The 144,179-nt window shown below is 45.4% G+C and overlaps 2 protein-coding genes and 2 pseudogenes across 6 annotated transcripts; 1 reads left to right on the top strand and 3 right to left on the bottom strand.

Moving 5' to 3' along the window:
* Positions 1–23,919: 23,919 nt before the first annotated feature.
* LOC124037409 lies at positions 23,920–33,514 on the bottom strand (annotated as a pseudogene).
* Positions 33,515–42,405: 8,891 nt separating this feature from the next.
* Positions 42,406–47,596, top strand: LOC124037058 (protein FAM78B). The gene is made up of 2 exons (XM_046351691.1): positions 42,406–43,546; positions 44,799–47,596. Exons 1-2 carry the CDS (start codon positions 43,284–43,286, stop codon positions 45,319–45,321), a joined length of 786 nt encoding a protein of 261 aa, XP_046207647.1. The 5' UTR covers positions 42,406–43,283; the 3' UTR covers positions 45,322–47,596.
* Positions 47,597–48,464: 868 nt separating this feature from the next.
* On the bottom strand, positions 48,465–52,290 carry LOC124037057 (UDP-N-acetylglucosamine transporter-like). Of its 4 annotated transcripts, none has more exons than XM_046351688.1 (8): positions 51,909–52,290; positions 51,107–51,323; positions 50,757–50,911; positions 50,313–50,435; positions 50,035–50,209; positions 49,364–49,482; positions 48,874–49,007; positions 48,465–48,772 (listed from the first exon to the last, which is right to left on the bottom strand). In XM_046351688.1, the coding sequence occupies exons 2-8, from the start codon at positions 51,294–51,296 to the stop codon at positions 48,682–48,684; spliced, it is 987 nt and encodes a 328-aa protein (XP_046207644.1). In that variant the 5' UTR covers positions 51,297–51,323; positions 51,909–52,290; the 3' UTR covers positions 48,465–48,681. The 4 variants fall into 4 exon arrangements, with proteins under 4 accessions (XP_046207644.1, XP_046207645.1, XP_046207643.1 ...); XM_046351689.1 differs by lacking the exon at positions 51,909–52,290 and adding an exon at positions 51,797–51,887 and having other exon boundaries at positions 50,022–50,209; XM_046351687.1 differs by lacking the exon at positions 51,909–52,290 and adding an exon at positions 51,797–51,887.
* A 13,558-nt stretch (positions 52,291–65,848) lies between these two features.
* Positions 65,849–127,113, bottom strand: LOC124037717 (annotated as a pseudogene). Its single transcript, XR_006839222.1, has 34 exons — positions 126,507–127,113; positions 112,222–112,303; positions 96,895–97,160; positions 96,141–96,482; positions 87,150–87,272; positions 86,763–86,996; positions 86,455–86,610; positions 86,122–86,319; positions 85,926–86,039; positions 85,715–85,828; positions 85,350–85,583; positions 82,943–83,053; positions 82,641–82,833; positions 82,397–82,542; positions 82,162–82,275; positions 81,926–82,045; positions 81,655–81,807; positions 81,233–81,461; positions 80,775–80,976; positions 80,534–80,687; positions 80,205–80,389; positions 79,972–80,104; positions 79,577–79,828; positions 79,368–79,480; positions 78,190–78,731; positions 77,161–77,514; positions 76,883–77,025; positions 76,456–76,660; positions 76,085–76,166; positions 75,191–75,344; positions 74,770–75,089; positions 73,931–74,078; positions 71,478–71,575; positions 65,849–69,795 (listed from the first exon to the last, which is right to left on the bottom strand). The product of XR_006839222.1 is annotated as a neurogenic locus notch homolog protein 2-like (transcript).
* Positions 127,114–144,179: the final 17,066 nt, after the last annotated feature.

Here is a 144,179-nt window from a genome sequence, read left to right as displayed (position 1 = left end):
TCGGAATGTTTGCTGTCTCTTGAGTACAGATTCATATGTTAAATCAGGTTAACTAGGCCTAAGACCCCTAGACTTAGCGAGTGCAACAAAATCGGTAGGCTAGTTATTCGTTTGATAACATGAGCATTGTCATGGGGTAAAATGAATGTGATGGAGGGATGAGAGAAAGAGTGATAACACAGAGAAAGCTGTCATTGCTGCACTGTTATCACACATTTCCAACTCTAGGGTCATGGACCTTGAAGAAAACCATGATGAAACATTGTCACCCTAAGTGAGCCCAACTGACCCCCCTGCATGGACAAAATGTTTAGCTGATCATCTGGCGCCACAATACTTCCGGTATTTTGCACCTGTGACACGCCCTGCTTAGTTATTGCACACCCAGTAAGCGTTTGGAAAATTGGTCATGTGACATTGTTATTCTTATGATTCCTTTTATCTGTGACAGGATGAACTCTAAGGTTCAGTCATGAAGATCATCAATGTAATCAAGAAGTGCATTTACTTAGGTCTGTATGAAAATAGACTGATTTTGTCCACATATTAGGTTTTTCCTAATGTAGTCTACCCAATAACTAATAACTAATACCCAATAACTAATAATAATAATAATTTGATGGGTGCTTATATACAAATGTGTGAATTGGAAATGTGTTTTTTGTATATCCCAATTCTTCCTATGACAGCCTCGGAGAGTGGGGTCACGGCCAGGGTCTGCCATTATCAACGGTGACCCTGGAACAATTAGGCTCAAGGGCACATCGACAAATCTAATATGTCACCTTGTTGGCTCAGGGATTCAAACTATGGTCCCAACGCTCTAACTGCTAGCTATAGGCCTAATGCAGGCCTAGCTTATGTTATCACCCAAAGTTATTATCCATGTGAATAATGCATGTGCAAAATAACGTTTGTAAAAGTTTTTAAATAGAAAGTCTCCCATGCATTTCAACAGCCTTTCATGTGAAGGTCATGGAATAGCCAAAAAATAGTGATCTGATCTAGATTTAGAGTTTTTGGGAGACTGAATGTCCTGCAGAGCTCAGAGAATGATGTTGTAGACATTCCCTGAATACTCACTGTTTAAAGTTGATACTTCCATTGTTGGACCTCCAAATTAATTATATATACCCATTGATTCTTGAAGAATATAACTTCTAAATGCCTCATGAGCTTAGTTCAACTGTCGTAACCCATCATAACCCCAAATTCTAAGCTTGTTTTGCTCCAATGTTAGTGAACAATGTAAATGTAAAGCCTCAAAACATGGTTAAAACTATACTTTTGATTTAATGGATGGTCAGTCCTTGCATCCACAGCTCTGTATATGAATTTGAGAGTGGTTACATTTCTCCCATCCCCCAGCTTTTTACCCAAACAGAGGTGGGGTAATTGCTTTGTTATTTTTACAATAAGGACACTAGCTTTAACTTGGCACACACCAGCAAAGAAGGCCTAATAACTTAATGCTCTGAGCTCCTGTCTGACAGGGTGGGTCTCGTAGGCCTACCTACTATTCATAGGGCCACCAAGGAGAAAGACAAACAAGAGGATCATACTGCATCAGAGAGTTTCTGGGGGAAGAAGAAGAACAGGTTGTTTAGATCTTAAAATAAGATTTTCTCCTTTTCTGTGAGATGAAAAGTCCCCGAATATTTCTACAAGCTGTGATGGAGCTAAATAAGTCTGTGTGGAGCATTCCTGGGGGGGCTATGTGGCCCAGACTGGAGGAGGGTGAGTAGCGGCTTTTGGCAGGAGTGGAGGGGATGAGGTTTGGATCGGGTGGCTGGGTAGTCTTTGTGGGTGTGTGCGTGTGAATTTGTAGAGATGGGGAGGGGTTGTCGACTGAAGATCTATGAAAGTAGCCTAATCTACCTTTCAAATGTCAGAACACAAAGTTCTGAAGATGGGAGTTATCCCCCCCCCCCCCCCCCATTTGATCGAGAAATATTGTCCTGCGGAACTAAATTAGGTATCAGTGAGGTGACGCAGGCAGACACGACGTTAGACGTCAGAGTTTCAGAGGACAGAGGGGTGAGAGAGAATCACGCTCTGTGAGAGGGGACAAGGAGATCCTTTCAAAGTCTCCTCACCATCTCTTTTCATAGTGCTAGCTGTCAACAGGTGCTTCTCATTCGCTCCCTCTCTCTTCAACGCACTAGACTGAAATCCACTCTGTTCTCCACTCAAAAGGGGGTAACAACTAAGAGTTGCTCTATCATAACATACAATATTTCATGCATACAATTTATGACTTTATTTGTTTTTACTGAATATCCAAAGCATCTCAACACAAATGAAATCATTACATTGCATGGTTAACACTACAGTACAGATGTAGGAGCTTAATTTGAGCCCGTTTACTATCACAGGAAAATAATCCTCCAGCAACAAGAAATATGAATTATTATGTGGATTATAACTAATGGACATTTTTGTAGCAGTTGACAGGTTTTTCGTAAAGGAAAATCGAGTCTGAAATGCCAAAGTGGAAATTACAAACTTTTTAAAACCTCAAACACTATACACATTTTATCTTTCCATAATTGCAGGAAAGTTGTCCTGCAACAGGGTGATCAAATTAAGACCCTATATCTGTATATGGCAGTGCATCATACAAAAAGTATACACAAAGTTGTCTCCTGTCATTGCTACAGTATATTCCGCATGCAAATATATGTATTAAATCCAAGGCCTAATTGATTGAATGAGTGCTAATCTAGCCTACTGTTATCACCCTAGACATCAGCAGCAGCACTAGCTGTTCACCTCAAAGCACCTTTTGGCCCTGGCATTACCTGGTGATGACAAACAGACGGACAGACAGACAGTCCACCGGCAGACACCCAGCAGCCCTGATCCTTCATTCCCCAGAGAGAGCGAAGAGCAGTGATAAAACATGGCCTTTACACACACTTTACTCAGTCAGACAAGATAGGGAGAGCTACACACACAGACTCAGTCAGACAAGATAGGGAGAGCTACACACACAGACTCAGACAGACAAGATAGGGAGAGCTACACACACAGACTCAGTCAGACAAGATAGGGAGAGCTACACACACAGACTCAGACAGACAAGATAGGGAGAGCTACACACACAGACTCAGACAGACAAGATAGGGAGAGCTACACACACAGACTCAGTCAGACAAGATAGGGAGAGCTACACACACAGACTCAGACAGACAAGATAGGGAGAGCTACACACACAGACTCAGTCAGACAAGATAGGGAGAGCTACACACACAGACTCAGACAGACAAGATAGGGAGAGCTACACACACAGACTCAGTCAGACAAGATAGGGAGAGCTACACACGCAGACTCAGACAGACAAGATAGGGAGAGCTACACACACAGACTCAGTCAGACAAGATAGGGAGAGCTACACACACAGACTCAGACAGACAAGATAGGGAGAGCTACACACACAGACTCAGACAGACAAGATAGGGAGAGCTACACACACAGACTCAGTCAGACAAGATAGGGAGAGCTATACACACAGACTCAGACAGACAAGATAGGGAGAGCTACACACACAGACTCAGTCAGACAAGATAGGGAGAGCTACACACACAGACTCAGACAGACAAGATAGGGAGAGCTACACACACAGACTCAGACAGACAAGATAGGGAGAGCTACACACACAGACTCAGTCAGACAAGATAGGGAGAGCTATACACACAGACTCAGACAGACAAGATAGGGAGAGCTACACACACAGACTCAGACAGACAAGATAGGGAGAGCTACACACACAGACTCAGTCAGACAAGATAGGGAGAGCTACACACACAGACTCAGACAGACAAGATAGGGAGAGCTACACACAGACTCAGACAGACAAGATAGGGAGAGCTACACACACAGACTCAGACAGACAAGATAGGGAGAGCTACACACACAGACTCAGACAGACAAGATATGGAGAGCTACACACACAGACTCAGACAGACAAGATAGGGAGAGCTACACACACGTACATAAGAAATCACAATGTACAATCCCAGCCTACATATTTATGCTTGTGCAAACGCCCACAGGGTCACCCCACATGAGCAAGGAAAGGAGCGCACAAGCACGTGTGTGCTCGCAAACACACAGACAGACACACGCACACACACATACACACACTGAGGGCTCCAGTCCCAGAGTTCAACCTTTATCTCCATGAAACTTCATTAAAGCAGAAAGGTCAGTAGCAAACGAGTTTCACAGGTAGGTAGGCTAGGTGATTACACTCTGTACACCCCACCTCCCTAGTACACAGACAGGCTAGGTGATTACACTCTACACCCCACCTCCCTAGTACACAGACAGGCTAGGTGATTACACTCTGTACACCCCACCTCCCTAGTACACAGACAGGCTAGGTGATTACACTCTGTACACCCCACCTCCCTAGTACACAGACAGGCTAGGTGATTACACTCTGTACACCCCACCTCCCTAGTACACAGACAGGCTAGGTGATTACACTCTGTACACCCCACCTCCCTAGTACACAGACAGGCTAGATGATTACACTCTGTACATTTGGGGCGGCAGGTAGCCTAGTGGTTATGGGCGGCAGATACCCTAGTGGTTAGGGGCGGCAGATACCCTAGTGGTTAGGGGCGGCAGGTATCCTAGTGGTTAGGGGCGGCAGGTAGCCTAGTGGTTAGGGGTGGCAGATACCCTAGTGGTTAGGGGCGGCAAGTAGCCTAGTGGTTAGGGGTGGCAGATACCCTAGTGGTTAGGGGCGGCAGGTAGCCTAGTGGTTAGGGTGGGCAGCTACCCTAGTGGTTAGGGGTGGCAAATACCCTAGTAGTTAGGGGCGGCAGATACCCTAGTGGTTATGGGCGGCAGGTAGCCTAGTGGTTAGGGGTGGCAGATACCCTAGTGGTTAGGGGTGGCAGATACCCTAGTGGTTAGGGGCGGCAGATACCCTAGTGGTTAGGAGTGGCAGATACCCTAGTGGTTAGGGGCGGCAGATACCCTAGTGGTTAGGGGTGGCAGATACCCTAGTGGTTAGGGGCGGCAGATACCCTAGTGGTTAGGGGCGGCAGATACCCTAGTGGTTAGGGGCGGCAGGTAACCTAGTGGTTAGGGGCGGCAGATACCCTAGTGGTTAGGGGCGGCAGATAACCTAGTGGTTAGGGGCGGCAGATACCCTGGTGGTTAGGGGCTGCAGATAACCTGGTGGTTAGGGGCGGCAGATAACCTAGTGGTTAGGGGCGGCAGATACCCTAGTGGTTAGGGGCGGCAGGTAGCCTAGTGGTTAGGGTGGGCAGATACCCTAGTGGTTAGGGGTGGCAAATAACCTAGTAGTTAGGGGCGGCAGATACCCTAGTGGTTATGGGCGGCAGGTAGCCTAGTGGTTAGGGGTGGCAGATACCCTAGTGGTTAGGGGTGGCAGATACCCTAGTGGTTAGGGGCGGCAGATACCCTAGTGGTTAGGAGTGGCAGATACCCTAGTGGTTAGGGGCGGCAGATACCCTAGTGGTTAGGGGTGGCAGATACCCTAGTGGTTAGGGGCGGCAGATACCCTAGTGGTTAGGGGCGGCAGATACCCTAGTGGTTAGGGGCGGCAGGTACCCTAGTGGTTAGGGGCGGCAGATAACCTAGTGGTTAGGGGCGGCAGATACCCTGGTGGTTAGGGGCTGCAGATAACCTGGTGGTTAGGGGCGGCAGATAACCTAGTGGTTAGGGGCGGCAGATACCCTAGTGGTTAGGGGCGGCAGATACCCTAGTGGTTAGGGGCGGCAGATAATCTAGTGGTTAGGGGCTGCAGATAACCTGGTGGTTAGGGGCGGCAGATACCCTAGTGGTTAGGGGCGGCAGATAACCTAGTGGTTAGGGGCGGCAGATACCCTAGTGGTTAGGGGCGGCAGATACCCTAGTGGTTAGGGGCAGCAGATAATCTAGAGGTTAGGGGCAGCAGATAATCTAGTGGTTAGGGGCGGCAGATACCCTAGTGGTTAGGGGCAGCAGATAATCTAGTGGTTAGGGGCAGCAGATAATCTAGTGGTTAGGGGCGGCAGATACCCTAGTGGTTAGGGGCAGCAGATAATCTAGTGGTTAGGGGCAGCAGATAATCCAGTGGTTAGGGGCGGCAGATACCCTAGTGGTTAGGGGCGGCAGATACCCTAGTGGTTAGGGGCGGCAGGTACCCTAGTGGTTAGGGGCGGCAGATACCCTGGTGGTTAGGGGCTGCAGATAACGTGGTGGTTAGGGGCGGCAGATACCCTGGTGGTTAGGGGCGGCAGATACCCTAGTGGTTAGGGGCGGCAGATACCCTAGTGGTTAGGGGCGGCAGATACCCTAGTGGTTAGGGGCAGCAGATAATCTAGAGGTTAGGGGCAGCAGATAATCTAGTGGTTAGGGGCGGCAGATACCCCAGTGGTTAGGGGCAGCAGATAATCTAGTGGTTAGGGGCAGCAGATAATCTAGTGGTTAGGGGCGGCAGATACCCTAGTGGTTAGGGGCGGCAGATCATCTAGTGGTTAGGGGCACCAGATAATCTAGTGGTTAGGGGCAGCAGATAATCCAGTGGTTAGGGGCGGCAGATACCCTAGTGGTTAGGGGCGGCAGATACCCTAGTGGTTAGGGGCGGCAGGTACCCTAGTGGTTAGGGGCGGCAGATACCCTGGTGGTTAGGGGCTGCAGATAACCTGGTGGTTAGGAGCGGCAGATAACCTAGTGGTTAGGGGCGGCAGATACCCTAGTGGTTAGGGGCGGCAGATACCCTAGTGGTTAGGGGCGGCAGATACCCTAGTGGTTAGGGGCGGCAGATCATCTAGTGGTTAGGGGCTGCAGATAACCTGGTGGTTAGGGGCAGCAGATACCCTAGTGGTTAGGGGCGGCAGATAACCTAGTGGTTAGGGGCGGCAGATACCCTAGTGGTTAGGGGCGGCAGATACCCTAGTGGTTAGGGGCAGCAGATAATCTAGTGGTTAGGGGCGGCAGATAATCTAGTGGTTAGGGGCGGCAAATACCCTAGTGGTTAGGGGCGGCAGATAATCTAGTGGTTAGGGGCGGCAGATACCCTAGTGGTTAGGGGCGGCAGATAACCTAGTGGTTAGGGGCAGCAGATAATCTAGTGGTTAGGGGTAGCAGATAATCTAGTGGTTAGGGGCAGCAGATAATCTAGTGGTTAGGGGCAGCAGATAATCTAGTGGTTAGGGCCGGCAGATAATATAGTGGTTAGGGGCGGCAGATACCCTAATGGTTAGGGGCGGCAGATAATCTAGTGGTTAGGGGCGGCAGATACCCTAGTGGTTAGGGGCGGCAGATAACCTAGTGGTTAGGGGCGGCAGATAATCTAGTGGTTAGGGGCGGCAGATACCCTAGTGGTTAGGGGCGGCAGATACCCTAGTGGTTAGGGGCGGCAGATAATCTAGTGGTTAGGGGCGGCAGATAATCTAGTGGTTAGGGGCAGCAGATAATCTAGTGGTTAGGGGCGGCAGATACCCTAGTGGTTAGGGGCGGCAGATAATCTAGTGGTTAGGGGCGGCAGATACCCTAGTGGTTAGGGGCGGCAAATAATCTAGTGGTTAGGGGCGGCAGATACCCTAGTGGTTAGGGGCGGCAGATACCCTAGTGGTTAGGGGCGGCAGATAATCTAGTGGTTAGGGGCGGCAGATAATCTAGTGGTTAGGGGCAGCAGATAATCTAGTGGTTAGGGGCGGCAGATACCCTAATGGTTAGGGGCGGCAGATAATCTAGTGGTTAGGGGCGGCAGATACCCTAGTGGTTAGGGGCGGCAGATAATCTAGTGGTTAGGGGCAGCAGATAATCTAGTGGTTAGGGGCAGCAGATAATCCAGTGGTTAGGGCGGCAGATACCCTAGTGGTTAGGGGCGGCAGATAATCTAGTAGTTAGGGGCAGCAGATAATCTAGTGGTTAGGGGCGGCAGATACCCTAGTGGTTAGGGGCGGCAGATACCCTAGTGGTTAGGGCCGGCAGATAATCTAGTGGTTAGGGGCAGCAGATAATCTAGTGGTTAGGGGCAGCAGATAATCTAGTGGTTAGGGGCAGCAGATAATATAGTGGTTAGGGGCAGCAGATAATCTAGTGGTTAGGGCGGCAGATACCCTAGTGGTTAGGGGCAGCAGATAATCTAGTGGTTAGGGGCAGCAGATAATCTAGTGGTTAGGGGCAGCAGATAATCTAGTGGTTAGGGGCAGCAGATAATCTAGTGGTTAGGGGCAGCAGATAATCTAGTGGTTAGGGGCAGCAGATAATCTAGTGGTTAGGGGCAGCAGATAATCTAGTGGTTAGGGGCGGCAGATACCCTAGTGGTTAGGGGCGGCAGATAACCTAGTGGTTAGGGGCGGCAGATAATCTAGTGGTTAGGGGCAGCAGATAATCTAGTGGTTAGGGGCAGCAGATAATCTAGTGGTTAGGGGCATCAGATAATCTAGTGGTTAGGGCCGGCAGATAATATAGTGGTTAGGGCGGCAGATACCCTAGTGGTTAAGGGGCGGCAGATAACCTAGTGGTTAGGGGCGGCAGATAATCTAGTGGTTAGGGGCGGCAGATACCCTAGTGGTTAGGGGCGGCAGATACCCTAGTGGTTAGGGGCGGCAGATAATCTAGTGGTTAGGGGCAGCAGATAATCTAGTGGTTAGGGGCGGCAGATACCCTAGTGGTTAGGGGCGGCAAATAATCTAGTGGTTAGGGGCGGCAGATACCCTAGTGGTTAGGGGCGGCAGATACCCTAGTGGTTAGGGGCGGCAGATAATCTAGTGGTTAGGGGCGGCAGATAATCTAGTGGTTAGGGGCAGCAGATAATCTAGTGGTTAGGGCCAGCAGATAATCTAGTGGTTAGGGGCAGCAGATAATATAGTGGTTAGGGGCAGCAGATAATCTAGTGGTTAGGGGCGGCAGGTACCCTAGTGGTTAGGGGCGGCAGATACCCTGGTGGTTAGGGGCTGCAGATAACCTGGTGGTTAGGGGCGGCAGATAACCTAGTGGTTAGGGGCGGCAGATACCCTAGTGGTTAGGGGCGGCAGATACCCTAGTGGTTAGGGGCGGCAGATACCCTAGTGGTTAGGGGCGGCAGATCATCTAGTGGTTAGGGGCTGCAGATAACCTGGTGGTTAGGGGCAGCAGATACCCTAGTGGTTAGGGGCGGCAGATAACCTAGTGGTTAGGGGCGGCAGATACCCTAGTGGTTAGGGGCGGCAGATACCCTAGTGGTTAGGGGCAGCAGATAATCTAGTGGTTAGGGGCGGCAGATAATCTAGTGGTTAGGGGCGGCAGATACCCTAGTGGTTAGGGGCGGCAGATAATCTAGTGGTTAGGGGCGGCAGATACCCTAGTGGTTAGGGGCGGCAGATAACCTAGTGGTTAGGGGCAGCAGATAATCTAGTGGTTAGGGGTATCAGATAATCTAGTGGTTAGGGGCAGCAGATAATCTAGTGGTTAGGGGCAGCAGATAATCTAGTGGTTAGGGCCGGCAGATAATATAGTGGTTAGGGGCGGCAGATACCCTAATGGTTAGGGGCGGCAGATAATCTAGTGGTTAGGGGCGGCAGATACCCTAGTGGTTAGGGGCGGCAGATAACCTAGTGGTTAGGGGCGGCAGATAATCTAGTGGTTAGGGGCGGCAGATACCCTAGTGGTTAGGGGCGGCAGATACCCTAGTGGTTAGGGGCGGCAGATAATCTAGTGGTTAGGGGCGGCAGATAATCTAGTGGTTAGGGGCAGCAGATAATCTAGTGGTTAGGGGCGGCAGATACCCTAGTGGTTAGGGGCGGCAGATAATCTAGTGGTTAGGGGCGGCAGATACCCTAGTGGTTAGGGGCGGCAAATAATCTAGTGGTTAGGGGCGGCAGATACCCTAGTGGTTAGGGGCGGCAGATACCCTAGTGGTTAGGGGCGGCAGATAATCTAGTGGTTAGGGGCGGCAGATAATCTAGTGGTTAGGGGCAGCAGATAATCTAGTGGTTAGGGGCGGCAGATACCCTAATGGTTAGGGGCGGCAGATAATCTAGTGGTTAGGGGCGGCAGATACCCTAGTGGTTAGGGGCAGCAGATAATCTAGTGGTTAGGGGCAGCAGATACCCTAGTGGTTAGGGGCGGCAGATAATCTAGTGGTTAGGGCGGCAGATAGTGGTTAGGGGCGGCAGATACCCTAGTGGTTAGGGGCGGCAGATAATCTAGTGGTTAGGGCGGCAGATAATCTAGTGGTTAGGGGCAGCAGATAATCTAGTGGTTAGGGGCGGCAGATACCCTAGTGGTTAGGGGGCGGCAGATAATCTAGTGGTTAGGGCGGCAGATACCCTAGTGGTTAGGGGGCAGATAATCTAGTGGTTAGGGGCAGCAGATAATCTAGTGGTTAGGGGCAGCAGATAATCCAGTGGTTAGGGGCGGCAGATACCCTAGTGGTTAGGGGCGGCAGATAATCTAGTGGTTAGGGGCAGCAGATAATCTAGTGGTTAGGGGCGGCAGATACCCTAGTGGTTAGGGGCGGCAGATACCCTAGTGGTTAGGGCAGCAGATAATCTAGTGGTTAGGGGCAGCAGATAATCTAGTGGTTAGGGGCAGCAGATAATCTAGTGGTTAGGGGCAGCAGATAATATAGTGGTTAGGGGCAGCAGATAATCTAGTGGTTAGGGCGGCAGATAATCCCTAGTGGTTAGGGGCAGCAGATAACCTAGTGGTTAGGGGCAGCAGATAGTGGTTAGGGGCAGCAGATAATCTAGTGGTTAGGGGCAGCAGATAATCTAGTGGTTAGGGGCAGCAGATAATCTAGTGGTTAGGGGCAGCAGATAATCTAGTGGTTAGGGGCAGCAGATAATCTAGTGGTTAGGGGCGGCAGATACCTAGTGGTTAGGGGCGGCAGATAATCTAGTGGTTAGGGGCGGCAGATAACCTAGTGGTTAGGGGCAGCAGATAATCTAGTGGTTAGGGCAGCAGATAATCTAGTGGTTAGGGGCAGCAGATAATCTAGTGGTTAGGGGCAGCAGATAATCTAGTGGTTAGGGGCGGCAGATACCCTAGTGGTTAGGGGCGGCAGATAATCTAGTGGTTAGGGCGGCAGATACCCTAGTGGTTAGGGGCGGCAGATAATCTAGTGGTTAGGGGCAGCAGATAATCTAGTGGTTAGGGGCAGCAGATAATCCAGTGGTTAGGGGCGGCAGATACCCTAGTGGTTAGGGGCGGCAGATAATCTAGTGGTTAGGGGCAGCAGATAATCTAGTGGTTAGGGCGGCAGATAATCTAGTGGTTAGGGGCGGCAGATACCCTAGTGGTTAGGGCGGCAGATAACCTAGTGGTTAGGGGCAGCAGATAATCTAGTGGTTAGGGGTATCAGATAATCTAGTGGTTAGGGGCAGCAGATAATCTAGTGGTTAGGGGCAGCAGATAATCTAGTGGTTAGGGGGCAGATAATATAGTGGTTAGGGCGGCAGATACCCTAATGGTTAGGGGCGGCAGATAATCTAGTGGTTAGGGCGGCAGATACCCTAGTGGTTAGGGGCGGCAGATAACCTAGTGGTTAGGGGCGGCAGATAATCTAGTGGTTAGGGGCAGCAGATAATCTAGTGGTTAGGGGGCAGCTAGTGGTTAGGGGCAGATACCCTAGTGGTTAGGGGCGGCAGATAATCTAGTGGTTAGGGGCGGCAGATAATCTAGTGGTTAGGGGCAGCAGATAATCTAGTGGTTAGGGGCGGCAGATAACCCTAGTGGTTAGGGGCGGCAGATAATCTAGTGGTTAGGGGCGGCAGATACCCTAGTGGTTAGGGGCGGCAGATAATCTAGTGGTTAGGGGCGGCTAGATGGTTAGGGGCGGCAGATACCCTAGTGGTTAGGGGCGGCAGATAATCTAGTGGTTAGGGGGCAGATAATCTAGTGGTTAGAGCAGATAATCTAGTGGTTAGGGCGGCAGATAACCCTAGTGGTTAGGGCGGCAGATAATCTAGTGGTTAGGGGCGGCAGATACCCTAGTGGTTAGGGGCAGCAGATAATCTAGTGGTTAGGGGCAGCAGATTAGTGGTTAGGGGCAGATAATCTAGTGGTTAGGGCGGCAGATACCCTAGTGGTTAGGGGCGGCAGATACCCTAGTGGTTAGGGGCGGCAGATAATCTAGTGGTTAGGGGCGGCAGATAATCTAGTGGTTAGGGGCAGCAGATAATCTAGTGGTTAGGGGCGGCAGATAACCTAGTGGTTAGGGGCGGCAGATAATCTAGTGGTTAGGGGCGGCAGATACCCTAGTGGTTAGGGCAGCAGATAATCTAGTGGTTAGGGGCAGCAGATAATCTAGTGGTTAGGGGCAGCAGATAATCTAGTGGTTAGGGGCAGCAGATAATCTAGTGGTTAGGGGCAGCAGATAATCTAGTGGTTAGGGGCAGCAGATAATCTAGTGGTTAGGGGCAGCAGATACCCTAGTGGTTAGGGGCAGCAGATAATCTAGTGGTTAGGGGCGGCAGATACCCTAGTGGTTAGGGGCAGATAACCTAGTGGTTAGGGGGCAGATAATCTAGTGGTTAGGGGCAGCAGATAATCTAGTGGTTAGGGGCAGCAGATAATCTAGTGGTTAGGGGCAGCAGATAATATAGTGGTTAGGGGGGCAGATAATCAGCAGATAATCTAGTGGTTAGGGGCAGCAGATAATCTAGTGGTTAGGGGCAGCAGATAATCTAGTGGTTAGGGGCAGCAGATAATCTAGTGGTTAGGGGCAGCAGATAATCTAGTGGTTAGGGGCGGCAGATAATCTAGTGGTTAGGGGCGGCAGATAATCTAGTGGTTAGGGGCGGCAGGCAGATAATCTAGTGGTTAGGGGCAGCAGATAATCTAGTGGTTAGGGGCAGCAGATAATCTAGTGGTTAGGGGCATCAGATAATCTAGTGGTTAGGGGCAGCAGATAATCTAGTGGTTAGGGGTTAGGGGCAGATAACCTAGTGGTTAGGGCGGCAGATAATCTAGTGGTTAGGGGCGGCAGATAATCTAGTGGTTAGGGGCGCAGCAGATACCCTAGTGGTTAGGGGCGGCAGATAACCTAGTGGTTAGGGGCGGCAGATAATCTAGTGGTTAGGGGCAGCAGATAATCTAGTGGTTAGGGGCAGCAGATAATCTAGTGGTTAGGGGCATCAGATAATCTAGTGGTTAGGGCGGCAGATAATCTAGTGGTTAGGGGCGGCAGATACCCTAGTGGTTAGGGCGGCAGATAATCTAGTGGTTAGGGGGGCAGATAATCTAGTGGTTAGGGGCAGCAGATAATCTAGTGGTTAGGGGCAGCAGATAATCTAGTGGTTAGGGGCAGCAGATAATCTAGTGGTTAGGGGCGGCAGATACCCTAGTGGTTAGGGGCAGCAGATAATCTAGTGGTTAGGGGCAGCAGATAATCTAGTGGTTAGGGGCAGCAGATAATCTAGTGGTTAGGGGCAGCAGATAATCTAGTGGTTAGGGGCAGCAGATAATCTAGTGGTTAGGGGCAGCAGATAATCTAGTGGTTAGGGGCGGCAGATACCCTAGTGGTTAGGGGCGGCAGATAACCTAGTGGTTAGGGGCGGCAGATAATCTAGTGGTTAGGGGCAGCAGATAATCTAGTGGTTAGGGGCAGCAGATAATCTAGTGGTTAGGGGCATCAGATAATCTAGTGGTTAGGGCCGGCAGATAATATAGTGGTTAGGGGCGGCAGATAACCTAGTGGTTAGGGGCGGCAGATACCCTAGTGGTTAGGGGCGGCAGATAACCTAGTGGTTAGGGGCGGCAGATAATCTAGTGGTTAGGGGCGGCAGATACCCTAGTGGTTAGGGGCGGCAGATAATCTAGTGGTTAGGGGCAGCAGATAATCTAGTGGTTAGGGGCGGCAGATAATCTATTGGTTAGGGGCAGCAGATAATCTAGTGGTTAGGGGCATCAGATAATCTAGTGGTTAGGGGCAGCAGATAATCTAGTGGTTAGGGGCATCAGATAATCTAGTGGTTAGGGGCAGCAGATAATCTAGTGGTTAGGGACGGCAGATACCCTAGTGGTTAGGGGCGGCAGATAACCTAGTGGTTAGGGGCAGCAGATAATCTAGTGGTTAGGGGCAGCAGATAATCTAGTGGTTAGGGGCAGCAGATAATCTAGTGGTTAGGGGCAGCAGATAATCTAGTGGTTAGGGGCATCAGATAATCTAGTGGTTAGGGCCGGCAGATAATATAGTGGTTAGTGCAGATTAGTGGTTAGGGGCGGCAGATAACCTAGTGGTTAGGGGCGGCAGATAATCTAGTGGTTAGGGGCAGCAGATAATCTAGTGGTTAGGGGCAGCAGATAATCTAGTGGTTAGGGGCAGCAGATAATCTAGTGGTTAGGGGCAGCAGATAATCTAGTGGTTAGGGCCGGCAGATAATATAGTGGTTAGGGGCGGCAGATAACCTAGTGGTTAGGGGCGGCAGATACCCTAGTGGTTAGGGGCGGCAGATAACCTAGTGGTTAGGGGCGGCAGATAATCTAGTGGTTAGGGGCGGCAGATACCCTAGTGGTTAGGGGCGGCAGATACCCTAGTGGTTAGGAGCGGCAGATAATCTACTGGTTAGGGGCAGCAGATAATCTAGTGGTTAGGGGCAGCAGATAATGTAGTGGTTAGGGGCATCAGATAATCTAGTGGTTAGGGGCGGCAGATACCCTAGTGGTTAGGGGCAGCAGATAATCTAATGGTTAGGGGCAGCAGATAATCTAGTGGTTAGGGGCAGCAGATAATCTAGTGGTTAGGGGCAGCAGATAATCTAGTGGTTAGGGGCATCAGATAATCTAGTGGTTAGGGGCAGCAGATAATCTAGTGGTTAGGGGCAGCAGATAATCTAGTGGTTAGGGGCAGCAGATAATCTAGTGGTTAGGGGCATCAGATAATCTAGTGGTTAGGGGCAGCAGATAATCTAGTGGTTAGGGGCAGCAGATAATCTAGTGGTTAGGGGCAGCAGATAATCTAGTGGTTAGGGCCGGCAGATAATATAGTGGTTAGGGGCGGCAGATAACCTAGTGGTTAGGGGCGGCAGATACCCTAGTGGTTAGGGGCGGCAGATAACCTAGTGGTTAGGGGCGGCAGATAATCTAGTGGTTAGGGGCGGCAGATACCCTAGTGGTTAGGGGCGGCAGATACCCTAGTGGTTAGGGGCGGCAGATAATCTAGTGGTTAGGGGCGGCAGATAATCTAGTGGTTAGGGGCGGCAGATAATCTAGTGGTTAGGGGCGGCAGATAATCTAGTGGTTAGGGGCGGCAGATAATCTAGTGTTTAGGGGCGGCAGATACCCTAGTGGTTAGGGGCGGCAGATACCCTAGTGGTTAGGGGCGGCAGATACCCTAGTGGTTAGGGGCGGCAGATAATCTAGTGGTTAGGGGCGGCAGATACCCTAGTGATTAGGGCCGGCAGATAATCTAGTGGTTAGGGGTGGCAGATAACCTAGTGGTTAACATCGCTCACCACACAACCATTGATTCAAAATCTAAGTTTGTTGTGAAATGTAATGAGAACATTGGTTTAATTCCCACAACATAATGGTGTCTTTTCAATTCAGTTGTTCTAACTACCAGTTAATCGAATATCAAACCATGCAAAATACGTGTTTCAAATCACCCTTAGAAGTGCTGAAAGTAACATGAAGTGCTGAAAGTAGATTACACAGTTTTCACACTATGCAGTACACTTACATTACCCAACTAAATTTACCGAAAATCTATCCATAAAATCTATCTATCCAATGTGTAATCAAAAGTGTGATCATCCTTTATAACCATTAATGCAAAAAAAAACATTGTATTTTTCAGATATAATTGCAACCTACGTGTACTGTCTGTAATGAAATGTAAACAATTCAATTAAACAATTTAAATGAATGAAAATAAAACATAACGTTTGGCGTGCATTTGCATCAAGCATGTCTTGAGCATCTGGCCATACATTCTCATCCACATCACAGTGAATGTCCTCATTGTTCATGCACCGCAGGAAAAACCTTTTGGCATGGCGAATCCAAACTTGACATGGGTCTACATTGATGTCGTCCATGCCTCATCCATGGCCAGGAGGGTGGCACGCTTATGGGGATGGCGATCTAAACCTTCCACCTCCATGCTGAAAAACAAATAGGGTTGAGGAATGGGGCATGGGGGCAGGTATAGGTTCATTAATCGGGATGGGCACCAAACCATGCCTGAACCACCTCTGCATGGTAGGGTAGAACAGAATATACTGTCAATAGTTCATACTGTAAGAATACTGTGACATGATTTGTGAATTTACATGTATTACAATATGTAATTTACTGTAAGCGTAATGGTAAAGGAAAGTGCATATCATGCAGACTTACTGTTTTTCTTAGCGAAATGTTCTCATAATCGAATTGACAGTTGATCTTTTCAGATTGAGGTGAACTAATCTGGCAGCCTCTGTTTACCACATGGTCAACGACAATGGCCCGGACTTCATTAGACACCACAGTTCCCTACCATCTGCCTCCCTCTCTCTGATGTCCACTTCTTTGACGGGGCCCATGCCCACCTCTTTAACAGGGCCCATGCCCAACTCTTTGACCTCTTTGACGGGGCCCATGCCCAACTCTTTGACCTCTTTGACGGGGCCCATGCCCAACTCTTTGACCTCTTTGACAGGGCCCATTCCCCCCTCTTTGACCTCTTTGACAGGGCCCATGCCCACCTCTTTGACCTCTTTGACAGGGCCCATGCCCACCTCTTTGACCTATTTGACGGGGAACATGCCCACCTCTTTGACCTCTTTGACGGGGAACATGCCCACCTCTTTGACCTCTTTGACGGGGAACATGCCCACCTCTTTGACCTCTTTGTCGAGGAACATGCCCACCTCTTTAAACTCTTTGTCGGGGAACATGCCCACCTCTTTGACCTCTTTGACGGGGAACATGCCCACCTCTTTGACCTCTTTGACTGGGAACATGCCCACCTCTTTGACCTCTTTGACAGGGCCCATTCCCCCCTCTTTGACCTCTTTGACAGGGCCCATGCCCTCTTCTTTGACCTCTTTGACAGGGCCCATGCCCACCTCTTTGACCTCTTTGACGGGGCCCATGCCCACCTCTTTGACCTCTTTGACAGGGCCCATTCCCCCCTCTTTGACCTCGTTGACAGGGCCCATGCCCACCTCTTTGACCTCTTTGTCGGGGAACATGCCCACCTCTTTGACCTCGTTGACGGGGAACATGCCCACCTCTTTGACCTCTTTGACGGGGAACATGCCCACCTCTTTGACCTCTTTGACGGGGAACATGCCCACCTCTTTGACCTCTTTGACGGGGAACATGCCCACCTCTTTGACCTCTTTGACGGGGAACATGCCCACCTCTTTGATCTCTTTGACGGGGAACATGCCCACCTCTTTGACCTCTTTGTCGGGGAACATGCCCACCTCTTTGACCTCTTTGACGGGGAACATGCCCACCTCTTTGACCTCTTTGACGGGGAACATGCCCACCTCTTTGACCTCTTTGACGGGGAACATGCCCACCTCTTTGACCTCTTTGTCGGGGAACATGCCCACCTCTTTGACCTCTTTGACGGGGAACATGCCCACCTCTTTGACCTCTTTGACAGGGCCCATTCCCCCCTCTTTGACCTCGTTGACAGGGCCCATGCCCACCTCTTTGACCTCTTTAACAGGGCCCATGCCCACCTCTTTGACCTCGTTGACGGGGAACATGCCCACCTCTTTGACCTCTTTGACGGGGAACATGCCCACCTCTTTGACCTCTTTGACGGGGAACATGCCCACCTCTTTGACCTCTTTGACGGGGAACATGCCCACCTCTTTGACCTCTTTGACGGGGAACATGCCCACCTCTTTGACCTCTTTGACGGGGAACATGCCCACCTCTTTGACCTCTTTGACGGGGAACATGCCCACCTCTTTGACCTCTTTGTCGGGGAACATGCCCACCTCTTTGACCTCTTTGACGGGGAACATGCCCACCTCTTTGACCTCTTTGACGGGGAACATGCCCACCTCTTTGACCTCTTTGACGGGGAACATGCCCACCTCTTTGACCTCTTTGTCGGGGAACATGCCCACCTCTTTGACCTCTTTGACGGGGAACATGCCCACCTCTTTGATCTCTTTGACGGGGAACATGCCCACCTCTTTGACCTCTTTGTCGGGGAACATGCCCACCTCTTTGACCTCTTTGACGGGGAACATGCCCACCTCTTTGACCTCTTTGTCGGGGAACATGCCCACCTCTTTGACCTCTTTGACGGGGAACATGCCCACCTCTTTTACCTCTTTGACGAGTCCCTTGTCCACTGGCTCTTTAATTTCTACCTCTCCCTTTCTGTCTATCTGCTCCATGTTGAAAGAAATTGCAAGTGTTCACACATCCCCTTTCATATGGAGACCAACTGTGCTTACCACTATGTGAAATCAATTAGCAATAACCAGTAGTCATTATGTATGGTTATCATGTATCATACATGTCATTTAGATGTTTATACTTTACAAACACACATTTTATTTCTGTAGTTCTCAAAATCCATATAACCATTTTATTTCTGTAGTTCTCAAAATCCATATATAGTAGACAACCTGTTTAAAATCTATAGGTTTACCAAGCGGTTAAGTGATTAACCCATTAAATCTATAGGTTTACCAAGCGGTTAAGTGATTAACCATTAAATCTATAGGTTTACCAAGCGGTTAAGTGATTAACCATTAAATCTATAGGTTTACCAAGCGTTTAAGTGATTAACCCATTAAATCTATAGGTTTACCAAGCGGTTAAGTGATTAACCCATTAAATCTATAGGTTTACCAAGCGGTTAAGTGATTAACCCATTAAATCTATAGGTTTACCAAGCGGTTAAGTGATTAACCCATTAAATCTATAGGTTTACCAAGCGGTTAAGTGATTAACCATTAAAGCACAGTTGGATTAAGTGATGGTCAAATGTATTTAAACAAATTTTTATTTTATTTTTTGTTTTATTTTACCTTTATTTAACCAGGCAAGTCAGTTAAGAACAAATTCTTATTTTCAATGACGGCCTAGGAACAGCGGGTTAACTGCCTGTTCAGGGGCAGAACGACACGACGATATGAAAAGTATTGTGAGCATTGCATTGTGAAAGGCAATAATGTTATATGAAAGATATTTCTAGATGAAACACTGATTGGTGAAATAGTTACTGTGGGACTTTGTGTGTTGTACTTTGTCAATTGAAAATATATTTAAAGTTTTGAAAAAACAGCCTTATTGATGATACAAAAAAACTATATTAAAATTAGATTTCAAACAATTTTATGTTAAATATTTAAAATGTTGGTATAAATTAAATTTGTCCCCTGCACAGGATTATGGTCATTTTAACATCTCCTTAACAGCCAGTAAAGATCTCCCTCCCCCACACCCCTCGCCCTGTCATTCCATTGTCCTTTAAGAGCCCAAGCCCAGCTCAAAGAGCTGGGATCAGCACCCATTATGTTCCACAAGACTTTAGGCACACAAATGGCCATTCACCTGGTAGACACCTAGCTAGCCACCAGCACACACCCCTCATTAGTGCAGTGTCAGAAGTTCTGTTTCGCTGGTGCATGTCATCCCAGTCTGAGACAGCCATTCGGTCATATCTGGAATGGGGAGACTTCACTTCCTGAGGTGCAAGGTTCCAAAGTAGCGAAGCATTCAATCCTAAAACTCTGAGAAACCCCAGGAATCATGGGATTGTAGACTGCACTCATATAGCTCACTTCCTTACTATCACTTCATTCAAACAGATGACAAAATAGATGAATGAGTTCTAGGGTTAATTTTAATGTCAATGTATTTTTGGTCAGGAGGACCATCAAACAATGAGATTGGGAATAAACAATAGGTAAGCATTATATGACAGATGTCAGGTCAGGAGGTCAAAACTAGGACTCATTAGAAAGATGTCAGTAGACAGGCTGTACATGGAGACAATGGACAGTAAAAGACACCCATACTACCCTCTATTGGACTGTTGTAGGCAGTGCAGAGGAGCACTTCACTGCCATGTCAATTAAACACGTTTACTTTGATCCAAGGTGGTTTATTATATGAAGTAATTCTTTGCTGATTAGATTACAGAGTTGCAACTATAACAGAGATTCTGTAGTAATAGAGTTAACAGTGCACAGTAAGACTCACTATATATACATAAGTATGTGGACACCCCTTCAAATGAGTGGATTTGGCTATTTCAGCCACACCCGTTGCTGACAGATGTATAAAATCGAGCACACAATCTCCATAGACAAACATTGGCAGTAGAATGGCCTTATTAAAGAGCTCAGGGACTTTCAACATGGCACCGTCATAGGATGACACCTTTTAAACACGTCAGTTCATCAAATGTCTGCCCTGCTAGAGCTGCCCCGGTCAACTGTAAGTGCTGCTATTGTAAAGTAGAAACGTCTAGGAGCAACAACGGCTCAGCCAAGTGGTAGGCCACACAAGCCCACAGACCGTGACGGCGAGGGCTGAAGTGGGTAGAAAAAATAATAATCTGTCCTCGGTTGCAACACTCACTACCGAGTTCCAAACTGCCTCTAGAAGCAACATCAGTCAGCACAATAACTTTTGTTGGGAGCTTCATGAAACGGGTTTCCATGGCCTGGCAGCCACACAAAAGTCTAAGATCACCATGCACAATGCCAAGCGTCGACTGGAGTGGTGTAAAGCTCACCACCATTGGACTCTGGAGAAGTGGAAACGCATTCTCTGGATTGATGAATCACGCTTCACCATCTGGCAGTCTGACGGACAAATCTGGGTTTTGCGGATGCCAGGAGAATGCGACCTGCATCGTGCCAACTGTAAACTTTGGTGGAGGAGGAATAATGGTCTGTGGGCTGTTTTACATGGTTCGAGCTTGGCCCCTCAGTTACAGTGAATGGAAATCTTAACGCTACAACATACAATTATATTCTAGACGATTCTGTGCTTCCAAATTTGTGACAACAGTTTGGGGAAGGCCCTTTTCTGTTCCAGCATGACAATGCTCCCATGCACAAAGCGAGGTTCTTCCAGAAAAGGTTTGTCAAGATCGGTGACAAAGAACTTGACTGGCCTGTGCAGAGCCCTGACCTCAACCTCATCGAACACCTTTGGAATGTATTGGAATGTATTCCAAAGGTCCCTGCAACAATGTTTAAACATCTAGTGGAAAGCCGTCCCAGAAGAGTGGAGGCTGTAATAGCAGGAAAGGGGGGACCAACTACATATTAATGCCTATGATTTTGGAATAAGATGTTCGACGAGCAGGTGTCCACATACTTTTGGTAATGTAATGTACAGTATGTCAAATAAAAATGAAAACATGTGGTTGCTATTTGCTATGGACCTTTATATAGATAAACAATATGTGCAATAACTAACTATATCTTGACACAACAGGCTGCAGTGCCCCGCACACCAATGGCCACTACGTTACAACAATCCTCATAATTAAACTCCTTTGCATAACAGACTCATTCAAAATCCTCATTATTGGCTTGTTATAGACTGTTCTCTCTGCTACCACAAGGCAAGAGGTACTGATGCTCCAAATCTGATGCACCAAATCTGGAACCAACAGGACCCCGAACAGATTCTACCCTCTACCCGGACTATCTGCATTGACCCTTTTTACAAGGACTTTTATGGACTCATTACGTATTCTGCTGCTACTGTTTACTACCTGTCTCATTATTCCTAGTAACATATCTACCTCAACTACCTCGTACCCGTGTACATCCACTCAGTACTGTAACACCTTGTATATAGCCAAGTTATTACCTCGTACCCCTGCACATCCACTCAGTACTGTAACACCTTGTATATAGCCAAGTTATTACCTCGTACCCCTGTATATACACTCAGTACTGTAACTCCTTGTATATAGTCAAGTTATTACCTCGTACCCCTGCACATCCACTCAGTACTGTAACTCCTTGTATATAGCCAAGTTATTACCTCGTACCCATGCAATCCACTCAGTACTGTAACCCCTTGTATATAGCCAAGTTATTATCCACTCAGTACTGTAACCCCTGCACATCCACTCAGTACTGTAACTCCTTGTATATAGCCAAGTTATTACCTCGTACCCCTGCACATCCACTCAGTACTGTAACCCCTTGTATATAGCCAAGTTATTACCTCGTACCTCTGCACATCCACTCAATACTGTAACCCCTTGTATATAGTCAAGTTATTACCTCATACCCCTGTACATCCACTCAGTACTGTAACACCTTGTATATAGCCAAGTTATTACCTCGTACCCCTGCACATCCACTCAGTACTGTAACACCTTGTATATAGTCAAGTTATTACCTCGTACCCCTGCAAATCCACTCAGTACTGTAACACCTTGTATATAGTCAAGTTATTACCTCGTACCCCTGTACATCCACTCAGTACTGTAACCCCTTGTATATAGTCATGTATATCGTCAAGTTATTACCTCGTACCCCTGCACATCCACTCAGTACTGTAACACCTTGTATATAGCCAAGTTATTACCTCGTACCCCTGTACATTCACTCAGTACTGTAACACCTTGTATACAGTCAAGTTATTACCTCGTACCCCTGCACATCCACTCAGTACTGTAACACCTTGTATATAGTCAAGTTATTACCTCGTACCCCTGCACATCCACTCAGTACTGTAACACCTTGTATATAGTCAAGTTATTACCTCGTACCCCTGCTCATCCACTCAGTACTGTAACACCTTGTATATAGCCAAGTTATCGCTCGTCATTGTGTATCTATTATTATTATTATTAAGTGTTTAAGTTTTCTATTATTTCTCAATTTTCTTTCTTGTTGGGAAGGGCCCATAAGTCAGCATTTCATTGTTAGTCCACACCTGTAATTTACAAAGCATGTGATAACCTCAAAAGACCCAACTTGCTGTTAGTGCAGGGTTAATTGCATCGGTGGATAGACAGGAAGCTGCAAAATTCTCTTGACTTCAGCAAATACCTGGAGGAGACAGGATACGATTGATTAAGCTTTTAGAGGAAAATTGTTATTTTCAATTAACAACACCACAATCACACAACACTGTAAATAGAAAGAATGAGAGGAGTGTTTCACTTGTCAGCCACACATGTTCGGACAGCTGGGGTGGCCTGCTGAGTTGCCCCAGCAGCTCATAGTGAAGTGGTGATCCACATGTGGTCATAGGAAGACACTGTCTGTGAACAGCCTGGGAACATATTACTCTGCATGTAATATAGAGTATTACATTTAGACTATATACAGTATATAGTGTGTGTGTGTTTGTGTGTGTTGTGTGTGTACATGACCTTACTGACCTCCTCCACACACTGCGAGAGGCATCCACGGTGTATACTTTCCTCTGTTGTTCATTCAGCTCTATGACGGGCCGGGTTGACTGTATGTCTGGACCCTTCAGCGCAGACCAGGAACATACATGAGACACACATCCTGAAACATCCATAAGACAAGACATCTCAGTACCACAAGAATAAATGCCTGGGGGCTTGTTGTAGGTGAGGCCCTACCGCTTCTCTAGACACCCTCTGTTGTCGTCTTAGCGTCCACTGCTCTTCCCTCAATCCAGACACCTATCAAAACACAGCTGCACACACACACACACACACACACACACACACACACACACACACACACACACACACACACACACACACACACACACACACACACACACACACACACACACACACACACACACACACACACACACACACACACACACACACACACACACACACACACACACACACACACACACACACACACACACACACACACACACACACACACACACACACACACACACACACACACACACACACACAGGCAACCCTGCTGACTTTACCATTCACAATACCACATACACAATAGAGACTGAGTCAGATCATTTCTTCATATGGACTGCTGCATTTCAAACCTGCTATTCCAGGAGATGTAGTTAGTTGCCTCCCGCCTGATTGCTGTCGTCAAAGAAGAGGACGAATTGGACATCAGCCTTCCCCTCCATGACACAGGTCCAGCCCTGGAAGTGGTCTTGGTTACGCAGAAAGCCATCAATTAGGAAGCGGAACTTTGACTGGTCCAGCTGCATCGTTTCCTCCATCGCCTGGGAGAAGGATGGGGGCAGGGGAGTTGGGAGGGTACAAACTGGATCTGATTACTGTATGTAGGAGCACATTTGAAAAAGGAAAAAACAATAAGACAGGGTTTACTCAATTAACTGCAAACAGTTAGAAAAGCCAAGGCTAGCTTTTTCAAGCAGAAATTTGCTTCCTGCAACACTAACTCAAAAAAGTTCTGGGACACTGTAAAGTCCATGGAGAATAAGAACACCTCCTCCCAGCTGCCCACTGCACTGAAGATAGGAAACACTGTCACCACTGATAAATCCACCATAATTGAGAATTTCAATAAGCATTTTTCTACGGCTGGCCATGCTTTCCACCTGGCTACTCCTACCCCGGTCAACAGCACTGCACCCCCAACAGCAACTCGCCCAAGCCTTCCCCATTTCTCCTTCTCCCAAATCCATTCAGCTGATGTTCTGAAAGAGCTGAAAAATCTGGACCCCTACAAATCAGCCGGGCTAGACAATCTGGACCCTTTCTTTCTAAAATGATCTGCCGAAATTGTTGCCACACCTATTACTAGCCTGTTCAACCTCTCTTTCGTGTCGTCTGAGATTCCCAAAGATTGGAAAGCAGCTGCGGTCATCCCCCTCTTCAAAGGGGGGACACTCTTGACCCAAACTGCTACAGACCTATATCTATCCTACCATGCCTTTCTAAGGTCTTCGAAAATCAAGTCAACAAACAGATTACCGACCATTTCGAATCTCACCATACCTTCTCTGCTATGCAATCTGGTTTCAGAGCTGGTCATGGGTGCACCTCAGCCACGCTCAAGGTCCTAAACGATATCTTAACCGCCATTGATAAGAAACATTACTGTGCAGCCGTATTCATTGATCTGGCGAAGGCTTTCGACTCTGTCAACCACCACATCCTCATCGGCAGACTCGACAGCCTTGGTTTCTCAAATGATTTCCTCGCCTGGTTCACCAACTACTTCTCTGATAGAGTTCAGTGTGTCAAATCGGAGGGTCTGCTGTCCGGACCTCTGGCAGTCTCTATGGGGGTGCCACAGGGTTCAATTCTTAGACCGACTCTCTTCTCTGTATACATCAATGAGGTCGCTCTTGCTGCTGGTGAGTCCCTGATCCACCTCTACGCAGACGACACCATTCTGTATACTTCCGGCCCTTCTTTGGACACTGTGTTAACAACCCTCCAGGCAAGCTTCAATGCCATACAACTCTCCTTCCGTGGCCTCCAATTGCTCTTAAATACAAGTAAAACTAAATGCATGCTCTTCAACCGATCACTACCTGCACCTACCCGCCTGTTCAACATCACTACTCTGGACGGCTCTGACTTAGAATACGTGGACAACTACAAATACTTAGGTGTCTGGTTAGACTGTAAACTCTCCTTCCAGACCCATATCAAACATCTCCAATCCAAAGTTAAATCTAGAATTGGCTTCCTATTTCACAACAAAGCATCCTTCACTCATGCTGCCAAACATACCCTTGTAAAACTGACCATCCTACCAATCCTCGACTTTGGCGATGTCATTTACAAAATAGCCTCCAATACCCTACTCAACAAATTGGATGATGTCTATCACAGTGCAATCCGTTTTATCACCAAAGCCCCATATACTACCCACCATTGCGACCTGTACTCTCTCGTTGGCTGGCCCTCGCTTCATACTCGTCGCCAAACCCACTGGCTCCATGTCATCTACAAGACCCTGCTAGGTAAAGTCCCCCCTTAACTCAGCTCGCTGGTCACCATAGCATCTCCCACCTGTAGCACACGCTCCAGCAGGTATATCTCTCTAGTCACCCCCAAAACCAATTCTTTCTTTGGCCGCCTCTCCTTCCAGTCCTCTGCTGCCAATGACTGGAACGAACTACAAAAATCTCTGAAACTGGAAACACTTATCTCCCTCACTAGCTTTAAGCACCAACTGTCAGAGCATCTTACAGATTACTGCACCTGTACATAGCCCACCTATAATTTAGCCCAAACAACTACCTCTTTCCCAACTGTATTTAATTTATTTATTTATTTTGCTCCTTTGCACCCCATTATTTTTTATTTCTACTTTGCACATTCTTCCATTGCAAAACTACCATTCCAGTGTTTTACTTGCTATATTGTATTTACTTTGCCACCATGGCCTTTTTTGCCTTTACCTCCCTTCTCACCTAATTTGCTGACATTGTATATATACTTGTTTATACTGTATTATTGACTGTATGTTTGTTTTACTCCATGTGTAACACTGTGTCATTGTATCTGTCGAACTGCTTTGCTTTATCTTGGCCAGGTCGCAATTGTAAATGAGAACTTGTTCTCAACTTGCCTACCTGGTTAAATAAAGGTGAAATAAAAAATAAATAAAAAAAGATTATGAGGTACCTTCCTCAGTAAGTTGATTGTGATCTCCACAGGAACAATCTTGCCATCCTTGATGTAGCTTCCGATCAGCTGTCCATATTCAATGCCTCCTGACCCCTCTCGGCCCGCAAGAGGTTACCTGCAGACAGGTGAGTGCAGCCATAAGCCTGGAATACTTGAACAAGGGAAGACCTATGAAAAGAAGGAAAATACACAAGTCAAAGCAATGAATTGTTTCATTAAGGAAGGCATTGGAAGGCAGTGAATAGTTAATACCTGCACTGTGACTTTTCAAACTCGGTTATCCTCTGTTGGATGTCAATAAAGGGAGGGACTGTCATGTTTTGTCTTATTTTGTCTTGTCATTTTGCTTTTCCCTCTGTTCGTTTTCCCCCTGCTGGTCTTTTTAGGTTCGTTCCCCTCTTTCTCTCTTCCTCCATCTCTCTCTTCTCTCTATCGCTCCGTTCCTGCTCCCAGCTGTTCCTATTCCCCTAATCAATCATTTAGTCTTCCCACACCTGTTCCCTATCTTTCCCCCTGATTAGAGTCCCTATTTCTCCCCTTGTTTTCCGTTTCTGCCCTGTCGGATCCTTGTCTATTGTTCACCGTGCTGTGTCTGTGTATCGCCCTGTCGTGTCGTGTTTCCCTCAGATGCTGCGTGGTGAGCTGGTGTCTGAGTCTGCTACGTTCAAGTGCCTTCCCGAGGCAACCTGCAGTTCATGATCGAGTCTCCAGTCTGTTCTCGTCATTACGAGTGGAATTATGCTTTATGATTGTAGATTTACTTTACTGGATTAAAGACTCTGTTTTCGCCAAGTTGCTTTTGGGTCCTCATTCACCTGCATAACAGGGACTGTGTATGACCGATGTGACTGGTGTTTATGTGAGCGCTTATTCCCTTTGAACCTCAATGTTGACATGTCTACATTCCAGCCCAGGTCAACCCAGGTCAGTGTCGAACATAAACCCCACGGGAAACCCCTATTGGCTCCCAGGGTTATAAATGTTTATAAATTGTAGGTATTACAGAGTTCCAGTCCTGTCAGAGGGACACCTATGACTTAAAATCAGTTGCGGTCAGTGCCATTTAAGATTAGGGATGATTCATTTTCTCATGAGCATTGGTGAGGTTTACTCAATTTACTTCTACCCCCAAGTCATAAGATTCCTGAACATCTAGTCAAATGGCTACCCAGACTATTTGCATTGCCCCCCTCCCCTCCCCTCTCCACACCACTGCCACTCTCTGTTGTCATCTATGCATAGTCACTTTAACTCTACATACATGTACATACTACATTATGGTGTATTTCTATTATACCATAATGGATGACTGTCATTCATACTCCATTCACCCAGTTCAACGTAACAGCCATAGGTTTAGGCTAATACATTTTCCCTACACTTCTGAGTTTGCTACAACCTAAGTTACCAACTTAGGGGCACACAGGTCAAGAGACAAATTTGAGGTGACAGACAGTGACACATGGACATACAATGATATTCAACAGTGTCATGCACACTCTTGCCTGCATCTAGCTGATATAGGATGTAATTATTAGTCCAACAGTTGCAAACAATGTCACGCCTTGGTCATTGTATTTTGTGTTTTTGTTATATGTTTGGGTAGGCCAGGGTGTGACATGGGTTTATATGTTGTATTCGTATTGGGGTTTGTATTATTTGGGATTGCGGCTGATTAGGGGTGTGTCTAGTTAGGCTTGGCTGCCTGGGGCGATTCTCAATCAGAGTCAGGTGCTTGTCGTTGTCTCTGATTGAGAACCGTATTTAGTCAGCCTGACTTTCGCTTTGTATTTTGTGGGTGTTTGTTCCTGTCTCTGTGTAGTGTTCACCAGATAGGCTGTAATAGGTTTCACGTTCCGTTTGTTGTTTTCGTATTTCAGTTATTTCATGTACCGCAATTCCTTCACTAAAGTCATGAATAACCTACACGCTGCATTTCGGTCTGACTCTCATTTCTGACTCTCATTTCGGTCTGAGTCACACCCACCACCCACAGACCGAGCAGCGTGTGAACTGGCAGGAGCTAAAAGACGACGTTATGGACAGCAGAAGCATGGAGTATACTACGTGGGAAGAAATCGACAGGTGGGCGGCCGACCCAGAGCGAGTGCAGGAGCCCGCCTGGGATTCCCTACAGCAATGCGAAGAGGGCTATAGACGTATGGAGTCGAAAAGGAAAGCACGGCGATGCAGAGCGAAAACCGAAAGTAACGGGGGAAAGCGCAGAGAGAGAGTGGCTGAGTCAGGAGTCAGACCTGTTAATCGTCCCTGTTAATCGTGAAGAGCAGTTGCAGTGGGAGAGGCTGCACCACTTGGAGATTTGCACATGGGAGGAGGAATTAGACGGAAAAGGACCCTGGGCGCAGCCGGGAGAATATCGCCGTCCCAAGGAGGAAATAGAAGCGGCTAAAGCGGAGAGGCGCAGGTATGAGGAGGCAGCACGACGACGCGGTTGGAAACCGGAAAAACAGCCCAAAAAAATTATTGGGGGGGGGGCTAGAAGGGAGAATAGTTATGACAGGTAGGAGACCTGCGCATACTCCCTGTGCTCACCGTTGGGCTAGAGAGACCGGGCAGGCACCGTGTTATGCTATGGAGCGCACGGTGTTTCCAGTGCGGATGCAGAGCCAGCTGCGGCACATACCAGCCCTTCCTATTGGCCGGGCTAGAGTGGGCAGCGAGCCAGGTAAGCTTGGGCAGGCTCGGTGCTCAAGAGCTCCAGTGCGCCTACACGGTCCGGTCTATCCAGAGCCACCTCTACACACCAGTCCTCCGGTAGCAGCTCCCCGCACCAGGCTTCCTGTTCGTGTCCTAGATCCAGTACCACCAGTTCCAGCACCACGCACCAGGCCTCCAGTGCGCCTCGCCTGTTCAGCGCAGCCAGCGCTTTTCTCCTCTCCTGCGCTGTTGGAGTCTCCCGACTGTTTAGCACAGCCAGAGCCTTTCTCCTCTCCTGCGCTGCCGGAGTCTCCAGTCTGCCCAGCGCGGCCAGTGCTCCCAGTCTGCCCAGCGCGGCCAGTGCTCTCAGGCTGCCCAGTGCTCCCAGTCTGCCCAGTGCTTCCAGTCTGCCCAGCGCCACCAGTGCTCCCAGTCTGCCCAGCGCGGCCAGTGCTCCCAGTCTGCCCAGCGCGGCCAGTGCTCCCAGTCTGCCCAGCGCGGCCAGTGCTTCCAGTCTGCCCAGCGCCGCCAGTCTGCCCAGCGCCGCCAGTCTGCTCAGCGCCGCCAGTCTGCCCAGCGCCACCAGTCTGCCCAGCGCCGCCAGCGCCGCCAGTCTGCCCAGCGCCGCCAGTCTGCCCAGCGCCGCCAGTCTGCCCAGCGCCACCAGTCTGCCCAGCGCCGCCAGTCTGCCCAGCGCCGCCAGTCGGTCCAGCGTCGCCAGTCTGCCTGGATCCGCCAGAAGTGCCAGTCTGCCAAGATCTTCTAGATCGGCCAGACAACCTGAATCATCCAGTTCCACCAGCCAGCCAGGATTTACCGGAGCCTACTACCTGCCTGAGCTTCCTCTCAGTACTGAACTTCCTCTCAGTACTGAGCTTCCTCTCAGTACCGGGCTTCCCCTCAGTACCGGGCTTCCCCTCAGTACCAGGCTTCCCCTCAGTACCAGGCTGCCTTTGTCCCGGGCTGCTCCTCTGTCCCGGGCTGCCCCTCTGTCCCGGGCTGCCCCTCTGTCCCGAGATGCCCCTCTGTCCCGAGATGCCCCTCTGTCCTGAGATGCCCCTCTGTCCTGAGATGCCCCTCTGTCCTGAGATGCCCCTCTGTCCTGAGCTGCCCCTCTGTCCCAAGCTGCCCCTCAGTCATGTGGGGATCTGGGTGAGGACTATTAGGCCATGGTCGGCGGAGAAAAAGTGGATTATCCCAGGACGCGAAGGAGAGGAAATAGGACATTAATGGAGTGGGGTCCACGTCCCGAGCCAGAACCGCCACCATGGACAGACGCCCACCCGGACCCTCCCTATGCTCTTGAGGTGCGTCCGGGAGTCCGCACCTTAGGGGGGGAGGGGTTCTGTCACGCCTTGGCCATTGTATTTTGTGTTTTTGTTATATGTTTGGGTAGGCCAGGGTGTGACATGGGTTTATATGTTGTATTCGTATTGGGGTTTGTATTATTTGGGATTTGCGGCTGATTAGGGGTGTGTCTAGTTAGGCTTGGCTGCATGGGGCGATTCTCAATCAGAGTCAGGTGCTTGTCGTTGTCTCTGATTGAGAACCGTATTTAGTCAGCCTGACTTTCGCTTTGTATTTTGTGGGTGTTTGTTCCTGTCTCTGTGTAGTGTTCACCAGATAGGCTGTAATAGGTTTCACGTTCCATTTGTTGTTTTCGTATTCCAGTTATTTCATGTACCGATTTCCTTCATTAAAGTCATGAATAACCTACACGCTGCATTTCGGTCTGACTCTCTTCATTCAACAGACGAACGACGTTACAAACAAGAGTTTCTATTGGACAAAATCAGGTATATTTATCCCCGTTTTGTTCAGTTTGCATCTGTTTAACCAGAAGGGGACTAGGGTTCCAATTTTGGAACACCCCCCCCCTCCACGTTCAGCTGGAAGGTGGCGCATGGAACGCAAAAATATTCCTGAAAATATTTAACCTCCACACATTAACAAGTCCAATGGCTCAAATGAAAGATAAACACCTTGTTTATCTACCCAGCAAGTCAGATTTCTAAAATATTTTACGGCGAAAACATAGCACATATTTATGTCAAACCACCACCGAAGACACAGCTAATTTGCATAGCCAAGTTGAAAAAAATATGCAATCAACAAACGCAGGATTAAAAGAAAAATAATGCACTAACATTTTGAAATCTTCATCAGATGACAGTAATATAACATGTTACACAGTACATTTATGTTTTTTTCAATAATATGCTATATATATCCATAAATCTCTGTTTACAATGATGCATCGTTCAAAAAATGCTACTCAAATGTCCTGAGAAATGACGATAGCTCCGGCAGATAACGTCAGCTAACAAGGAATACACATCATAAACTTTGACTAAATATGCATGTTCTACATATATATAGTTAGATAAACTTCTTCTGAATGCAATCACTGTGTTACATTTATTTTTAACGTTACAGGTTTCGTTCACTAGGCTATACTATGAGTCGGCGCTCAAAAAGTAGCATTATGGCTCCTCTAACTTGGAGTCCACAGAAACCCAAATTTACCACATAAATATTCCCTTACCTTTGCTGTTCTTCCATCAGAAGACCTGGAAGGAATTATTCTTACCAAAAACAGTTTAGTTTTGCAGTCTGTGTCTTTCGGTTCTCAAACACGACACATTTCGGTTGAAATGTAGCCAAAAGTCAAGTGGATGCGCACCAAAATGTCGAACTTACATATTATATGTCGACTAAACTTGTCAGACTAAGTTCATAATCAAGCTTTAACATGTTATAAAGGTGTACAGCAATCGTGAGGACGAACAGAAACGCATGCATTGTATAATCGATCTTGGAAAAAAGACAGGACCGGAGCAGAGCGCGCATGAGAGTGACCTGTTTTTTCGCGTGACCGAAAGGTTTCGGCCCGCCAAAACTCACGTGAGCGTGCGATTCTCACAATGAGAATCCCCATTGAAAGCTGAGATCGCGCTGAAGACAAAGAGACTGTTCCCAGACCTGTAGGTGCTTGGGAAGGGTGGGGGCGATGACGTCAAAGTTGGGCCAACTTTTCTGATGACAAGAGAGAGTTTGGGAGAATGACTGCCCTGGGAGTTCTGCTTTACATACAGACATAATTTAAACGGTTTTAGAAGCTTTAGAGTGTTTTCTATTCAATAATATTTTTATTTGCATATATTAGCAACTTTTGACAAAAAAAAATTATGTTTACTATGGGCACGCAATTACTCCAGCGGGGGCAGTAAACAGCCCTATCCCCAAGAGGAAACGTTTTTCAACAGAATCGGAGGGATGAATACACCCCTGATCAAGCGTAAACACAATTCACTTTCATAGCAGCCACGTTGTATTCCTTCTCGCATCTATGCTCTCTCGTCCTCTCACCTTCGCATGTGGACTTCAAAGTACAACACATCAGCTGAATGTGACCAAGCGAAAAACAACTTTCCAAGCCAAACCTCTACACACAGCCTACATCATTGTCACCATGTTAGCGAAAGTAACATCATAGTCAGCATAGCTAACAGAATTAATGCATTAGTAAACCCGCTGCAATCATGCAGTAACGTTACTGTGTACAGTCAGTAAGCAGTTATACCGGCGGGCCCCGGTGGCAATACATTTGTAAACCCAAAAGATTACCTTGACTTGGAAAAGTTCTAGTGTTGTGTTGGATAGTCATAGCCAGCTAGCTAACGCAGCATCCCTCTTTTTGAGAAGGGTGTTTCAGTAGACTAAACTAGCAAGCTGCATTTTCTAGCTAAGTAAGTGAAACTGAAAGTGAAAATAAAATTATGAAATCTCTCTCGCTATTTCTCTCTTGCATCTCCTTCATTTTGGAAGAAATTTGTTTTTCCAAAACGATCAACTATTGTCTTTCTCTATCTTTGAGTCAACTGCTCACCACATTTTATGCATTGCTGTGCTAGCTAGCTGTAGCTTATGCTTTCAGTACAAGATTAATTCTCTGATCCTTTGATTGGGTGGACAACATGTCAATTCATACTGCAAGAGCTCTAATAGATTGGAGGGCATCCTCCGGAAGTTGTCATAATTACTGTGTAAGTTTGTGCTATCCTACAGAGTGCTGATGAGGCTACTGTAGACCTTCTTAGCAAAATAGTGTGTTTTAATCAATGATTTGGGGAAATGAATATATTAAGTATAGTTTTATCTAAAAAGGATAACTTTTTAAATGTTTTACAATTGTTTAATGAAATTCAAAGAGGAGGATGGACCTTTCATTCCTCCTCTGTGGAGCCTCCACTGCTTAAAATATAAAATATCTCCATACTGACCGAAATTTCAAATGTTCACATGCCTCCACATTTTGGCACGATGGGTTCCTTTCCCTGCGCCAGGTCCTCCAAGTACAGACACAACTTGTGGATTCATCATGATCACAGTCAGTGGTGTAAACTTCATAAGTAAAAATACTTTGAAGTAATAATATAATAATAATAATATATGCCATTTAGCAGACGCTTTTATCCAAAGCGACTTACAGTCATGTGTGCATACATTCTACGTATGGGTGGTCCCGGGGATCAAACCCACTACCCTGGCGTTACAAGCGCCATGCTCTACCAACTGAGCTACAGAAGGACTTAAGTACTTCTTAAGTCATTTTTTTTAGTATTTGTACTATACTTTACTATTTATATTTTTGACTACTTTTACTCTTACTTCACTACATTCCCAAAGAAAATAATGTACTTTTTAGTTCATAAATTTACCCTGACACCCAAATGTACTGGTTACATATTGCTTAGCAGGACCGGAAAATGTTCCAATTCATGCACTTATCAAGATAACACGTGGTCATCCCTACTGCCTCTGATTTGGCAGACTCACTAAACACAAATGCATCGTTTGTAAATCAAATTAAATCAAATTTTATTAGTCACATGCGCAGAATACAGTGAAATGCAAGGCACTAACCAACAGTGCAGTTAAAAAAATTATGGATAAGAATAAGAGATAAAAGTAACAAATAATTAAAGAGCAGCAGTAAAAAATAACAATTTATACAGGGGGGGTGCCGGTACAGAGTCAATGTGCCGGGGGCACCGGTTAGATGAGGTAGTATGTACATGTATGTAGAGTTAATTAAAGTGACTGCATAGATGAGAACAAAGAGTGGCAGTGGTGTGGAGAGGGGGGGATAGTATGGGTGGCCATTTGACTAGATGTTCAGGAGTCTAATGACTTGGGTTGGAAGCTGTTTAGAAGCCTCGTGGACCTAGACTTGGCGCTCCGGTACCGCTTGCCATGTGGTAGCAGAGAGAACAGTCTATGACTAGGGTGGCTGGAGTCTTTGACAATTTTTAGGGTGTTCCTCCGACACCGTTGGGTATAGAGGTCCTGGGTGGCAGGAAGCTTGGACACAGTGATGTACTGGGCCGTTTGCACTACCCTCTGTAAGTGCCTTGTGGTCGGAGGCCGAGCAGTTGCCATACCAGGCAGTGATGCAGCCAGTCAGGATGCTCTCGATGGTGCAGCTGTAGAACCTTTTGAGGATCTGAGGACCCATGCCAAATCTTTTCAGTCTGCTGAGGCGGAATAGATTTTGTCGTGCTCGCTTCACGACTGTCATGGTGTGCTTGGACCATGTTAGTTTGTAGGTGATGTGGACACCAAGGAACTTGAAGCTCTCAACCTGCTCCACTACAGCCCCATCTTTTTTCCTGTAGTCCACAATAATCTCCTTTGTCTTGATCACTTCGAGGGAGAGTTTGTTGTCCTGGCACCACATGGCCTGGTCTCTGACCTCCTCCCTATAGGCTGTCTCGTTGTTGTCGGTGATCAGGACTACCACTGTTGTGTCATCGGCAAATGTAATGATGGTGTTGGAGTCGTGCCCGGCCATGCAGTCATGAGTGAACAGGGAGTAAAGGAGGGGGCTGAGCACACACCCCTGAGGGGCCCCTGTGTTGAGGATCAGCGTGGCGGATGTGTTGTTACCTACCCTTACCACCTGGGGGCGGCTGTCAGGAAGTCTAGGTCCAAAAGGCTTCTTAACAGCTACTACCACCAAGCCATAAGACTCCTGAACATCTAATCAAATGGCTATTTGATTGCCCCACCTTTTTACCCTGATGCTACTCTCAGTTTATTATCTATGGATAGTCACTTTAAATCTACCTACATGTATATATTACGTCAATTACCTTGACTAACCGGTGCCCCTGCACATTGACTCTATACCGGTACCCCCTATATATAGCCTCGCTACTGTTATTTTACTGCTGCTCTTTAATTAAATGTTATTTTTATTTATATTTTTTAGTTAAGACTTATTTTTCTTAAAACTGTATTGTTGAGGGCCTCATGGGTGGTGCAGTGGTCTAAGACACTGCATCACAGTGCTAGCTGTGCCACCAGAGATTATGGGTTCGCGACCGGGAGGCCCATGGGGCGGTGCACAATTGGCCCTGCGTCGCCTGGGTTAGGGAGGGTTTAGCCGGCAGTGATATCCTTGTCTCATCGTGCACTAGTGACTCCTGTGGTGGGCCGGGTGCAGTGTACGCTGACCAGGTCACCAGGTGTATGGTGTTTCCTCCGACACATTGATGCGGCTGGCTTCTGGGTTGGATGTGCATTGTGTCAAGAAGCAGTGTGTCTTGGTTGGGTTGGGTTGTGTTTCGAGGGACACATGGCTCTTGACCTTCGCCTCTCCCGAGTCTGTACGGGAGATGCAGCGATGAGACAAGACTGTAACTACTACCAGTCTGTACGGGAGATGCAGCGATGAGACAAGACTGTAACTACTACCAGTCTGTACGGGAGATGCAGCGATGAGACAAGACTGTAACTACTACCAGTCTGTACGGGAGATGCAGCGATGAGACAAGACTGTAACTACTACCAGTCTGTACGGGAGATGCAGCGATGAGACCAGACTGTAACTACTACCAGTCTGTACGGGAGATGCAGCGATGAGACAAGACTGTGACTACTACCAGTCTGTACGGGAGATGCAGCGATGAGACCAGACTTTAACTACTACCAGTCTGTACGGGAGATGCAGCGATGAGACAAGACTGTAACTACTACCAGTCTGTACGGGAGATGCAGCGATGAGACAAGACTGTAACTACTACCAATTGGGGAGAAAAAAGGGAGTATAAAAATGTAAATAATTAAAAACTGCATTGTTGATTTAGGCATATTTTAGCAATTACATTTACTTTTGATAGGTATATTTAGAACCAAATACTTTTTTACTTTTACTCAAGTAGTATTTTTCTGGGTGATTTTCACTTTTAATTGAGTAACTTATTAAGGTAACTAGATACTTTTACTCAAGTATGATAATTGGGTACTTTTTCCACCACTGATCACAGTCAAATTATTTTATAAAAGTACTTGAAGGCAGGAGTTGTCATGCAGGTGAAAGAGGACCCAAACGCGACTTAACAGAAACAGAGTTTATTAATGCTCAAAACGGAATAACTGAAATCCTCTAGATTTGTAGAGGGGAAAACAACTGGAGAAGCGGCCACAGACTGCAGGTCGCTTCGGGTAGGCGCAGGCCGTAGTCGACTGAGACACCTGCTCACACGCAGCGTCTGATGAAGGCACAAAACACGACAGGACAGGGTGATACACAATCACGGCAAAAAACACGACAGGACAGGGCGAAACGCAATCACAGCATGGTGAATACAATGCAAGGAACCGACGGCACAGGAACGGGACACAAAGGAATAAATAGGGACTCTAATCAGGGGAAAGGATCGGGAACAGGTGTGGGAAGACTAAATGATGATTAGGGGAATAGGAACAGCTGGGAGCAGGAACGGAACGATAGAGAGAAGAGAGAGCGAGAGAGTGAGAGAGGGAGGGGGAGAGAGAGGGATAGGAGGAAAGAACCAAATAAGACCAGCAGAGGGAAACGAATAGCATGGGGAGCACAGGGACAAGACATGATAATAAATGACAAACATGACAGTACCCCCCCACTCACCGAGCGCCTCCTGGCGCTCTCGAGGAGGAACACTGGCAGCAACGGAGGAAATCATAGATCAAACGGTCCAGCACGTCCCGAGAAAGAACCCAACTCCTCTCCTCAGGACCGTAACGAAAAACGATAAAAAGGGAAACTAGGGTACTACTCTAAAAAAAAAAAAAATGAGAACTAGGGACAGACTGAGACACAGCAAGGGCAGGGACAAGAACAGGAGAGATGCGATGGCAGGGAACAGACTGAGACCCAGCAAGACCAGGAGCAGAAGCAGAAAAAAAATTACCAGACTTCTTCTGCGCGCAGTCTGAACACGCAGCCACGAAACGGCGCGTGTCACGCTCCTGAGTCGGCCACCAAAAGCGCTGGCGAATAGACGCAAGAGTGCCTCGAACACCGGGATGACCAGCTAACTTGGCAGAGTGAGCCCACTGAAGAACAGCCAGACGAGTGGAAACAGGAACGAAAAGGAGGTTACTAGGACAAGCGCGCGGCGACGCAGTGTGCGTGAGTGCTTGCTTAACCTGTCTTTCAATTCCCCAGACTGTCAACCCGACAACACGCCCATAAGGAAGAATCCCCTCGAGATCAGTAGAAGCCACAGAAGAACTAAACAGACGGGATAAGGCATCAGGCTTGGTGTTCTTGCTACCCGGACGGTAAGAAATCACAAACTCGAAACGAGCGAAAAACAACGCCCAACGAGCTTGACGGGCATTAAGTCGTTTGGCAGAACGGATGTACTCAAGGTTCTTATGGTCTGTCCAAACGACAAAAGGAACGGTCGCCCCTCCAACCACTGTCGCCATTCGCCTAGGGCTAAGCGGATGGCGAGCAGTTCACGGTTACCCACATCATAGTTGCGCTCAGATGGCGACAGGCGATGAGAAAATAAGCGCAAGGATGAACCTTATCGTCAGACTGGAAGCGCTGGGATAGAATGGCTCCCACGCCTACCTCTGAAGCGTCAACCTCGACAATAAATTGTCTAGTGACGTCAGGAGTAACGAGGATAGGAGCGGACGTAAAACGTTCTTTTAGAAGATCAAAAGCTCCCTGGGCGGAACCGGACCACTTAAAACACGTCTTGACAGAAGTAAGAGCTGTGAGAGGGGCAGCAACTTGACCGAAATTACGAATGAAACGCCGATAGAAATTAGCGAAACCTAAAAAGCGCTGCAACTCGACACGTGACCTTGGAACGGGCCAATCACTGACAGCTTGGACCTTAGCGGAATCCATCTGAATGCCTTCAGCGGAAATAACGGAACCGAGAAAAGTAACGGAGGAGACATGAAAAGAGCACTTCTCAGCCTTTACGTAGAGACAATTCTCTAAAAGGCGCTGTAGAACACGTCGAACGTGCTGAACATGAATCTCGAGTGACGGAGAAAAAATCAGGATATCGTCAAGATAGACAAAAACAAAAATGTTCAGCATGTCTCTCAGAACATCATTAACTAATGCCTGAAAAACAGCTGGCGCATTGGCGAGACCGAACGGCAGAACCCGGTACTCAAAATGCCCTAACGGAGTGTTAAACGCCGTTTTCCACTCGTCCCCCTCTCTGATGCGCACGAGATGGTAAGCGTTACGAAGGTCCAACTTAGTAAAGCACCTGGCTCCCTGCAGAATCTCGAAGGCTGATGACATAAGGGGAAGCGGATAACGATTCTTAACCGTTATGTCATTCAGCCCTCGATAATCCACGCAGGGGCGCAGAGTACCGTCCTTCTTCTTAACAAAAAAGAACCCCGCCCCGGCCGGAGAAGAAGAAGGCACTATGGTACCGGCGTCAAGAGACACAGACAAATAATCCTCGAGAGCCTTACGTTCGGGAGCCGACAGAGAGTATAGTCTACCTCGAGGAGGCGTGGTCCCTGGAAGGAGATCAATACTACAATCATACGACCGGTGAGGAGGAAGGGAGTTGGCTCGGGACCGACTGAAGACCGTGCGCAGATCATGATATTCCTCCGGCACTCCTGTCAAATCGCCAGGTTCCTCCTGAGAAGTAGGGAGAGAAGAAACGGGAGGGATGGCAGACATTAAACACTTCACATGACAAGAAACGTTCCAGGATAGGATAGAATTACTAGACCAATTAATAGAAGGATTATGACATACTAGCCAGGGATGACCCAAAACAACAGGTGTAAACGGTGAACGGAAAATCAAAAAAGAAATAGTCTCACTGTGGTTACCAGATACTGTGAGAGTTAAAGGTAGTGTCTCAAATTTGATACTGGGAAGATGACTACCATCTAAGGCAAACATGGGCGTAGGGTTGTCTAATGGTCTGAAAGGAATGTTATGTTTCCGAACCCATGCTTCGTCCATGAAACAACCCTCAGCCCCAGAGTCAATCAAGGCACTGCATGTAGCACCCGAACCGGTCCAGCGTAGATGGACCGACATAGTAGTACAAGATCTAGATGAAGAGGACTGAGTAGTAGCGCTCACCAGTAGCCCTCCGCTTACTGATGGGCTCTGGCCTCTTACTGGACATGAATTAACAAAATGTCCAGCAACTCCGCAATAGAGGCACAGGCGGTTGGTGATCCTCCGTTCCCTCTCCTTATTCGAGATGCGAATCCCTCCCAGCTGCATGGGCTCAGTCTCAAAGCCAGAGGAGGGAGATGGTTGCGATGCGGAGCAGGGAAACACCGTTGATGCGAGCTCTCTTCCACGAGCCCGGTGACGAAGATCTACCCGTCGTTCTATGCGGATGGCGAGAGCAATCAAAGAGTCCACATCTGAAGGAACCTCCCGGGAGAGAATCTCATCCTTAACCACTGCGTGGAGTCCCTCCAGAAAACGAGCGAGCAGCGCCGGCTCGTTCCACTCACTAGAGGCAGCAAGAGTGCGAAACTCAATGGAATAATCCGTTATGGACCGTTCACCTTGGCATAAGGAAGCCAGGGCCCTAGAAGCCTCCCCACCAAAAACTGAACGGTCAAAAACCCGAATCATCTCCTCTTTAAAGTTCTGGAATCTGTTAGAGCAATCAGCCCTTGCCTCCCAGATAGCTGTGCCCCATTCTCGAGCCCGGCCAGTAAGGAGTGAAATGACGTAAGCAACCCGAGCTCTCTCTCTAGAGTATGTGTGGGGTTGGAGAGAGAACACAATCTCACACTGCGTGAGAAAGGAGCGGCACTCAGTGGGCTGCCCGGAGTAGCAAGGTGGGTTATTAACCCTGGGTTCTGGAGGCTCGGCAGGCCAGGGAGTAACAGGTGGCACGAGACGTAGACTCTGGAACTGTCCAGAGAGGTCGGAAACCTGAGCGGCCAGGTTCTCCACGGCATGGCGAGCAGCAGACAATTCCTGCTCGTGTCTGCCGAGCATGGCTCCTTGGATCTCGACGGCAGTGTAACGAGCGTCTGAAGTCGCTGGGTCCATTCCTTGGTCGGTTCCTTCTGTCATGCAGGTGAAAGAGGACCCAAACGCGACTTAACAGAAACAGAGTTTATTAATGCTCAAAACGGAATAACTGAAATCCTCTAGATTTGTAGAGGGGAAAACAACTGGAGAAGCGGCCACAGACTGCAGGTCGTTCGGGTAGGCGCAGGCCGTAGTCGACTGAGACACCTGCTCACACGCAGCGTCTGATGAAGGCACAAAACACGACAGGACAGGGTGATACACAATCACGGCAAAAAACACGACAGGACAGGGCGAAACGCAATCACAGCATGGTGAATACAATGCAAGGAACCGACGGCACAGGAACGGGACACAAAGGAATAAATAGGGACTCTAATCAGGGGAAAGGATCGGGAACAGGTGTGGGAAGACTAAATGATGATTAGGGGAATAGGAACAGCTGGGAGCAGGAACGGAACGATAGAGAGAAGAGAGAGCGAGAGAGTGAGAGAGGGAGGGGGAGAGAGAGGGATAGGAGGGAAAGAACCAAATAAGACCAGCAGAGGGAAACGAATAGCATGGGGAGCACAGGGACAAGACATGATAATAAATGACAAACATGACAGGAGTCATCTTTTACCAACTCTATGCTGATGTAACAGCATAGAGCCCAACCTGGGCTCGAACGAGGGACCCTCTGCACACATCAACCACAGTCACTCACGAAGCATCGTTACCCATCGCTCCACAAAATCGGCGGCCCTTGCTGAGCAAGGGGAACCACTACCTCAAGGTCTCAAAGCGAGTGACGTCACCGATTGAAACGCTATTAGCGCGCACCACCACTAACTAGCCAGCCATTTCACATCGGTTACACTGAACACACTGCTTACGTCACGTGCGCAAGCATTGCAAAATAAATGTACATGTTATTCAATCATTGCACCCACACTGCTCGTGCACATCAACGAGCGTCTGTGTAGCCAGGGGCTAAAATACAACTTGGTTCTATTTGTGATGGTTGACACGCTGCAAGTCCCGCCTCTCTCATTTCCTCATTTTTTAGGAGCATATACCCAAGTGGGTGATTGAAAGATCTGAGGTCTGAGGTCCACTCTCCAGTCCTGTTGATGGTGGTAATGCACCTTGAAGTTGGTTGCCAACCGCCATATAAAGTCCAGATAAGAAGAAGAAGCCTGAAGGAGGAGAGATGGCTAGAAACAAACTCAGTTTACTCTTTTATCTGTGGATTCATTGTCGGAGTAGAGGACCTTGTGCATTTCAGGGAAAATACCAAACCAATGTCAGCGTGTTGGCAAAGGGATCACTGTAGGATGACATTAAAGTCCCAGCGTGCCAATAATGGGCGGTGCTTTGTTATTACCGTCTACATCAGATTCACTGGCAGGGCCAATCCCATAAACTGTAAGGCCATGTCAAATGTCGCTACAAGTGTAGAACCTCCCATTTGTCGTAGTTAACTGAAATTGGGCATCCTTGTCTGCTCAGAATGCCACGCCTACCTTTATTCATGTAAAGAACTCGACTGTGGTTCATCATCATGTCAAACAAAGATTAGTAAGTGCTATTTATTTTTTAAGAATATCAAGCTCTCCTGCAAAAATCGATTTAAATTTGCCCTAACATTATATGATATAATCATACAATTATAGCCTAATCTTATTGATTGCGCTGCCTTCAAATAATGGCTATTAGAGTAGATAAAAGCCTGCCATTGCATAATTGGTGTGGAGTATGTCGCTCATAAAAAATGAAACCATCAATTGGCCAGGTATACGCTATAGCCATTCAAGCTATGGAAAGAAATGTACAGACTGTTACTGCCAAATAATGGACCCCGGCACTACCACGCGCTCAGTATACCTCTGCTTTTCATTGGTTCACTCATCATCATCAGCACCAGGGAAGCTGAACAGCGCCAGAGGACGCATAGCTTTCGGAGAAAAAAGGAGACAAGACAGAATCCCTAATGAATCCTTAATGTGTCTGCCTTCATCAAGCCATGCGGCGACAATTCGATACATTGATTGTCTGATTGGATAGAACTGTGGTAGGCTATATAATTTCTCTTTTCTTAAACAATTGTTTTTCACCTGCTGATTTATCGAGGCGAGAAGCTGTTGTTCAGCCAATTCTGCAGCGAGGAAGCAAGCGTTCAATGAAAAATGCGGGAATTCTCCGCTTTGGCCTTGTTTTTATCCATCGTTTTACTGTCACAGTGAGGAATGCCGGGTGGTGTAGATTGTCAATGTCATCGCTCCGATCAAGTGCACCTTGTGAACCGCCAGCGCCGCATCAACAAGCATCACGACCACCACCCGACGGGGACATCGACACGACGCCTCTGAGTCCGCCGCTCTCCTCCGGCTTGTGACATGACAGCCCGGGGAAGAAAGAAGAGGATCAAGCGGCACAGACCTGCAAGCGGACGTGTGGATTTGAATACAAAGGCCGCGGGTAACAATCATTTTGAGGGGCTGGAGCCCACGGAAGCCCGGACTGCAAGAGAGGGCAGTGCCACACAGACACCGACAGGCTACACCTGCGATACGAGACATAGAGAGGATCCCATATCACCAACTGCTGTTATTTCATCTGTTCCCCTATTCCAAGATCAGGCCACCTATCTGTTTTGTCTTCGTGCGTAAATGTGGATGGAACTGCTTGCGTTTTTGGATAAAATGCATTGACTAATGTGCCATTTTAACTATAGCGTCTGGATTCAATGGGACGTGACAGAGATTGATGACACATTTATCCCAAGTCCACAGTGTTATCATCCCGTCAAGTCCCCCTGACTAGAACCCTAACCTCATCATGGGCTGCATACAGAGCATCACCTGTAAGTCGCGCATCAAACGTGAAAACATAGTGGTCTACGACGTTTCAGCCACTATCGACCACTGCCCAACAATCATTGAGGAGAACTCGCCTATAGTGTTGCGCTACAAGACGCCCTATTTCAAGGCCTCTGCACGGATAGTGATGCCCCCTATTCCCCGTAATGAGACTTGGGTGGTGGGTTGGATCCAGGCATGCACCCAGATGGAATTCTACAACACCTACAACGACATCGGCATGTAAGTTGAGTTCTCCTCCTGTTTTGAATTCCCCCATCAGGAGGCTAGCTGCTGACTGTCCTCTGTCACAGGGGACTGATGCTCCACCCTCCCCCTGATGATATGTCCTAAACTGTCACCTCTTTGGTGCATTCGGCAGGTGCCAAAGCAAAGGAACAGACCTTAGTCATTATTCCAGTGTGTGTGTGTGTGTGTGTGTGTGTGTGTGTGTGTGTGTGTGTGTGTGTGTGTGTGTGTGTGTGTGTGTGTGTGTGTGTGTGTGTGTGTGTGTGTGTGTGTGTGTGTGTGTGTGTGTGTGTGTGTGTGTGTGTGTGTGTGTGTGTGTGTGTGTGTGTGTGTGTGAGAGAGAGAGACATCTTAAATGCCATAAATCTCTAAATCGGTTTTGTGAGGCATCAAAAATGACGTGAATGCAATGCAACAGTTGATGTATGGCTGTGTGGGTACATGTGTTGTAGAGCATTTGTGCACACAGCAGGGTAACTATGCTGTCACCATCTTTCATTCAAACGCCCACCAATTGATTCTGTTCCTGTGATTTCAGCATCAAAATAGAAACAACTGAGGAGCTAAACAACTGCTTCTAGACACATTGTGTTCACCGAAACAATGGAGGGAGAGATAGATGCACTGACACTCCCACGCTCCCTCCTCTACCGGAGACACACTCACACACCCACTGACGAGCAACACATACCTCCGCCTCCAGCACTGCCTGGGGGTATTTTTCACTGGAGGAGGCATATGTGAGGGGATGTTTAACCCTGGCTGGAGGTGGGGTGTCTGGGGGTGCAGAAAAACACAGTGTACAGACAGATGGAGTTATTCTGAGGGGGAGACAGTGGCATCAGGTCACACCAGCTGACACTCCCTCATTGGCCAACAAACAAATGAGATATGAATCTACTACTGACGCACTGAACACATACAGTATGGAGCCCTGAGGTAGAATAGAGATGGACATGCTGATTCCATTTATCACACATACAGTATGGAGACCTGAGGTAGAATAGAGATGAACATGCTGATTCCATTTATCACACATACAGTATGTATTTGTTTGTCTTCCTCTGTTCTCTTCGAGAATGTCTAATTCCCAAATGGGTTTGTGTGAGACACCTAAAGCCCTTTGAAACTTCTCGTGACCCTACAGTGTTACAAGCCACAACACAATGTCAATCAGGGACCAACTAAGAACAGGCTCCAACCCACCATCTGTTAAACTGTAATCTGACCCTTTGTCCTCCTGCAGGTCTAGCTGGGAGCTACCAGAGCTGTGTGAGGGTCTTGTGAGGGCCATCAGTGACTCAGATGGGGTGAGCTACCCCTGGTACGGCAACACCACCGAGACGGTCACCCTGACGGGGCCCACCTCCAAGCCCTCTCGCTTTACCGTCAGCATGAACGATAACTTCTACCCCAGTGTGACCTGGGCAGTGCCCATCAGCGACAGCAACCTTCCCCTTCTCACCCGCATCAAGAGGGACCAGAGCTTCACCACATGGCTGGTGGCCCTCAACACGGCCACGCGGGAGAAGATCCTGCTGCAGACGGTCAAGTGGCGGATGAGGGTGGACATCTTGGTGGACCCCTCCATGCCCCTGGGCTCCAGAGCCACCCTGATGGGCCGGACGCACCAGGACCAGCCCCGCGTCCTAACCCGCATGGAGCCTATCCCCCCCAACGCCCTGGGGAGGCCCAACGCCAATGACGCCCAGGTGCTGATGTGGAGGCCCAGGAAGGGCCCGCCTCTGGTGGTTATCCCTCCTAAGTAGAGAAGGAAGGAGAGAGGGAGGGGAGGTGGAACTATGGGACCGGACATCCAGCCATGATGAGATCAATATGGACAGCTGCCTTAAATCTCCACCACTGCCTTTGAGTAGAGCGGGAGAAGACCATTGCCTGGATCGGGTTTAAATACAGGACAGACCCACAGACGGACCCCTGCCTTAATAAAGTAATTTGGCCTGGAGAAGTAAGGACGACTTGTGGGTGTGCCAGGCCCAGCAGGCTTCAGAGTAGGCTACACTCCAGGGGAGCAGCCTGTAACCTATCGCACACCATACTGCCTCACCGAGATGACAGAGCAGCCATCTTTAATCACAGATTGCTCTGGGTCTATGACAGTGATGTAGAGGGCTGTATCTCAAATGGAGCCCCATTACTCTTTGGCTCTGGTTAAAGGTAATGCAGTATGTGGAGAATGCGTTGCCATGTGAGACTAGCCCAAGGTGTGAGAGGCACAAGAGTACATGTATGTGGCTTTATGGGTATAATACAGGTGGTATTGAGGTGTATAATGTATTTTATATGTAAGAACAAAGATTGTGGTACATTTAAAGTCAGCCTTCATGCTCAGTACAGTTACAGAAAGGGATGGATGTGTTACTGGGAGAGGGGAAAGACAGGGTCTCTAAAGCAATCTACAGCAGCCCCAATGAGAACAGCAGTGTAGGCCAGGCCAGGTAGTAGATGAGTTTCATTACAAACGCTATATATTCATTTTCAGAAATGTTGGTAAAATGAGCTTTTATTGTTTAAAGAAATATTGAAAGAGATGTGTTTTTTCACTATCTAATCATGGCATGTTCAAAGACAGACATGCATTTGTTTAAATCGATCACTTGATGGTTTCATTTCAGAGACAAATTATATTTTTGTTGTGCAAAATGCTATATATCCACCTCACTCTCTGAGAAATAAGTAGTTATGCTAGGTTTTATAGAATGAAATGTAACAAATAGCTACATTTTTAATAAAGAAATGTACAAATGATACATATATGATATCTTTCTATATTTTATTTTACAAAAATAATTCAACATAGTAATATGAGATCTATATGTAAAACATTTACATTTGACATTTTAGTAATTTAGTAGATGCTCTTATCCAGAGCTACTTACAGTAAGTGCATTCATCTTAAGATAGCTAGCTGAGACAACCACATATCACAGTCAAATATACAGGATAGAAACATTCCATTCGAGCTAAACAATGGATATATAGCGTTTTCCCCCCCAACAAAACATTTCATACATATGTAAAATCTACGAATAAAAAATATGAGAAAAGTTATATTTTATACACACATGAAGGTGAAAAACCATTTCTGGTGGAAAAATACAAATGTAAAAAATTGGTGGATATAGTTTTGCGTTTTGGAAATCAATTTTTCAGATGCAGAAATGAGACTGAGTGGGCCAGGCCAGGTAGTAGATGAAGAGCAGACTGAGTGGGTCAGGCCAGGTAGTAGATGAAGAGGAGACTGAGAATGTAATGGGCGTGTTCCTCTGCCCAGGTTTTGCTGATGCATGCCAGATCTTACAACATGTAAATATTTTAAGTTTCAGCTAACCACAGCATTATGGTTGCGCTCCCCTGTGCAGATGTTGCATGCATCAACCAATGGTTGCATGCCACATCATCAACTGTGTCATCGACTGACAGATTGCCATAACATACAGTATATGGTTAGCTGATACGTAAAATACCTATCTAAACCTAAGTTCTGGCAGGCGTCAGCAACGCCAGGGCAGAGGGACGCTCCCTACGTTATAGCAATCTTGTCAGTCGATGACATAGTTAATGACGTGGCACGCAACCATTGGTTGATGCATGCAACATCTGAACAGGGGAATTGCAACCAATATGAACTCCTCATGCTGCTCATTACTGAGGTGCAAACCATACTAGCCTTTACACTGACACACACATCCCCTCTGTGACTAAACACACATGCAGAAACACATTTATGCACACATCCCCTCTGTGACTACACCCAAGTCATTATCATAAGAGGGACGAGTGGGATATTACAAACCATTTGTTTAGATTGGAGGTCATATCACATACCGTGTATGGTGGCCACTGTATGGTGACAAACGTCCATTGAGAGCCAGTCACTCACAGTAACAGATGTGCCTGAGAACAGAATGACTCGGACTGGAGGATGTAGTGGGACATCACGGGGTAGTACTTTACAGGGTTTCAGAATGGATGGGTGGGAGCTTTTGCATGTAAGCAGTGTTTTTAATTCAATAAAATGATTCAAGTAAAATGTGTCTTTTTTATTGAACCTATTTAAATCCCTCTGCAAACGTAATCATTTCCCCCCTCAGTTGCACATTGACAGTTCATGGGTGTATGTGTTACAGGGGGTCTCATGCACAATATGCACTCAATCAGAAAATGTATTAGTCGCAAAAACAATAGGGAGTGCATCCGTTTGACTTTGTGTGTTCATATCATGGCTCAGAGCACTTGTAAAACTTCTACAAGGGAGCATTATATGACGCAAAATGTTACAACAATAGAGTCGTGATATAGAATGATACACTCGTCTTTGACGTAGGAAACATTTCCTTTTTGGACTTTGTGTTTCTAATGATTGGTAAATACAGTAATAAAGTCAACCTTCCCCTCTTCCCCAAATAACACACACATCACATTACGCCAATGCGTGGAAAAGTACAGAGGTCTACAGAAACATAGTTCATCAGTATGTCGGTGGAGTCCAACACATCCGGACTATTGTCACAAGTCATGAGTGAACATTATGGCCTTCAGGGAAATGCACAAGTCAGAAAACTTCCCTGCCTGTGTCTTTGTTTTATCCATCATCTTCATTATTAAGATGACAATAATATAAAGACAGGGGACCCTACCCAACCAGTTTTGACCCAGTGCAATAACCTGCCTGGCAGGTGTGTCCAGTACACTGCTGAGCTTGGTCATGACTCATGGGTCTATTTCTCTGTGGTGGCAACTTCCTGATCACACTTTTTTAGTCGAGGAACTTATTGGGCTGCGTTTACACAGGCATCGTACCAGCGTTTACATATAGCCGCGTTTTCACAGGCAGCCCAATTCTGATATTTTTTTCACTAATTGGTCTTTTGACCAATCAGCTCTGAAAAAGATCTGATGTGATTGGTCAAAAGACCAATTAGTGGAAAAAATATCAGAATTGGGCTGCCTGAGAAAACACGGCCACAGTGTCTGAGGCCCATGTCAACATTGCCTCTAGGCTAGTGTCCTTCGCTCCTCTTTTCTCTCTTCTGCTCCACTGTTTTCTTCTCCTCTTCTTTTCTTTTCTCTTCCCTGACATCCCCTTCGGTCCTCGGTGATGTCCTCTAGGCACGGCTGGTGTTGGGGGATGGCTTATCCTCGTAGCCATACAGGAAGGTGGCCACGATGACCAGTACTGCACCAAGGAAGAACACACTGGAGAGGACACAAATAAATAAAAAACACAGCATTACACATGTCAGAGCCAAGGGACATTAAAATAGGAGATTGAAATAACCTGGCTAGAATGTGTGTACCTTGTGGGTTCAAAGTCCTCAAGCCAGAAGTAGGATATGAGTGTTGACAGGATGATGGAGAGTGACGTGGCAAAGCCCTTCAGGATGTTGTCTGCATACTTGATGACAGCTGCTATAACCAGCCCTCCTAGTGCCTAGAGAAACACACACCAGACATGGACTGGATGAGCAGAGTGGGGTAGTTTGGGCAAAACGGACACTATAATACTGCTAGGCTTATACATTTGGAATCAGATCAAGCAATATTCCCTTAGTAAAGAGGCATGGCAATATTCATTCTGCAATATTAACAGAACAAGCTTTTTCACTTAAAACAATACTATTTGACCGGAGTCTGGTTCAGTGGGTAACACTCTCGCCTCTGAAAACATATACTTGTAAAAAACGGAACATTATTTCTCCTCATTGGTAGCTTGCGAATTAGTATTGCATTTGGCTAAATTTGACCTAAAGCTGATAGGTGAAGTGAAAAGACAATAGTGAGATGTACCTGCAGAGCCACCACTGTCCAGGTGATTGTGTTGTATCCCTTGAACATCCCAGATTCTCGGACTCTCTCCCCATCGTATGCAAACATCCCCATCAGACCAAACACCAGGCCAAACATTCCTACAGCCAGACACACAGGTCAGATGATATGGCAGTTTGAACTGATGTAGGATTGATAGGAAAGCAGATTTAGCATAACCCTGCCCGCATTAATCAAAAAAACAATAACCTGTGGTGCTTACTGGAAATCAAAGACAAAATCATGTCTACATGCATAGACATGAATACATTCATGCCAAAAACACTACACTCATCCATTCCTTATGAGGATGAATCAAGTCTCTTCTCTGTACATACACTTGATACAGGAAACTAGCACAAGTTCACACCAGGAAATGAATCACAGGAGAATTAACACACGCTTCACACGTTCAGAGGTAAAAATAAACTCAGCAGGAAGACACATTTGGCAGAAAAGGAGCTGAGAGACAAACAGGGTTTCTGTGCAGTGAAAAGGAAAAAAACACTGTAAAACCTCATTTCAAGGACCCGGTAGAGATACTGGAGCTCTGTCATAAACAACATACCTTTAAAAATAATGGGGTAATTCTGGGCTGAAAAATGCCCTTATAGCAAGAAAACCCTACTATAGTATAAACCTTTCATGCTGACCCAGTTGGATGTTGCGGACCCATACGCTCTGTTTGGTCTCTTTGAGGATCTTCTCAAAATAAACCCCAGCGAAGCCACTGGAGCAGCAGGCCACCAGCACCGCCACCACACCCACAAACTGGGACCCTTCAGACATCTGCTCCTTCTCAGGGGCCCCGAGGGATTCAGAGGGCCACTAGACATCGGACACACAAAAACACACACACTTGCACTAAAACAATTTATGTAAATGCAGGTTTCAAAAAAGTGGATTGTAAAGGAGTTAGAGTAGAGTTTACCTGCACAAGTGCGACCCCAGCCATGAGGATGAGCAGGGAGAGCCACTGGTACACACCCAGCCTCCGGCCTAGCATGGACACTGAGAACAGGGCTGTGGTGAGGATCTTCAGCTGGTACGTCACCTGGTGGAGAGAGACAAGGGGAAAGCAGGGGACACCATTTAGAGAACATAAAAAGTACACTACCCCAGACACAAGTAGATATCCCACACAGAAACATTTGCGTGTGTCCACACAATTACAAAACAGACACACACACACTCAGTGGAGACTGCTGAGGGGAGAATGGCTCATAATAATGACTGGAACGGAGCAAATGGTATGGCATCAAACACATGGAAACCATTTCACTCATTCCGCTCAAGTCATTACTATGAGCCTGTCCTCCCAAATTAAAGTTGCCACCAACCTCCTGTGCACACACTCCATAACAGGTTGTCTTACCTGGTAGGTGGCAGCGTCCAGGTTGGACAGAGCCACATAGAGCAGGTTGTTCTGTAGGGTGTAGATCCCAGAAGGAATGGCCAGCTTCAGGGTCTCTTTCGGCTTGTGAGTGATCTCTTGCCTCAGAATACTCTTCAGAGCCCGAACATTGTAGCCTGAGAAACACAGCCAGGCAGGAGAGTGAGAGAAGAAAGCATTTCATTGGACAGTGTATGCTATGTGTATCATGTACATATATGACTAATAAAACTTGAAACTTGAGAGGGAGACAAATGGAGGGTCAGCTTCCCTAAATGTATACTTGCACATGTATATTTTTAAACAGTTGTATTTTCTTTGAGGACACTCACTGTGCTCCTTGAATATGAGCAGCACACAGGTGATGAGCTTCATAAGCTCAGCCACCACCACAGCAGAGGAGGCCAGGTAGCGGGGGCCATCCCCCCGTAGTGTGCGGGAGTAGCGCATGGTCAGCACCAGGAAGGTGGTCTGGAACACCAGCACCCACAGAGACAGGTACTTGAGCCTGGACGACACCATGTTGAGGACAGCAAGGGTCACTCTGGTCTGCAGGGAGAGGAGATAATAGTTAGGCACTGCAAGGTGAGGGGGCAGTCTTGAAACATTCAAAGGAAGGACCAATGGGCCAAATGGCTGCAACTCTTGCTCCTGTGGTCGGGCACTGGAGACAAGCTTCAGTGGTGTGAAGAACAATTAGCTTACACTGACACTGTGGCCAGACAAACATGCTGGCATCCTACTGGCTCAAAAACAGCAACACAATGATCTATTTGTCCGCAAGACCAGGGGCACCAGCAGATACCATATATGACAGTTTCCTAGTTCATCAAAGATAAACAGACTTTTAATTGTAGTGTGGTAAGGTCCGTTTGGACATTCCCATGATTGTAGAATCCCCTTTTCAATGATTTTACAGACAAAAGTCAGGCTACATGCATAATGACAGAAAGTCAACAATGACTAAATTAATAATTCAACTTTTGTTTATTCCGTTTAATTACAGTCAAAACAAGTGGCACCTTCCTATAAAGTTGACTAGCTAGTTTGTACAGGCGTCTTCTCACGTTCATCACCAGCGCCACTGACTCATCATTCTCACCCAGTTTAATAATGCAAGGATTGCAGACCTACCTGGTGGCACCGGAAGAAGCTAGCTAGGTTATACAAAAGTTTAACTTGAGCCGTAATTCTTGAAGTGTGGGTTGTAGTGCAAGCTATCTAACGTTAGCTTCCCTGAGTAGCTAATTAACTCAGAGGTCTGTTAGCCACACATTTCAAGCAGAGTTTCTAAACCATATTGTACTGTCTTAGTTCAAGTCCTCTCGTCCATTGAACCAGGCTGGCTCACCAACAACTGTATTCTACCATTGCCCCTTCATTCGGACGTAATTGTCCATAATACCATAATTGTTGTCTGTGTTATTATGGTAACTATTCTAAAGGTGCAAAGACATAGCTAGCTAAATCAAAAACATTTCGTATAATTTTACTGAGGTGTGTTCGAATACTCATACTATTTGTGACGTGAGTATATCGTATGCTTATTGGTCATAATATGGATATAGTTAGTATGCCAAAAGTTCCCGGATGTGTACTAAATTCGCCAAAATACGAAGTATACAAGCAGTGGACACCATGTCCTCATCATGTCTTCTCTACTTTTGGTGGCCTTAACTTCATGTTTTGCAATTATAACATTGACAAAATTCCAGTGAAACTTTCTGCTTTTCATCGGCAGGTTTTCTTGTCATGGTCCTTAATTTATAAACACAATTTTTCTCCACACATATATTATATGGAATAATCGGGATATATTGTATAAAAAATACTTATTTGTTTTTAGAATATTGGTTCCGAAATAATATCCTATTGGTGAGCCAACTGGTAAATGCAGAGGGTATTTTACTCAGTTATAAGGAATTCGTATCACTTTACAAGGTCCCTGTAACACCTAAAGATTTTGCAATTGTTTTAGATGCTATTCCCTCAGGTGTTGCTCTGTTATTCAGGAACGTGTCAAGACCTGACCCTCAGAGCCTACCTTCTATTGACCCTGTTGACTCATCAGTAGGAAAGATTTGTTTCTCTTTTGGTCCATTCAACAACAGAGAGATACGAACCTTGTTTCAGCAGGATGTTGTATCTATACCTTATGTCATGCCTTATTGGAATGGATTTATTGATAATATCTGTTGGAAAAAAGTTTGGATGTTGCCACACACATACCTACTTGTTAACAAAATGTAAAAATGTTTTTATTCACAAATATTATCCTGCCAACCACTATATGAAGAAGTTTAAGGAAAACAACTTAAATTGCTCCTTTTGTAATGACCACCCAGAAACAGTGTTGCATCTTTTTTGGCATTGTATTCATGTACGAAAACTGTGTTAAGACATCAGTAGATTTATAATTGAACACATTTATGAAGATTTTACACTATTGTGGAGAGATGCACTGCTTAGATTCTTTAGATGCGATATAAATAAGCTGAAACATTTTTATGTAATTAATTTCATTATTCTTTTGGCCACATTTCATATACACAAATGTAAATTTACAAACAAAAAAACATTTTCTTACCCTACAAAAAGAAATGGAACTATTTTAAGAATTGTAAGTGTATGTATGTCCCTTAAGGTCCTTGTGTAATTGTAATGTGATATTGTACCCCATAGCTCGATGTCCATTGTATATAATCTATATATACTTGTTCCCTCATGTACTTTCTGTATTGATTAGTTGTTAATAAGGAAAAAAAGTGGTGGACACCATTTCCGTGCTTTTACGGCCCATAATGCAAGTCTTCAGAAAATGGACGTGGCTTCAACGTTTTCAAATTTGAAGAAAATGGAGGAAAATATGCAGGCAAAGTCCGACGAAAGCGGATACAAATGAATTGCTTTAATTAATTATGACAAATGTTGAGCAATTTTTCAAATAAGTTACGTTGGCGGACAATTTTTTAGCAATGCTATCCTTACCGCAGTATGTACCGGTATGTAAATGTATGTTAGCTAGTTACCTAACTCTAGTTGGCTACTAATAATGTTACATCAAACTTGCCAGGCAGTATATTAACTATCTACTATCTAACTACCCAACGTTTATTGACGTGATTATTCACATTATTAGCTAACGTAAACTCGTACATCGCCTTGGTCCATACAATTGCTTTATTTCAGCGCCCCAAAAACTTAATACTTCCAGATCAACTGTAATGTCAATACCATTGTAAAGCACAATTTCTCCCCTTTCCAACAGAATCAATTACATGACCTACACACTGCCCGTTTCTGCATAATTCAAGCAGGCAATGAACCCCGTCGGGTCTTTAAAAAAATGGCGGGTGGGGAAGTGAAACTAATGCGTGATAGTAAGAAGGAGAGATGTCGTGGGGAAAATTGCTTTTTTTTTACTCGATCTGTCCAACTTATCACCTTATCGCCTCTAAAATGTAAATAAAACACTATAAAGAGTTGATATAATGTGTCATTTACATATCTATTTGAAGGTTTGTGCCGAATATTTATTGCGTTTTTAGGGCGGTGTTTAAGTGATCTTAGAAGTAAACAGCGGCTTTGAGAATGATGATCGCATGCAATGATGACGCAAAAAATGACTAGGTAACCCCCCCTTACCCCGTCACTGTCTATTTCTCGTTTTTAAAGGATGAGAGAAAAGCTACACCCGGTGGAGAGAGATTGTAAGACAGAAAAAGTTGCTTTATGCGTGCTGTACGTTACGACATGACACGCCACGATGTAACAGATGGTCCGTTCTTTCAACTTTTCTAAAATACTATAGAGCCATTACCATGTCGATCAACGCTTGAATAGAAACCTAGTAAACACCCCCAATTTTGAAGTGAACAGTCCCATTAGTTTTCTTTGTAGCCTCGTTTGAATGTTGCGGTTGCGCACATTTGTACGGAATGGGGTGAGTTTACGTTAAGTGGTATAGCCATTGCTCGTTTCAATGGACATTGTTAATTCCGGCTATCTACTCCAATTTCAGAGTGCTCTCATTTGAGTGTGGCAGAACCTGAATAACTGGTGAATACCGGTTGAATATGGCCGGTGTCAGTAAACGTCAGCAAAAAAAGTGGAATTCTACTGTTGCCAGCAACACAGTTAGTCACCAACGCTCTGGATAACATGAAAACTGCATAACATGAAAACTGCCGAACCAGCCCTGCTTAGGCCGAGTAAAATGGTCAGAGTGAAGTGTTCTCTCATTTGTGTCTGGAAGTAGCTAACCAACGTTTATTAGCGATCCCTCTTCATGGGGTCCAAACATATTAAAGCACTTGCATTACATATAATTATAAAGATAAAAGAATACATCATAACATTACAGTACTTCATATATACAATACAAAATGTTTGATACCACTATACAACAATATCCCAATGCATGTGTCTGTACCTTTGTGTGTGTCTCTTCACATTCCCCGCTGTTCCATAGGGTGTATTTTTGACCTGTTTTAAAAAATCTGATTCTACTGCTTGCATCAGTTACCTGATGTGGAATAGAGTTCCATGTAGTTATGGCTCTATGTAGTACAGTGCGCCTCCCATAGTCTGTTCTGGACTTGGGGACTTTGAAGAGACCTCTGGTGGCATGTCTTGTGGGGTATGCATGGGTGTCCGAGCTGTGTGCCAGTAGTTCAAACAGACAGTTTGGTACATTCAGTTTGTCAACACCTCTTACAAAAACAAGTAGTGATGAAGTCGATCTCTCTTCCACTTTGAGCCATGAGAGATTGACATGCATGTCATTAATGTTTTATCATGATAATATTTTAAAGGGGTGTCATTAATGTTAGCTCTCCATGTACTTTTAAGGGCCAACTTTGCTGCCCTGGTCTGAGCCAACTGCAATTTTCCTAAGTCCCACTTTGTGGCACCTAACCACACTACTGAATACTAGTCTAGATGTGACAAAACTGGGGCCTGTAGGACTTGCCTTGTTGATAGTGTTAACCAACAATGCAGTTTTAAGAAAATACCTTTAAAAAAAGTATGAGATAAGAATAACAAATGCTTAAAGAGTAGCAGTAAATAACATTACTTTAGTTCATTTGGTGGCAGTAATGCAACATATTGGATGTCAACCGTCATTAAACTCCACCGAAGAAAAATAAGTCACTCGCCAGTCTCCGACACTGACGAACAAGCCTACCGTCATGGGTTTTCAGGAAACCCTGTCCACCCATCCAGCAGGTGGCAGTAAAGGGCGAGCGGAGGGTTAGTTCTTGATGTTCTTCTAATCAGATGAGGAAGACAAAAATACTGTACAAGTAGTGTTAGAATACTCATACTAACATACTGTATACTACATACTTAATGAGTATATACTACATACTATTAGTTCATTTTAGTATACTGTAAACGAATGGTATCGTTCATGTGTTGAGTGTACTAGAGTTTCGCCTGTCTATCGGAAGTTGATGCTGTTGCTATGCAACCTCTTACTAGCTTGTTAGCATGACAAATGACTAGCCAGACATTTTACGATTTTGGGTGTTTTGGTAAATTCAATCTGGAGTGCCAGAGTGCGCTCTGGGCGTTCGTAAATCATTGTCAGATTGTCAGTTCATAAATGTAGTGTTTCGCTCTCGGAGCGCACACTGGGAGCTCTGGCCAAGGGGGGTGGATCGAGCGTTCAACGGCAGTCAAGCACCCAAGCGTTTCAAGGATGTGTTCAAACAATGATTTTTCAATGACCAGCTCAATTAATCCTTACCATTGTGACAATGAGTCGTCATAATGCTGCATAAACTGTACATTAGCCCAGGGGCGTTGGCAGACACAATGTAAGTAACTTCCATTATGTCCCCCTAATTGCCCTGAATACCTCTGTTGATCGTACAGCTATTGTATGCAGTAATCATGAACCTATGAACCAGAGTTATACCAAATATGTTCTATGTATGCGGAGGACTCAACACTATACACGTCAGCTACTACGGCAACTGAAATGACTGCAACATTGAACAAAGAGCTGCAGTTAGTTTTTGGGAATGGGTAGCAAGGAATAAGTTGGTCCTAAATATTTCAAAAACTGAAAGCATTGTATTTGGGACAAATCATTCACTAAGCCCTAAACCTCAACTGCATCTCGTAATGAATAATGTGAAAATTGAGTAAGTTGAGGTGACTAAACTGCTTGGAGTAACCCTGGATTGTAAACTGTCATGGTCAAAACAGTAGCTAAAATGGGGAGAAGTATGTCCATAATAAAGCCCTGCTCTGCCTTAATTAAGGGCTTGTAAGTAAGCATTTCACTGTAAGGTAGGGTGACCAGACGACCCCTGTTATGGTAGCTAGGTTAAAAAACGTTCACATGTAAACATGCAAGTGGACGGGCTATTTTGAAAATATGATTATATTAAATGAATGCACAATTTATTCAGATATATTTTTTGTAGATTGCAATTTTAATGGTTTGGCATTATAATAAGTATTGTGAAAATATATTTAGAAATGTTCATGGATAGCAGTAGCAGTGGAGAGGAAGGAGAGGAGGATGACTGGATAGGAAGAAGTGTGAAGGAGACGGGAGGAAAGGTAAAGATATGATTACGGTGAAGAACGGCAGTGGTAGAACATCAGCAGACGAAAAAGCATAAATCCTCTCTGATTGCCCGTGTTGGTATGTCCTCTGTCACCACATTCTTCAAGAAGGTAGAGCCTTCCCAAGAAGAACATGGTTTAGCTGTGCAGAAGGGTGTCTTTGCATACCACACTATGCGACACAATCATTGTTACAGATCTCTGGACTGCACAGCACAACTGATACGGAAGCTTTATGAGCCTAAGTTTACTTATGCTAGGACAAAATGTGACGCCATAGTGAGTAACGTGTTAGCACCATGGGCAACTACTTTGGTAACACAGGACCTAGACCAGGTTGAATTTGTGTCCCTGTCCATTGATGCGTCCAATCGTGGACATGTAAAGCTGCTGCCAATAGTAGTCAGATATTATAAGATATATGATGGCAGCACATCTGTGGAAACAAAACTGCTTGATTTTGTTGAATTGAATGGAGAAACAGCAGAGGAAATTGCAGCTGAGGTCCTGGTGGTCTTCCAAAAATGTAACCTGGAAAACAATCTCTGCCGACAACAAATACCAAAAATGCTCTGCAGTGGGAGGTGATTGGCTTAGGTTTTCATTCATAACACGGCCAGAACAGCTTTGGATATGATGTTGAGTATCTGCTCACAAAGATATTTGAATATGTTCTTATTTTCACCATCAGAGTAGAAAGACTGAAGGGCTTTTGTGAGTTTGTTGGCCAGGAGTACCATAATATTTTAGGACACAGCAATGTTCGCTGGATGTCCATGCTCCCTGCTCTAGAAAGAGTCCTGAAAATGTGCCATTGAAATCCTTTTTATTTCTGAAGACAAATGCCCTGTTGTCCTGTGAACAATGTTCGAAGATCCACTGACTGAACTTTGGCTGGCCTTTGTCGATGGAAACATGACTGTAATTCAGTAACACGATCAAGATGCTTGGAGGCCAGGACCACTGTGCTGTGGACTCCGCTGCAATTCTGAGAAACATTGAGGCAAAATTGACTGCAAGACGTGATGAAAACTTCATTCCAGTTTTGGTCAGAGGACTTCTGAGAGAGACAGAGGAAAATGGAGCCATGTCAAAAAGAAAGCTTTCTCAAAACATCCCAATCATTCTTCACTACGGCTGTGAACTACATGCAAGCATGGGGAAAGCACACAGATCATCTAAAGATGTACATCGTCTCCTTTAAAAAGGCAACCTCTGCGTGAAGAGATCCAGAAGGCAGCACTGCAGGGTCACACTGCAGGGAAAATGCCCCAATGCGACCATCAATGAGGATGTGTGACGAAGTTACTGGCCTGCAAGAGTTTCTAAAGGGGGGATCGCTTGAAGAATGGAAAACATCTGAGACACCGCTTAGTCAGAGATGGAGCACGGTGGTTACCCACTTCAAAGAGAACGACATCACACACACTAACCTGGCTAGATTAGTGTCTGTTGTCATGTGCTTACCTGGAAGTAATGCACCAGTCGAGATAGTGTTCTCCCAAATGGATGATCTATGGACAGCAGCAAGAAATAGGTTCACTGTTCCTACAATCAAGGCCATGCTTATTGTCAAGACAAACTTTAACCTCCCCTGCCAGGAGTTCATGGAGAAGCTGGCCAAAGACAGAGCAATCTTGAAGAAAATACATTCTTCTGAGAAATATACAGATTAGGTTGGTATAAGTATATTATGTATCTCAATCTCATCAGCATCTTATTTCTTTATTATGTTAAGTATTTCACATATACTATTGTCTGTTTTTTCAATTTTGCTCATGTTCTCTTCTGCTCTTATTCTAGCAGGACCACTGAATGGCTGTTCAGATCGGACAGTTCTGTCTTGTCTGTAGTGTTTCTGTAGTATAGTTGTTTTCTCTGTCACAGTGTGCCTGTTAGACTAAATACATGAAACTGGAATTGTCCCCCTTTTTTATTTCATAGATAATAACATTGGATATTTTAATTATATATTAACCGCCGAACTGGAAATGTCCCTGGTTTTCATTTCACAAATCTGGTCACCTTACTGTAAGGTCTACTACACCTGTTGTATTTGGCGCATGAAACAGATAAAATTTGATTTTGATTTGATAAATCCTTTACACTTTTTGATACAAAATGAGAAAAGGGCAAACAATAAAACCCACCACCTTATTCCACTACTTAAACCTATCCTACCCTACCCCAGGCCAATGACCTGAGAGGACGGTAACCCTATCCTACCCTACCCCAGGCCAATGACCTGAGAGGACGGTAACCCTATCCTACCCTACCCCAGGCCAATGACCTGAGAGGACGGTAACCCTATCCTACCCTACCCCAGGCCAATGACCTGAGAGGATGGTAACCCTATCCTACCCTACCCCAGGCCAATGACCTGAGAGGATGTGAAACCAATCCTACCCTACCCCAGGCCAATGACCTGAGAGGATGGTAAACCGATCCTACCCTACCCCAGGCCAATGACCTGAGAGGATGGTAAACCTATCTGATCCTATCCCAGGCCAATGACCTGAGAGGATGGTAAACCTATCCTACCCTACCCCAGGCCAATGATCTGAGAGGATGGTAAACCTATCTGATCCTACCCCAGGCCAACAACATGAGAGGACGGTAACCCTATCTGATCATACCCCAGGCCAACAACCTGAGAGGACGGTAACCCTATCTGACCCTACCCCAGGCCAACAACCTGAGAGGACGGTAACCCTATCTGATCCTACCCCAGGCCAACAACATGAGAGGACGGTAACCCTATCTGACCCTACCCCAGGCCAATGACCTGAGAGGATGGTAACCCTATCTGATCCTACCCCAGGCCAACAACATGAGAGGACGGTAACCCTATCTGACCCTACCCCAGGCCAATGACCTGAGAGGATGGTAACCCTATCTGACCCTACCCCAGGCCAACAACATGAGAGGATGGTACAATACCACTCAACACACTCTGTAAATATTTTTTTTCCTGAATTCAAACCTCGTAGCCCCAAGTACTTCTCTGCAGCTGCCACCACAACATCTATTTTCTGTGACGTTCCATCTCTGCGGTGCAGTTGATGACCATTGCTATGAACACTAGGAAGCCAACCTTACTGAAATGTATCACCCATTGGCCCATCCCTCTTTGTTCTGGCACATATCTACTATTCACAGGGATCCTCTCAGAATCCCTCACCCTTGATCCACACTCCTACTTTATTCACTGTCTCGGCATACGACATCTTCTGCACTACTCTGACCCTGGCCACCTCAACCTGCCTCCCTCGCACCAGACATCGCAGAACCCCAGCAACATGGGCACTTGTACAGATGACACACACAACTTTTCTCACTGAAACTATGCATTTCTCTGTCCCGTGTCCTCCTGCACATGTCCCACATCTTGGAATCTCCGTCCTACAGTGCTGCCACATGCCCATAAGTGACACCTATAATGTGAATTATGGATTTGATGCTCTTGAACCAGTGTTTTGAACACAGCCCATGTCTGTGAATTTGGAGAGGAATTGAGTCATGGGTAACTACATCTACCTCAGTGAACTGCATATGTAGAGTGTGTCTGGAAGTAGGGGTTGGAAAACAAGTGGGAGGATCAACACAAGTGGGTCTATTGAAAACTAACAGCTAATTGGGCAGATGCTTTTCCTAACCTTAACCTCATTCTTGTAACCTGCTAGGGTAGTTCTCCTAACCAGCCACGTTAATTCACCTAACCTGCCATGTTTATCCTAACCTGCTACCCTAATTCTCCTAACCTGCCATGTTAGTATTCCTAACCTGCCACGTTAATGATCCTAACCTGCTTAGCTAAAAGGATACAAGGAAAGCCACATAAAACAGTCTTGAGTGGCAACCAATCTGCCCAATTAGCTGTTAGGTTGACACACCCACTGGTGTTGAGCCTCCCACTTGTTTTGCAATGCCCACTTTCATACACATTCCACGTTTGCAGTTACTGTACACATACTTGGATTAATTAGGTCTTTACTGTGTTCTCCACTTTTACATGAAGCGGCTATGGTACACTAAAGGTATGCAGACAACCTTTCAAATGAGTGGATTTGGCTATTACAGCCACACCCGTTGCTGACAGGTGTATAAAATCGAGCACACCGCCATGCAATCTCCATGAACAAGCATTGGAAGTAGAATGGCCTTACTGAAGAGATCAGTGTCTTCATGTGGCACCGTCATAGGATAGTACCTTTCAAACAAGTCAGTTCATCAAATATCTGCCCTGCTGGAGCTGCACCGGTTAACAAGTACTGTAATTGTGATGTGGAAACGTCTTGGAGCAACAATAGCTAAGCCACAAAGTGTAAGGCCACACAAGCACACAGAACGGGACCAGCGAGTGCTGAAGGGCGTAGTGTGTAACAATCGTCTGTCCTCATTTGCAACACTCACTATCGAGTTCCAAACTGCTTCTGGAAGCAACGTCAGCATAAAAACAGTTTGTCAGGAGCTTCATAAAATGGGTTTCTAAGGCCGAGCAGCCGCACACAAGCCTAAAAACATCATGCGCAATGCCAAGCGTCGGCTGGAGTGGTGTAAAGCTCGCCACCATTGGACTCGCTGCCAAGTGGAAAAGTGTTCTCTGGAGTGATGAATCACGCTTCACCATCTGGCAGTCCGACGGACGAATCTGTGTTTGGCGGATACCAGAAGAACGCTACCTGCCCCAATGCCAATTGTAAACTTTGGTGGAGGAAGAAAAATGGTTTGGGGCTATTTTTCATGATTCGGGCTAGGCCCCTTAGTTCCAATGAAGGGAAATCTTAACGCTACAGCATACAATGACATTCTAGAATCTAGACAATGTATGACTGCAACTTTGTGGCAACATCAACACCCGACCTCACTAATTCTCTTGTGGCAAATAGAAGCAAGTCCGCACAGCAATGTTCCAACATATAGTTGAACACCTTCCCAGAAGAGTGGAGGCTGTTATAGTAGCAAAGGGGGGGAGCAACTCCATATTAATGCCCTTGATTTGCTTTATCAGTGAATTGGTTCAATGGATCAATGGATCTTGGATCTTCCGGCGCCGACAGAGATGGCCGCCTCGCTTCGCGTTCCTAGGAAACTATGCAGTTTTTTGTTTTTTTACGTGTTATTTCTTACATTAGTACCCCAGGTCATCTTAGGTTTCATTACATACAGTCGAGAAGAACTACTGAATATAAGATCAGCGTCAACTCACCATCAGTACGACCAAGAATATGTTTTCCGCGACGTGGATCCTGTGTTCTGCCTTACAAACAGGACAACGGAATGGATCGCATGCAGCGACCCAAGAAAACGACTCCGAAAAAGAGGGAAACGTAGCGGTCTTCTGGTCAGACTCAGAACAAGGGCACATCGCGCACCACTCCCCAGCATTCTTCTTGCCAATGTCCAGTCTCTTGACAACAAGGTTGACGAAATCCGAGCAAGGGTGGCATTCCAGAGGGACATCAGAGACTGCAACGTTCTCTGCTTCACGGAAACATGGCTCACTGGGAAGACGCTATCCGATGCGGTGCAGCCAACGGGTTTCTCCACGCATCGCGCCGACAGAAACAAACATCTTTCTGGTAAGAAGAGTGGCGGAGGCGTATGCCTTATGACTAACGAGACATGGTGTGATGAAGGAAACATACAGGAACTCAAATCCTTCTGTTCACCTGATTTAGAATTCCTCACAATCAAATGTAGACCGCATTATCATCCAAGAGAATTCTCTTCGATTATAATCACAGCCGTATATATCCCCCCCCCCAAGCAGACACATCGATGGCTCTGAACAAACTTTATTTAACTCTTTGCAAACTGGAAACCATTTATCCGGAGGCTGCATTCATTGTAGCTGGGGATTTTAACAAAGCTAATCTGAAAACAAGACTCCCTAAATTTTATCAGCATATCGATTGCGCAACCAGGGGTGGTAAAACCCTGGATCATTGTTACTCTAACTTCCGTGACGCATATAAGGCCCTGCCCCGCCCCCCTTTCGGAAAAGCTGACCACGACTCCATTTTGTTGATCCCTGCCTACAGGCAGAAACTAAAACAAGAGGCTCCCACGCTGAGGTCTGTCCAACGCTGGTCAGACCAAGCTGACTCCACACTCCAAGACTGCTTCCAGCACGTGGACTGGAATATGTTTCGTATTGCGTCAGACAACATTGACGAATACGCTGATTCGGTGTGCGAATTCATTAGAACGTGCGAAGATGTCGTTCCCATAGCAATGATAAAAACATTCCCAACCAGAAACCGTGGATTGATGGCAGCATCCGCGTGAAACTGAAAGCGCGAACCACTGCTTTTAATCAGGGCAAGGTGTCTGGCAACATGACTGAATACAAACAGTGCAGCTATTCCCTCCGCAAGGCTATTAAACAAGCTAAGCGTCAGTACAGAGACAAAGTGGAATCTCAATTCAACGGCTCAGACACAAGAGGCATGTGGCAGGGTCTACAGTCAATCACGGACTACAAGAAGAAACCCAGCCCAGTCACGGACCAGGATGTCTTGCTCCCAGGCAGACTAAATAACTTTTTTGCCCGCTTTGAGGACAATACAGTGCCACTGACACGGCCTGCAACGAAAACATGCGGTCTCTCCTTCACTGCAGCCGAGGTGAGTAAGACATTTAAACGTGTTAACCCTCGCAAGGCTGCAGGCCCAGACGACATCCCCAGCCGCGCCCTCAGAGCATGCGCAGACCAGCTGGCCGGTGTGTTTACGGACATATTCAATCAATCCCTATACCAGTCTGCTGTTCCCACATGCTTCAAGAGGGCCACCATTGTTCCTGTTCCCAAGAAAGCTAAGGTAACTGAGCTAAACGACTACCGCCCCGTAGCACTCACTTCCGTCATCATGAAGTGGTTTGAGAGACTAGTCAAGGACCATATCACCTCCACCCTACCTGACACCCTAGACCCACTCCAATTTGCTTACCGCCCAAATAGGTCCACAGACGATGCAATCTCAACCACACTGCACACTGCCCTAACCCACCTGGACAAGAGGAATACCTATGTGAGAATGCTGTTCATAGACTACAGCTCGGCATTCAACACCATAGTACCCTCCAAGCTCGTCATCAAGCTCGAGACCCTGGGTCTCGACCCCGTCCTGTGCAACTGGGTACTGGACTTCCTGACGGGCCGCCCCCAGGTGGTGAGGGTAGGCAACAACATCTCCTCCCCGCTGATCCTCAACACGGGGGCCCCACAAGGGTGCGTTCTGAGCCCTCTCCTGTACTCCCTGTTCACCCACGAACTCAATCATCAAGTTTGCGGACGACACAACAGTGGTAGGCTTGATTACCAACAACGACGAGACGGCCTACAGGGAGGAGGTGAGGGCCCTCCGAGTGTGGTGTCAGGAAAATAACCTCACACTCAACGTCAACAAAACTAAGGAGATGATTGTGGACTTCAGGAAACAGCAGAGGGAACACCCCCCTATCCACATCGATGGAACAGTAGTGGAGAGGGTAGCTAGTTTTAAGTTCCTCGGCATACACATCACAGACAAACTGAATTGGTCCACTCACACTGACAGCGTCGTGAAGAAGGCGCAGCAGCGCCTCTTCAACCTCAGGAGGCTGAAGAAATTTGGCTTGTCACCAAAAGCACTCACAAACTTCTACAGATGCACAATCGAGAGCATCCTGGCGGGCTGTATCACCGCCTGGTACGGCAACTGCTCCGCCCTCAACCGTAAGGCTCTCCAGAGGGTAGTGAGGTCTGCACAATGCATCACCAGGGGCAAACTACCTGCCCTCCAGGACACCTACACCACCCGATGTTACAGGAAGGCCATAAAGATCATCAAGGACATCAACCACCCGAACCACTGCCTGTTCACCCCGCTATCATCCAGAAGGCGAGGTCAGTACAGGTGCATCAAAGCTGGGACCGAGAGACTGAAAAACAGCTTCTATCAAGGCCATCAGACTGTTAAACAGCCACCACTAACATTGAGTGGCTGCTGCCAACACACTGTCATTGACACTGACCCAACTCCAGCCACTTTAATAATGGGAATTTATGGGAAATTATGTAAATATCACTAGCCACTTTAAACAATGCTACCTTATATAATGTACTTACCCTACATTATTCATCTCATATGCATACGTATATACTGTACTCTACATCATCGACTGCATCCTTATGTAATACATGTATCACTAGCCACTTTAACTATGCCACTTTGTTTACATACTCATCTCATATGTATATACTGTACTCGATACCATCTACTGTATGCTGCTCTGTACCATCACTCATTCATATATCGTTATTATTCTTTATCCCCTTACACTGTGTATAAGATAGTAGTTTTGGAATTGTTTTGATTACAGTTATCATTCATTTTATTACACTCGAAAAACATCTTAACCTGTGTATTTAAAATTTGATTTGATTTTGATTTGCCATAGTGTAATACAGAAAACAAATCGGTTGTAATATACATTGTTTTGAACAGTTTATTCATTTATTTCGAAAAACAATTCCTGTGTTTTACCATGAGAATGGCACGTACGTGCACAATAGGCAGATACATATTATAGATCTAAAAGTCTGACTATTTCTGTATCATTTGTTTAGTTTATTTCAAATCAGACAGGTTTTGTTCTTTATAAACAGGCATATTTTCCTCATCATACAAATATGAGGGGAAGCTACTTCATATAACGTGTATGTATTTGGTTAGCAGAAAAAGTATAAACATACAAAACTTGTTTATATACAGCACGTTAAAAAAATAGCCTTGCATAATGCGGCATTTAGGTGTAAATACCATTGCTCCACGAGCTCTGCTGATTTGATTATGTGGATAGTACATCAGAAGTAATTTGTAGTGGGGGATATTAAGTGCCAGATAGGGGGAATGGGAAAGGACTTTGGGGATTTTGCTATGTAGTTTCTCATAAAGGCACTCACATGATACCTTACCATGTGTGACGGGGAGGCAGGTAGCCTAGTGGTTAGAGCATTGGACTAGTAACCGAAAGGTTGCAACATCGAATCCCAGAGCCGACTAGGTAAAAATGTCTTTCTGCCCCTGAACAAGGCAGGTAACCCACGGCCATCGTTAACACTAACACTAGGCCGTCATTGAAAATAAGAATTTGTTCTTAACTGACTTGCCTAGTTAAATAAAAGGTATAACAATAATCATTGACTGTATTTGGATTTTGCTCTGTCAAAGCCACATTAATCTTTCAAATACATTGTAACAATAATCCACTTTGATTAGACAATACCTCAAATGCAACATTTCCAAAGAACACTTTCACCAGTCACCAATGTCATGGATTTGCAATGAATCACTTTGGTCTTGAGACATTGATGTTTCATTTATCGGTACAAAATAGAAACGATCAATGATTGTCTGTAATCACAGAGCATTCACATAAGGCTGTGCTCATGAGAAACATTAGGACGACAAAAATACTCATTATACAATTGTTTTTATCTTAAACGACTTGGTTTATGAATCACAAAAAAGATACACAAATACACTGATTGTAATTTAGCAAAAAAGTGATTACATGATTTTGGAAGAAATACTGTACCTCAACGCTCAACTGTTCTATCAAAGTGATCGACTTAGTAACATAATGTAAAGCATCTTTGTCCTAGTCTTATTTCACACACCAGAGTGAAACTCCCATGGTGAGAGAACATGGAGAGCGACAGTGCAACATCAAAAAATGCCTTTTTCTTTCATTTGGTATTTCAGTCACAATCTTTTCTTTTGTATCCATAACTGTACCATACATCTTAAACTCTTCAGTAACACAGATTCTCCTGACACAGACCACCACAGCCCCCACTAACTGACATCCTCCCGAAGGTGTGGGGGAGAGACAGAGGCTACACTGTAACAAAGGCAATAATGAAAAAGAATACAGGAACTTACACTGAGTGTACAAAACATTAAGAACTCCTGCTTTCCATGAGATAGACTGACCAGGTGAATCCAAGTGAAAGCTATGATCACTTAAATAAAAAAATTAAAATCCGTGTAGATGGGAGGAGACCGGTTAAAGAAGGATTTTTAAGCCTCGAGACAGTGTATGTGTGTCATTTAGAGGGTGAATTGGGCAAAACAAAAAATGCAAATGTCCTTGAACAGGGTATGGTAGTAGGTGCCAGGTGCACCAGTTTGTGTCAAGAACTGCAACGCTGCTGCGTTTTTCATGCTCAACAGTTTCCTGTGTGTATCAAGAAGTCTGTTCTTAGGGGTGCATCTCAATATTAGGATCGTGTTCCTAATGTTTGGTATACTCAGTGTACATGACAACTATTTACACCACAGTTTAGCTTAGAACCACACATTGAAGAGATGTATCTGCATGTTTTTAGCGTGTGTGTGTTTCTAACCACACAATAGCCCCTCAAATAGCATCACCACATCCTAATCGGATACATTCCATAATACGAATCCATAAGGCAGTCTTCGCTTAGTGAACACATCTTAACATAAGCGAACGTAACCCATCATATAAAAAGTCACGTTCATTTTCAATGAAACCGTATGTCCTTGGCAGAGGTCTACATAAAACAGTGAATGAAAATGATAGCATGTTAAATGAGCAATTATTTCCTTAATTTTTTAATAAAATAAGTCTCAGCCCAAAGAAACGTCCCAAGAGGGATGAATAAAAAGCAGATTTAGACAATGTCCAATGTCGATTCGGTCTTGGTGTCTTCTTGAACAGTCCGTTGTCCTTACATAATCACCGGTTGGCTCTGGTTCCTTGTTTGATTTCTGACGATCCGTCACTTTTAAATGTCAAAGGTACTTAAACAGTTTTTGGTTTTAGTTGACAATACACATACAAGACTATACACTATCTTTAAGTGCAAAATTGAAGAAAATCGTGTGACAATGAAGTGTAAAAGTGATTACTGTAATCAGAGAGACAATAAGACAAAAACAAATGACGAAAGAAGTGATGGATAAGAGTTTAAGTGTTGTAACTACAAAGATCAGCAAAGCATTTAAGAGTTGGGCACTTTAATAGAGTCCTCTTGTCTATGCAAACACCTGCATGTTGCCACGCTGAGGCTGCTGGGGGTTCTGTTGTGTCTGCTGGGACTGCGGCTGCAGCTGCTCCGGAATGTGTGTGTGGCGGAGAGGCGGCAGTGCATGGGGGTTCCCCAGGGGGGGTGGGGCTGGTGGTGACGTCAGACCAGTCTGAGTTGGAGTGGGGGGGAGGAGGAGGACCAGGGGTCAGGGGACTCAGGGGAGGGGGTGAGGTAAGGGTGCTCGCTGGGCGGGTGAGCCGGATACCCTGGGGTGGTGCCCTCCGAGCCAGCCGTAGCGTAGCTGTGCTGAGAAGGAGGGGTTGGGTACTTATCCACGGGGCTCTGCATAGCCTGATAGGGAGGGAGTTGTTGGCGGGACTGGCCATCCTGCACCATGCCGTGGCCGTGGGCCAGGCCATGGGAGTGGGGGTGAGGGAGGCTGTGAGACAGGCTGTGCTGGAGGCTCATGTTGGGCATCTGGTACAACATGCCCTGGGTGCAGTGGAGGTGAGTAGGGCCCTGCTGAGATTGGGGCTGGCCCTGGTTTTGGCCCTGGGACTGCACCTGCCCAGGCTGGGGCTGCTTCAGCAGGGCCTGCCCACCCCCCGGCGCCATCATCTGGAAGGTAACAATGGGAGGCAGCTGCTCGCGGCTCATGGTGACATTCATAGGGGTGAGCAGGCCTTGGCCGTGGTGCTGGGACATGCTAGGGTGGCCACTGCCCATCTGCTGGGGGAGGAGGTTTAACATGTGGCCACCGTAGCCATGCTTCAGGCCCACCCAACTCTGCTGCTGGCCCAGCATGTGGCTGACTGGGGGCAGCAGGGGCCTGGAGGAGGGGCTGCCCAGGAGAGGAGAGTTAGTCGTTTTGGAGGCCCCGGCAGCATCTCCTATGTATGAGTGTGGAGACTCCAGGGAGTCGACAGGGGACATGGTGACTGAGCTCTCCGACAGCCCTCCTGCAGCTTTAGTGCAGTTGCCACTGGCTCCTCCCACTGCAGTCCCTTCTCCTCCCGTTGGCTTCTTTCTCCGCTTGGCCTTCATGTCTTTCAGCTCTTTTGCTGTAGCCCCACCCACCCCTCCAACCTTTGCACCGCCGCGCCTGCTCTTCTTGCCCTGGGGTCCGGGGCGCATGCCCATGTAGCCAGCGCCATTGCCTCCACAGACCAAGGAAGAGTGTCCCCCGCCCATGTGGTTGGGGCCATTGTGAGGGCTGTGGACCAGGTTGTACTGGTCAAGCAGACGTACGATGTCATGGTGCATGCGCTCCTGTGCGGTGTCGCGGGGCAGCCGGTCCAGGTGGTCTGTGATGTCCCTATTAGAGTAGTGGTCCAGCAGAACCTGGGCTGCCTCAAAACTACCCTCTCTGGCTGCCAGGAACAACGGGGTCTGCTCCTGAAGGAACACAACAGGAGAAACAACCCATGAAGGCATGTACCAAGCAAATAAAAGATCATCCTCGTGATAGAATATACAGTGCATTCAAAAAAGTATTCAGACCACTTCACCTTTTCCACATTTTGTTACATTACAGCCTTATTCTAAAATGGAATAAATACTCCCCCTCTTCTGAAATCTACCAATACCCCATAACAACATAAATATCACATTTACATAAGTAGTCAGACCCTTTAGTACTTTGTTGAAGCACCTTTGGCAGCGATTAAAGCATCGAGTCTTCTTGGGTATGACATTACAAGCTTGGCACACCTGTATTTTGGGAGTTTCTACCATTCTTCTCTGCAGATCATCTCAAGCGCTGCCAGGTTGGATGGGGAGTGTCGCTGCACAGCTTTTTTCAGGTCTCTCCAGAGATGTTCAATCGGGTTCAAGTCTGGGCTCTGGCTGGGCCACTCAAGGACATTCAAAGACTTGTCCCAAAGCCACGCCTGCGTTTTCTTGGCTGTGCTCTTAGGGTCGTTGTCCTGTTGGAAGGTGGAACTTCTCCCCAGTCTGAGGTCCTGAGCGCCCTGAAGCAGGTTTTTTTTATCAAGGACCTCTCTGTACTTTACTCCATTCGTCTTTCCCCTCAATCCTGACTAGTCTCCCAGTCCCCGCCGCTGAAGAAGATCCCCACAGCATGATGCTGCCACCACCATGCATCACCGTAGGGAAGGTATTGGCCAGGTGATGAGCAGTGCCTGGTTTCCTCCAGACGTGACACTTGACATTCAGTTCAATCTTGGTTTCATCAGACCAGAGAATCTTGTTTCTCTTGGTCTGAAAATTCTTTAGGTGCCTTTTGGCAAACTCCAAGCGGGCTGTCATGTTCCTTTTACTGAGGAGTGGCTTCCATCTGGACACTCTACCACAAAGGCTTGATTGGTGGAGTGCTACAGAGATGGTTGTCCTTCTGGAAGGTTTTCCCATCTCCACAGAAGAACTCTGAAGCTCTGTCAGAGTGACCATCGGGTTCTTGGTCACCTCCCTGACGGCCCGCTCTAGGAAGATTCTTGGTGGTTCCAAACTTCTTCCATTTAAGAATGGAGGCCACTGTGTTCTTGGGGACATTCAATGCTGCAGAAAGGTTTTGGTACTATTCCTCAGATCTGTGCCACGACACAATCCTGTCTCAGAGCTCTACAGACAATTCTTTAGACCTCATGGCTTGGTTTTTGCTCTGACGTGCACTGTCAACTGTGGGACCTTATATAGACAGGTGTGTTCCTTTCCAAATCATGTACAATCAATTGAATTTACCACAGGTGGACTCCAAGTTGTCGAAACATCAAGGATGATCAATGGAAACAGGATGCACCTGAGCTCAATTTCGAGTCTCATAGCAAAGGGTCTGAATAATTTAGTAAAGTTATTTTTGTAATGATTTTTCCCCAAAATATTATAAAACCCAGTTTTCGCTTTGTCATTATGTGGTATTATTGTGTGTAGATTGATGAGGGAAAAAATGTATTCAATCAATTTCAGAATAAGGCTTTAACTTAAAAATATATAGAAAAAGTGAAGGGGTCCTGAATACTTTCTGAATGCACTGTAGCTTGACTTAAAGACTACTTTTGAGGTTTGAAAACATGTGCAATACAAGGTAGAAGTGAAATGCAAACTGAGGTAGTACAAACCTTGTTGTCCTGCATGTCTCTGTTGGCTCCATTCTTCAGCAGCACCAGAGTGGCCTCCACATTGTTCACAGCAGCTGCCCAGTGCAGAGCAGATTTACCTGAGAGAGAGAGGAATATGAGTCAAAGACAGACATGCAAATTGCTCTTATGGCACAAAACTATTTTGACTGCCCACTTTATTTTTTTTGAGAAGGTTGGTCCTCAAGCAATGGCATGACCGAAATGCAAATGCCAAAACCGCAAAACAAACTCATGACCCAGCTTTAATGGAATTGTAATGGTAACTGGGCTCCATTGAGAGCGAGATTGAAACCACGGGACTATAACGTTGACTTTTTTTTTTTAATAGTTAAAATCACACAATTCATTCTGTGAAGTAAAATGTTTGATAGTTAATTTTAAGTGAAAAAATTACAAACTAAAAAGTTATATCTGCAATCCAATCACAAGCCTGAACAAATAGACAGACCAATCAGCACACGTTCTTGCCATCTTTCTCCATGTATGGGCTAGTCTAGCCAGCAATAATGGCACGTAAGCAAAAAACAAGTAAATTACGTTGTCATAATCAGACAAATGACAGTCATTTGAATGATTATCATATTACATTTCCTGATGTATTTGATGAGTCTTGACTGTCTTGGTGAAATAATGCTCTTCTATAATGTATCATGCATTCAAATAGCTACAGTTTTCTGTCTAATTCAGAAAGAAACTTGTGGCTGAACCCAGATTGACATCTCATAGCCACAAGGTTCTATCTTCAATTGCATCCCCCTGAAAAAAAACAGATTTTCAAATGTCTCAGGATTTTCATAATCTGCACTTTAGGTACCTATAAAAAGGTGAGGACCTTAATGGGTTAAGAATAATTCACTACAAAACAGTTCTGAGATCTGAAAACAATGCTTAATAGGGGGGGCAGGTAGCCTAGTGTTTAGAGAGTTGGGCCAGTAACCGAAAGGTTGCTAGATCAAATCCTGGAGCTGACAAGGTAATAATCTGTCGGTCTGCCCCTGAACAAGGCAGTTAACCCACTGTTCCTAGGCTGTCATTGTAAATAAGAATTTGTTCTTAACTGACTTGCCTAGTTAAATAAAGGTTAAAAAAAATGTAAATCTCAGAACTATGTTTTGCACAGATAGAACCTTATAGTCCCAAGGTCTTTCCTAATTATTGCCCTGTATGGCAGAGCTCAATGAGAAAATCACTAAAACAACATTTCCTATTTAAGTATTACTGAACAGTTTGAGTTTATTTTTTACAGGGACACATTAATCAACGTTTCAGTAAAAGTGCCGGTTTTAGCCAGCCGGCTAATTTTCAACCGCAGTCCCTGGGCAGGTTATTAAAAACAATTACAACATAGATAATCATTGAGCAGTGAGCACACGCAGAGCAACATAGGACAAGCAAGACGTAGCATACAGACAGAGCAACATAGAACAAAAAGCAGCAAGACAAAATTCATAAAAGCAACAAAGTGTTTCCACACCTCATTAGCTACAGACAACAGACAACATGGAAAGCGGCAACACACAGCTAGGGACCATGTTCACAAATCTGATTGACCTTTAGCCATGTATTCATACATTTTGTGAAAGTATGATAGGTGGTGCAGTTATGTGTGTCTGATGGCAGTGTATTCCAGACATGGGAAGCTCTCACAGAGAAAGCGGATTTACTAAAGGTGCTTTTCCTTAAGGGAACTATACAGTCACCTCTCATGATGGACCTTGTGGATCTGCTGACATTTGTTTGGGTTTTCTGTTTAACAAAAATACTGAGTGGAGGGGGAGCCAGGCCATTTAGGATCTTGAATACAAGACACACGTCGGTGTATTGCACAAGATTTTCCCAACTCAGGAGCTCATGTTTTCTGAGGATGTAACAGTGATGATGGCTATTGGGCTTCCTATCAAGCACTTTGAGAGCCTGTTTGTAGACAGACTGAATAGGTCTTAATGTTGTGCAGCAAGCTTGGGCCCAACTAGCCGAGCAGTATGTTAAGTGGGGAAGTATCATAGATTTGAAGTACAGTTTTTGCTACCTCTGTAGTCAAACAATTTCGTATAAATCGGAAATTAGCTAGGTTGAATCTGAATTTTTTTCACATGCTTTTTAAAAGAGAGGTTGGAATCAAGTATGATGCCACGGTACTTAAAATCAGATACCACCTGGAGCTTCTCCCTGACACAGGCATCTGGCTCAGTAGTATCTGTTGCCCTCTTTGTAAAGAACATGCAAACAGTTTTTTTCACATTGAGATGCAAACACCAGTCACTGAGCCACTCTGTAACCTGGACCATTACAGTAGTGAGTTCTTGTGCAGCTTGTTGTTTGCTCTCAACATAATCTCAGTTTAGAACAAATCTCTAATCCCAATGGGATTACCTGTATAAAACAAATGTAAAACCATACAATATACATGTAAAAACATTGCCAGTGCTCACCGTGGTCGTCGACAGCGTTGATGTCAGCGTGGCAATGTACCAGTTCCTCCACCATGCCTTCCACAGCCAGCCTGGCAGCCAGGATCAGAGGTGTGGTGCCATCATTCATCCTGGCATCCAACTCAGTGGCCCGGTTACGGATCAGGATCTGAGAGGGGAACCGTGTTAAAGGGGCAGTGCATCCCTCTGTCATGTTTTGTACACTCAGTATATATTTTACAGTGGTTTAGATGGTACAATGATTCTCTACACTATACATTTCTTGTTTTGTCACAAATTTGAAATTAGGCGAACTACTTGAAATTTTGCAACCAGGATATGGCGAAACGATTTCTGAATATTGCATATTAATGATATTTCCACACTGAAGTTGTAATAACAATGAAATTTAAAACAAAAATGATGAAAATGCCCTTTTATTGTAAGAGCCAAAACATTTTTTTAAATATAAAAACACCTGGAATTTCAATCTGTTCAGGTGGGATAGAGCTTTTGGCCCACAGAATGACATCACAATCTGATTATTCTGACCAGTTTAATGTGGGTTTATTTAATGGAAAATAACTTGAAATATATTGAATAAAAATATAAACGCAACATGCAACAATTTCAAAGATTTTACTATGTTACATATAAATTCAATTTAAATAAATGATTTAGGCCCTAGTTATTTTCACTTTACTGGGCATAGGTGCAGCCGTTGGTGGGTTAAACATACAGTGATGATTTCAAAATAACATTTAGAAGACTGCAATAAGATTTTTGAACTGGTGCCCATGTGAGCGCAGTACGAGGAATAGTTCAGCTGCTCCAATGAGTCTGTTTTTCTAGCCTCTCACCTGGAACACTCCCTGGGCATCGGCTGCCACAGCAGCGTGGAGAGGTGTGCGACCCATGTTGTCGTGAGCGTTGGCGTCTGCCCCAGCGTCCAGCAGCCTCTTGGCGGCGTCAGCCCGGGCGTAGCGAGCAGCCAGGTGGAGTGCCGTCTCCCCGGTGCGGTCTGTCTGGGCCATGACTGTTGCACCCTGGGTGATGAGGTCTGAGATGGCGTTGGGTCCCGGCTCATCTCCCCCGCTCTCTTCCTCCTCCTCCGCCTGCAGGCCGCAATCAGATGCCCCTCCGTTTCGTAGAGAGGCCAGCATCAGGGGGGTGAAACCATCTGGAAAATATTTTTTGCCATTTGGTCAGTCAAAAAACACACAGCAATCACTTCTCAGTTAGGTATCCTTACACTTGATTGACGCCAATCCTAAACTCTACCTGGTCCTTTGACATTGACATCCAGGCAGTCTGCCTCCAGATCAGTCTGTGGTGGAGTGAGAGAGATGTCAGCAGCCTTGTGGTGCTGCAGGGTCCACTCCCGTCTGTCCACTCCTCCATCCACACCCATGGGCAGCAGGGGCTTGTCCTCAGTCTGGGGGAGAGGGAGGCAAAGGAGGAGAGATTGAGACACTGACTCAATGCCATTATGTATAGTAGGTTGTTCTGCCAATTAGGTGCCTTTAGAGTAGTGTAACTTTGTGGATTTCACCCAATTTTACCTTTCTGTCATAAAGACCACATTGAAAAAGTGTTTTCCAATCTCAAGAGGTTAAATAAAACCTAACTCTGGGTAACATGGTTGACGTGTTATGCTCAACTTTCCACCACAAAAAGGGTACAACCAGTTCACCTGCTTTTACACTAGGACATTGACTGTTCAATGTCTCTTGAAAAAAAATATTTAAAAAGGAATATTTTCACCATATGGAAACAAGAGTTCAGTTCACATAAAGGTTGACCTTAAAATTAATCACTTATCACATGAAATGAATAATAACCTGCAGAAATGACTATGTTAAACAACTAAATAACTAGGGCTTTACAATGTTGGAGAAAAGTTGGGGTTAAGTGGGTTAAAATCTTCTTAGAAGTCAGAGGATGCTTAGATGGACATGTCAAAATGTCCCGGATTTATTACATTTTCCATATAGTCTATATTAAAAAGGGCACTTCCTTTTAATATACAAGGCTTTTAGATGTCAATATTTGTCCAACATTTCTACTTAAAATATCAAAGGGAGGCAAAAGTCACTTATTTCCTGGAACGACTCAGTAGCTGGTGAGCGTTCTGACCCAAAATGGCTACCAAGAAGGGTTCCTCTTCTCGCTCACCCTTACTTTCTTTGGCGGAGCCTCCTCTTCCATCCACCTCTGGCCTCCATCTATTATCCCTCCATCCTGGGTCTTGAAGTTCCTGCAGGGAGGAGAGGAAAAAGAGGTCAGTGTGTGGCTCAGGAGAATTACACCCCACATGATGGTACACCAGTCAAACATTTGTCTCAGTTCCATTCTGAATCATTCTGAACATACTAGAGTATGGTACAGTATAGAGGTACACATTTGTCTTTATTCCCGGTGTAGTGCAGTAATTTAATAAAACAATAAATATATATTGACCGTATGCAGGCCCTGGTCAAATGTAGTGCTCTATACACGGAATAGGGTGCCATTTCAGATGCAACTTCTGTCTTTTCTCCACTCACTTCATGCCGAAGTCGTCCTGGCCCACGGGTTCTCGCCTCTTGTCATCCTTCTTGGCCAGGAAGCCATCGGGGAGCCAGACAATGCCGTGTTTGCGTTTCCTCTTGGCGGCCAGCACGCCCAGCACCAAGATGAGCAGGATGATGACGGCTGCTCCCACAGCCAGGTAGAGCAGGAAGGGGGGCTTATGGGGTTCCGTAGGGTCACCTGGTGGTGGAGGAGACATGGAACTCGTAAGTAGGTGATGCTATCTGAAATGGGCTCTGCATTCAGAGCATGGAACAGAGTGTCCATTTGTTACCAAAGAACATGATAAGTGGGTTTAATCAGGTCTGTGATCAAAGATAATTGTGTGCTGATGTAACATAACTATTAGGGTGTTTAAAGGCGTCTCAGAAATCACACTGGGAAGAAAGGAAAGGGACTTACTGTTGACAGAGACCACAGGGTAGGGCAGCTCAGATTTCAAGTACTCAGCAGCGATGAAGGATGCAGCCAGCTCTGTGCTGGAGAAGCAGTCCATGGAGCGCTCAGAACACTTACGGTTATCGATCTCCAGGTACACCTTAGACCTGCAGCAAACACAACTTCCGTTAGTCTTACTTCCCAACATGGAAGACTATACACACACCTCATCTTATCTAGTAGAGAAAGAGAGAGAGACAGAGAAAGAGGGAGACAGACAGGATAAATACACATCTCCTTACCCGACAACCTCCTTGTCTAGCTCCCGTTTGCCTCTAAGCTTCATGGTAGAAGGCTGTCCTCCATTGGCATCGTCGTGCTCGAGGCCGTAGTACGGATACAACATAGGTTTCTGCTGGTCGTCCATCTTGACACGGAGGTTGGTGTGCAGCAGGGTTCCCAGGGAGCGCAGGAAGCCTCTCATGTCTCCCATGAGCTCCTCAGGCTGCAGTAACACTACGATCACCAGCGTTCCGTCAGCCACCACAGCAGGGGTGTCTCCAGAGCAGTCCAGGCCGTCCCAGCCACATGCCTCCGTGTTACAGCCCTTATCACAGATCTTGTTGGCATAGTGAGCCGCACAGTACTTATCATACCTTTATACAGGACAAGGGAGGGGGTTAGGGAATTCAGAAGACTCTAGAAGTTCCTATGGGTTAATAAACTTTGACATTTGAATGTAATTAATAAGACATGCACACTGAGTGTACAAAACATTAAGAGCACCTGCTCTTTCAATGACAGACTGACCAGGTGAATCCAGGGGAAAGATATGATCCCTTATTGATGTCACTTGTTAAATCCACTTCAATCAGTGTAGATGAAAGAGAGGAGAGAGGTTAAAAATATATATTTTTAACCTAAGACATGGATTGAGCATGTGTGTCATTCAGAGGGTGAATGGGCAAGACAACCAATGGAAGTGCCTTTGAATGGGATATGGTAGTAGGTGCCAGGCGCACCAGTTTGTGTCAAGAACTGCAACACTGCTGGGTTTTTCACACTCAACAATTTCCTGGGTGTATCAAGAATGGTCCACCACCCAAAGGACATCCAGTCAACTTGACACAACTATGGGAAGCATTGGTGTCAACATGGGCCAGCATCCCTGTGGAACGCTTTTAACACCTTGCAGATTCCATGCCCCGACGAATTGAGGCTGTTCTGATGGCAAAAGGGGGCGTGCAACTCAAAAATGTTCTTAAATGTTTGGTATACTCAGTGTACATGTGTATTGATGTCTTTATGTTGTTGCACATTCTTGTACCTACTTGCAGTAAGACTGTGCGCTCTCCTGACACTCGAAGCTGTCGAAGAGGCAGCCAGAGTTGTCACACTCGGGGTCACATCGGCCGTTGCGGAACAGCTCCCAGCAGGGCACCGGGGCGGTGCAGTTGACCCATGGCTGGCGCCAATGTAGAGAACAGTCCCCTCCGTCCCATTGGCACTCATGGCTGTTGCACTGCGGGTCACACACCTTATCCCCAGAATGCTGCTCACACTCTACGTAGGGGCAGGAGGCGGGGGTGCTGGTAGACTGATCGAAGATGACATTCTCACAGTGCCTGCCTGAGAAGTGGGCTGGGCAGTGACAGCTGTACTGGTAGAGTGGGTCCTTCATACAGGTGCCTCCGTTCAGACAGGGCCGGTTCTGGCAGCTGTGGACGGACTCGCAGCGGGGCCCACTGAAGCCTGGTTGGCAACGGCAGTGCGGACGACCAACCTGAGACTCCTGGCAGTGCCCGCCGTTCTGGCAACGCAGCTTGGCACAGTTGTAGCCCTCCACCTCTCCACAGTTGAAGCCAGTGAAGCCCTGAGGGGTCGGGACAGAGTGGGCATCAGACATGTGAACAGACTGGCTAGACAGATACCTGTGGTCTCCGTTTTACATCTCTAACATGCATTACTGCAGTTGACTAGTCAGAAAATCTGTGAGAATCTACTAAGTTCGGTATCTTCCTAGAACACTGCTGTTCTCAGTCATACCTGACCTGTGTTGTTTCACCCTCTGAAGCAAGCATGACAATAAGGAGAAGGAAGTGGTTAGTGGTTTGGAAAACAAGCCAGCAGGTCAGGGTTTCTCAAACTCGGTCCTCAGAAACCCAATGGGTGCACATTTTGGTTTTTGCCTTAACATTACATAGTTGATTCAAATTATCAAAGCTTGATGAGTTGATTACTTAAATCAGCTGTGTAGTGCTAGGGCAAAAACCAAGACATGCACCGTGTTTGGAAACCCTGCAGTAGAAAAAAAAAAAACTCACTCCATATCTACATTAGAGGTAAATACAATTTTATACAACACAATGCAATTTCTATGCAGTTGTAAATCCATTCAAAACAAAGAGAGAAAGATTAGCAAGCTGGCACATGGAGTACTTAGTAACACAGCAGTCTGGCAGTTGGAAAACAAACATTGAAAAGGGTAGAGTAACGTTATACGACTTACTGGTTGACAGATGCATGTGTATCCATGCACTGAGCTCATGTTCATGGAGCAGGTGCCACTGTTATGGCACGGCTTCGACTGGCACAGGTCCACCATGGACTCACAGCGGCGTCCTAGGACAACAGACAGACATGTCATGTTATACAGCATGAATGTGGGGTAAGCTAGGTAACTTGATACTGTCTAACATATACAGAGGGGCACTCTACCTGTGTAGCCCAAGCGACAGCGGCACTGGTAGTCATTGGCCAGCTGTACACAGTCCAGGCTGCCAGGAGACTGGCAGGGACCAGAGAGACACTCGTTGACGTCCCCCTCACAGTGTTCCCCAGCGAAGCCAGGGGGGCAGGAGCAGGTGTAGCGTCCCACCCCGTCCACACACTGGCCCCCATTCAGACAGCGAAGCTCCCAGGAGCCAGGCTTGGGAGCACAGTCATCCACATTCACCTCACACTGAACACCTACAGAGAGGGGGAGAAGAGAGAGAGGAGAGTGGGAGTGAAGACCATCAGTTCAGAGGTCAGAATTATAGATGTACATTACGCAAAACCAATGGGCCAGAAAGAGATAGATAAAGGAAGAGAATCTTCCGGTATCTGCTTACCATTAGTGCCAGGTGGGCAGGCGCAGGAAAAACGGTTTATGAGGTTGATGCAGGTTCCTCCATGGTGACAAGGATTAGAGTGACACTCATCCACATCATATTCACAGTTCACCCCCTGGTAGCCAGCCTTGCACTAGAACAGAAAAATACATTTTTAGATGTTTCCCTGGGTGCAGTACAATAAGTGCAATACTTAGATCCCATACGCAGACACACATTCATACACAACTTACCATACACTCATATGTGCCCTGGTAGTCCATGCAGGTGGCCCCGTTGCGGCAGGGGTTGGAAAGGCACTCATCCACCATCTCGTTACAGTAGCTGCCCGTGTAACCAGGCAAGCACTGACACTGGTGGGCATTACCCACATTCACGCAGCGACCCGAGTGCTTGCACACTAACTCCACTTGGATACCTGGCCGAGACAAAGACACACACAAAGACACGCATTATGCGTAATATATCTTCATCAAATGGTCATTATCTTTACCTATATAAGTTTCATATTTCACTGGTGACAGAATGAAGAAATGGTACTATAGAGGCAGTGCCTGCTCACCGTTCCGAGCAGCATAGTCCTGACAGGACATGTTGGGGACATCACAGTACATGCCAGTCCACCCCACAGGACAGTGACACAACCAGGTGGTCTCTGACTGGGAACAAGACCCTCCATTTTGGCACAGTGGCTGGCTACACAGGTTCACAAAGTTCTGCAAGGAGAGAAAAGTGAGTATAAAATGTTAGCATTGATTTTAAAATGAAGAACCAGGCAAGAACCATACTACAACACACTCTACCTGGCAGTTCTGTCCATTGTAGCCCACAGGGCAGGTGCAGCGGTAGGAGCCCAGGCCATCAGTGCAGGTTCCTCCGTGCTTGCAGGGCTGAGAGTCACACTCATTCTGCTCATACTCACAGAAGGTGCCGTAGAAGCCAGGACGACAACGACACGAGAAGGTGTTGATGTCATCAACACATGTCCCGTTATTCAGACAGGAACTAGAGGAAGGGAGAAACAAATTGAGAAAGAGAGAAAGAGATGTAGTCAAGCATGATGAAAAGTCGAACATATGTAGGTAGATAGGAATTCCTTGTGCGTTGCAAAGGAAATTCATTTTCAATACATGTTCGATACATCTAAATACGTCCCAATCCACATATCAAAAAGGAAACTCATTGAAGAATAATTCTGAGTGAGTCTCAACGTTAAACCCTTTACAATATTAACTATAAGTTACAGTCTTTTTTAACCCACCTCTCAGTGCATTCTGGGATGTTGTGTTCACAGAGGATTCCATCGAAACCTGGCCGGCACACACAGACAAAGCTGTTGACGTAGTCCCGGCACACAGCTCCATTCTGACACGGCTGACTGGCACACTCGTCCACTTCTGCCTCACACCGCTCACCATCAAACCCTTGCCGGCAGTCACAGGAGAACCCTCCCACTTCGTCCACACAGGAACCGCCGTTCAGACACGGGTCTGAGAGGGAGGGAGAGACACATAAAAAGAAAGGGTTGGAGTCGGACAAGAAGTTTAAAAGACCCAGAATAGTAACTAACTACGGAGATGAGTGTACAAGGTGCTCATGGAGAGTACCCAATATCCAGCAGTATACGTGTTGATAAAAATTAAGTAAAAAATTAAAGTAAAAGAGAAATGTGTGATAACTCACGGGGGGAGCAGTCATCGATGTTGGTCTGGCAGTTGAGACCGCTGTAGCCTGGTCGACACTTGCACACGTAGCTGCCCTGGCTGTTGATGCAACGGGCCCTGTTCTGACATGGGTTCTTCCTGCACTCATCCACATCCTCAGTGCAGCGGGGGCCTATTCACAAACATACCATTTCAATTAACATCAACGCAATGACTGAATGGTAGAAAATGTCCCCCAACACACAGACACACACAAACAAACATTTTCTCTCTTTCTATGAATTACTCACCTTGCCAGCCACTGGGACATCGACAGGTGTAAAAGGTGTAGTCTGGGGTTGGCTGACACACACCTCCCCTCTCACATGGATGAGACGCACAGGGAACCAACTCCTCCTCACAGTGTTTTCCTGTGGACGCACATAGCAATATTGGTAATATCCCAAATGGCCACGGTACAAATCAACTCGGCTCCAACAGAGGGAATGTATCCTGGATAGTACAGTAGTGTGACTGGTGTTGTTACCGGAGTATGGAGGATCACACAGGCAGCTGTAGGTGTTGACTCCATCCACACAGGTACCATGGTTCTCACACGGGCTTGATGCACACTCCTCCATGTTGAACTCGCAGTTCACACCTGAGGGGAGAGGGATGTTAACTAAAATGGTGAACAGAAATACATGTGTATCTGTTAGGTACTGCAGTTTAATGGGATCATCTGTATATTAATAAAGGATAAATGAAACCCCGATTCAGACCTGTGAATCCGGGGCGACACTGGCAAGAGTATCCGTTGAGTCTGTCCACACAGGTGCTGCTGTACTGGCAGGGGCTGGACTGGCACTCATCCTTCTCCTGGTCACAGTGCTGCCCCACCCAGCCAGAATCACACTCACAGTTGTACCTACATAGAGACCAGGGGAGGGGTAGGAATATTATTTTACATGAAGTACGTAACTCAAGAAAGAGATAGATAGAGAGATAAGGTGAGGAGAAGCGTACCCGCTCTGGTGCTCTACACAGTCTCCGTGTACACAGGGCTGGGGGGCACAGTGGTTGGTGCCAGAGTGGCACAAGGGGCCGTGGGTGCCAGGGGGACACTGGCAGATGAAGCCGTTTACCTTGTCCACACACGTACCCCCACTCATACACGGGCTGGAATTACACTCATGGATGTCCACATCACATTTTGCACCTGTGAGACAAGGAATTCAGAAAGTAAATTAATTCACTGGGGAAAAAATCAGGCTGTCATTAATATGGAAATGCTTCTGATTAGATGAGAGGGAGAAGTGTGTGTTTACCTGTGTATCCTGGAGCACAGACACACTTGTACTCATTGATCCCGTCCTGGCACTCTCCGTATTCACAGGGGTTACTGGCACAGTCGTCAACATTGAACTCACAGTTCACCCCTGAGAAGAAAACCATTTAGTCTTGAGTCTAATGTAAGAAAGGAAGGATGCATTTTGAAGTTACTTGAATAAGGCTCTCCATTACACAAGGTAGATGCAGTTCTAATGGCCTCCATCAGGGGGAGCTGTGGCCTAGCTGATCATGCTTAACAGGTGTGTTCCAAAGAGAGCTGAGCGAGTGAAAGTGTGTGTGACCTAAGCTAGATGGCTGACTGGCTGTATGTGTCTGTACAGCACCAGTGCTCTGGCCGCACTAATCCCCCCCAGGCCACGGCAGCGTGCTGGGCACAGCAGGGCAGAGATCAGACGACCCTTATGACTGTTCCACTCCTGTCTGAGTGCATTGTGCTGAGAGCTGCAGGAAGCCCCTTCCACACCACAGAACACAACAGAACGGAGTAGGAACTGCTGGTGTTTCAGGTTCAGAGCAGCACAGCACAGTGCTTTGGGGCTGAGAGCACCTTCTGAGCAGCAGTGTAAGTTGGGGCTACATGACACCAATGAAGTCATGGTCTACTAAAGTTTACAAACTATAGTTTGGTCATGGTCAAGACAGACCAGAGTTTTACACATAACAGTGTTTTCCCTGGGACTTTTTTCAGCAGCGGTGGCTAAGGTAATGGGGTTGGGGATACCCCACCAGGAGATTGTTTTGGTAGAATGACTGCGAGGCCACTTCTGGTGACAATTTAAAACGTATGAACTTAAAGGTGTGCTCTGCTGCTCCCTTCTCTCCCTTCTCTGTGCCCAGGGGTGTCACACTAATTTTGCAGCACGGGTCACATTCGGGTATTCACTGAGGTCCGGAAGCCCAAGAGGTCTTCAACCTTTTCTTGCCCAGGGAACCCTCCCAGGCAAACAGACGACCCAGGGAACCCCATCATAGAATAAGTTAACAGGTCTTGTCTTATTATCAGGTGAATGATAATGGAAAGGGGAAGTGATCAACATTTAACAATTAATAGATTTGGTGGATTGCTTTGATGTCCATACATAATTGGAAGAGGAAGTGTAAACTAACAGAGCCAATAAGGTAGAAAGGTAACTAAACCAATTTTCACTAAGATCAGCTATTTAGCTGGTTAATCAAAGGTTAGACATACATTTTTGCCAACACATGGCTAAGTCAGGAGAGCTAACCAGCAGCGCTTGTTGAAAAAGCAGTGTTATAAAATGTTATTTGTCAAATACGCCTAATACAGTGGGTGTAGACTTTACTCCAGTGATCCAGTCAAATACTCCAGTGAATGTAATTTGTTGAGAAAAAAAGTAATTACAGTAGAAAATATATTTTATTTCTATGTAATTATGTTTGTTTTTCTATTGTTGCTAGAGATATTTATAAAACATTTTAAATAAACACGTTTTTCACATCAACAACATGCATTGCAACCGGCGGTCTGCACCCCTTCACGGTGCCTTCCGGGTGGCGCAGTGGTTAGGGGCGCTGCAGCTGTGCCACCAGAAACTCTGGGTTTGCGCCCAGTAACCGGCCACGACCGCGAGGTCCATGGGGTGACCCACAATTGGCATAGAGTCGTCTGGGTAAGGGAGGGATTGGCCGGTAGGGATATCCTTGTCTCATCGCGCACCAGCGACTCCTGTGGCGGGCCGTGCGCAGTGCACACTAACCAAGGTTGCCAGGTGCACAGTGTTTCCTACGATACATTGGTGCGGCTGGCTTCCGGGTTGGATGCGCGCTGGGTTAAGAAGCAGTGCGGCTTGGTTGGGTTGTGTATCGGAGGACGCATGACTTTCAACCTTAGTCTCTCCTGAGCCCTTATGGGAGTTGTAGCGATGAGACAAGATAGTAGCTACCACGAAATGTTGTTGCTCCTAGACATTTCCACTTTACAATAACAGCACTTAAACTTGACCGGGGCAGCTCTTGCAGGGCAAAAATTTGATGAGCTGACTTGTTGGGAAGGTGGCATCCTATAACATTCCACATTGAAAGTCACTGAGCTCTTCAGTAAGGCCATTCTTGTACCAATGTTTGTCTTTGGAGATGGCATAGCTGTGTGTTCGATTTTATACACCTGTCAGCAATGGGTGTCACTGAAATAGCCGAATCCACTAATTTTAAGGGGTGTCCACATACTTTTGTATATAGTCATTTCATTCGAGATCGTTTTCCCCCTATTATTTTACTTCATATTTTTGGGAGAGGCAATGGTTTAGCAGATGTAAGTTTATTTTTCTGTTTGTCCAAACATTCGCTTGTTGCTTTCCTCTTATTACAAAGTTTTTGTTCAATAAAATGAAAATAGTCCACCCATTCTCTGTCTCTGCTCACCCGAGGTGCCAGGCAGACAGTTGCACTGGTACTTGTTGACCAGGTCGATGCAGCGTCCACGGTTCTGGCAGGGGTTGCTGTGGCACTCCATGAACTGGACGTTGCAGATAGAGCCGGTGTAGCCCGGGTCACAGTCACAGGAGAAGGTTGCGATGCCATCACGACAAACCCCGTGGTGACAGGGCTCTGGGTCACAGTCATCTATGTTCTCATTACACAACGGCCCAGAGAAGCCTGGCGAGAGAAACCAAACATTGAGTAACAGTTAAAGATTCCCTGTATTAATGCTTTAGTTTAGACATCATGTTTAAAAATGCGAGAAAGGTACGTTAATTAAAGTTGAGATAGTGAAGGCGGTCTAGTACCTTCAGCACATTCACACTCGTAGCCGTTGGGACGGTCGATACACTTAGCCCCGTTGAGACATGGTGTGCTGGAACATTCGTCAATGTCGATCTGACACATCTCCCCACTGAATCCTAAAGGCCAGGGACGGAACCCAGCTTCAAATACTGTAGACACAAACCTTCTGAAACCCTATGACAAATGAATTTGATTAGAAAAAGGCAGACGAACCTAGAGGGCACTGGCAGACGTAGCGTTTGACTTGATCCAGACAGGTCCCTTGGTTCAGACATGGAGAACTGGCACACTCGTTGATGTCAATCTCACAGTGTGTTCCCTCAAATCCTTGAAACAGAGAGAGAATATTACACAACAGTACTGTGTGTGTGTAATTATAAAGAGATGGGGAATCACTGATCACACACACCTTCCATACAGATGCAGCTGTAGTCTCCTATGCGGTCCAGACAGGTGCCGTCATTCTGGCAGGGGCTGGACGCACACTCATTGATGTCTGTCTCACAGCGCGGCCCTCCATAACCTCTCGCACAGTTACATGTGAACGAGCCATCTGTGTTCACACACGATCCTCCATGCTCACAGGGGTTTGGACCTGAGGGGAAGCCTGAGAGAGGTTAGATACACATAACTATAAAGGAGTAACGAAAGTACCAAAGGGAAAGGAAGGATTTTTCTTAAAGAATAAGTCAAATTACAAAAGCACTCTAGGTATCATGTGTTCTGATCTGTCCCTCCTCACCTATGATGCACTCATTGATGTCGTCATTGCAGGTGCTTCCTATGTAGCCTGGGGCACAGTTGCAGTTGAACATGCCATTGATGGGGTTGGTGTCGCACTGCGCCCCGTCCCGGCACGGGCTACTAATGCAGGCATCGTTCACGTGGCAGAGCAAACCTGGTAGGGAAAACTCAGTCAGTCAGCCTGTGTGTTTTCTGTGCTTATAGATAAACCCTGGGGATTAATACACTCTGTTTCTATTTATCCATCAGTCTGTCCATAAGAGATATCTGTATATATCTATACTATAGACAGGCTTTGTCCCACACCTGTTTTTCCATAGGGGCAGACACAAAGGAAGGATGCCACACGGTCAATACAGGTGGAGCCATTGGTGCAGGCAGCCGTAGCACAGTCATCTATGTTCTCAGAGCAGTCCAGGCCACTCCAGCCGTTGACACATACACAGGTGTAGCTGCCCTGGATGTTGCTGCAGGTCCCCCCGTTCTGACATGTGTTGGGCTGCAGTCGACACTCATCCACATCCTCAGTACAGAACTGACCTGTAGGGGGAAAACAGTTGAACATTAGAGAAGAAAAAAAACTCCCCCAATTTGAACACAGAGAGAAACCACAGACTAACAAAGAAACAGACACTGAACGAAAAACTGAAACAAAGAAGTAAAGCCAACCCATGGACTATTCTTTATCCTTACCAGTCCATTCTGGGGGGCATTGGCAGTTGTAAGTATTGACACCGTCCATGCAGGTCCCTCCATTTCGGCATTGATGGTCGGGGCAGTCGTCAATGTTGTTCTCACAGTTAGTACCATTGAAGCCTGCGATGAGAGAGACAAAGACAGATATGATACTTAGGCTAATTACACTACATGAAAGGCGAACCATGAAAAACAGCCACAGATCATTTTTCCTCCTCCACTAAACTTTACAGTTGGCACCAATGTTCCCTCTTAGCTGCAGGCTGGGACACTGCGAAGTCCATGGAGAACAAGAGCACCTCCTCCCAGCTGTCCACTGCACTGAGGCGAGGTGACACGGTCACCACCGATAAATCCATGATTTTCGAAAACTTCAACAAGCATTTCTCAATGGCTGGCCATGCCTTCCTCCTGGCTACTCCAACCTCGGCCAACAGCCCCCCCCCCTACTCGCCCAAGCCTCGCCAGGTTCTCCTTTACCCAAATCCAGATAGCAGATGTTCTGAAAGAGCTGCAAAACCTGGACCCGTACAAATCAGCTGGGCGTGACAATTTGGACCCTCTATTCCTGAAACTATTCGCCGCCATTGTCGCAACCCCTATTACCAGCCTGTTCAACCTCTCATATCGTCTGAGATCCCCAAGGATTGGAAAGCTGCCGCAGTCATCCCCCTCTTCACAGGGGGAGACACCCTGGACCCAAACTGCTACAGACCTATATCCATCCTGCCCTGCCTATCTAAGGTCTTCGAAAGCCAAGTCAACAAACAGGTCACTGATCATCTCGATTCCCACCGTACCTTCTCCTTCTCCTCTGTGCAATCTGGTTTCCGAGCCGGTCACGGGTGCACCTCAGCCACGCTCAAGGTACTAAACAATATCATAACCGCCATCGATAAAAGACAGTACTGTGCAGCAGTCTTCATCGACCTTGCCAAGGCTTTCGACTCTGTCAATCACCATATTCTTATCGGCAGACTCAGTAGCCTCGGTTTTACTGAGGACTGCCTTGCCTGGTTCACCAACTACTTTGCAGACAGAGTTCAGTGTGTCAAATCGGAGGGCATGCTGTCCGGTCCTCTGGCAGTCTCTATGGGGGTGCCACAGGGTTCAATTCTTGGGCCGACTCTTTTCTCTGTATATATCAATGATGTTGGTCTTGCTGCGGGCGATTCCCTGATCCACCTCTACGCAGACAACACCATTCTGTATACTTCTGGCCCGTCCTTGGACACTGTGCTATCTAACCTCCAAACGAGCTTCAATGCCATACAACACTCCTTCCGTGGCCTCCAACTGCTCTTAAACACTAGTAAAACCTAATGCATGCTTTTCAACCGTTCACCGTCTGCACCCGCAGGCCAGACTAGCATCACCACCCTGGATGTTTCCGACCTAGAATATGTGGACATCTATAAGTACCTAGGTGTCTGGCTAGACTGTAAACTCTCCTTCCAGACTCATATCAAACATCTCCAATCTAAAATCAAATCTAGAGTCGGCTTTCTATTCCGCAACAAATGCCTCCTTCACTCACGCCGCCAAACTTACCCTAGTAAAACTGACTATCCTACCGATCCTCGACTTCGGCGATGTCATCTACAAAATAGCTTCCAACACTCTACTCAGCAAACTGGATGCAGTTCATCACAGTGCCATCCGTTTTGTTACTAAAGCACCTTAAACCACCCACCACTGCGACCTGTATGCTCTAGTCGGCTGGCCCTCGCTACATATTCGTCGCCAGACCCACTGGCTCCAGGTCATCTACAAGTCCATGCTAGGTAAAGCTCCGCCTTATCTCAGTTCACTGGTCACGATGGCAACACCCACCCGTAGCACGCGCTCCAGCAGGTGTATCTCACTGATCATCCCTAAAGCCAACACCTCATTTGGCCGCCATTCGTTCCAGTTCTCTGCTGCCTGTGACTGGAACGAATTGCAAAAATCGCTGAAGTTGGAGACTTATCTCCCTCACCAACTTCAAACATCTGCTATCTGAGCAGCTAACCGATCGCTGCAGCTGTACATAGTCTATCGGTAAATAGCCCACACAATTTTACCTACCTCTCCCCCATATTGTTTATTTATTTACTTTTCTGCTCTTTTGCACACCAATATCTCTACCTGCACATGACCATCTGATCATTTATCACTCCAGTGTTACTCTGCTAAATTGTAATTATTCGCCTACCTCCTCATGCCTTTTGCACACATTTTTTCCTACTGTGTTATTGACTTGTTAATTGTTTATTCCATGTGTAACTCTGTGTTGTCTGTTCACACTGCTATGCTTTATCTTGGCCAGGTCGCAGTTGCAAATGAGAACTTGTTCTCAACTAGCCTACCTGGTTAAATAAAGATGGAAATCTTTTTTTTATTTTTATAAAAGGCAAGCAGTAGTTCCGAGACTGCCGCACAACTCCCCTGGGACTGCCGAATATCAGCCCACGGAGAGAAGCGTGAGATTGACCTTCACTCAACTTTCTAGAGTAGTGGTCAACAACCATTTCTGTAAATAACCCGACGATAAAGCCTTGTGCACTCTAGACCTACCCCTCGCCAATCGGATTGCTCAGATTACCATGTCTGCAGTAATGTAGCAGGCATAAGAAATCTACAGCAAAGTTGATACTGTGACATTTCAAAATGTTTAAAACCATGACTAGAGAGAAACTGTCAACGAATACAGCAAAGAGCTGCTGTTTTTATGACTTCATGTTTAAGTTCTTACTGAGCACTGTAAACTGGAGGTGGACCAATGAATTAGGGCTGATTCAAGTTTCCATAACAAAATCAGTAATCAACATTTTTGGACGCCGATTACATTGCACTCCACGAGGAGACTGCGTGGCAGGCTGACCACCTGTTACCCGAGTGGAGCAAGGAGCCAAGGTAAGTTGCTAGCTTGCATTAAACTTATCTTATTAAAAAAACAATCAATCTTCACATAATCACGAGTTAAACAAACATGGTTGATATTACTAGTTTAACTAGCTTGTCCTGCGTTGCAAATAATCAATGCGGTGCCTGTTAATTTATCATCGAATCACAGCCTACTTCGCCAAACGGGTGATGATTTAACAAGCGCATTCGTGAAAAAAAGCACTGCCGTTGCACCAATGTACCTAACCATAAACATCAATGCCTTTCTTAAAATCAATACACAAGTATATTTTTTTAAACCGGCAAATTTAGTTAAAAGAAATGTGTTAGCAGGCATTAACTAACATTAAACATTAACATTAATTAATATTAACTAGGGAAATCGTGTCACTCCTCTTCCGTTCTGTGCAAGCAGAGTCAGGGTATATGCAGTAGTTTGGGCCACCTGGCTCGTTGCGAACTGTGTGAAGACCATTTCTTTAGTTAGTTTGCCAGAATTTGAGGGATTCCACCGTTTCGATAAATGATAGGTTTCCAGATTTGACCATATTAATGACCCAAGGCTCATATTTCTGTGTGTTTATTATATTATAATTAAATCTATGATTTGATATTTGAGAGTGCAGTCTGACTGAGCAGTGGTAGACCCGTAAGCGTTCATTCAAACAGCACTTTACTGCGTTTGCCAGCAGCTCTTCGCAATGCTTGAAGCACAGCTCTGTTTATGACTTCAAGCCTATCAACTCCCGAGATTAAGCAGGCAATACTATAGCGCCTATAAGAACATCCAATAGTCAAAGGTATACGAAATACAAATGGTATAGAAAGAAATAGTCCTGTAATAACTACAACCTAAAACTTGTTCTGAGCAAGGAACTTAAGTTTGATTTTTTACATGGCACATATTGCACTTACTTTCTTCTCCAACACCTTGTTTTTGCATTATTTAATGTTTATGTTTCATTATTTATGAGACTAAATTGATTTTATTTATGTATTATATTAAGTTAATATAAAAGTGTTCATTCAGTATTGTTTTAATTGTCATTATATATAGAAAATTGTCCGGTTAACCGGTATCGTCTTTTTTGGTCCTCAAATAATCGGTATCGTCGCTGAAAAATCATAATCAGTCGACCTCTACTGTCAACACTTTTATAAGCCAAAAAATGCACATTCTTTCCATTTCCACGCGGCGCTACAACAAGCACTGCAGCAGTAATGAATGAGTATGAAAGTGTAAATCGATAGGCTTGCATTCTAGTTGTTATTAGCAGCTTGGGTCTTTTTTCATCTTTAGGAATATTTCAATTTCTTTGTTCATAGAAGTACCATGAACTTGTCCATGCAGAAATAATGAGGTGTGACTGGAGTTGTCATCATCCGCTGGAGGACGGTGTCCCTTTTTGGTGTGAGTCAGTGGAGGAAAGAGAGAGGAGACTGACCGACCATCAGATGCAGGCATCATCAGCCCAGTAAAATTAAAAGCAAATTATTTAAAACGCTCACTCAGTTGTGCCTCACAAGTAATACAACAACGTATTTATTACTAGTGTGATCATATAGAATACCTCAAATTTTGAAATATATATTTTTAAATGGTCCGTACAAGCAAAGCCAGTATGCAGTGATAATGTATTGGGTCTATAGCTTACTGCACAAACATCATTGCTACATAACTGTTTTTAATTTGTTAATGTTGCACAGGCGTACATTTTTTAAGGCATGTTAAAAACAAATCTGAGCAGTAGACCTAGGTTTGCATTTTGACTCAGAAAGTGATCTCGACTCAGAAAAGGTTGGTGACCAGTAGAGCTTTCCCTGTTAACACTATCAACGTTTCCCTTTACTGTGGCAAATGGGATCGAATCAGCGTAATTAGTCACTTTTAATGCAACTATCCTAACAAAGCTAAAAGCTTGCACTCAACAGACCTGAAATTTGCCCAGTGCCAAACATTTTGAGGGAAAATTGTTTGGCACTATGCATTCGGGCAGATAGCATTCTCCTAGAATTATCCGGACTGCCAGATGGTGAAGCGTGATTCATCACTCCTGCCTATGTGAGTCCACGTACGCACATAGGCAGGAGCTGCTTTCAGGAACTAAACTGGCTGCCTGTTGAGGCTAGGGTGTCCCAGATTAGACTAGGTTAGGTTTACAGGTGTATTTATGGTCCTGCGCCCAGATATTTAAGTAATTACTTTCCTTGTGTTAGGGATGCACACAATCACAGCACCAGATCAGGTGTTGCTGATGTGTGCTTATACAGGTTCAGGAGGAATGCTGGGAAAGGTACTTTCTTGTATACGGGAGCCTCAGAACGGAATGAGTTGCCTCTGCCTATAAAAACAACGTCCTCTCTGGACAGCTTTCAAAATAAAGTTAAAATATGTTTGATGTCTTCTGTGCCCATATGAGTAACCCCTATGATGTAACTGGAATGATGAGATAGATGTTCTTCTTTTATGTTTTTGTTTTATTATTTCACTGCCATACTGTGTTCCATCTTGTCTAGCCATCTTGTCTCAAGAGGACCACAATGGAAATTAGTCCTAGACTTTGTTATCCTCGATGATTTTATTCATGTGCATGTATGGCTTTTAACTTTTGTGTGCTTGTTTTTTATTTTATTTTAAACGGTCGAATGAATAAACTAAAAACACGTTTCCACTGCTCCAGAGTCCAACAGCAGCGAGCCTTACACCACTCCAGCCGACATTTGCCATTGCGCATGGTGCTCTTAGGCTTGTGTGCGGCTGCTCGGCCACGGAAACCCATTTCATGAAGCTCCTGACGAACAGTTCTTACGCTGACGTTGCTTCCAGAGGCAGTTTGGAACTCGGTAGTGAGTGTTGCAACCAAGGACAGAGGAATTTTACGCGCTCCGCACTTCAGTACTCGCTGGTCCTGTTATGTGAGCTTGTGTGGCCTACCACTTCTCGGCTGAGCCGATGTTGCTCCTAGACGTTTCAATTTCACAATAACAGTAAATCAAATCAAATTTTATTTGTCACATACACATGGTTAGCAGATGTTAATGCGAGTGTAGCGAAATGCTTGTGCTTCTAGTTCAGACAATGCAGTGATAACCAACAAGTAATCTAACTAACAATTCCAAAACTACTGTCTTATACACAGTGTAAGGGGATAAGGAACATGTACATAAGGATATATGAATGAGTGATGGTACAGAGCAGCATACAGTAGATGGTATCGAGTACAGTATATACATATGAGATGAGTGTGTAGACAAAGTAAACAAAGTGGCATAGTTAAAGTGGCTAGTGATACATGTGTTACATAAGGATGCAGTCGATGATGTAGAGTACAGTATATACATATGCATATGAGATGAATAATGTAGGGTAAGTAACATTATATAAGGTAGCATTGTTTAAAGTGGCTAGTGATATATTTACATCATTTCCCATCAATTCCCATTATTAAAATGGCTGGAGTTGGGTCAGTGTCAATGACAGTGTGTTGGCAGCAGCCACTCAGTGTTAGTGGTGGCTGTTTAACAGTCTGATGGCCTTGAGATAGAAGCTGTTTTTCAGTCTCTCGGTCCCAGCTTTGATGCACCTGTACTGACCTCGCCTTCTGGATGATAGCGGGGTGAACAGGCAGTGGTTCGGGTGGTTGATGTCCTTGATGATCTTTATGACCTTCCTGTAACAACGGGTGGTGTAGGTGTCCTGGAGGGCAGGTAGTTTGCCCCCGGTGATGCGTTGTGCAGTCCTCACTACCCTCTGGAGAGCCTTACGGTTGAGGGCGGAGCAGTTGCCGTACCAGGCGGTGATACAGCCCGCCAGGATGCTCTCGATTGTGCATCTGTAGAAGTTTGTGAGTGCTTTTGGTGACAAGCCGAATTTCTTCAGCCTCCTGAGGTTGAATAGGCGCTGCTGCGCCTTCTTCACGACGCTGTCAGTGTGAGTGGACCAATTCAGTTTGTCTGTGATGTGTATGCCGAGGAACTTAAAACTAGCTACCCTCTCCACTACTGTTCCATCGATGTGGATAGGGGGTGTTCCCTCTGCTGTTTCCTGAAGTCCACAATCATCTCCTTAGTTTTGTTGACGTTGAGTGTGAGGTTATTTTCCTGACACCACACTCCGAGGGCCCTCACCTCCTCCCTGTAGGCCGTCTCGTCGTTGTTGGTAATCAAGCCTACCACTGTTGTGTCGTCCGCAAACTTGATGATTGAGTTGGAGGCGTGCGTGGCCACGCAGTCGTGGGTGAACAGGGAGTACAGGAGAGGGCTCAGAACGCACCCTTGTGGGGCCCCCGTGTTGAGGATCAGCGGGGAGGAGATGTTGTTGCCTACCCTCACCACCTGGGGGCGGCCCGTCAGGAAGTCCAGTACCCAGTTGCACAGGGCGGGGTCGAGACCCAGGGTCTCGAGCTTGATGACGAGCTTGGAGGGTACTATGGTGTTGAATGCCGAGCTGTAGTCGATGAACAGCATTCTCACATAGGTATTCCTCTTGTCCAGGTGGGTTAGGGCAGTGTGCAGTGTGGTTGAGATTGCATCGTCTGTGGACCTATTTGGGCGGTAAGCAAATTGGAGTGGGTCTAGGGTGTCAGGTAGGGTGGAGGTGATATGGTCCTTGACTACATTTACATTTACATTTAAGTCATTTAGCAGACGCTCTTATCCAGAGCGACTTACAAATTGGACTAGTCTCTCAAAGCACTTCATGATGACGGAAGTGAGTGCTACGGGGCGGTAGTCGTTTAGCTCAGTTACCTTAGCTTTCTTGGGAACAGGAACAATGGTGGCCCTCTTGAAGCATGTGGGAACAGCAGACTGGTATAGGGATTGATTGAATATGTCCGTAAACACACCGGCCAGCTGGTCTGCGCATGCTCTGAGGGCGCGGCTGGGGATGCCGTCTGGGCCTGCAGCCTTGCGAGGGTTAACACGTTTAAATGTCTTACTCACCTCGGCTGCAGTGAAGGAGAGACCGCATGTTTCCGTTGCAGGCCGTGTCAGTGGCACTGTATTGTCCTCAAAGCGGGCAAAAAAGTTATTTAGTCTGCCTGGGAGCAAGACATCCTGGTCCGTGACTGGGCTGGATTTCATCTTGTAGTCCGTGATTGACTGTAGACCCTGCCACATGCCTCTTGTGTCTGAGCCATTGAATTGAGATTCCACTTTGTCTCTGTACTGACGCTTAGCTTGTTTAATAGCCTTACGGAGGGAATAGCTGCACTGTTTGTATTCAGTCATGTTGCCAGACACCTTGCCCTGATTAAAAGCAGTGGTTCGCGCTTTCAGTTTCACGCGAATGCTGCCATCAATCCACGGTTTCTGGTTAGGGAATGTTTTTATCGTTGCTATGGGAACGACATCTTCGACGCACGTTCTAATGAACTCGCACACCGAATCAGCGTATTCGTCAATATTCCCATCTGACGCAATACGAAACATGTCCCAGTCCACGTGATGGAAGCAGTCTTGGAGTGTAGAGTCAGCTTGGTCTGACCAGCGTTGGACAGACCTCAGCGTGGGAGCCTCTTGTTTTAATTTCTGCCTGTAGGCAGGGATCAGCAAAATGGAGTCGTGGTCAGCTTGTTGCCTGGGGCAGCTCCAGCAGGGCAGACATTTTACAAACTGATTTGCTGGAAAGGTAGCATCCTATGACGGTGCCACATTGAAAGTCACTGAGCTCTTCAGTACGGGCCATTCTACTGCCAATGTTTGTCTATGGAGATTGCATGGCGGTGTGCTCGATTTTATACACCTGTCAGCAATGGGTGAATCCACAAATTTGAAAGGGTCTCCACATACTTTTGTATATATAGTGTATTTCACTACTATCAATCTTGCTGGCAATCTGTCATATAATGTATCATTTACATAGTGATGACAAGTTATATTGTAAACAGATAACATGAGCTAGGGTTGACAGTTGATTGTTGTGCCCACAAAGAGCCATTGGGAACAGTAGAGATGTAATACATAGTGTCTAGTGTTATAGCGCCAGTAGGATTCTAGTGTTTGGACCTCAAACATTGATTGCAACAAGCTGCATTCATACAGGCCTTTCACTAGGCCTTTCTCCATCTTTCTTTCTTTGCCTCTCTCTCTCGCTCTTACCTGGCAGGCAGTGGCACCAGTAGCTGGTCTCAGAGGTTGGGCGACACGTGCCCCCGTTGAGGCAGGGCGAGGGGGAGCAGGGGATGTAGGGGGTCTCACATTGGCGGCCAGTGAACCCAGGGGCGCAGTTACACCTGTAGGAGCCGGGGGTGTTGACACAAGCCCCTTGGTTCTGACACACCGGGGCAGAAGCAGCACACTCGTCAGTGTCGTTGAGGCAGCGAGGACCCCAGTAACCTGGAGGACAGGTACAGCTGAACTTGCCCCCAGACAGAGAGCTGCAGGTGCCTCCATTAGCACAGGGTCCTGACAGACATCTGTCCTCACGATTACAGCGCATGCCTGGACACACAGGGAGAGAGGCAGTGGAAAAAGAGATGAGTGAGCCGAGGTTATATAAACAGAGAAATAGGAAATAATGGGGAAGGGGATACCTAGTCAGTTGCTCAACTAAAGCAGAGGTGTAGGGGGCTGCCTTAATCGACGTCTACGTTATCGGTGCCTGGGGAGCAGGCAAACGCTCTTAACAGCTAGGCTACAGTGCCTCATGTCCTTGGTTACTTATCATGGCCATAACATACAAAACAGACTTCTGATCAATGCAAAAGCTAAGGACTGTCCTGAATACATGCACCAAACAAATGACAACATAGTGGAAAGAATGGATTTGGACTAGTGAACTGCACAGCACTTAGCACGTATCAGGAGCGCTTGTACAGTATTAAACAACAGTTTGAGTCAGAGAGAAGCTGACCTGTCCATCCGTGGGCACACTGGCACTTGTACTTGTCGAGGGAGAGCAGGGTGCAGACTCCTTGGTTGGCACATGGGTTGTTGGGGTAGCAGGTGGAGTTCTGGGGGGTCTGGCAGTGCTGCCCAGTGTAGCCCAGGGGACAGGAGCAGGTAGGGCTGCCCGGGATACCCGACACAGCCACAGAGCAATTCCCCCCATTCAGACAGTAACCAGGGTGACACGGGTCTTTGTGATGGCAGTAATCACCCAGGAAACCTGCGGCACACCTATAGACAAAAGGACAATAAAAGTTGTCTCATCAATACATCACAGACAGGACATTACACTATAAACACTATAAAGAGGAACAGGAGCAGCAATTGTGGACAACAGTACAAATCAGTCATAGCGTAAGAATCTTACAGCGAGCTCCAAATGTATTGGGACAGTGACACACTTGTTGTTGTTTTGACTCTGTGCTCCAGCACTTAGTCATTGTATCATTTCAAATCTTATGAGGTTAAAGTACAGACTGTCAGCTTTAATTTGAGGGTATAACCATCCAGATTGGGTGAATCATTTAAAAAAATTGTCCCCACATTTTAAGTTACCATAAGTATTGGGACAAATTCACTGATATGTGTATTAAAGTAGTCAAAAGTTTAGTATTTGGTTCCATAGTCATAGCACACAATGATTACATCAAGCGTGTGACTCTGCAAACTTGTTGGATGCATTTGTCATTTGTTTTGGTGTTTTGGATTATTTTGTGCGGGGTAAAGGTTGACAGCAAGATCAAGTTCTCAAAATATTTAAAAGCAGAAGGATGCGACGAGGTGGTGTTAGATGGAAGTGGCAATTTACCACAGGTGGACTTCCAATGAAGTTGTAGAAACATCAAGGACGATCGATGGAAACAGGACTCACCGGAGCTCAATTTTGAGTCTCAGCAAAATGCGGGGGGGGCGCTATGTTCAAAAAGTGTTGTAATTTCTAAACGGTACCCTAAAATTAAAGCTGACAGTCTGCACTTTAGCCTCAGTCATTGTATCATTTCAAATCCAACGTGCTTGAGTACAGAACCAAAACAACAATAAAATTGTCACTGTCCCAATACTTCTGGAGCTCATTAAGTCAGAGAGGGTATGTGGGATAATGTAATGAATACAGGGAAAATACTACACTGAACAAAAATAAAGGCAACATGCAACAATTTCAAAGACTGAGGTACAGTTAACTTAAGGAAATCAGTCAACTGAAATAAATTCCTTAGGCCCTAATCTATAGATTTCACATGACTGGGAATACAGAGTTGATCATGCTGTTGATTGTGGCCTGTGGAATGTTGTCCCACTCCTCTTCAATGGCTGTGCAAAGTTGCTGGATATTGGCGGGAACAGGAACACGCTGTCGTACACATCGATCCAGTGCATCCCAAACATGCTCAATGGGTATCAGGTGAATATACAGGCCATGGAAGAACTGGGACATTTTCAGCTTCCAGGAATTGTGTACAGAGCCTTGAGACATGGGTCCATGCATCATCATGCTGAAACATGAGACAGCGGCAGCAAAGGGACAACAATGGGCCTCAGGATCTCCTCATAGTATTTTCTGTAGATTCAAATTGCCATAGATAAAATGCAATTGTGTTTGTTTTCCATATCTAATGCCTGCCCATACCATAACCCCACCATCTGCCCGGTACAGTTGAAACCGGGATTCATCCGTGAAGAGCACATTTCTCCAGCATGCCAGCATTTGTGAGCAAGAAGCCGGATGTAGAGGTCCTGGGCTGGCGTGGTTACACATGGTCTGTGTTTGTAAGGCACGTTGGAAATACTGCCAAATTCTAAATCGACATTGGATGTGGCTTATGGTAGAGAATTTAACATTCAATTCTCTGGCAACAGTTCTTGTTGACATTCCTGCAGTCAGCATGACAACTGCACAATCCCTCAAAACTTGAGACATTTGTGGCATGTTGTTGTGTGACAAAACATTTGAGTGGCCTTTGGTTGTCCCTCAGCACAAGATGCACCTGAGAGAAATACGTTTTTTGTACATATGGAACATTTCTGTGATCTTTTATTTCAGCTCATGAAACATAGGACCAACACTTTACATGTTGCGTTTATATTTTTGTTCAGAATAGTTGGACTATTCATGTTCATGTCACTGGAGCTACTGTAAATCATTTGAATAGAGCTGAGCAGCAGAAAGGGTGACAGCAAGGTAAAGTTTATTTTATTTTTTATGCAGAAGGATGCAACGATGTGGTGTTAAGACGGAAGTTGGCCAAGTGGCAAAAACAAAAAACAAGAACAATCTTATGTGAAGTTGCACAAATACTTGTAAACATAAAAACAAGGACATAAGGCCAGCTCACCATCGCTAGATAGTCACAAGAGAGAGAAAAGAACAGAAAAAGAAATGCCCTATGTAAAGTGATTTAGCGACATGACTAACAGCAGAGTGGAAATTACAATATTGCACAAAAGGACAAATGAAAACCCCCACTCTGCCCCATACTTTCACTGTTTCTTCACTTCTTGACATGTCCCTCTCAGTTTGACATTGTCATTTTGTACTGTAGTCAGCTCGAAGTCTGTGTATATTGTATTTTGTATTGTCTATTTTCTTAAGTTCTGTCTACTGGTTGTGGTCACAGACCGATCGAGGTTGAAGCATGTTCAGTGGTCACGCTGCTCTCGACAGACACGGTCTCAGGGCTCTAATGCTTCTCAGCACACCGGAGTGTGTGTCTGGCACACTGCCAATACACTATCAAGAGACTCTCAGCCATAGAGTAAACTGCTATCAGATATAAGTCTTCACACCTGCCTCCCTGAAGGGGCTCAGCGTAGGCGGATGGTGACATCTTAATTGGGGAGGACAGGCTCATAGTAATGGCTGGAACGGAATAAATTCCATTCACTGACACACGTCCCCCCTCCCTCCCTCCCACACACACAATTTTCTCAAAAAGGAATACATTTTTATTTCACAGATCATTGAATGACAAACGGGAATAATTTGTATCTTTTGAAAAGGAGATGGGAATCATTTTTAAATGTAGTCTCACATGTACTATATATATTCTGCACTACACCCAAACACAGCTTGAAAATATTAGGTTGAGAGAGCATGGGAAACTCTGGCTGTCATGATTCATGACAGTGAGAATTCCAGAGTAGATCGATTGAAAGTGTATAAGTGTAACCCTAATATTTATCACACCGTCCCAGGCTTCAGAGGATTCACATACCTGTTTTATTTAACATGCTTGTTTCACACACACACACAAACAACCTTAAAAAAAACAGATCTTCAAAGAGCTGTAACACAGACCTCACCTCTCTCCGATTGGACATGCTCCACAGGCATGACTAGGCTACTTCCCTATAATACCTTCTCATCCCTCCATCCCTCCTCTCCGTCTCAGCACTCCTCTCCTCGTCTTTGGTTACACTATGCCCTCACCCCACCCAAAAACACACACAACTAAGCACAGCCTGTCAATGATATCACAACAATATGTGCTACCCTGGGAATTTACACTCACCTCTACTCTACTCCAAGGCAACCTCTCAACCCTCTGAAAGAATGATGACATGGCCCCTGACATAAATCACATTAGCAGCCTGTCAAATAAAGCTGACCATGTCCATGTAGGTAATCGTTTTATATTTCAGAAGACCTATAATGTATGAGTAAAGGGGAACATGATATTTAACAAAAAATACAATCTCTTGAATTCAACTGTTTGATTTCATTTAATTGGGTTTATCATTTCTGTATCATTTCTATTTCTGTTGACATGAATTTGTAAGTCGCTCTGGATAAGAGCGTCTGCTAAATGACTTAAATGTAAATGTAAATGAAGAAATGTCTTGTCCTTCAGCTTTGTATGCTCTATTTAATATAATATTGCCCCTAACCAAAATCACCCCACAGCTAAAGAACAAGGCTGTGAATGACACACAGCATTATTATTCCCAGGGAGGTTCTAGGTGAAAACAGGAGAGGACCTAATATGACTTATAAGACAACAAACCATGTTGGCCTGTGTAGTCTGTTTGCTGCAATGTGCTGAAGAATGTTGAAAGAAACAAATAAAACACATTAACAAAAAAAGAAAATTGGACAAAGCAGTGCACAAGGGCCTACAGTCAAATACAGTCCAGACTGCTCCTCACCACCCAGTAGTCACCACCCAGTAGTCAGCTATACACTCAGGAAGAACTCAGTGGCTCTGCAGCCAAACTCATCTATAGGATTCTTTGTTATCCTCCATGTGGGATTTTTCATTCCCTGTCCTTCTCTAAGTGCAGTTCGCAGCAGCTTTCCTCTCCCACCCTTCTCGGGGTGTCAGGTTTCTACAGCTGGATCACATTAGAGAGCCCCGGTCCCGTCAATGCACCTCCTCTCCCTCGGCTCTCTGATTGCTGACCTCTCCCTGTCCTGTCAATGGGGGCGTGGGTTAGGGCTTGGGATTGCCTCTCCAACTCTCTCATGGACCCCCGCATGCTCACTGATGCCTAAACTCCATCATTGGTACTCTACCCTGCACGTTAGAGACTACTGTCCTATGCAGTGCTTTTGGGAAGTATACAGACCCCATTACCTTTTCCACATTTTTTTTTACGTTACAGCCTTATTCTAAAATGTATTTTAAAAAATCCCCATCAATTTACAAAACAATACTCCACAATGACAAAGTAAAAAAACAGGTTAAGAAATTGTTGCAAATGTATTCAACATAACTGAAATACCTTCCTTAAGTATTCAGACCCTTTGCTATGACACTCAAAATTGAGCTCAGGTGCATCCTGTTCCCCTTGATCCTCCTTGAGATGTTTCTAAAACTTGATTGGAGTCCACCTGTGGTAAATTCAATTGACAGTGCATGTCAGAGTAAAAACCAAGAGATCAAAGGAATTGTCAGTAGAGCTCCAATAGACAGGATTGTGTCGAGGCACAGAACTGGGGAAGGGTACCACAACATTTCTGCAGCATTGAAGGTCATCAAGAATGCAGTGGCCTACATAATTCTTAAATGGAAGTGTGGAAATGGAGGAAACCAGGCACCATCCTTATGGGGAAGCATGGTGGTGGCAGCATCGTGCTGTGGGCATGTTTTTCAGAGGCAGTGACTGGGAGACTAGTCAGGATCGAGGGAAAGATTAACGGAGCAAAGTACTGAGAGATCTTTGACGAAAACCTGCTCCAGAGAACTCAGGACCTCAGACTGGCGTGAAGGTTCACCTTCCAACAGGACAACGACCCTAAGTACACCAAGCCAATGCAGCAGTGGCTTCGGGACAAGTCTCTGAATGTCCTTGAGTGGCCCAGCCAGAGCCCGGAATTTAACCTGATCGAACATCTCTGGAGAGACCTGAAAATAGCTGTGCAGCAACTCTCACCATCCAACCTGAGGGAGCTTGAGAGGATCTGCAGAGAAGAATGGGAGAAACTCCCCAAAGACAGGTGTGCCAAGCTTGTAGTGTCATACCCAAAAAGACTTGAGGCTGTAATCTCTGCCAAAGGTGCTTCAAAGTACTGAGTAAAGGGTCTGAATACTTTGTAAAATGTGATATTTGTTTTTTAAAAGCCTGTTTTTGCTTTATCATTATGGGTTATTGTGTGTATATTGATGGGGGGAAAAACACAATTTAATCCATTTAGAATATGTTGTAACATAACAAAATGTGGAAAAAGTAAAGCGGCCCGAAAACTTTCCAAATGCACTGAACATAGTCATTGACCACTGGTCAATTTAATAATGTTTACATCCGGTTTTACCCACTTGATATGCATGTACTGTATTCTAGTCATGGCCATCCAATACAACTACTGCAGTACACACCTTTTCTATCCATATACTGTCCATATATTCTGATTACGTCCAATTTCTTGCTCTTTTGATGTTTTTTTTACTGTCATTGTATTGCTAGAAATTGCAGCACTGTGAGAGCTAGAAACAGAAGCATTTCGCTGCACCGGTGATAACATCTGCAAATCTGTGACCAATAAAATTTGATTGGATGTAGGGCTGACCCCATTTAATCGACTGGTTAATTGTTTTGTCGATAGGCTGTTGGTCGATAGATTTTTTTAGTTGAGCAGTGGCAAATATATCAAAAAAACAATTATGGCACATGAGACACCTGTCTGATTCACACATTTACAATGTTTGTTTGGTTACGGTACTTTCTGTAAATTGCATTCAATATATTATTGTTACAGTCTTATTGTTGTCATTGTAGGAGTGGACATGTTTGCAGAGCGCACAACCTAGGCTACACTTATTTCATTCCTTTTAAGAGTTGTCAATTTATTCATTGTCTTTTGTTTGGAGCGCTACTGTCAATCTTGAGTAACATGCTGACCACACCGCACCCATTCTGTAAAATAAATGTAGACATACACTACCGGTCAAAAGTTTTAGAACGCCTACTCATTCAAGGGTTTTCCTTTTATTTTTTACATTGTAGAATAATAGTGAAGACATCAAAACTATGACATAACACATGGAATCATACAGTAAACAAAAAATTTGTTTAAAAAAATCTAAATATGTTATATTTGAGATTATTCAAAGTAGCCAAAATTGTTGACAGCTTTGCAAACTCTTGGCATTATGTCAACCAGTTTCATGAGGTAGTCACCTGGAATGCATTTAAATTAACAGGTGTGCCTTCTTAAAAGTTCATTTGTGGAATTTATTTCCTTCTTAATGCGTTTGAGCCAATCAGTTGTGTTGTTACAAAGTAGGGGTGGTATACAGAAGATAGCCCTATTTGGTAAAAGACCAAGTCCATATTATGGCAAAAACAGCTCAAATAAGCAGGGAGAAATGGCAGTCCATCATTACTTTAAGACATGAAGGTCAGTCAATCCATAAAGTTTCAGAAACTTTTAAAGTTTCTTCAAGTGCAGTCGCAAAAAACATCAAGCACTATGATGAACCTGGATCTCATGAGGACCGCCACAGAAATGGAAGACCCAGAGTTCTCTGCTGCAGAGGATAAGTTACCAGACTCAGAAATTGCAGCCCAAATAAATACTTCAGAGTTCAAGTAACAGACACATCTCAACATCAACTGTTCAGAGACTGTGAATCATGCTTACATGGTCAAATTGCTGCCACGAAACCACTACTAAAAGGACACCAATAAGAAGAGGAGACTTGATTGGGCCAAGAAACAAAAGCAATGGACATTAGACCGGTGGAAATTTGTCCTTTGATCTGGAATCCAAATTGGAGATTTTTGGTTCCAACCACCGACACGGTGTGGGTGAACGGAGGAACTCCACATGTGGTTTCCCACCGTAAAGCATGGAGGGGGTGGTGTGATGGGTTGGGGGTGCTTTGCTGGTGATATGGTCTGTGATTTATTTAGAATTCAAGGCACACTTAACCAGCATGGCTACCACAGCATTCTGCAGTGATACTATACCCAAACCAGATGGGATGCCGTGAGATTATAATTTGTTTTTCAACAGGACAATTACCCAACACACCTCCAGGCTGTGTAAAGTCTATTTTACCAAGAAGGAGAATGATGGTGTGCTGCATCAGATGACCTGGCCTCCACAATCCCAAACATCAACCAAATTGAGATGGTTTGGGATGAGTTGGACCGCAGAGTGAAGGAAAAGCAGCCAACAAGTGCTCAGCATATGTGAGAACTCCTTCAAGACTGTTGGAAAAGCATTCCAGGTGAAGCTGGTTGAGAGAATTTCAAGAGTGTGCAAAGCTTTCCTCAAGGCAATGGGTGGCTATTTGAAGAATCTCAAATATAAAACACCTTTTTTATTTTTTATTTATTTCACCTTTATTTAACCAGGTAGGCTAGTTGAGAACAAGTTCTCATTTGCAACTGCGACCTGGCCAAGATAAAGCATAGCAGTGTGAGCAGACAACACAGAGTTACACATGGAGTAAACAATTAACAAGTCAATAACACAGTAGAAAAAAGGAGAGTCTATATACAATGTGTGCAAAAGGCATGAGGTATGCGAATAATTACAATTTTGCAAATTAACACTGGAGTGATAAATGATCAGATGGTAATGTACAGGTAGAGATATTGGTGTGCAAAAGAGCAGAAAAGTAAATAATTAAAAACAGTGTGGGGATGAGGTAGGTGAAAATGGGTGGGCTATTTACCAATAGACTATGTACAGCTGCAGCGATCAGTTAGCTGCTCAGATAGCTGATGTTTGAAGTTGGTGAGGGAGATGAGTCTCCAACTTCAGCGATTTTTGCAATTCGTTCCAGTCACAGGCAGCAGAGTACTGAAACGAATGGCGGCCAAATGAGGTGTTGGCTTTAGGGATGATCAGTGAGATACACCTGCTGGAGCGCGTGCTCCGAATGGGTGTTGCCATCGTGACCAGTGAACTGAGATAAGGCGGAGCTTTACCTAGCATGGACTTGTAGATGACCTGGAGCCAGTGGGTCTGGCGACGAATATGTAGCGAGGGCCAGCCGACTAGAGCATACAGGTCGCAGTGGTGGGTGGTTTAAGGTGCTTTAGTAACAAAACGGATGGCACTGTGATGAACTGCATCCAGTTTGCTGAGTAGTGTTGGAAGCAATTTTGTAGATGACATCGCCGAAGTCGAGGATCGGTAGGATGGTCAGTTTTACTAGGGCAAGCTTGGCGGCGTGAGTGAAGGAGGCTTTGTTGCGGAATAGAAAGCCGACTATTGATTTGATTTTCGATTGGAGATGTTTGATATGAGTCTGGAAGGAGAGTTTACAGTCTAGCCAGACACCTAGGTACTTATAGATGTCCACATATTCAAGGTCGGAACCATCCAGGGTGGTGATGCTAGTCGGGCATGCGGGTGCAGGCAGCGATCGGTTGAAAAGCATGCATTTGGTTTTACTAGCGTTTAAGAGCAGTTGGAGGCCACGGAAGGAGTGTTGTATGGCATTGAAGCTCGTTTGGAGGTTAGATAGCACAGTGTCCAATGACGGGCCAAAAGTATATAGAATGGTGTCGTCTGCGTAGAGGTGGTTCAGGGAATCGCCCGCAGCAAGAGCAACATCATTGATATATACAGAGAAAAGAGTCGGCCCGAGAATTGAACCCTGTGGCACCCCCATAGAGACTGCCAGAGGACCGGACAGCATGCCCTCCGATTTGACACACTGAACCCTGTCTGCAAAGTAATTGGTGAACCAGGCAAGGCAGTCATCCGAAAAACCGAGGCTACTGAGTCTGCCTATAATAATATGGTGAATACATTTGGATTTGTTTAACACTTTTTGGTTACTACATGATTCCAGGTGTTATTTCACAGTTTTGATGTCCTCAATGTAGAAAATAGTTTTAAAAAATAAAGAAAAACCCTTGAATGAGTTGGTGTTCTAGAACTTTTGACCTGTAGTGTACATGTTATTCAAGCATTTCATCCAAACTGCTCACGCGCGACTACATACCCTGGTCCTAAAATAAATAAATGTTTACACTTGATGTGCTACAAGTCCACACTCCCATCTCTTCATTGGTTTTTAGGAACATATACCCACATGGGTGATTGAAAACTGTACTGAGGTCCACATTCCAGTCCAGTTAGTGGTGGTAAGGCACCTTAAAGTTGGTTGCCAACCGCCAGAAGATGACTGAAGGAGGAGAGATTACTAGAAACTAACTAGGTTGAACCTTTGACAGAACTGATATGGCAGGTGAAAACCTGAGGAAAATCCAACCCGGAAGTGCTGTTTTTCTTGAAAGCTCTCGGTTCCATTGCCTGCCTTTGCTCCATTTAAAGGGATATCAACCAGATTCATTTTCCTATGGCTTCCCCATGGTGTGAACAGTCTTTAGACATAGTTTCAGGCTTTTAGACATAGTGCCAGCAGCGTTTTGCATGCGCAACAGCTTGGAGCAGACATTTCTCTCTCCTATTGAAGAAGCTACAGTCCCGGTTTAAATATTATCGATTATATATTTTAAAAACAACCTGAGGATTGATTATAAAAAACGTTTGACATGTTTCTATGAACTTTACGGATACTATTTGGAATTTTTAGTCTGCGATGTCGTGACCGCTCCAGCTGGGAATTTCTGAACATAACGCGGCAAATCAAATAGAGTTATTTTGGATATTAAATAAATCTTTATGGAACAAAATGAAAATGTATTGCGAAACTATGAGTCTCGTGAGTGCAAACATCTGAAGATCAAAGGTAAGCGATTTCATTTATTGCTTTTCTGACTTTCATGACCTATCTACTTGGCTGCTAGCGGTTTGTAATATTTTGTCTGCTGAGAGAGATGTCTTTACATAAACGCTTGGTATGCTTTCGCCGAAAAGCTTTATTGAAATCTGACACGCCAGGGGGATTAACAACAAGCTAAGCTGTGTTTTGCTATATTGCATTTGTGATTTCATGAAAATGTAATATTTTTAGTAATTTAATTTGAATTTGGCGCTCTGCAATTCAGCGGATGTTGACGAAAATGATCCCGCTAACGGGATGGGTGCATCAAGAAGTTAAATAGTTGATACAATGTTTCAAGTTTGTTGCAGACAGGCCATGTGTAACCAATGTAATTTATAGGATTTTTTATTTATTTTTTAAATCAGGATATTTTCTACCTGCAGGTTGCAATGTTTTTATTTGTTGGCTTTATGGAGGCTATTTTTACATTGTTGGAAATGGCATTGGAAGTTACTTTTTATGTTTGTATAATTTTAATTTAGATTGATATAATTTTGATTAACCACATGCCAATGATATTTAGATATGAAGAAGTTATAAATTAAATGAAACTGTTTCACAAAAATGTGCATATGAAAACCATAATGGCACGCAGATCAGTAGAAATGGTAGGATAAATTGGCATTCCACATGAGAAAGGTTGAGAAGATTGAGATGTGTGTCTTATGAGATCTAGGCTATATGACACAGTATAATAGGAAAAGTCTTCCTTGGTTTCTTTACAATAAAGCAATTTCTCTCATTCATTTTTGCTCAATACCTTCTATGCTCTTTACTCAGAGGAAATGTTAGTAGTATTTTTGGAAGCAAACACTTTCATAAAGAGAAGGCTGCAAAAACAAGCGATTTGGGGGGGTGGGGGTTGTGAAGTTGCGAACAGCAAGAAATGAAGAGAAAATGTGTGGCTTGTAGAGAGATGAGGGAGAAGGAATGAAAGGCAGGAGAGGGTAGAAAAAGAGACTGTCGGAGAGTGGAGACTGACTTTGGGCTGAGGTAAAATAGCACACTATATTTAAAAGAACACTCCAAAGTAATCCAGATCTGACAGACAGAATAAGGAATCCATTTTGATTCTGTATGCTCCATCTGCTTTCCTCTGTTGTGTGGTGTCATTTAGTTATGAATCTCTAGTAGGCCTGAGGACTTCAATGAAACATGTTGGCATGTAACCACTGGGCATTTGAACTTCACAGGGTTAGCCTACTTTGTCATTATCACCACAGCTCGTCACTGAAGTGTCTTGTGGGTTTAGAATCTGGTTGTTACATTCCCCACTATTCTGTAGGGCTTCCTCCCTTTCAGATTGAGTGGGTGTAGGGGTGAAACACACAAAAAGGGACAGTCCCTCTTGGCCAGCAGGCCATGTTGACCCTATCTAGTGAGTTGACAATGATGAATGGTCTCGTCTCCACCCCGTCAAGACCCCTGCCATAGACCATACACACAGGCCTAGTCATACCCCACTCTAACATCCACCAACACCCCCACCGGCAGACCCCTTTCTTAGCCCTCTGTTCCAGCCACACTTCAGCTCTTTCCCTGCCCCACTGTCCCAGGGCCAGGCCAGCCACTATCTTGTCTCAAGGTGCCCCTGGGCCTGTCTTTAGTCTCTTATCTGTGTGGTTTCATTCTGTCAGTACATCTCATTGAGCTGTGGTGGGCAAGTGGACTGGGTGGAAAATCAACACCCTGGGTTTGTTTCTTCAAAATCACAGGGTTTTGTTAACTCAGGTTTGCCTGGCCACTCAGTGTGTGTTATGCGCTACTGTGGTTGTGTGTGCTGGTCTGCTGGAGTAGAGGAGACGGGAGTGGTTACAGTGAAAGGAGTGAGGGAGAGATTAAGCTAACGCAGTGCTTCTCCACTCAGCTTTCCCTCCTCCCTTGTGCTGGAGTTTCTGGTTCTCTCCTGTTTCACCTGAGGCTATGGGAGGCTCAATGGGGGATAGGAAATCACATCATGGCTCTCTGTAGGGCAAACTCATGATGAAAGAGAACTTACATATATAGACAGGAGTAGAAAGGGGGTGAGGTTAAGTCAGTGGGGCAAAGGCAAGGGGTAACAGAGGATTTGAGGGTCTGAGAGACTAAAAGTAGAGTGGAGGGGTTAAATGAAGAGAAATAGACGGTGGAAATAATGAAAAGGGGGATAAATTGAGGGAGAGAGAGAGAGTGAAGGATTAAGACACCAGGTGAGATGTGTCCAGAGGCATTTAGCTCGGCAGAATGAGGGATGATTGATAAGAGTGATGCGGAAGGGGCAGTGACAGGTCATTTCTGTCCCTCTCCTTTCTCCTCCCCTCCCACACCTCTCATCAGTGACTCTGAGATACTCTCCTCAAATTACTGCTAAAGAGGCATCCTCCTTTCTTTACTCCCTCTTTTTTCCTCTCTCTGCCCCAAGCTAAATTCTATCTGTCAGATCAAACCAACTACTACACACCAAACTCTCTCTCCCCTTCTCTGTTCAGTCAAGAGAGAGAAAATTAATCAGTTTGCACCATGGCACTGCAGTAGACAAAGGGATCTTGTTCAGGGAAAAAAAAGGTTTGGATGTCATTACTCTTGCCCTAGGGTTGCTGTGATGAGGTACTAGGCCCAACTCTAAATCTATCCTGAGCGAGAGAGTGAGAGAGCAAGAGAGAGATAGATAGATAAAAGGTTTTCAATAAAACATTTATAAGTTTACCAGTAAACTACCAGAATTTTGATAACTCAAGGATTTGATGTAATTTCTCTCAAGACATCAAGTGGCCCTTTTGTGTCCTTCAGATTATCACACGCGTCTCCCTGGCCCTCTGTGGGTTTATCACGTCAAATATGTAAAATAATAAATAAAGATCAACACACTTTGCTGTGACTTACCAGTACACTTGGGCAGTAACGAAAGCCCAGGCTCAGACAGTGACACACAAACACACAGTGGTGACACACACCTCTTTCTCACACCCTGGCTGAAGGCTTGTAGTCCCACCGGTTCAACAGCTTAAACACACCCTGCTCTGCCAGCCAGCCTCTCCCTCCCAGACTCACAATTCTCTCATTAGGATCCCAGTAAGCAAAAAGACAGACAGAAATGAGTGCTTGGGTGTCACCTCTACAAAAAAAGCAATACTAAGCATTAGCTGAATGTTCCCCTAATTCCTTCTCTGTATCCTCCTGTTCCCTTTGCACAAAAGCCAACAGGCAGCCATCAATCTGTTTTGGAGCACATTTCAGCCTGCCTCCCTTGTCCCCCGGCAGTGTTCAGCCTTGTCCTAAAGACAGCATATCAACACAACAGTAGTCTTTACAATTAACTCTGACCCCTGAGCTGCTGCACAGTCCATAATTGCACTTGTCTTGAGAGGGATGGACCAGGCACTGTTTTTTCACTGCTTGCCTTAACATGTTGGAAGTCTTATAAACACAATGGGATTTTCACACAATGACTCTCTTAAGGTCAGCCAGCGGGCGGGCGGGAGGGAGGGAGAGAGCTGGGACTGTGTGTGCCGTCTGACTGGTTAATCAGTCTAACAGTTGCCCTCCTCTGTCACCCGACTGGCCTTGGACTGAAAGACTCCTCTCTTCAGGAGGAGCAACCCTCTGCCCGATATGGGACAAAGGACTAAATTAATTCAAATAGATAATAGAGAAAAGGGACAAACTCAAATGTTGAAACTTCCTTCTGGGGCAGTCAGCCAGTTACACAAGTCACCATTAAAACCAGTGTGTGACTCAAGCGGTCTGTTCAGTGTTCTTTGTCATGGGCTCACTTGTCCTCCTACTCGCTCTCATTACAACCACTGACTGTGAAAGCTAGGCCTAGCTTAGGTCAGTGTCTTGTTCTACACCAGAGGCACACAATGTAGGATCCTATAAAATACATAAAGCGGAGGACGCAGACGGAATCACGGAATCTAGACATTAAAACGGACTTCAAAAACATTCAAAAATGTATTGAACTTAGTAATATGAAATCAAATAATGTATTCAACTTACTACAACATGTATTACATTTGCCCAAGACATTCAAAAATTATTCAGTGATTCGTATTTCCTTCAACTTTCTGAAGAGGCAACGCACAGGAATGCCCGTGCATTGATTATTTATTCTGTTACTATGATTTTATTTAGCAAATATTTGTCTTACTTCTTAACTCTGTTGTTGTGGATGAGCTGGTAAGTAAGCATTTCACGGCAAAGTCTACAACTGCTGTATTCGGTCCATGTAGCCAATAAAATGTGATTATCCAGTGGCGATTTATTTAGCAAACTCTGCAATTACATGTGTGGTACAGAAACACAGCTAACCAAACAAGTCTCTTGCTGGTGCTCAGTTGAATTAAAGAGCATCTACATTTATTAGATTTTTCCCAGACCCCAAAAGTGGTCTCCTGTTGGGGTTTAAGCACTTAAAACATCCAAAGGGTGTGATTTTGAGAGCGAAACCCCTCCACCCCAAAAATGAAACATGGAAAAACAAAAATGGATAAAACAGAATTTGGAAAAAAATTAAGCAGACTTTAAAAGGCCCTAATAATGGACTCCATACACCTGTAGGGGAACATATTTGCTTTATAGTGGAATCGAAAACATTGACTATAGCCTAGATGTTTTCTATTTATTTCGGAAGCAGCAAAACTCTTCAGATTCCACAGATCTGGGAACAGAAACAGAGCGTGACTCACACCCCATTACATGCAAAGTGATAGGTTCATGACCCAGCTGTGTTTCTATAATTGGTGTATAGATTGGGAGTGTCTGTTCTTTCTATGCTAAGTAAATGTATAATTACAAGCACTGTCAAAAGCACTAGGCATATATCATGACAAACCGAAATAACTGCAGACCTTTACAGAACATTAAAAAGCTATACCCAATCTGGATTTAGACAGTGAACCATTGCCATTGAATACAGTGGAAGAGTCGTGATTCATTTGGCAACACAAGACCCCTTTGAAAATGTACGACTTGGGAGATCTCCCACAATCTCTACAAAAAAACAGCTTTGAGGTGGAAGTATTCTTTGGTGGGGCTGCCAGTATTGTTATTACTCAGTGATCCTTAGGTTGGCACTGGACCCAACAACCACCTGAGGGGTTTCTCCTCGGCCAAGCCAGTCTTACCTGCAGTATCCTGTCCCGTTGGTGAAGGTGGCACATGTAGCATTGTTGACACACGGCTTAATAGCATCCAGACATTGGAGAGCTGCAACAGACAGGAATACAACACATCAGTCAAGAACACACAACCTGATTAATAACTTTAGTGATTATTTCCGATAGGCCTTGATCTGTTTATTCAGAATCCTCTTGAAAACATGCATTTAAAAAAAATCCTAATATATTTCAGTCTTATGCCATCCAAACTCAAGCACATCTTACCACTCCTGCCACCCAACCCCAGGTGATCATATTAATATAGGAAACTACAAGAGCCACATTGGCCAGCCAGTGAACATGCAGCAAACAGAGACATCAGTGAGTCTTGATAGAGACCACAATGCTCATCTACGTCAGGGTTTCCCAAACTCAGTGCTGCCCCCCGCAGATTGCGTACTTCATTTCACCCGTCACATACTCCACTGGATCCTTGTTGTAAACTCTGGACCTTGGCACCGGATCACCACTGCTACCAATTGGCTATAGTGGCTAACGCCACTGCCACGAAGCTAGCACCAGTTAGCCGTGAGCCAGGCGCATCTTCCGGCTAGCAAACTAAATTCTACAATACCTCTTTCGCCATCTGGCTTGGATTCTCTGTCGACACGGCGCCCCACCGTACCACCACGACTGGCCTGCCAATGAATACTCCCATCCGCTGTGCCTGCAACCGGCCTCCATCGGAGCAGACGCTCCTACTAGCCCCGGGCTACTAACTTTAAACGCCGGGTCGCCCGCGTGATAGCGTAGTGGCGGCTTCTCTGTTCCATCTACTGCTGCCCCCTGGACACTATGATCACTTGGCTACATAGCTGATGCCTGCTGGACTGTCCATTAATCACGGTATTCCATTCTGTTTATTTAATCTGTCGGCCCCAGCCGCGAACTCAGGCTCTGTGTATACTTAATCTGACCCACTCTGCCAAGTCATCGCCATTTTACCTGCTGTTGTTGTGTTAGCCGATTAGCTGTTGTTGTCTCACTTGTTGTTTTAGCTAGCTCTCCCAATCAACACCTGCGATTACTTTATGCCTGGCTGTATGTCTCAAATGTCAATATGCCTTGTATACTGTTGTTCAAGTTAGTTATCATTGTTTTAGTTTACAATGGAGCCCCTAGTTCCACTCTTCATACCTCTGAAACCTCCTTTGTCCCACCTCCCACACATGCGGTGACCTCACCCATTATAACCAGCATGTCCAGAGATACAACCTCTCTTATCACCCAGTGCCTGGGCTTACCTCCGCTGTACCCGCACCCCACCATACCCTTGTCTGCGCATTATGCCTGAAATATATTCTACCATGCCCAGAAATCTGCACCTTTTATTCTTTGTCCCCAACGCTCTAGGCAACCAGTTTTGATAGCCTTTAGCCGCACCCTCATCCTACTCCTCCTCTGTTCCACAGGTGATTTGGAGGTAAACCCAGGCCCTGCATGTCCCCAGGCACCTTCATTTGTTGACTTCTGTGATCGAAAAAGCCTTGGGTTCATGCATGTCAACATCAGAAGCCTCCTCCCTAAGTTTGTTTTACTCACTGCTTTAGCACACTCTGCCAACCCTGATGTCCTTGCCGTGTCTGAATCCTGGCTTAGGAAGGCCACCAAAAATTCTGAGACTTCCATAACCAACTATAACATTTTCCGTCAAGATAGAATTGCCAAAGGGGGAGGAGTTGCAGTCTACTGCAGAGATAGCCTGCAAAGTAATGTCATACTTTCCAGGTCCATACCCAAACAGTTCGAACTTTAATTTTTTTAACAAATCTTTCCAGAACAAAAGTCTCTCACTGTTGCCGCCTGCTACCGACCCCCTCAGCTCCCAGCTGTGCCCTGGACACCATTTGTGAATTGATCATCAAGGACATCAACCACCCGAACCACTGCCCGGCAGTCGTACAATCTACAATCTAAGCTAGATGCCCTCAATCGCACACAAATCAATGAACGTACCAGGTAAAACCCTAAATCTGTAAACATGGTCACCCTCATAGACATTATCCTGACCAACTGTCCCTCCAAATACACCTCCGCTGTCTTCAATCAGGATCTCAGCGATCACTGCCTCATTGCCTGTATCCGCGGTCAAACGACCACCCCTCATCACTGTCAATCGCTCCCTAAAACACTTCTGCGAGCAGGCCTTTCTAATCGACCTGGCCCGGGTATCCTAGAAGGATATTGACCTTATCCCGTCAAATCAAATCTAATTTTATTTGTCACATACACATGGTTAGCAGATGTTAAATGCGAGTGTAGCGAAATGCTTGTGCTTCTAGTTCCGACAATGCAGTGATAACCAACAAGTAATCTAACTAACAATTCCAAAACTACTGTCTTATACACAGTGTAAGGGGATAAGGAACATGTACATAAGGATATATGAATGAGTGATGGTACAGAGCAGCATACAGTAGATGGTATCGAGTACAGTATATACATATGAGATGAGTGTGTAGACAAAGTAAACAAAGTGGCATAGTTAAAGTGGCTAGTGATACAAGTGTTACATAAGGATGCAGTCGATGATGTAGAGTACAGTATATACATATGCATATGAGATGAATAATGTAGGGTAAGTAACATTATATAAGGTAGCATTGTTTAAAGTGGCTAGTGATATATTTACATCATTTCCCATCAATTCCCATTATTAAAATGGCTGGAGTTGGGTCAGTGTCAATGACAGTGTGTTGGCAGCAGCCACTCAATGTTAGTGGTGGCTGTTTAACAGTCTGATGGCCTTGAGATAGAAGCTGTTTTTCAGTCTCTCGGTCCCAGCTTTGATGCACCTGTACTGACCTCGCCTTCTGGATGATAGCGGGGTGAACAGGCAGTGGTTCGGGTGGTTGATGTCCTTGATGATCTTTATGACCTTCCTGTAACAACGGGTGGTGTAGGTGTCCTGGAGGGCAGGTAGTTTGTCCCGGTGATGCGTTGTGCAGTCCTCACTACCCTCTGGAGAGCCTTACGGTTGAGGGCGGAGCAGTTGTCGTACCAGGCGGTGATACAGCCCGCCAGGATGCTCTCGATTGTGCATCTGTAGAAGTTTGTGAGTGCTTTTGGTGACAAACCGAATTTCTTCAGCCTCCTGAGGTTGAATAGGCGCTGCTGCGCCTTCTTCACGACGCTGTCAGTGTGAGTGGACCAATTCAGTTGGTCTGTGATGTGTATGCCGAGGAACTTAAAACTAGCTACCCTCTCCACTACTGTTCCATCGATGTGGATAGGGGGGTGTTCCCTCTGCTGTTTCCTGAAGTCCACAATCATCTCCTTAGTTTTGTTGACGTTGAGTGTGAGGTTATTTTCCTGACACCACACTCCGAGGGCCCTCACCTCCTCCCTGTAGGCCGTCTCGTCGTTGTTGGTAATCAAGCCTACCACTGTTGTGTCGTCCGCAAACTTGATGATTGAGTTGGAGGCGTGCGTGGCCACGCAGTCGTGGGTGAACAGGGAGTACAGGAGAGGGCTCAGAACGCACCCTTGTGGGGCCCCGTGTTGAGGATCAGCGGGGAGGAGATGTTGTTGCCTACCCTCACCACCTGGGGGCGGCCGGTCAGGAAGTCCAGTACCCAGTTGCACAGGGCGGGGTCGAGACCCGGGGTCTCGAGCTTGATGACGAGCTTGGAGGGTACTATGGTGTTGAATGCCGAGCTGTAGTCGATGAACAGCATTCTCACATAGGTATTCCTCTTGTCCAGGTGGGTTAGGGCAGTGTGCAGTGTGGTTGAGATTGCATCGTCTGTGGACCTATTTGGGCGGTAAGCAAATTGGAGTGAGTCTAGGGTGTCAGGTAGGGTGGAGGTGATATGGTCCTTGACTAGTCTCTCAAAGCACTTCATGATGACGGAAGTGAGTGCTACGGGGCGGTAGTCGTTTAGCTCAGTTACCTTAGCTTTCTTGGGAACAGGAACAATGGTGGCCCTCTTGAAGCATGTGGGAACAGCAGACTGGTATAGGGATTGATTGAACATGTCCGTAAACACACCGGCCAGCTGGTCTGCGCATGCTCTGAGGGCGCGGCTGGGGATGCCGTCTGGGCCTGCAGCCTTGCGAGGGTTAACACGTTTAAATGTCTTACTCACCTCGGCTGCAGTGAAGGAGAGACCGCATGTTTCCGTTGCAGGCCGTGTCAGTGGCACTGTATTGTCCTTAAAGCGGGCAAAAAAGTTATTTAGTCTGCCTGGGAGCAAGACATCCTGGTCCGTGACTGGGCTGGATTTCATCTTGTAGTCCGTGATTGACTGTAGACCCTGCCACATGCCTCGTGTCTGAGCCATTGAATTGAGATTCCACTTTGTCTCTGTACTGACGCTTAGCTTGTTTAATAGCCTTGCGGAGGGAATAGCTGCACTGTTTGTATTCAGTCATGTTGCCAGACACCTTGCCCTGATTAAAAGCAGTGGTTCGCGCTTTCAGTTTCACGCGGATGCTGCCATCAATCCACGGTTTCTGGTTGGGAATGTTTTTATCATTGCTATGGGAACGACATCTTCGCACGTTCTAATGAACTCGCACACCGAATCAGCGTATTCGTCAATATTTCCATCTGACGCAATACGAAACATATTCCAGTCCACGTGCTGGAAGCAGTCTTGGAGTGTGGAGTCAGCTTGGTCTGACCAGCGTTGGACAGACCTCAGCGTGGGAGCCTCTTGTTTTAGTTTCTGCCTGTAGGCAGGGATCAACAAAATGGAGTCGTGGTCAGCTTTTCCGAAAGGGGGGCGGGGCAGGGCCTTATATGCGTCACGGAAGTTAGAGTAACAATGATCCAGGGTTTTACCACCCCTGGTTGCGCAATCGATATGCTGATAAAATTTAGGGAGTCTTGTTTTCAGATTAGCTTTGTTAAAATCCCCAGCTACAATGAATGCAGCCTCCGGATAAATGGTTTCCAGTTTGCAAAGAGTTAAATAAAGTTAGTTCAGAGCCATCGATGTGTCTGTTTGGGGGGGGGATATATACGGCTGTGATTATAATCGAAGAGAATTCTCTTGGAAGATAATGCGGTCTACATTTGATTGTGAGGAATTCTAAATCAGGTGAACAGAAGGATTTGAGTTCCTGTATGTTTCCTTCATCACACCATGTCCCGTTAGTCATGAGGCATACGCCCCCGCCACTCTTCTTACCAGAGAGATGTATGTTTCTGTCGGTGCGATGCGTGGAGAAACCCGTTGGCTGCACCGCCCTGGATAGCGTCTTTCCAGTAAGCCATGTTTCCGTAAAGCAGAGAACGTTGCAGTCTCTGATGTCCCTCTGGAATGCCACCCTTGCTCGGATTTCATCAACCTTGTTGTCGAGAGACTGGACATTGGCAAGAAGAATGCTGGGAAGTGGTGCGCGATGTGCCCTTTTTCGGAGTCTGACCAGAACACCGCCTCGTTTCCCTCTTTTTCGGAGACGTTTCCTTGGGTCGCTCGCTGCATGCGATCCATTCCGTTGTCCTGTTTGTAAGGCAGAACACAGGATCCGCGTCGCGGAAAACATATTCTTGGTCGTACTGATGGTGAGTTGACGCTGATCTTATATTCAGTAATTCTTCTCGACTGTATGTAATGAAACCTAAGATGACCTGGGGTACTAATGTAAGAAATAACACGTTAAAAAAACAAAAAACTGCATAGTTTCCTAGGAACGCGAAGCGAGGCGGCCATCTCAGTCGGCGCCGTCAGTTGAGGATGCCTGGTCATTCTTTAAAAGTAACTTCCTCACCATCTTAGATAAGCATGCTCCGTTCAAAAAAAATGCAGAACTAAGAACAGATATAGCCCGTGGTTCACTCCAGATCTGACTGCCCTCGACCAGCACAAAAACATCCTGTGGTGGACTGCAAAAGCATTGAATATGCAACTGTTCAGGGAAGTCAGGAGCCAATACACACAGTCAGTCAGGAAAGCAAAGGCCAGCCTTTTCAGCTTTTTCAGCTTTTTTCCTGTAACTCGAACAGGAACCTCGGCCAACAGCCAACCCCCCCCCCCGCAGCTACCTCCCCAGCTTCTCCTTTACCCAAATCCAGATAGCAGATGTTCTAAAAGAGCTGCAAAACCTGCACCCATACAAATCAGCTGGGCTTGACAATCTGGACCCTCTAGTTCTGAAACTATCCGCCGCCATTGTCGCAACCCCTGTTTACCAGCCTGTTCAACCGATCTTTCGTATCGTCTGAGATCCCCAAGGATTGGAGAGCTGCCGCGGTCATCCCGCTCTTCAAAGGGGGAGACACCGTGGACCTAAACTGCTACAGACCTATATCCATCCTGCCCTGCCTATCTAAGGTCTTCGAAAGCAAAGTCAACAAACAGATCACTGACCATCTCGTATCCCACCGTACCTTCTCCGCTGTGCAATCTGGTTTCCGAGCCGGTCACGGGTGCACCTCAGCCACGCTCAAGTTACTAAACAATATCATAACCGCCATCGATAAAAGACAGTACTGTGCAGCTGTCTTCATCGACCTGGCCAAGGCTTTTTTTCTCTGTCAATCATCATATTCTTATCGGCAGACTCAGTAGCCTCGGTTTTTCTAATGACTGCCTTGCCTGGTTCACCAACTACTTTGCAGACAGAGTTCAGTGTGTCAAATCGGAGGGCATGCTGTCCGGTCCTCTGGCAGTCTCTATGGGGGTGCCACAGGTTTCAATTCTTGGGCCGACTCTTTTCTCTGTATATATCAATGATGTTGGTCTTGCTGCGGGCAATTCCCTGATCCACCTCTACGCAGACGACACCATTCTGTATACTTCTGGCCCTTCCTTGGACACTGTGCTATCTAACCTCCAAACAAGCTTCAATGCCATACAACCCTTCTTCCGCTGCCTCCAACTGCTCTTAAAACGCCAGTAAAAACCAAATGCATGCTTTTCAACCATTCGCTGCCTGCACCCGCACGACCGACTAGCATCACCACCCTGGATGGTTCCGACCTAGAATATGTGGACATCTATAAGTACCTAGGTGTCTGGCTAGACTGTAAACTCTCCTTCCAGACTCATATCAAACATCTCCAATCTAAAATCAAATCTAGAATCGGCTTTCTATTTCACAACAAAGCCTCCTTCACTCACTCTGCCAAACTTACCCTAGTAAATCTGACTATCCTACCGATCCTCGACTTTGGCGATGTCATCTACAAAATAGCTTCCAATACTCTACTCAGCAAACTGGATGCAGTTTATCACAGTGCCATCCGTTTTGTTACTAAAGCACCTTATACCACCCACCACTGCAACCTGTATGCTCTAGTCGGCTGGCCCTCACTACATATTCGTTGCCAGACCCACTGGCTCCAGGTCATCTACAAGTCCATGCTAGGTAAAGCTCCGCCTTATCTCAGTTCATTGGTCACGATGGCAACACCCACCCGTAGCACGCGCTCCAGCAGGTGTATCTCACTGATCATCCCTAAAGCCAACACCTCATTTGGCCGCCTTTCCTTCCAGTTCTCTGCTGCCTGTGACTGGAACGAATTGCAAAAAAATCACTGAAGTTGGAGACTTCAACTTTAAACATATGCTATCTGAGCAGCTAACTGATCGCTGCAGCTGTACATAGTCCATCGGTAAATAGCCCACCCAATTCACCTACCTCATCCCCATACTGTTTTTATTTATTTACTTTTCTGATCTTTTGCACACCAGTATCTCTACCTGCAAATGACCATCTGATCATTTATCACTCCAGTGTTAATCTGCTAAATTGTAATTATTTGCCTACCTCCTCATGTCTTTTGCACACAATGTATATAGACTCGTTTTTCTACTGTGTTATTGACTTGTTAATTGTTTACTCCATGTGTAACTCTGTTTTCTGTTCATACTGCTATGCTTTATCTTGGCCAGGTCGCAGTCGTAAATTATAACTTGTTCTCAACTAGCCTACCTGGTTAAATAGGTGAAATAAAAATAAATAAAAAAATTCACTACTAAATGTTTGCAATCTTATAATGGCTTTCTGCCAGAAGTTAAAGAGCTCTGGATGAGTTGCCTGGAAAGCTCAATTTTTTTCTTGTGATTCCTACTAGCGTTATCTCCCCCTCCTCCGTTCTTCTACACTCTGTTCCATGTACACATGCTGCTATTCCTTCAGAAAAGCATGAATCGCAACTTGTTCATTTGTACAATTTCTCATTCACTTTCACTTGTAAAATGTCCACACTCACTAAAAATGACATTCGATAGCTACTAGCTATGCTTGTACAACTTTATGAGCTGGATTTGCACGGCTTTGCAATTAGTTTGTTAGTTGACTTTGTGATTTCGCTATTAGTTTGTGCACATTTTGTTAGCATTACGGTAAGAAACGTCCAATGGGCTTCCAATATATATATGAATAACAGGAAGGAAAAGAACATGCGTTTGTGAAAATCATTAGCTCCTAGAATGGTGTGTGTGTGGGGGCGGGGGGGGGGGGGGCAAACTAAGGCCCATTCAATCCAGCCTGTTTTAAGAACAAAATAAATTTTATATTTTTTCCATTGATGTTTGATTTAGCTTAGTCTGAATCTTAGCCTGGGGTTCACTGTCATAATCAACCAGGGGGGGGCCCCAGCACCGAGTTTGGGAAACCCAAAACACAGCGCTCTTTCCTGGAAGAAAGGGCAGGTCAAATGACTTCACAGCAATGCCAATCCTCACATGACAGTCACATCATCAATGCACAGGAAGTGTGCTCAGCATTAACACTACTTCCTGTGACAAGACCGTCGCATATTGTATGCACCACTCTGAAAGGAAGAAGTACATGAACACCCACACACACACATCTGGAGCAACTTCGACTGTAAAGGACAAGCCTAGTCATTTCAACGACCGAGTGCTGGTTGGAATCAGACTCCAAAGTCCAAGAATCACAGATATAAACTCAGTCAATCATAGCGGATATTGGTTCAAATCAAATTTAGGAACAATGGTATTAAACACAACCACACTACAATTTAGAGCAACATAATGAGCCTGGAAGACCTGTGGCAAGACACATCTCATAAGGCCAGTAAATATCAGCTGACATATCACACCATATACTGCTGTGCTGCATACAGCTAGGCTGTGATATCATGTGTGACTTTGCATGATGACTGACCACGAACATAATAACCCCCATTACTCATGCTACGAGACAGTAAGACATCACAGATCATACGGAGGTCACTCCCTGTCTGGATCCTTCACTTTCATCTCCATATGACTGATCATTCAAGGCTAACTTGTGATATGCGGTTCATGCACATAGCTTAGCCTATAGGCATAAATAGGCTATGCATTGATTATTAAATGAGATATTTGCATGAAAATGCATGTCAAGAAAATATATACAGTACTTAGGCCTAAAATGTATTTGGAAGCTCTAGAAGCAGACATACTTTTCCTATGCCGTCTCATTGGTGGTCGCGGTGGTTAAAAAGGAGGTGCCAAAATATGCACATGATTGAACAGTGAAGTTCGCATCTGGGGTTTCACTCTCTCTCTACTGACATTGGCTCATTAAATAGGAAATACTTCAGGAAAAAAACTGCTCCAGCCAGACACAATTTAACTTTTTAGACACGAAGGAGAGAAATAGACAGAAAGCAGGAAGCAAAATATACAGGGGTAAATAAAGACAGTAGACAATGAGCAACTGAGTATAAGGATATCCAAATGGTATAAGGAGGAGTGCTAAAAAGAGCAACAGGGAGAGAAAGGGTGAGAAGGAGAGAGTGAGCGAGTAAGCAGAGGAGAAATCTCTTTCCCCTGACTGGTTTGACGAGCTCCAGTCCACATACACGCACGCTGTCACAACGCCAGGCGTAATGATCTCACAGGATTTGGGACAGGCTAACACTAATTACTCAATTTCCATTCTGAAGCAGGCCACCAGCCCAGGCTCTGGGAGAGGGTGGGGGGAGAGGGTGGGGAGGATCCCCCCATCGCAGCTCAGCCCCACCGCTCTCACACAGACCCAACAAGCAAACAAACAATACCACCACGTGTCACAGACCCCGCTGACAAATAACTTTTACCAGCGTATTGTAACTACAACTGACATTCTTTCTTCTCCCTAATGGAGGCTCTCTTATTCTATCAGTGAAAGCTGGTTTAGGGGAATTTTCTTGGGATTGTAGACATGATAAGAACCTGGCGGCTAAGGAAAACAGGGAAATTGGGGATGGTTGAAGAGGAAGGGGGGAATGGGGAATGGTATTTAACACACAGATGAGATGACTAAAACATACTCATCGTCCTTCAGGCCAGGCTAGTGGGCCAGACACACACGTGTAGTGGCGTGAGCAGGAGCATGTGTGACTGCGGTCAGACAAGACTGTGGGCTAGACAATGGAATCCCCACATTCGTATAAATGGAAGTGAATCTCTCGCTCGCTCTCTTTCCCTCTCTCTTGTTTTGTCTCTGTGCACTGTATGTTGTTCTCTATCCATTTTAAGAACAGATCAATGACATACAAACGAAGAGTATGTCTAGTCAGGGTCATGGGCCTTGGCATTTGGCTGTGCAGCTGGCTGGCACACATTGGTTCCTCCCTCAACACGCACCACTGCTTTGTCACTGAAACCACTACAAAATCCTGGGGAGGGGAGGCTCTGTTAGTTGAGTCTGATTGCAGAGAGGGAATGAGTGACAGACTGACAAAGAGTGCACAAGAATGGGCGTCCCCAAGCACAGGCTCTAGTCCCATATTGGAGAGGACAGGAAGTTGTTCGCACCAACTGAGGAAGTAACCAAGTTTCCTGGAATTGCTATAGCCCATATCCGTTGGCAAAACAAATCAAATTTTATTGGTCACATACACATGGTTAGCAGATGTTATTGTGAGTGTAGCGAAACGCATGTTCTTCTAGTTCCGACAGTGCAGCCATATCTAACAGACGACAAGCAAACAGTTGCCATGGCAGGGCTCCAGACTAACATTTTCCCCTGATAGCACTAAGTTTTTCAGTACGTGGCACCAGCCCATGATTTGGTTGCACCAATTTTTTTCCACAGCGTCACACAATAGAACAAATGAGTATCATCTTATAACATAATTCACAGCACAAATAGTCTACTGAGATGGTATTAAAGAAATAAGTTGTTTCATCTTTTCATGTTGTGATTCTAAATATTCTCATGTGCAACCAATCCAGTGATTGTCATGCATGTTGGGTTGACAATTAAGCTATTGTTGTTATATTTTATTGTTAAAAAGTGTTGCAGGGGTCTCCTGAGTGGCACAGCAGTCAAAGATACTGCATCGCCGTGATTGAGGCATCACTACAGACCCGGGATCGATCCCAGGCTGTCACAGCTGGCCGTGACCGGGAGACCCATAAGGCGGCGCACAATTAGCCCAGCGTCGACCGGTTTAAGGAGGGTTTGGCCGGCCGGGATGTCCTTGTCCCATCACGCTCTAGCAATTGCTTGTGGCGGGCCCGGCACCTGCAAGCTGACTTCGGTTGCCAGTTGTATGGTGTTTCTTCCAACACATTGGTGCAGCTGGCTTCTGGGTTAAGCGCGCAGTGTGTCAAGAAGCAGTGCGACACATTGCTCTTGACCTTCGCCTCCCGAGTCCTTACAGGAGTTTCAGCGATGGGACAAGAATGTAATTTCAAATCGGACAAAATTGGGGAGAGAAAAGGTTAAAAGTACAAAAAAATAAGTTAAATAAATCAATATTGGGTTGCAGAACCTTACGTTTAATATATTTGGGGCTAAAGCTTACCGTGTGCTTCCAAATTGAAACAGTTTGCGCATATATTATGACAAAATTGTGTGATGTTTTGGTTAATTTTTGTCATTGGAAGTTTTTTTCAGCAGTTTGTGCACACAAAAAAACATCTTGAGGCAAGTTGAAGTTCGGTAACTGAAGTCTACGCCCCTTCGTCGGTGATTGGTCAACAGTACTACTCCTAGTTGACTTAGCATGCACAGAAACTAAGCTAACGACTTTGCCCGAGGGTTACTTATGTCTGTGGCCCACAAAAACAGCAGCATCAACATCAAGCTGGGTTTGTACTTGGACTAGTAGGTCACATACAGCGAGGGAGGTGACGTTACAAATTGCCCCATTCCAATCGCAACAGTAAAGTCCTGATGATAACTTTGCTGTTACAATTAGGAAGAAGAATTATCACCCCTGATCTAAATCTGTGTATACAGAGGGCCATCCTCTGCAGGCAGAGTGGCCTTCACACTGCAGTGCTGGGGTGTAGTGTAGCACCGTGGACATGGGCACCAGCGCTCTGCCCTCATGGCTCCAGGATTATTGAGCTCTGCTGGGGCAGGAATGTAGGACATCTTAATTCTCTGTTCATTTGCTAACCTGCTCAACAGTGCAGTCACAACCCTCTGTAAATCACCCCCACTCTTTACAGCAGCACTTCACATTAACCACACCAAGCCCCCCTTTCCATCAGATCGCCTCCCCTCTACTCAACTAAAAACCTATCTGGAGCACACTCATATCACGTTCTTATCACACAGCTGTTCTTTGCTGCTGTAATTTGAGGTAATTTACTACTACAACAACCAAAAGAAACAGGCAAAAAAACGCATATTTTCTTCTAATATTAACATATAGCTTAGGGAGGGGAATGGGTTAAGAAGAAGAATCAACAAACATAGAAAAATATTTAAATTGTCTGGAGGCAGACGGAGCTGGGATGAACTGATGCTCCGACCACTGTGCCCTCCACCGGCATTGTGGAGAGCCAGTGCTCAGCAGATCAGTAATGCAGGCAGGTCAATAAACAGAAGCTTCTGTTCCACGTGGAGGGCGCAGCATGTCACAGATAAATCACATTTCACACCAGGCTCCAGCATGGGTCAGACTGCAGAACAAGCAATGCAGTAACAGGCACAATCACTGGGCTTTTCATTGCACAGGCATGCTGTCAGGACTGAGTAAATACATGCAGCCATGGACCCAAGCAGTGGAGGCAGGCAGGCAGGCAGTACCAAGTCATGTGCCACAAAAAAAGTCAGAAGCTTCATCCTCAAGGGACATCATCTGCTTGACACAATAGGGAGGCCACAGCTGATTTCTATGCTGTAAGAGTGGCTGGGTGAGTGAGTGAGTGTGAGAGGGAGAGAGAGAGAAAGCATGAGAGGGTCAGAGAGAGAAAGAAAGAGGGAGGAATGTGAAACACCAACAGGAACATTCCACCCACTTCTTCTCCTGCATGCAGCAGCTTTACGTTTTCTTGTGTTCTTTTGTGTCAGGCCTCTGTCCCAAACGTGAGAAATTATTGTCACATGCATACATGAGATCGAGGCAGAAACATGGCTCATGTAATCACTTATATGTTAATGTCCCTTACCTGGCTGGAATTTATGTGTTTTATTATTAACCACCATTTCTGTGCTATGACTGAGTCTGTAGCAGTACTTTGTTGAATTTGGGAACTATCACAAAGGAACAATAATAGTGCTGAGCAGATAGTAATAGTAACAATTTCAGTATGGTATCATTGCTATTAGCCCAATTATTCATTGTGTAACGATTAAAAGTACTGTATTAGAGTTATGATAATTGTGATTATCAATTATCATATGATAATTGTGATTATCATCAATATGAGTTGTGTTGTCATAAAAAATATGAGCCAAAAGTAGCCAATCAGCAATAAGCATTAAAAACACGCCCAAAACTAACAAAACAAATTACAAAAACGTCAAATCTATAATCCATCAAAATCAAATTACAAAATATATACTTATTTGTAGTCAACACAACAAAACCATTTTGAATTCCTTTCACCCAAAATATATTGGGCGAGCGCGCTGGTTAACTAACATCTGGGCAGCGCTGCGAGACATCGAACATAGGTGTCAATAACTAAATTGTGGCAACTAAATATAATTTGTAATTAAACACCATCCACAAATCTTACTTGATAGTGTGTGTGTGTGTGTGTGTACTGTCGGTTACACTAGATTTAAGATAGACGTATACAATGTACTCTAAAGAATAAACTGCCAAATAAAACAGTACAGCTGTGCTGTAACTTTTTCCCATTCTTCACCTTGTCGCGAACTGCTACTGACTACTTTATGTTACAAAGTTACTAAACTGATGCTTAAGAGGCACGTGACAAAGTATTAATGTAGATATGTGTTACTTTGGATCCAAAAGTCGCCAAATCAGCCCCTGTTATTATGCAGAAGCGTGTGCAGATGCTTCGCCCCATGCCAGCACAGATGCTAAGTAATTAGCGAAAGCATACGATTTAGGTCATAGAAATGTATCAAAAGCAAAACTTATCTCAGTAACTTACCCAAAGAAAGTCGAACACAGCAGACGACGATGACTAATACTTTGCCCGAAGAGAAAACGGGTAATTGGCCCATATTTTCTGTAAAATCCACATAGAGTCGCCAGCGCGAGGCTGAGCTCTGTCTCCGGTTAGGTGAACTAATCTTCTAAATGTGTCGTCAAGAACAATATTATTACGGAGTTAAAATAATAAAAGGCCCCGTTCCCCTTGTTTCGTCCCCGTCTGTTTTTACTTTAAAATTTTCGTTTTCGTTTCTATTTTCCTATAAAAGACTGTATTGCGTTTCTTCACTCCTCACCTCGTCGCTGAAGTCACTCAGAGAAAAATCTATTCCTCCGCAGAAGTTACAGAGGAGGATCTATCTGAGCAGTATGAGTTTCGGCACATTTGAAAGTACACTTTGACACTCACCAAACCAACATCGCATTACAAATTGATTACTGAGATATTTTTGTGTTTGTACTTGTGGAACTGTTTTAGAATTCCACTTTTCTACTTTTATTTTTCTCTGTCGCCGCGGCGGAGGAATTTTCACATATTTTCTACTTCTCAAAGCTTCGTATGACTGAAATTTAACCCGTTCATAGATTTTCTTCTCTCCCCACATGGGCCTCGATGTTGACGCTTTTCCGTTCAGCCTTTTAACTCCCACACTTTCCTAATTGTACTACTATAGGTTGCCCTCATTGGCAGGTTTACTGGCATTTGTGACTCATGAAGGTGATCAGAATATTTCCCTTCAATAACTATACCATAGTGTTTACTGTCAATGTTGTTTTGATGAACAATATTACTTTCAATAACCAGATTAGTAAAACAAATAAGCAACATCAATAAACTTGCAGTCACAGTGCAATCTGGTAGCCTACCTTATATGGTGTGATAGGCTATACATTTTAATAATTTTAGGCCTTGTCATACAGTATAAGACAGGCTGTCTTGTGATTTGTGATATCATAGCCTACTTCTATCATGAGGAGTGAGAACAAGAGCAGCACTTTATTGGTATCATTTAACCTCCAATATAACAATAAACTGAATTACTTTATATTCACAGATACTAACAACAGTTATTGCAGGCTATTATGGTCACATCATTCTGATCCAGGTGTAAATCACTAGCTCATGACCTAAACACAGAGCTCATCCCATTGTTTGTTTTCACACCCTGTTAGAGAAACTTTGCAGGACCCCTGCTGTTGGGACCATAGACATTAAATCCAGGACGTCCGTCTGTCCCTATTGACCCCTCATGAAAGAGCTGGGACCAGGGGGAGCAAATTGATCTCCTCAGGGGTTCCACCTAAATCAAATCAAATCAAATCGTATTGGTCACATACACGTGTTTAGCAAATCAAAAATCACATTTCTTTATATAACCCTGATATCTCAAAGTGCTGTACAGAAACCCAGCCTAAAACCCCAAACAGCAAGCAATGCAGTTGTTGAAGCACATTGGCTAGGAAAAACTCCCTAGAAAGGCCAGAACCTAGGAAGAAACGTAGAGAGGAACCAGGCTATGAGGGGTGGCCAGTCCTCTTCTCTTAACAGAACATGGCCAAGATGTTAAAATGTTCATAAATAACCAGCATGGTCAAATAATTGGTCTGGGACAGGTAGCACGTCCGGTGAACAGGTCGGGATTCCATAGCCGCAGGCAGAACAGTTGAAACTAGAGCAGCAGCACGGGCCAGATGGACTGGGGACAGCAAGGAGTCATCATGCCAGGTAGAGACATGGTCCTAGGGCTCAGGTCCTCCGAGAGAGAGAGAGAGAGAGAGAGAGAGAGAGAGAGAGAGAGAGAGAGAGAGAGAGAGAGAATTAGAGAGAGCATACTTAAATTCACACAGGACACCGGATAAGACAGGATAAGTACTCCAGAAATAACAAACTGACCCTAGCCCCTGACACATAAACTAATGCAGCATAAATACTGGAGGCTGAGACAGGAGGGGTCAGGAGACACTGTGGCCCCATCCGATGATACCCCCGGACAGGGCCAAACAGGAAGGATATAACCCCACCCACTTTGCCAAAGCACAGCCCCCACACCACTGGAGGGATATCTTCAACCACCAACTTACCATCCTGAGACAAGGCCGAGTATAGCCCACAAAGATCTCCGCCACGGCACAACCCAACATTTAGCAGATGTTATTGCGGTTGTAGCGAAATCCTTGTGCTTCTAGCTCTGACAGTGCAGTCATATCTAACAGTTTCACAACATATACCCAAAAAACACGTAAATCTAAGTAAGGAATGGATTGAGAATATATATACATATATGTCAGAGCGGCATTGGACTAAGATACAGTATAGTATAGAATACAGTATATACATATGAGATGAGTTTCTTTGTTGACTACGAACTTTCTTTACCCACTGGGACAGACTATGTTTGTTCTCACAGTCGGGACTCTGACTCTCTATTGGTTACACAGACTTTTGGCCTCCCATCCCATTCTAACCACCTCTCGACTGCTTAGTATTCATGTTACCTGATGAAACTGCTGTACAATATGATCTTGTTGCCGTCTGATGCACATTCAGATGTCATAAATCAGCACTGCAGAGCTCCCCTCTCCTATGCCGTGCCTTGATTGTATTACTGTTGATGATATCTGGAAATGTGCATGTACACCCTGGCCCATCTACTGTTGCTAGCTCCAATTCTGCTCTGATATCTGCTTCACTGATTTCTGCTCCTGTAAAAGCCAGGGTTTTCTGCACGTTAACACTAGTAGCTTATTACCTAAAATGGATCAATTGAAAGTGTGGGTTCACCCCTCCAATCCAGATGTGTTGGTAATTAGTGTTTTGAATACTGATATTAACCTTTCTGGTTATAACCTTTTTCGGCAAGACAGATCTTCCAAATGTGGGGGAGTGGCAATCTTTACCAAGGATCGCCTTCAGTTGTCTCCAACCCAAACAATTTGATGGTTTAATCTTTCAAATAGCTCTTTGTTGACTGTTGTGATCATCTTCCATTTTTTTATTTAACTAGGCAAGTCAGTTCAGAACAAATTCTTATTTACAATGATAGCCTACCGGGGAACAGTGGGCTAACTGCCTTGTTCGGGGGCAAATTTTTACCTTGTCAGCTCAGAGATTTGATCCATCAACCTTTCAGTTACTGGCCCAACGCTCTAACCACTAGGCTACCTGCCACCCCAAAATTATTAAAGTGGCTCGTGTTTATTGTATAGAATACAATACAGTAGATTCATATGAAATGGGTGATGCAATGTGTAAACACAATTTAAAACTGACTAAGATACCGTAGAATAGTGTAGAGTGCAGTTTCTACATATGAGATGAGTAATGATTGATACGGAACATTATTAAAGTGGCTAGTGATCCATTTCTGAAAGTGGCCAGTGATTCCTAATCTATGTCTATAGGCAGCCACCTCTGATGTGCTAATTATGGTTGTTTAGCAATCTGATGGCCTTGCGATAGAAGCTGTTTTTCAGTCTCTTGGTCCCAGCATTGATGTACCTGTACTGACCTCGCCTTCTGGATGATAGAGGAGTGAACAAGCAGTGGCTCGGGTGGTTGATGTCCTTGATGATCTTTTCGGCCTTCCTATGGCATCTGGTGCTGTAGGTGTCCGGGAGGGCGGGAAGTTTTTCCCCCGGTAATGCGTTGGGCAGACCGCACCACCATCTGGAGAGTTTTGCGGTTGTGGGCGTTGCAGTTGCCGTACCAGGCAGTGATACAACCCGACAGGATTCTCTCAACCTAACTCTATTGTTGCTGTAATAAATGTCAAGACAAGCCTTAAGGCTGCAGGGTAAATGTTAGGTAAAGCACAAAAAAACGAACAAAACTGATCACACATTTGCTCACTTTCTATTCCTTTATTTACAGTAACATCCATTTCTCTTTCTCTCTGTTCTCCCATCTGGCTTCATGAAACACTATATATTCTCTTTTAACAGCCAGGACACAAATTCACTGCTGTAGAAACAATTCATGCAAGTAAAAAATATCAAAAGAGTTTAATGGTAAATCATGAGTTGGCCTTGTGAAAATACACTCTATCCCAAATGTGAAAATCCCAAGATACATGAAAATGACGCAGTCTTAAACAGGTACTATGATATAAATTTCACAATGGAGTCTGCGGTCATATGTGTCAAAAGTAATGTAAAAGGAAACATTACATACGGTCATTGTCTAGTGTACTGTATTCATATGATGTAACTCCGGATGTGGCCTTCCGAAGTGTGTATGAGAGTGTGGGCCTCTAGCTTAGCCATGTGCAGAACTAGCCGATTACTGCAGTTCCTCATTACTATTGCACTGATGAAAAAGAAGCAGGGACTTAAGAGAAAATAAATCAAATACATCATAATAGAGTTGGAAAACCCCTACTTGGTCAGCTATAACACATGGCATCATACCTCAGCATCAACTCTGAACAATGGATGTACTACTAGAATACGGGTTGCTTTATGTGTCTCTGCATTCATTTTTTCAATCCTTTCTTGGTGCATTGGTGTCTGGCCGCCACATGCTCATTAATTACTGTTCTCACAAAAAACTCAAGTATTTTTAATAACCAAGGACATATAGCTGGAAACTACCCCACTCACTTCAGAGTCTTTGATTGAACAGTGCAGTGTCACAAAGAATGACCTGAACAATTCGTCTTAGCACCCACTTCCTAATGTGGGTTGGCAAAACAAGGATACAAGCTATTAAGATAAAGAAATTGATCTGTTCAATTAAGGAAGATGTAGGCCAATAGATATTGAAATGTTCTGTATAGTTCTGTGTATGTATAGTACTGGAGATTCAACATGTGTGTTTGTCAATCGATATTAGAGCAGTGCAGTTCACACCAGTGTAGTGATCATCAGGAATACTCCAGCTGTCAGACAATAGATTTATAGCGATGGACATTGGTGTCAGGGGGCAGATAAAGGGCTGCAGAGTAATTGCCGATTGGTCCCCCCCCACACCACAACTCCCCCACCCTGATTTGATAACCGTGGGAAACCAAATCACCGGTTGTCATTCTAGAAGGAAGTAACGTTCTGTAGGGGCTTAGTTGGCTAGTGGAGTTGTTTACATGTAATTCACTACACTCATCTATAAAACATGTCGCCTAGGACTGATCCACTAAACAGAACTGAATACATACAAACGGATAGAAATAGTTATACAGTTAGTGATAGCTGGCGTTATTTAATTAACCTCATGCATCAAACATGGCCCCTCATTGTGGCATCCTAGACTGGTCGACAGAACAGAGACCAACAAAGATCAAAGACCACAGGACAGTGGACCTAAAGTGTTGAAGTGTCGATGCCCCCCCCCCTCACGCACACCATGCCGGAAACATCACCCATCTTAATGTCCCTTCAAGTGAAATGGGAGCCGGGTGACAGGAAGCAACGGGTATATTTAGGGAAGATTATGACCCCTTTCTCACCGACCTGTCACTGACCTGTTTAGACTTACAGACAGCTATACTGCGGATATACAGTGGCTATCAGTTAGAGGACTAGATGAGTTACAAGATCCTAGTAGATGAGAGACAAGATTTGCCCTCTGTCACCAAACAGATATTTTGTGAGTGGACACTGCATTGGATGCAACTGTTTTCTTACATCAGCCAATGTTAAAAGCCCAAATGCAGCCATTTTTATCTCAATATCAAATCATTTCTAGGTAACAATTAAGTACCTTACTGTGATAGTTTTCAATCAAAATGGTCAAAAAGAAACAAAAATACCTTCTTAGCAAGAGCAATTTCTCAAGCAATATTTTTTTTCTAGGACTGTCTGGGAGTGGTCTGAGTGGGGAGGGGGAAACTGAAAACTAACTGTTGTTGTCAGAGAATTTTGGAACTCTCTTTCGTATTGGGCTATTGTCACCAGGCAGGCAAAAACTCTATCCCACAATTTTTTTAATTTAAATTTTATAAATGTTTCTCCCCAATTTCATGGTATCCAATTGTTAGAAGCTACTATCTTGTCTCATCGCTACCACTCCCAAACGGGCTCGGGAGAGACGAAGGTTGAAAGTCATGTGTCCTACCGATACACAACACTACCAAGCCGCACTGCTTCTTAACACAGCGCGCATCCAACCCAGAAGCCAGCCACACCAATGTGTCGGAGGAGACACCGTGCACCTGGCAACCTTGGTTAGTGTGCACTGTGACCGGCCTACCACAGGAGTCGCTGGTGCACGATGAGACAAGGATATCCCTACTGGCCAAGCCCTCCCTAACCCGGACGATGCTATGCCAATAGTGCGTCGCCCCACGGACATCCCGGTTGCGGACGGTTACGACAGAGCCAGGGCGCTAACCCAGGGTCTCTGGTGGCACAGCTGGTGCTGCAGTACAGCGCCCTTAACCACTGCGCCACCCGGGATGCCCCCGATCCCACAATAAAAAATAAAAAACACCCCACAATTTCACAGTAATTTTTCAAACCCAATATCCTTTTAGTTACGGCAACTGCATGCCCGCAACCGCATGGCTCTCCAGAGGGTGGTGCGGTCTGCCCAGTGCATTACCGGGGGAAAACTACAGCACCCGATGTCACAGGAAGGCCAAAAAGATCATCAAGGAAATCAACCACCCAAACCACGGCATGTTCACCCCGTTATCATCCAGAAGGCGAGGTCAGTACAGGTGCATCAAAATTGGGACCGAGAGACTGAAAAACAGCTTCTATCACAAGGCCATCACACTGGTAAATAGCCATCACTAGCCGGCTTCCACCCGGTTATGCAACCTTGCACCTTCGAGGCCGCTGCCCTATATAGACTTCGAATCCCTGGCCACTTTAATATTGTAAAACTAGTCACTTTAATAATGTTTAAATAATGTTGACATACTGCTCTACTCATCTTATATGCAGAGTACCAGTCAAAAGTTTGGACACAGCTACTCATTCCAGGGTTTTTCTTTACTTTTACTATTTTGTACATTGTAGATTAATAGTGAAGACATCAAACTATTAAATAACACATATGGAATTGTGTAGTAACCAAAAAAGTGTTAAACAAATCAAAATATAACCACCCTTTGCCTCTCAACTAGTTTCATGAGGTAGTCACCTGGAATGCATTTCAATTAACAGGTGTGCCTTGTTAAAAGTGAATTTGTGGAATTTATTTCCTTCTTAAAGCATTTGAGCCAACCACTTGTGTTGTGACATGGTAGGGGTAGTATACAGAACATGGCACTATTTGGTAAAATACCAAGTCCATATTATTGCAAGAATAGCTCAAATAAGCAAAGAAAAATGACAGTCCATCATTACTTTAAGAAATGAAGGTTAAGCAATGTGGAAAATGTCAAGAACTTTGAAAGTTTCCTCAAGTGCAGTCACAAAAAAACATTAAGCACTATGATGAAACTGGCTCTCATGAGGACCGCCACAGAAAAGGTAGACTCAGATTTACCTCAGCTGCAGAGGACAAGTTCATTAGAGTTACCAGTCTCAGATATTGCAGGCCAAATAAATGCTTGGGCAAACACGAGCAATGGACATTAGACCGGTGAGAATCTTTCTTTTGGTCTGATGAGTCCAAATTTGAGATTTTTGGTTCCAACCGCCGTGTCTTTGTGAGACGCAGAGTAGGTGAACGGATCATCTCTGCATGTGTGGTTCCCACTGTGAAATATGAAGGAGGAGGTGTTATGGTGTGGGGGTGCTTTTCTGGTGATACTGTCTGTGATTTATTTAGAATTCAAGGCACACAACCATATACTACCCACCATTGCGACCTGTACGCTCTCGTTGGCTGGCCCTCGCTTCATACTCGTCGCCAAACCCACTGGCTCCATGTCATCTACAAGACCCTGCTAGGTAAAGTCCCCCCTTATCTCAGCTCGCTGGTCACCATAGCATCTCCCACCTGTAGCACACGCTCCAGCAGGTATATCTCTCTAGTCACCCCCAAAACCAATTCTTTCTTTGGCCGCCTCTCCTTCCAGTTCTCTGCTGCCAATGACTGGAACGAACTACAAAAATCTCTGAAACTGGAAACACTTATCTCCCTCACTAGCTTTAAGCACCAACTGTCAGAGCATCTTACAGATTACTGCACCTGTACATAGCCCACCTATAATTTAGCCCAAACAACTACCTATTTCCCAACTGTATTTAATTTATTTATTTATTTTGCTCCTTTGCACCCCATTATTTTTATTTCTACTTTGCACATTCTTCCATTGCAAAACTACCATTCCAGTGTTTTACTTGCTATATTGTATTTACTTTGCCACCATGGCCTTTTTGCCTTTACCTCCCTTCTCACCTGATTTGCTCACATTGTATATAGACTTGTTTATACTGTATTATTGACTGTATGTTTGTTTTACTCCATGTGTAACTCTGTGTCGTTGTATCTGTCGAACTGCTTTGCTTTATCTTGGCCAGGTCGCAATTGTAAATGAGAACTTGTTCTCAACTTGCCTACCTGGTTAAATAAAGGTGAAATAAAATTAAAATAAATAAATAAAACCAGGATGGCTACCACAGCATTCTTTTTGTTGACCTTCCTGTAAGATTTGACATTTAGATTAGATTAATTTATTAGTCACATGGACAGGGTCGCAAACGTGTGCATGTGACTAACGTGGAACTCATAAACTCGGAAATCCAACAGTGCAGGTCAAAAACAGAAGTCAATAATAAAAATAATATATATATACTGTATATACATATTTACAACTGTAACAATGATGAATGTCCATTGGGGGTAGGGTAAATGTCCATTAGATAAGAGATGCGGCCTGAGACCTTGGTCTCTGTACTGTCTCCACACACTGATTGAGATATGCAGCGAATGACCTATTACAAAATACCATACAAAACTCCATCAGGTTCTACAGCAGCACACAATATCATATTTCACTTGATGTTAATGCATGCAAATCTGCTTATTTCAAGACCTCACCAGAACAAGTTGGTTAGCAGTGCATGAGGATTGTGCTTGTGCTGTCATTGGCGCGCCAACGTGCCAAGTCATGGTGTTCCACAGTGGTCAGGATTAGAGGGTCATTGAGCGCGAACCGCAGACCCATTGACCAGGCAGGCAGGATATAGGCTGGATACCTTCAGAGCAAATGGGTCCTGCTAAGGGGGATGTGGAGAAAGCAGTGGTCGGTGGGGAAGCACTTTGAAGGTGTGAGGTTCTTTGGGGAAGTGGGAGATGAGGAATAGGTCCTGAAAGGTGACCTGGGTGCTGGCAGGGCCAGGTGGGCTAGAATGTGCTGCTGTGCATGGGATCTTCCCTGAGCGGCCCTGCCGTCATCCCACCCTACTCTGTCCTGGGCTATTTATACTGCACTGTGGGAAAAGGATGGCCCCAGCAGTGTGAGCTGGGTTCTGCAAGGTTTGTTTCTCAAAGTAATATTTATGACCCGGAGGCTCAAAGACATGAAATGTGGAACTGTCTGCCACAGGGTCCAGGTCTGCTTGTAGGGTGGGAGGGTTGAAGCTGATGTGACCGGAGCAGATTAGTTAGAGGAATAAATGGGGAGTCCTGAGGTCAATACCAGGACCTCTTTAATACACCATAACAAATGCATGTGTATGTTGGAGTCATTTGACTTGGTATATGGGCTGAAGTTGGAGTTCATAGTGTCAGATCCCTCCCCCTGCCTCTCTAGCCCCAAGGTACACTGAGGTCAAACTAATTTACAATAGTCCATGACATTTTAACCACACTAACACACTGACTGGGTGAGAATGTGAGAGAGGAAGGGAGTGGGAGGGGGAAGAGAGAGAAAAAATGAAAATAAAATGGTACTGGTGCTGTAAGTCAGTGGCGAGTGTTTATCAGGCTTGTGCAAGTGAATGCAATGGTGTGTGTATGAGTGCATGTGTGTGTGTTTGTACTTGTGCGTGTTTCTGTGTGCGAGTTTGACACACTGAGTAGGCTAGTAGCCAATGCTCAAAAAGGGCTTTGGTTTTTGATAGTCCCCTTCCCGAAGCACAGCCATGTTTTTCACTAAGGTCTCCCATATAAAAATTAAAATATTTTTAAAATGGTTAAAGTGATAGATATTTTTTACACACCCCCTTAACTCAAACAATGCAGAATAATGCCTGGCTGGAGGGGTGGTGAGTGACCTAAGCTCATGTAACCCAATATCGCAAGCTCTGATATTGCAAAAAATGAGCAAGTAGTCAGTTGTCTGCACTACATACACAAACAACAACATTAGGATATCTTAATGCATCTTGGAAATATAGACCTGTAAACACACAGATACAATAGTCTGAAATATCAACTATGAATATTTATGATGAACATAAACCTCACTTTTTGGTTGCTGTTCAAATTTGCTCTCCTTCAGTGCTGTATGGTGCCAGTGGAGGCTGCTGAGGGGAGAATGGCTCATAATAATGGCCGGAACGGAGCAAATGGAATGGCATCAAACACCTGGAAACCATTTGATGTATTTGATATCATTCCGCTGATTCCGCTCCAGCCATTACCACAAGCCCGTTCTCCCTAATTAAGGTGCCACCAATCTACTGTGGTATGGTCCTGCTTGAGAAAAAGGAATACATGTTTTTTGATGTTATGGCCATTGTAACCAGCTCTAAGGCAAGTGGGCTCAGACACTGAAAATTGTCATTTTTCCCAGTCAAAGGTTCCTCTGTGGATGTTATATGTTTAGCCCCTACTCCTGCAATTACGTTAGGGGGCCCCCATAGATTTGCTCCAAATCCAATATGGCTGCCACATTACCATTAAATGGTTGTTTAATCACCTGTATCTGCACATGTTTTAAATGAGAGCCATTTTTCAGATTTGTGTACTTTACTTCTGACCTGTACTCAATACTATTTTTGTGTGTGTCAACTACTGTATGTTAAGAATCCAATATGCCCACCATATACACTCAAACACCTTGTTCTGGATATATAAAAAGGCAGCAGACAGCTTGGCATGGCAACACCAAGTATTCTTAGTCACAAGCCTTTTTGAGGATCAATAAGACAACTAGGAGTCTCCAACGAAAGGTAAGAAAATCCAACCCTGGACTCTAACATCCTCTCCCTAACTCTACAACTTTCCCCCACTGTGGTATAACTTGCCCCTCCAGGATTGGGCTCTTAAGTTACCTCCCCTATCATTTAGAAGTGAGCTTTGATTCATTGCTAGTCCAATACATCTGCCTGAATCCAACATGACCTTATCCTGGCTCACTGCATTTGCGATGTACATTAGGATGTTCCGGTGCAGGTTGACCAGGTTGATCTGCCACATTGCTTCTTCCAGACAATCACATCCACTATCCTGACTGTCTGGCCTGGAGTTGCCATATATGTTGACTTGGTGACAGTTATGGTGTATGTGGAGGATGCAACCACACATGACAAGCCATGGTTCACTACAATGAACCAACAGAACCTGACACTCATTTGATAAGAAATACCATCAACTTATTGGGCCTTCATGTCATAGGACTTGCACCTCCCAAATGTCAATGTTATCCTGAATCTCCCAGAACTGTCCATGATAGGCCCACTCCACCATCACTCCTCCCCTCAGGCAGTTACTAGAGACAGAGACACCATGGAACTGGACTGCCACATGTCAGGAGGCCATTCCGCAGCCAAAATGCTGTCTGGAAAGTTCTGCCCGTGCATTGTTCTCATATGTACCTATTTTGCTACCAACCCTGGCTGGCCAGCCCATGTTACACTTGAACTGGACTCACATGAAGAATGAGCATTCAAGCTGGGGTGACTCATGCATTGGTTTGGGAAACTACAGTAATCCCAACATCCCTGTACGGACATGCCATTTATGGCAAACAAGATGCACAGTAGGATGGTAAAACTTGCTGTATGTGATCATTTATGGCGGCTGGGTATTGACTGTGAGATAGTGGTCTTTGTGGACCATGCTTCATCAGCTCCACCTGCTCTGCAACCATTTTACTGTTCATCAAAGCCCAGGGATCATCTTCAAATGTATATGTGTGTGGAGCTGTGCTTCGTCCCTCACAACCAACGATTCTTAGTCATAATCTATGACCTACACTCCAAGTAACCTCTAATTAACCTGAGTTCACCCTCACTGGTTCAGTTACTCTCCTCATGTCCTGCTGGGCATGCTCCAGTCCGCAATCAATGCCAACCACCCACAGTTAATATCAGCCAAATTATAATCCTATCTGACTTCCAAAGGAGTATAAAGAAATATGTAGGATGTGAACTGCAAGACTTTTTGCCACATTCAACATTAAAAAGTCTGTTTGTGACAGCCCTTTCACTTGCACAGAAAGGATACTACCCTTGTCGCTGCAGCTTGCACAGAATGACCAGTTAGCTGTGCAAGCTGATCAGGCCCCAGAACTACAACCACCACTGGCTGCTGATCAGGCCCCAGAACTACAACCACCACTGGCTGCTAATCAGGTCCCAGAACTACAACCACCACTGGCTGCTGATCAGGCCCCAGAACTACAACCACCACTGGCTGCTGATCAGGCCCCAGAACTACAACCACCACTGGCTGCTGATCAGGCCCCAGAACTACAACCACCACTGGCTGCTGATCAGGCCCCAGAACTACAACCACCACTGGCTGCTGGTCAGGCCCCAGAACTACAACTACCACTGGCTGCTGGTCAGGCCCCAGAACTACAACTACCACTGGCTGCTGGTCAGGCCCCAGAACTACAACCACCACTGGCTGCTGGTCAGGCCCCAGAACTACAACTACCACTGGCTGCTGATCAGGCCCCAGAACTACAACCACCACTGGCTGCTGATCAGGCCCCAGAACTACAACCACCACTGGCTGCTGGTCAGGCCCCAGAACTACAACTACCACTGGCTGCTGGTCAGGCCCCAGAACTACAATCACCACTGGCTGCTGGTCAGGCCCCAGAACTACAACTACCACTGGCTGCTGGTCAGGCCCCAGAACTACAACTACCACTGGCTGCTGGTCAGGCCCCAGAACTACAACTACCACTAGCTGCTGGTCAGGTCCCATAACTACAACCACCACTGGCTGCTGGTCAGGCCCCAGAACTACAACCACCACTGGCTGCTGGTCAAGCCCCAGAACTTCAACCACCACTGGCTGCTGGTCAAGCCCCAGAACTTCAACCACCACTGGCTGCTGGTCAAGCCCCAGAACTACAACCACCACTGGCTGCTGGTCAGGCCCCAGAACTACAACCACCGCTTGCTGATGGTCAGGCCCCAGTAGTACAACCACCACTTGCTGCTGGTCAGGCCCCAGTAGTACAACCACCACTTGCTGCTGGTCAGGCCCCAGAACTACAACCACCACTGGCTACTGGTCAAGCCAAAGAACTTCAACCACCACTGGCTGCTGGTCAGGCCCCAGAACTACAACCACCTCTTGCTGCTGGTCAGGCCCCAGAACTACAACCACCGCTTGGTGATGGCAGGCCCCAGTAGTACAACCACCACTTGCTGCTGGTCAGGCCCCAGAACTACAACCACCACTGGCTACTGGTCAAGCCCCAGAACTACAACCACCGCTTGGTGATGGTCAGGCCCCAGTAGTACAACCACCACTTGCTGATGGTCAGGCCCCAGAACTACAACCACCGCTTGGTGATGGTCAGGCCCCAGTAGTACAACCACCACTTGCTGCTGGTCAGGCCCCAGAACTACAACCACCACTGGCTACTGGTCAGGCCCCAGAACTACAACCACCACTGGCTACTGGTCAAGCCCCAGAACTTCAACCACCGCTTGCTGATGGTCAGGCCCCAGAACTACAACCACCGCTTGCTGATGGTCAGGCCCCAGTAGTACAACCACCACTGGCTACTTTGTCTCCACACCCGTTAAGGACACACTCATGTCCTGGTCACCTCAAAGACTTTGAATCAACCTTGCATACTTAGTTGTAGTGGGGAAAAGAGGGCTATACATATAAACTATTAGAGTAGTTAACTGTTGTACTATGGTTGCTTTCCTGTAACTTGGTTACGCTAATGTGTGCTCGTGTCATGAAAGGCTTGTTATTATATTTTGTGAAATTTACCATTGTTGATATGCTGTAAGTGTGTGAATGAGATTAAAGCAGGAACACACATTGAAAAACTAGTTGGCTTCAGCTATTCAAACACAACAGAGTCATGGCAGTGCCACTCATAGTCCTAGATAAGATGTACCAAGAGCCTTACGAAACCATTTTAAAGACAGAATAACACAATACGAAACTAACATGGGCTACTTACAATCAGGCAAGAGTGTTTGAGTGTAATCATGTTGGACATATTGGATTCAGAATAAAAATTATTCACACCAACAGTATTTATAGGCGTGAGTGTTGTACACAATAATACATTTTATATTTACAGGTGATTTAACCTCCATCAAAGTTGTTATGGTAGCCATATTGGATTTTGGACACCATATTGGATTTGAGGCTAAATATGAAGATCATCAGATTTAATTGCAAGACTAGGGGATGCATTTTCAAAATGATTTAAGGAACATGTCTGAGCCCACTTAGTTTTCTTAGAGACAATTACAAGTCACAACATCAAAAACAATGTAACTGTATGCATTTTTGTCAGGCAGAACTATACAGCGCTGAATATCTATCAATTTAACCACTTTTGCAGTACATGGGAGACCTTACAAAGAGACCTTACAGATATGGAAACACATGCTTGTGATTTGTTATACCTTGGCTATGGGTATCTAAAAATACATTTGGGGCTTTGCCACTAGCCTAGAGATAGTGTAAAGTGAGTGAGCCTGTCGTTTCTCCAGGCGGGGGTTAATTGTATCATAAATTCGGGAGTTGTTAGAGGACAGGCATGACTGGTATTCACACCTCACCATTCTAGCTCAGAGAAGATGCCAGGGATCCACATAGGAGACTATTAATAAACTCAGATGATGCATGACCCTCTCAACACAAGAACCATAGGCCTCCACAGTCAGGTGAAATTGTAAATGGTCTGTATCTCGGTGTACCCAATATTTGTAAGTCGCTCTGGATAAGAGCGTCTGCTAAATGACTTAAATGTAAATGTAATAATGGCAGACAGTGACCTAATATCTGACCGATTCAGACATAGTGCACATTTTCTATTTCTGTTGCCAGACCTGTGACTTTGCCATACATTCTCCCATTTTGATGTGTGTTTAGGGCTACACAGCAACAGACACAGTAGCTGCATGTGATCATGGTGGGAACAAATCTGTTGTAAAGCAATGGTAAGCAAATGGTTTTATTATGGAGAAAACGCTGTCTTGTTGTCCATACTGTATACTCTCATGCCTCACTATGACGGCTGTGGACGGGTGATGGGGCGGTAATGTACACAGAGGGTGATGGGGGAAGCAGGCCGGAGAACAGCCCTGCTCCACGCTGCACCGTGGTCCTCTGTGAGAAGAGGACAGTTCCCAGGCCCCCGTGTGTACGTTGGAGGGTAATAACTCAGAAGGTCCCCCTTACTTCCTCTTTCGGCCATCGCTTTTACGACCCCGTCCACTGCCGTACAGCTGCTGCCTCCATGTGCCTGGATGGGAGGGAGTGTGAGAGAAGAGGAACAGGAAGGGACAGGGAAGCATCAGGACAGCTGGGAGGAGACACACTGGTTGCATGACATTGATTGTTTTTGATATTATTCAATACTGACCAGGGGAAAGGAGGAACTCCCATTGACTGTCACATCATACATCATCAATAACAATGGGTGACAATAGTTTTTAAAATGATATTTTTCCATTATAGTAAATATAATTATATTGAAGTTGTAGAACTACAATAGAGAGCCTTGTACTACTATAGTAAAAACTGATACCACTCCATGTAACATTCAGGGTCACATGCACATTTAAACTCAGGGTAATTTACACAGGACCGTTGTGTGTGTGGGCCTTTATATCATCACATCCTGTCTAGTAAGGCTCTTGGTCTGGACTGAATCCATGTTTCATAAGCTTGAAATATCCATCTGTCATTGAATTTCCACTCAAACAAGGACTACAGAATGTGGCTTGGATGTCATACATTTCAAGGTGCTGCTGCTTTTTAAAGTAAGAAGTGCAGGAGACATGAAGGACTAAGGGTACCTATTCCCCTGTTTGTAAGTCTTTGAAGTAAGCGGGGCATGCATTACCTATTGTGTCTATGTCACTGTGGACTAAATTTGGATGGTATGCGCTATGAACTTAACATGAATGTGTGTGTACGTATGTTGTGTGTGTGTCTGCCTGTGTCTGTATATATATATATATATATATATATATAATCCGTTTATGGTGCCTTTAGTGCATGTGCAGTTTTCCTGACCCCTGATAACACAAAGTATTTTAATCCAATCAGCTTCCTATTCACATGACTGCTACGCACCCCCTGCGTAGCAGTCCTTCAGTCTTTTTTATCAGCCTGACATTTCAGCTCTCCCATAGTAAGGATCATGCCATGGGGTGGAATTCTACTCCACCCTTCCCCCTTCTATACTGCTCATGCTACATAGTAGATATGTGTCTGAGGTGAAGACATTGCATAAATCATCACATACTCATTTTCTACTTTGTTTCCAAATGACACTTTTACAGTTTTGGAGAACTTACAGTATGTGGACACATAACAGGGGAGATAGGGGCAGTGAACTTCATGTATGAACTTCAGTAGGCAGGAGATCACTATTGGAGAAAAAGCAGCCTGATTAAAACAAGTTACTCGAAACAGAAGTTGATGTCGATGTTCCTTCAACATAATTGAGATATGGAGGCCTACATGATTCTATAAGGCAGGGTAGCCTAGTGGTTAGGGTAGCCTAGTGGTTAGAGTGTTGGACTAGTAACTGGAAGGTTGCAAGTTCAAATCCCTGAGCTGACAAGGTACAAATCTGTTGTTCCGCTCCTGAACAGGCAGTTAACCCACTGTTCCTAGGCTGTCATTGAAAATAAGAATTTGTTCTTAACTGACTTGCCTAGTTAAATAAAGGTAAATAAGATATGCTCAAAAATATAGTTAATGTGCTTTTTATGTCGGTTTTTACGAAGTTATGTTTTTTTTTAACCCTGCCCTACTACTACATTTAGTTCTTTGGAGGTTGTGAATACATACGCTTTTTCTTCCCCACTGGTTCTGGGAACAAAGCCATAAGTTTCCTGACTGGTAAAACTTTAACATTCTGAGAACAGAAGTGAACATTTTGCTTGTTCTAGGAGTGTAAATAATGGGCGTGGCCAACACACCTGAACACACTGAACAAGATAGAGGACAGAGAGAGTTTTGTTGACGCTGAGAATGGAATGTATATGTTTTTAAATAACATTCTTATAGCGTTATTTCAACGTTATTAATGCTTTCTTGTGGTTTCTATGGAAAGTTTTCTTAATGTTCTGAGAACATGACTTTAAATAGAACCATGAGGAAATCTGCAGAAAATGTTATGCTGAAGTACTGAAATTCCCACAGAAGAAAGTTGTTTCTTAACGTTCTCTAAACATTCTGAGAACATTACTTTAAATAGAACCATTTGGAAACTTGTAGAAAACGTTATGCTGAAATTAAACGTTAGTACTGAAATTCCCACAGAAGAACGTTTTTTTCTTACCGTTGTCAGAACAATTTGAGAAAACATGATTTTAAATAGAACCATGAAGAAACCTGGTGTAAACGTTTTGCTGAAGTGTTGAAATTCTCACAGGAGAACGTTGT

This window comes from Oncorhynchus gorbuscha, linkage group LG06, assembly GCF_021184085.1.
Source record: "Oncorhynchus gorbuscha isolate QuinsamMale2020 ecotype Even-year linkage group LG06, OgorEven_v1.0, whole genome shotgun sequence".
NCBI classification, from domain to species: Eukaryota; Metazoa; Chordata; class Actinopteri; order Salmoniformes; family Salmonidae; genus Oncorhynchus; species Oncorhynchus gorbuscha.
The sequence above is the reverse complement of the archived record's forward strand: the minus strand, read 5'-3'. Positions and strand labels throughout refer to the sequence as shown.

What these genes read in the sequence shown, in the direction of transcription:
- LOC124037058 (XM_046351691.1), top strand. Translation starts at nt 43,284, where the DNA reads ATGGGCTGCATACAGAGCATCACCTGTAAGTCGCGCATCAAACGTGAA. An exon ending in ACCTACAACGACATCGGCAT is followed by an intron (nt 43,547 to 44,798) that starts GTAAGTTGAGTT and finishes GTCCTCCTGCAG; the next exon opens with GTCTAGCTGGGAGCTACCAG.
- LOC124037057 (XM_046351687.1), bottom strand. Translation starts at nt 51,847, where the DNA reads ATGAACGTGAGAAGACGCCTGTACAAACTAGCTAGTCAACTTTATAGG. An exon ending in GCTCATATTCAAGGAGCACA is followed by an intron (nt 50,912 to 51,106) that starts GTGAGTGTCCTC and finishes TGTGTTTCTCAG; the next exon opens with GCTACAATGTTCGGGCTCTG. An exon ending in GGACAGTGGTGGCTCTGCAG is followed by an intron (nt 49,008 to 49,363) that starts GTACATCTCACT and finishes GTGTTTCTCTAG; the next exon opens with GCACTAGGAGGGCTGGTTAT.